Source organism: Marmota flaviventris, chromosome 16 (genome assembly GCF_047511675.1).
Source record: "Marmota flaviventris isolate mMarFla1 chromosome 16, mMarFla1.hap1, whole genome shotgun sequence".
In the NCBI taxonomy this organism is placed as follows: Eukaryota; Metazoa; Chordata; class Mammalia; order Rodentia; family Sciuridae; genus Marmota; species Marmota flaviventris.
This window is the reverse complement of record NC_092513.1, coordinates 27,846,591-27,990,769: the sequence shown is the minus strand read 5'-3', so window position 1 is coordinate 27,990,769 and position 144,179 is coordinate 27,846,591.

The window sequence follows — 144,179 nt, the reverse complement described above, 5'->3', positions numbered from 1 at the left end:
AAATAGAAGGTAAATCAATAGAGTAACAGTGGGGGACAAAGGGGACAGGGGAGGAACAGAGGGGAAGGGGAGAAGAACTGGGGAATGAAGTTGACAAGATTATGCAATGTGCAAGGATAAATATATCACAATTCCTTCTAATTTTATATACGACTACAGTGCAAACCAATGAAAATAAATAAATAGAAGGAAGACCAATAGAATGGAGGACTGGGATTAGAAGAGGGGAAAAGGAAATACAAGGAATTGCAATGAAGAAAACTACATTATATGTATTTATGAATACATCAAAATAAGCCTCACTATTATGTGTACATACAATGCACTAATTTTAAAAGTCTTGGCAAAATTTTTAAAAAAGAAGAAATTGAATCTGGACTGTCTGGCTCGAAAGCCTGTCATTGTATCTACCTTGGTATCTCTAGATGCCCAAATACAAAGAATAGACCTTTGGAAATGAACATTAGTAAAATCTGTCCACACCTCCTCACCTTCCAGGCAGCTAAATACCGCTCCAGCCACAGAAATGATGTGTAGGCCCTCAGCACCCAAGATAGGCCCACAGTCCTGGTGGAGGTTTTAGCAGAGGAACCCTCACGAACGCCCAGGAATGAGGAATCACATTCCAGTCTTGTCACCCAGCATCCCCCCCCTTCCTTTCCTCCCACAAAAATTGTTTCTTTTTTGTAATTGTCTATAAAAGATTATTGTCTGCATTTTATTTAATTATTCTGTATGAAGTAATTATGAGAGAATAATCAGCCAGTTCGCCGATAATAGATGTTTCATAAAAGAACACAAAAGACTCTAATAAAGGCAGAGCCAGCCCTCATCGCTGTCATTATTAGTTTCTCTACATCTTTAATTTTCATACATTTTTATTGTTTGCCTGAAATTAATTGTCCATTTCTTTCCCCAATCAGGTTTATTGCAAGTAAACCCCTTCTAGGTAGTTATACCATTTGCGTGTTTATCTGGCAAATGGCCCAATAGATCTTGTCAACACTGAAATATCTATTTAGGAGCCTAGAAGGAAAAGAATCATAAAATCACTGTGTCTTGGCACTCTCAAGAACCTTACAAGAATTCAGCACCTCTCACCACCCTACTCCTGCCTGCCATCTTTGTTTCACAAATGAGGAATCTGAATAATTGAGAAGAGCTTTCACAGCTTGTGAGAGACGGAAAACCAGGACCCAGATCTCTTGCATGAGTCCAGAATGGTGAAACTACCCCAGGATTTAACCATCCTCCAGTGAAATTCAGTTCCCTATCACAAGTGTGGTATGGCCTTTCCACACCTATGCACACTCTACTTTCAACTCCTAGTTTCTACATAAATCTTATTATGAGTAAGATATCAGTGTCACTCAAGAGGATGCATGAGTCAACTCAGGATGCCATCACAAAATACCACAGGTGGGGTGCCTTAAACGACAGAAATGTATCTTCTTAGTTCTAGAGGCTAGAAATCCAAGGTCAAGGTGCCAGCTGGGCCCTCTCCTTACCTTACAGATGGCTGTCACCTCAACTGTGTCCTTCCATGGCCTATCCTCTTGCACAAGGGAAGAGCAAGATCTCTGATGTGTCTTCCTCTATTAAGAACATCAGTCCTATCAGATTAGGTCCCCACTCTTAGAACCTCATTTAACTTTATTTACCTGTATGAAGGATCTGACCCACTGGAGTTGAAGCTTTGACTTAGTTTCCCTGATTAAAATGCCTCAGCAACCCTGTGTCACTCATGCTGTGAAGGACTGACTGTGCTCTACCCCTCTGTTCTCAGGGCCTTCCTTTGGCAATGACCCCTTTCACCCTTATCTCTGTCCATGATATGCTTCTTGTAGCTTCCAGAATACCCAAAGCCTTCCAATAGATGTGTCTTTGCTCACATTATTCCCTCTGTCTGAAAGGCACCTTCCTTTATCCGACTGACTGATTTGGGGCATCAGAATTGCTTCATGAGTTTGAGAGGTCCTTCATTTTCTGGACCATCGTGAATTACTGCCTTGACCTTTGCCCCAGTATTATGTGTGCCCACTCTCTTGTCTGCCCCTCCCCACCCCCCACCCCCCTCTCCCTGCTTAGGTACAGGATAACTCACTAATCTGTATATTCTCACCATCTAACACAGTGCCTGGTACACTAGAGATCAAAGAGCCTAATGCATTAGGAAATACACTTTTGTCTAATGTAAAGTAACGCCAGATTTCTAACTGATAAACCAAAAGCCAGTTCAGTACACACTTCTGAAAAAAAGTTCATGATCTTGAGAGCTCAGGGAATTTGACTGACTCCTGACCTCCCCCCAGACTTTGCCCTCTTCCCATCCTTGGGGAGGTATCTCCCTTGTGGCCTCACCCCTGTCAGAATGGGAAGCTTGAAGGTCAGTCAGTGGTTCCCAATCTGTCCCATATCCTGAGAACTTATGATGGCGTGTTTCCAAGCGACACTCCTTTAGTTCTGGTGACGCAGCAGTCTCTCCAAGAGAGACTCCAGGTGTTTCTGTGATGCTCCCCAGTGTTTTCAGTGATCAGTCAGTGGTTATCACTGGCATAGGAAGGAAACCTGAGGCTCGAGTTCCTAGCTGGTCCAGCCACCGATGAGCTGGCTCTCCTTGGGGAGGTCACTCTCCTCTTCAGACCTCCACCCAAAGAGTGTTTAACAAATTGGTGTTTGCCTGCTTTGTTTTCTTAGCAGTGGAACAGAAGTTTCCATCGATGCCCAGTACATGAAATGAACAAAAAGCAGGCTTGTGATGGTTGGCAAGGATTTACCTTCAGCTTCCTTCTCACTTACACTTTCATTGCCCTTGGGGTTGATTTTGTCAGCTATTTCACTGCTGTGACCAAAAGACCTGACAAGAATAATTTTAGAGGAGGAAAAGTTTATTGGGGGTTTCCAGTTTCAGAGGTCATGGTCCATAGACAACCAACTCCATTGCTTTGGGCCCAAGATAAGGCAAAACACCATAGCCGAAGGGCGTGGTAGAAAAAAGCAGCTCAAGATTTGTCACTCAAGAAGCAGAGACTAAACTTGGCTCACCAGAGACAAAATGTATATCCCAAAGGCACACTCTCAGTGACCCACCTTTTCTAGCCACACTCTACCTGCCTGCAGTTACCACTCAGTTAATCCATCCCGGTGGGTTAATGTGCTGGTTAACTTAAGACTCTCATAACCCAGTCATTTCGCCTCTAAATCTTTTTGCGTTGTCTCACACATGAACTTTTGAAAGATACCACACTATCTAAACCATCACAGGGGTCAAGTCCTCAAGGCACTTCCATGTGGGACTTCTAGGGCTTTCTAGCATATCATTTGAAAAACCCTAGTCTGTCCTTTCCAATTGTGTCATTTTGTGGTAACAAAGTGGTTACTTGGAGATGAGCCCTCTGGTCCCTTTTTAGACAGAGCCTCGGAAGTGGCAGATCATCTTCCAGGACAAGAGAGCACTCTGAGAATGTGGAGCAAGCCATTCTAAGACAAACGGCAGAAGACCTGGGACCAGGTCTGGAGTTATGAAATCCAAAATGTGCAGGGAGAGGGACATGGGTGAGCAGAGAAAGTCAGAAAGCCAGCGAGCCAAACCCAAGGGAGGGTCAAGTGGCAAAGCTTCGAAACAGAAAGAGAACCAGTGTGCCTGTAGGTATCCCACAAAAATCTAACGTGCTGAGTACTACACAGGAGGGAGATATCAGGAGTCCTCCCACCTAATTCTCCTTCATGGAGGCAAAGACAGTTCTAATAAATCATTGATATCCATTTGGTTCTGTCTCAGGACACCACCATATTCTTAGAACTTATATTTAATAACAAAAACTAATGGAAAAGAATTCGAGTCCACACTGGTATCTTTGAGGTTCAGTTCACAGCACAGCAATGATTCCCCCAAAACCTTTCCTTGGCTTTCCAGCTCCTCCCCACCCCTGCTGTTCAGGATCTTTACATTCTAGAAGTTCCTCATTTCCACATCACTCTCCTGATTCCACCCAACACACAGATGAAACTCACCTTGTTGGCCACTCTCCGACAGATTGCAACAATACAACAGGTGTGTGTTACTCAGCTCATCTCCCATACAGCGGGGAATTCGCATAAAATCTCTCCTAGGCTTTCCGGGGAAGGGATTATCAGAGCGAGCCTGCATAAAGACAAGGGGAAAACTAGAGACACCTGACCTTCAACTCCCCCACCCATCAGCGGCGAAAACGAAACCTGTCTAGCCAGCGCTGGGGGAGGGGCAAGCGGAAAAAATCAAAGCAATAGAGTGCCGGGGTTCCCAATAGACACCCTCCACATCCAACAAATGGCAGGCCCAGAGTACAGTTTGAACTGCCGAGAGGCATCACTCAGGGGAAATCTGGTCTAGCAGGAGAAACCAGGACTAGCAGGAGAAACCAGGGGACTAGAGGCCAGGCCCTCGCAACGGGGCGGCTGGAGACCGCACACGCCCACCGGCGACAGTCCACCCGCTGCCCACGTGACTGGGCGGCTGGAGAATGCCCGCAAGTGACAGCCAGCCCGCTGCCCGCATGACTGGGCGGCTGGAGACCGCCCGCCAGCGACCGGGAGCTGAAACCAACCAGAGACAGTCCAGTCCCACCCCCCCATTCGGACACCCCGGCAAGGAGCCTGGGGCCAGCCATAGCAGAGAGGTGACGTCACTGGAGCTCAGCCGTCGGAATTCCTTCCCAGCGGAATCCACTTTAGCAGGCATAGTCTACCAACACAAAGGAGAGACAACAGAGATATACAAAACCAAAACAAATCTATAGAAGAGAGCAGAAATACAGCAATCAAATAGAGCTGGAAAGTAACGTGAACATCATGAAAAAACAAGGGAAAAAAGGAGTACAAACAATGCAGGACAACTTAATTCTACAGGAGGACCTAGAAGCATCAGAAACAGGGATAGGGAAAGAACTCAAGGCATACCTAACTCAGATGGAAAGGAATATTAGAGAAGACATGAGGCAGCAACTCCAAGCAATAAAAGTATATTTTGAAAATGAATTAAACAAACAAATTCAAATGGCAAAGAACGAGCTTTACCAGGAGATAGAGATCTTAAAAAAAAAATCAAACAGTAATCCTAGAAATGCAGGAAACTATAAACCAAATTAAAAACTCAAACAAGAATATTACAAATAGACTAGATCAAGTAGAAGTCAGAACATCAGATAATGAAGACAAAGTTTATCAACTTGAAAAGAATATAGTCAACACAGAAAAGATGCTTAAATCCCACGAGCAATCTATTCAAGAGATATGGGATGTCATAAAAAAACCAAATATGAGAGTCATCGGGATAGAAGAAGGCATAGAGATTCAAACCAAAGGAATGGACAACATATTAAATGAAATAATTCTAGAAAACTTCCCAGAGATGAAAGATGGAATGGATTGCCAAATCCTGGAAGCCTACAGGACCCCAAACATTCAAAACCGTAATAGACCAACTCCAAGACATATAATGATGAAGATAGCCAACATACAGAACAAGGAGAGAATATTAAAAGCTATGAGAGAAAGGAGGTAGATTACATTCAGGGGTAAACCAATTAGGTTAACGACTGATTTTTCATCACAGACTTTGAAAGCGAGAAGATCCTGGAACAATGTATTTCAAACGCTGAAAAATAATGGATTCCAACCAAGAATACTGTATCCAGCAAAATTAAGCTTCAGATTTGACAATGAAATTAAAATATTTCACGATAAAAGCTAAAAGAATTCGCAGCCAGAAAATCAGCACTGCAAAGCATTTTGAGCAAAATACTACAAGAAGAGGAATTGAAAAATAGTGCCCAAAACTAACAGCGGGAGGTATCCCAGTAAAGGGTGAGGAAAATAACCAAAAAGTAAAAACTAGCCAAACTAAAATAAATAAATAAATAAACATGACTGGAATTACAAATCATATTTCAATTGTAACCTTAAATGTTAATGGCCTAAACTCACCAATCAAGAGACATAGGCTAGTAACCTGGATCAAAAAAACAAATCCAACAATATGCTGCCTTCAGGAGACTCATATGATAGGAAAAGACATACACAGGCTGAAGGTAAAAGGTTGGGAAAAATCATACCACTCACATGGCCCTCGGAAGCAAGCAGGAGTGGCCATACTCATATCAAATAAAATCAACTTCAAACCTAAGTTAATCAAAAGGGATAAAGAAGGACACTATATACTGTTAAAAGGAACCATCCACCAACAAGACATAACAATTATCAATTTGTATGCACCAAACAATGGAGCTGCAACGTTCATAAAACAAACTCTCCTCAAGTTCAAGAGTCAAATAGACTACAACACAATAATTATGGGTGACTTCAACACACCGCTCTCGCCATTAGACAGATCCTCTAGACAAAAACTGAATAAAGAAACTATAGAACTCAACAGCACAATCAATAACCTAGACTTAACCGACATATATAGAATATATCAACCATCATCAAGTGGATACACGTTCTTCTCAGCAGCACATGGATCCTACTCAAAGATAGACCATATATTATGCCATAGGGCAACTCTTAGTAAATATAAAGGAGTGGAGATAATACCATGCACCATATCTGATCATAATGGAATGAAACTGGAAATCAATGATAAAAGAAGGAAGGAAAAATCCTACATCACATGGAAAATGAACAATATGCTACTGAATGATCAATGGGTTACAGAAGACATAAAGGAGGAGATAAAAAAAATTCTTAGAGACAAATGACAATACAGACACAACATACCGAAATCTATGGGACACAATGAAAGCAGTTTTAAGAGGGAAATTCATTTCTTGGAGTTCTTTCCTCAAAAAAAGAAAAAACCAACAAATAAATGAACTCACACTACACCTCAAAAACCTAGAAAAGGAAGAGCAAAACAACAGCAAATGTAGTAGAAGACAAGAAATAATTAAAATTAGAGCAGAAACCAACGAAATTGAAACAAAAAACCCATTGAAAAAATTGATAAAACTAAAAGTTGGAAAAAATAAATAAGATTGACAGGCCCTTAGCCATGCTAATGAACAGAAGAAGAGAGAGAACTCAAATTACTAACATACGGGATGAAAAAGGCAATATCAAAACAGACACTACAGAAATACAGAAGACAATTAGAAAGTATTTTGAAACCCTATATTCTAATAAAATAGAAGATAGTGAAGATATTGATAAATTTCTTAAGTCATACGATCTGCCCAGATTGAGTCAGGAAGACACACACAATTTAAACAGACCAATAACAAAGGAAGAAATAGAAGAAGCTATCAAAAGACTACAAACCAAAAAAAGCCCTGGACCAGAAGGCTATACAGCAGAGTTCTACAAAACCTTCAAAGAAGAATTAATACCAATACTTTTCAAGCTATTTCAAGAAATAGAAAAAGAAGGAGCTCTTCCAAATTCATTCTATGAGGCCAACATCACCCTGATCCTGAAACCAGACAAAGACACTTCAAAGAAAGAAAACTACAGACCAATATTTCTAATGAACTTGGATGCAAAAATTCTCAATAAAATCCTGGTGAATCGAATACAAAAGCATATCAAAAAAATTGTGCACCATGATCAAGTAGGATTCATCCCTGGGATGCAAGGCTGGTTCAATATACGGAAATCAATAAATGCTATTCACCACATCAATAAACTTAAAGACAAGAACCATATGATCATCTCGATAGATGCAGAAAAAGCATTCAACAAAGTACAGCATCCCTTTATGTTCAAAACACTAGAAAAATTAGGGATAACAGGAACTTACCTCAACATTGTAAAAGCTATATATGCTAAATCTCAGGCTAGCATCATCCTAAATGGAGAAAAACTGAAGGCATTCCCTCTAAAATCTGGAACAAGACAGGGATGCCCTCTATCACCACTTCTATTAAATTTAGTTCTTGAAATACTAGCCAGAGCAATTAGACAGACAAAAGAAATTAAAGGCATAAAAATAGGAAAAGAAGAACTTAAATTATCGCTATTTGCGGATGACATGATAATATATTTAACAGACCCAAAAGGGTCTACAAAGAAACTGCTAGAGTTAATAAATGAATTCAGCAAAGTGGCAGGATATAAAATCAACACGCATAAATCAAAGGCATCCCTGTATATCAGCAACAAAACTTATGAAATGGAAATGAGGAAAACCACTCCATTCACAATATCCTCAAAGAAAATAAGATACTTGGGAATCAACCTAACAAAAGAGGTGAAGGATTTATATAATGAAAACTACAGAACCCTAAAGAGAGAGATAGAAGAAGATCTTAGAAGATGGAAAAATGTACCCTGTTCATGGATAGGCAGAACTAACATCATCAAAATGGTGATATTACCCAAAGTTCTCTACAGGTTTAATGCGATGCCAATCAAAATCCCAACGGCATTTCTTATAGAAATAGATAAAGCAATCATGAAATTCATATGGAAAAACAAAAGACCCAGAATAGCAAAAGCAATTCTAAGAAGGAAGTGTGAATCTGGAGGTATAGCGATACCAGAGTTCAAACTGTACTACAAAGCAATAATAACAAAAACAGCATGGTACTGGTACCAAAACAGGCAGGTGGGCCAATGGTACAGAATAGAGGACACAGAAACCAATCCACAAAATTACAACTTTCTTATATTTGATAAAGGGGCTAAAAACATGCAATGGAGGAAGGATAGCATCTTCAACAAATGGTGCTGGGAAAATTGGAAATCCATATGCAACAAAATGAAACTGAATCCCTTTCTCTCGCCATGCACAAAAGTTAACTCAAAATGGATCAAGGAGCTAGATATCAAATCAGAGACACTGCGTCTGATAGAAGAAAAAGTTGGCTACGATCTACATACTGTGGGGTCAGGCTCCAAATTCCTTAATAGGACGCCCATAGCCCAAGAGTTAATAACAAGAATAAACAAATGGGACTTACCTAAACTAAAAAAATTTTTTCTCAGCAAGAGAAACAATAAGAGAGGTAAATAGAGAGCCTATATCCTGGGAACAAATTTTTACCCCTCACACTTCAGATAGAGCCCTAATATCCAGAATATACAAAGAACTCAAAAAATTAAACAATAAGATAACAAATAACCCAATCAACAAATGGGCCAAGGACCTGAACAGACACTTCACAGAGGAGGACATACAATCAATTAACAAGTACATGAAAAAATTCTCACCATCTCTAGCAGTCAGAGAAATGCAAATCAAAACCACCCTAAGATACCATCTCACTCCAGTAAGATTGGCAGCCATTATGAAGTCAAACAACAATAAGTGTTGGCGAGGATGTGGGGAAAAGGGTACACTTGTACATTGCTGGTGGGTCTGCAAATTGGTGAGGCCAATTTGGAAAGCAGTATGGAGATTCCTGGGAAAGCTGAGAATGGATCCACCATTTGACCAGCTATCGCCCTTCTCAGACTATTCCCAGAGGATCTTAAAAGAGCGTACTATAGGGATACTGCCACATCAATGATTATAGCGGCACAATTCCCAATAGCTAGACTGTGGAACCAACCTAGATGTCCTTCAATAGATGAATGGATAAAAAAAATGTGGCATCTATACACAATGGAGTATTACGCAGCACTAAAAAATGACAAAATCATAGAATTTGCAGGGAAATGGATGGCATTAGAGCAGATTATGCTAAGCGAAGCTAGCCAATCCTTAAAAAACAAATTCCAAATGTCTTCTTGGATATAAAGAGAGCAACTAAGAACAGAACAGGGAGGAAGAGCATGAGGAAAAGATTAACATTAAACAAAGACGAGTGGGGGGAGAGAAAGGAAGAGAGAAGGGAAAGCATATGGAAATGGTAGGAGACCCTCAATGTTACACAAAATTACATATAAGAGGTTGTGAGGGGAAAGGGGGGGGGGAACAAGGGAGAGAATTGAACAACAGCAGATGAGGTAGAGAGAGAAGATGGGAGGGGAGGGGAAGGAAAAGTAGCAGAATACAACAGTCACTAATATGCCATTATGTAAAAATATGAGTGTGTAACCGATGTGATTCTGCAATTTGTATTTGGGGTAAAAATGGGAGTTCATAACCCAATTGAGTCAAATGTATGAAAGATGATATATCATGACCTTTGTAATGTTTTAAACAACCAATAAAAAAAAGAAACTCACCTTGTTTGGCAAAGACCCTGCCTGGCCAAATTTCAAACATGTGCATCCGTAGCTCACTGTTCCACATACACACCTAACTCAGTCCCCTTCCTGAATTTCTCTCCTTTCAGTTGAATTCACTCCATAATTATTTTGCAGCATAAGTCAAAAAAATTGTGATTCTTATTTTATATCAGTCACTTAATTTAACAAATTATAAATTACTTAACTTTGAGAAAAAAAACCTAATTGAAAGAAAAAAAATCCATGGAATCTCCAATAAAGAATTTTTTCAGCTTTTAAAAAATTTTTTTAATTTGTTTAAATTAGTTATACATGACAATAGAATGCACTTTGATACATCATATATAATGGAGCATAATTTCTCATTCTTCTGGTTGTACTTGATGTAGAATCACACTGGTCATATAGTTATATATGTACATAGGGTAATAATGTCTGATTGACTGATTCATTCTACTGTCCTTCCTACCTCCATAACCCCTCCCCTCCCTTCACTCCCTTCTACCTGATCTAAAGTAACTCTATTCTTCCCTAGTGCCCCCCGCCATTGTGAATTAGCATCCGCATATTAGAGAAAACACTTGGCTTTGGGTTTTGAGGGATTGGCTTATTTCACTTAGCATATATTCTCCAGCTCCAAATGACATAATTTCATTCTTCTTTAAGGCTGAGTAATATTCATGTACATTTTTAATCCATCCATCTGTTGAAGGGCACCTAGGTTGGTTTCTTAGTTTAGCTCTTGTGAACTGAGCTGCTATAAACATTGATGTGGCTGCACCACTGTAATATGCTAACTTTAAGTGCTTTGGGTATAAACAGAGAAGTAGGATAGCTGGGTCAAATGGTGCTTCCATTCCAAGTTTTCTGAGGAATCTCCACATAATTTTAAGGAATTTTCTCAATTAAAAGACATACTTTTGAATGCTGTATATAATGTAGATGTCTTTCTTCAGTCTGAGCTTTGACATTGAACTCCGCTGGTTTGAACCTGGTCCTTCCTCCCACCCCACACCACCCTTTCTCCTCGTGTCCTGAGACTAAATAGACTAACCCAGGCCCTGGGGGCGGGGAGCTTCTGGTGACTCAGGCTCACAAAGAGCCAACTTTCAGGAGCCAGGAACAATGATTCTTCCCCTCTCACTCTAAAAACTTTTTACATAAAGGCTGAGTCTCCCTGATACTTCAACTTCTGGTACAAAGCAAGGAATTGACCTCACTTAGGGCAATAACAGTAGATCCTTGTGTGATCTCAACCTTTAAAGTCCTGAGTTCTCTCAGCTGGGGCAGGATACAGTCCCAGGCCTCATGGACTCTCTCTGTCTCTCCCTGGATGCGTCAACTAACATGAATGTGTCTGGTGGCCATGCAAAGCGGTGACTGCCAGCTGTAGTCTATGGGCCTGCTTAGGAAACTCTCTCATAGAAGCAAACCTTGCCACTTCAGCCCACCTAATAAGCAGTGCAATTATTACCCTCCCCACGTTGCTTCTTAATTACCTAAATCAGGTGGAAATAGATGTGGTGGCATCGAGCTGGGTTTGTTGAAGCACAAATGCTCCAGTCTTCATTGCTGGGGAAATCAAACTGGCATCTGTTTGCGGTAACCACCACTGAGATCATTTCTCCCTCTCTCTCTCTCTGGGGTAATCCTAAGAAAGAAAAGTGTTCATAATATTATACTTGCCATCCTCTAGTACATTCATGTCATGTGGCACCTCCAATTAATGAGTAGTACTTGTAAGGATATGAGTCATTACAGCAGAGCATTTATTTCATTCTTCTCCAGCGAACTGGTTTAATCCACCCTGAGTTAAGCAGAGCTCTAACACACCTTTGCTGAATAGAGTACCAGGAGATAACATGGCGTGTCCGAATGGCAGCAATTTTGCCCACGTACTTAGCAGCTTCAAGCCTGGGATCTCCAAGAGTTGCCTCTCACATGGTAATTGATGGCACCTCTAAGCGTTACATTAAACATTTAATTGAACAGTTAAATGTGGATTAATGAGGCCATTAATTAATACAGCAGGGAAGTCTGCAATTCTTATCAGTGGACCACAGAGAGGATTTCCTCACACCATGTATTTGAAACTCCATCATGAAAATTCAAAATTGTGAAGCTGTTGGAAGTGAGGAGGAGGGAAGAGTGTGATAAGAATAGAAATAGCCATCCATGACTGGCAGAAAGAAGATCCAGAATTTAAAGATATGAGTTCAAGACCAACTCTACTATTAACTGCTGTGTGAGTTTGTGTAAATCTCTCTACCTCTCTGACCTTGGTTTCCTTATCTGAAGAATGAGGGGTGAACAGCATTGCCTCTAAGGGCTCTTTTATTTAAGCAATGCTCTGAGTCTGTGAGTTTAACCAAATGGATTCTGCAAGTGGTGCTGTTATTTAGGTTATGTATGTATCCGTTGACTACAACTCATCAAACATTAGGCACAGAGTCCCAGCCTCACTAGTTAAGCCCACCGAGGAGAAATAGAAGAGGCCTGGATTTGGATACAAAACTCCCACCTTCTGCTCTTCTGCTAGAACTGAGATTCTAGAAGTCATGTATCTGTTTCTGCCATTCTTCAGTCTTAAACTGTAGGCATGATAATCTATGGAGAGGAGTTGGTATGAGGGTTAAATGAAGTATTTTATATGAGAACCAGAGGTGTGATGTGTGTGAGGAGCCATTCGTTTTATGATTTTCACCCAGGGATGGGGACACCTGGTTCTGGGACTTATGTCAGTGTCTATGGCCACTCCCTCCTCTCTCTACTTCCCTTCCCTTCTCCTCCATTTACCTTAAACCTCACTCTGGAGTTTCCGTTTCCCTAATAAATTGAAAACTATTTATTACCATGCCTATTGGCACCCATAATTTTTCACTCACTAGACTCTTATTAAATCCTTTTATGACGATGGCAGTGAACATTGAACAGGAAGAAAACTCTGACGTCCCAAGTGGGCATTGCCTCTCTCAAGTCACCCTGACCCACTTAGCTTCAAGGGGAGCTTCCTGCCATTCACCTCATTTCCAGAGGAGGGTTTTCTGGATTCTTCTTAGCTGGAAATGAAAAAAACAAAATAATTAAGTAAAGACTTGTTTATGTTTTGCCCCAAACCAGCAATGAGTAGTATATTCTGGAGACCTTATTTAACTTTATGTGAACTTCATAAACTTTCATGGGTAGGTCATTTGGGTTGGTCTGTAATGAATCTATGAGGCATATAGCCAAAGATTAAATTATGTTCAGTAGCATTTTACTACTAAATATGCATTACTCCACAACCGCATATGATATATGGGAATTCTCTCCTAACCCTTGTTTTTTTTTTTACTAAATAACATATATTATTAATTCAAAAGGTATTTATTGGACACTTAGTATTACCAGGTAGTGCACTGAGGAATATACTTAATGTATAGAGATCTATTTCCACCTATTTATTATGTGCACATTCAATTCTCATTGTTCATGGATTCTGTATTTAAGAATTAGCCTACTCACTAAAATTTATGTGTGACCCCCAAATCAGTATTCCAGAATAATGTTCACAGTCATTCACAGACAGACACATGGAAAGTGGTAAGGTTTTGATTCATCTGATAAGCACATTTCTGGTTGCGATCCAATCAAGCCAAACCCTTCCTTCTTATTTCAGCTCCTAAACAGCAAACAAGGCCTTTCCTGTGCCACCTATGATGTACTTTTTATTGGTGATTTTGCTGTTGAAAATGACACCCGGTGCCATGGGGAAGTGCTGTCTGGTGTACCAAAGCTCAAAGAGGCTGTGATGAGCACGAGAGAGGAGAAAATAAACATATTGGACAAGACTCGTTCAGTCCTGAGTTATGAGCTATGGGCAGTTGATTGCATGTTAATAATCAACTATGTATTACATAAGGCACCTTTAAACAGAAAAGCACATAAAACAAGGTTTTGCACCATACCAACTGGTGGGCAAAAAATGTGACCAGAGGCTTGCAGGAACCTAACCCCATATTTCCTCAGGAGCAATGGTTCAGTATTCACTAACTCAGTGTTTGCAGCAACATTACAAAACGTAACTACTACAAATAATGAGGACTGAGCATGGTGTGTGTATGTAATTAAGTACTAGACACTGACTACAGAGGAGCATAATTAGCAAATTTATCCAGTGCTTTTCTATTTAGCCTGTTAATCTCACCAGAAGTTGCTAATTTAAATGAGTGCCTCAGCTTTTATTAAGACAAATGAAAACTAGTTAGCTCAGTCTTAGGATACAAAGTAGCCAGCCTTAGAAACCAAACTTCACTGTGTTAAAAATCTTAATTAAGGAAATCGTGCAACAGAAGCACAATGAGGTGGATGTCATTGTGCCACTTGTGACCATAAACCAAGGTCAAGTCTTCTCCATAGCACACAGCTTCAGTTCCCCAAGCCACCCACACTGTGAACTGTGTCACTTCTATTCTCTCCTGCATCCCCACCCAATCAGCAATAAACCTTCACTCAGATGTATTAGGTCCCAAATTCTGGCACATAGACAACAGAGATGACAAATCCTCATCTTCACAATTACCGTAATGCATAATGGGCTCATAGGAAAATAAGAGCACTAAAGACAGCTCAGGCTGGAGAGAGTGTCTCCAAAGGCCCCCCAGAAGAGGAGGTGCTTGAGCTAAGAGATGAGGAACACAGCAGAGTGACCTGGATGGGAACCTGCACTCAAGCATCCGCAGCATTCACTCTGGAAAGTTCTGGAACAGACAGCATGGGTCATTCGAAGATGATTGAGTCAACATCCTCAAAGTCCAGTTTCTCATGAAAGCTTTCCTCTCCTCTAAGAACACACACGACCCCATTCAAAACTAGATCTGGAACCTCTCATCCTCACACTTCCTTGATTCGTATCTGTCTCCCAAAGAGAGTGAGTGCAGGGGCCAGACCCTGGTTTCCTATTCTCATGTTTTATCTCCCACTGCTTGATGTCTTGCCTGACAAAAGCTATAAACAACTAAATGAAGATTGCTCAATAAGGTCACAGTCTCTTCTCAGAGGGGAACGAACTTGCCCAGAGATTTTGCAAGGTCACAGTAATTGTAGAACTTTCTTTCGGAGGGAGTAATATTTTATCCTGAGAAATCACTGTACATTCCCTAGGTGTTTTCTTCGTTCACCATACTCCACGTTTTCACTACGTGATCCTTTCACCTAGTAATGAGTTCTAGAAGTAACTAGAACTGAAAAGAGAGAAAACAGAAGTTTCGGGTCTTCCAACTTACACTCCAAAATGCAACCTCTAGTCCCAGCAGTTGGCCCAAGTTCTCTGCTCAAAGAGGGCCCAGGGGCCTGCTTGGATCATCTCTCTTACTTCCAGATCTGTGCTTGAGAATCTCACCCCTTGGGGAAATATTTAATCCCCCTCAGTCCCCTTATATTTCCTTGCCATGAAGACACTTTCTCTTCAGGTTTGCAAAGTAAGATAAAGTAAGTCCAGGTGGGACAGAAGCCATTCGCATCAGCATTAGTGTGTATCACCAGGAACCAGCAGGAGGTCAGCCCTGAGATAGTAGAAAAACAACGCTGTCAGGACTCAGAACCAGAAAGCCTGGCCCTTATCCTGATTCTCACTCTTTATTTTGGCATTCTCACAACCAAAATGCTCTTGTGGCACGCAGGTGACATAAGTAAGAGTTGGCGAGGTGGAACAGAGGGAAACCCCATATGAAGGGGCTAGCCACTACTCAGATCCCTCAAGAATTTATGACCAGTGTCACCAGATAGCATGTTTTTTCAAGTGAAAGCAGAAATCTGGCTTGATATTCAAGGCAATAAAGATAAATAGAACCTTGTGTCCATCCTAAAAGAGAGGTCTAGGAGGGAAGCAATGTTGTTGTATAAACGGATTTATGCAGTAGCTTGTCATCGATCATTATCTACAGAGAAAGAGCCCTGAAAAGTTTTATTAAGCAATTTCATTAGAAGAATATCCTCTATGTATTAACAAAACAAAACACTCAACTGTTTCTGTCCACCTCCCCAAAAAAGGAAACCAACAGGACATCACTGCTCAGCTTGTAGAGCCACGGAGTTGCTTGGAGAGTGGATCAAAAGGCTAAAGAAGGAGGTTCTGTCAAAGATGCGTCCACATTAAAATTACCATGTTCCAACAATGATGCCATATGGCTTTCTGTGGCTCCCTTTCTCTTTTCCTTTGTCCTCAGCTGGATTCAAACTCAAGTCCCTGAATTCCAGTAGGACACCCTTTCCTCTTTTTGCTTAAGAAGAAGCAATCCAAATTAATACATCAGGCCAAGTAGACAACTTGGTCCCTAAGTCACAGTTTTCTTGTCTGTAGGTAAAGTAATGATAATGCCTACATATTGGGTGATTTTGACGATGAAATGGGATTATACAGGTAGACACCCTGTAGGTGTTCTACAGGGTGGGGTAAGCAAGAAGACGTTGTATTAGGAAAAACAGAGATATGTACCTGGCACAAAGAAGAGGTCAGGTAAAGAGAATCAACATCCTTATTACCAAGTAGGGGAATGTTTTAGTCAGCTTTTTTCTCACTGTGACCAGAAGACCTGAAAAGAAAAGCATGAAGAAGGAGGAAAAGTCTGTTCTGGCTCCTGGTTTCAGAGGTCTCAGTCCATAGATGGCTGACTCCATTGCTCTGGGCCCAGGGTGAGGCCAAGCATCACGGGGGAAGGATATGGTAGAGGAAAGCAGTTCTGGACCTGAAAGCCAGAAAGAAGAGAGAGAGAGAGCCAGAAAGGAGAGAGAGAGAGAGAGAGAGAGAGAGAGAGAGAGAGAACACTCTGCTCACTACAATAAAATATAAACCCCAAAGACCTGCCCCTAGTGACCTACTTCCACTAGCCACACCCTACCTGCCTATAGTTGCCAACTAGTTGATCCATATCAGGGGATTAATCCACTCATTAGGTGTATCCCTCTTATCATTTCATCATTTCAACTCTGAAAATTCTTGCATTTTCTTTTGGGGGACACGATATATCTAAACTATAACAGGGCACGATTACTTCCTTGCAATGAAGTACTAGACAAATTTCTAATTTACTGCAAATGGAACAAGTTGGTCATAGTAAACTCAGATTTATTATTAAATGGGTGATGGATAAACTTTGACCTGGTCAAAGGAGGAAAATGTCACTCCTGATGTTCAGAATGAACCATTATAGGACCAAATGAAGGTGCAGAGCATGGAGTCCAGTGCTGTACTGCACTTTGGGGTTGGGGTGCAGTTGGAAAATGTCCCTAGTTAAAAAAGAAGCAATGATATACTCAGAATGTTCCAGCGTCTTTAGAATTCTAGTATAAAGAATGGTTTGGAGACAGAGGAGACTTCTGAGAGTATCCAACAACTTCAGAGGAAGGAAACTCCTTCTTCTCTCTCTCATCATCCTCTTCTTTCTTCTATGTATACAATAGGGTTTGAATCAGAACACTTGTGTACCCATGCAATTTATTTTTTCGAAGGAAAATTAGTTCTCTGCAGAGTTATGTAATGCACCAATTCATCAAGGATACAGTGGGCCTTTCCACGTGCCCAGCACTGTGCAAAGCAATAAGGATATTAAAATTGGGAGATACAGTCCGTACCCTCAAGGATCTCATAGTGTCAAGCCTCAGCCTTCCCTTTACTCCTTTCCCAATGCCTCCATCCTGAGGACTCAGCATGTTAGTTCTCTCGCAGCAAAATGTCTGATCAACTTCTCTGTGTTAAAGTCTCCATGTTTAACCTCTCTGAATCACAGGGCAATCTTTTTTAAAAAAGGAAATGATATATCTTAAACAGAAAAGGTCACCCCCCCCAAAAAAAATTTTTATTTCAACACTCTTGAAAAGGTGAGTGGAACAAACTTTTATAAATTGGGTATACATTGCTGACCTGAAATGAGTTAGGTATGTGACTTCCAGACACATCTTGATCAGGGTATGCCTTGGCCTACTTTCACTTTTAGTGAAAGTCCTACATCTTGTAGCTACCCTTTATCACAGACTAGTGAAGAAGCTTATGCTTTGACAGAGTTGAGGTCCAGGATAAGAGCGTGTGTTTCTTTCATTATTCTACCCAATAATAGACAAAAGGGTATTTCTGGCAATTCCCAAACAAATATGTTGTTCCTTGCACTTTTTGGGATACCCCGATCCCTGGATATAGTCTAGAATGTGATCACATACTGAATATACCCATCAAAGCTCTCAGATTGAGCCATCTCTACTGTGATATGGCATGTGGCAAATATTAGTCTTAATTCAAGCTTAATTCACATTAGATTTTTCTGCCATTCTAGATAACTGCAGAGCCAGTGGCTCTCACATTTCTAAGTGTAAAAGAATTGCCACTTCAAAGAGTTCAACTCTTCCCCAATTTTTATTTAGAAAACTGATAATGGTTGAAATAAGCCACAGGGGGTCAAAGAGCCAGGTGGCCAGAGAGCTTATACCCAAGATGAGAAAAGCCTAGCTACCTGCTGGTTTAATAGGCTGCCCTTATTTCTAATGGGGCTTGAGTGGAGCTGAAATCGAGGCGGAGAAGCCATATCAGAGCGATCTTAACATTGAACCACCTGACATTGGGTCTGTGGGGGATATTTCATCATTGTCTGCTTGACCTTTGGCCCCTTAGACTTACAGCCCATCATTTCTGGGAAGCAGCAACTAAAAAAGCCATTTGTTCCCACCGAAGGTACCTGTCCCGATGTGCTGTCAACAGCTGTTTGCATTGCTAACTGTGCCAGGGGAAAACAATTGATGCCGGCAAACTCGGATTTCTAACCACCTCTTTTATTTTTGTCACTCCTGGTGCTAATGATGACCTATATTCTCTACCATAATGATTATCTTAAAAGTCTTTTTGGCTTTGAAGAGAGCATTTGAGTCCTAAGTGCCTGTATTGTGAAGGAATATAATGTGGAGAGGTCTATTATCTTAGAATTCATTCGCCTATTTTTTTTCTTTTTCTCTTTTTTTTTTTTTTTTTTTTTTTGAGGCAGTGCTGTAAATTAAACCGCTTGAGTTGGCTTTGTAGGTTTCTTTTTTCTTTCCTTTTTTTTTTTTTTTTGCATACACAGCAAGGATAACTACACCTCAGATTTATGAGCATTGTGAACAGGTTGCCATAGCAACCACTCTGGCTGCTCTACACCAAATAACCTTGTCATGTGAGCGTTTATCACAGGAACATCAAGGACTGGATTGCACTGTACGCTCTTTGGCTAAACAGCAGGATTTTTCTGAATAATAATTGGTCATGGCCTTTTATTCCACCAGTCAGAGTTAATCATCCTCGGAATCTGAAATTAACCATAATGCATTCAAGGCACAGAGTGCAGCCATTCAAAAATTCCTCTTTAGGGGGAGAAAACTTTGCAATGATCTTTGCTCTTTGTTGTATATGATCATTGTTGTTATTGTTATTGTCATTATCATCTGGAAGGCTCAGGAAGAGAAGGATGAGGATTGAGAATGGCATACACAACTCATTAACATGGTATAAGTAAAATGAGCTTTTTAACTAGCCTAATATTTATTAGAAATAAAAGATATTTTAAACTGCCACCAAAACCAGCTGGGTTTTTTTTACCCCTTTCCAATTACCTTTCCAGGACATTTGATCATTTGAATGGATCTTACTAGGCTGATTTCTTTTCCATGGATACGCGTTTTCATACACATCCAGAAAGCTCAATGTGCCTCTGATGTATCATCTCAGAAGTGAAAATGAGTGGGGTGTAAAGGACCAGTGAGGTCCCAGGACCTACACAGCACGTGAGTGTGTACACATGCATGTGTTACTTGCATGCCTGCACATACACACACACACACACACACACACACACACACACACCCCACACACAAGGCAGACTCAAGGAAGAAAATAATTTTATCACAAGGATACAGCTGGCTATCCATCATGGGCAATTATGTTATAGCTAGGGGTGGATGAGTTTTAAAAAATGTCAGGATTTTGGACATCAGCAGAGAGGTTTTCTGGTCCTTGAAGGGACATCTCACAAAATTCTACAAGAGACGGACCAAACTTCAGCAAATTCACCAAATTGTAGCTTGTTAGACATCTTAATGCGTCCCCTCTTTGGTGACTTGCTCCCTTACCTCCTCTCTTGGCACATCCCTGGTCCCTGAATCTTATTTCTTACCTGCCTTCCATCATAGATATTGTTGATAATCATCATCATGCCTTACATGTGACCTCATCTAAGAATAGTTACATAAAATGTTCAAAAATAAACATTGAATCTCCAGTGGATGGATTTCAGAAATTGGTAAAGAATATTTTTCAAAGAAGTGATTGAAAATAGGAAAGCACGTTTTTTTTTAAAGCTCCCATCAAGTCATACCTTCTAGGGTGCCACCAACTTTACCAACTTCTAAGACTCTTTTTATGAGAAAGACCTGCCGTCAGTTCAATATAATGAAGCTAAATAATTGGATTTGGAGATGAAAAATAGCTTTGTGGGAAGATTTGGGATGCAGCTTTTCAGGGAAATGGCACCATCCATCTCAAGTCACATTCCTGCTCTTGTCTTTTTTGCTGTTCTCCTTTTGAAATAAATGTATATACAGTATATAAGGGCCGGCAGTGAGCTAAGTTTTAGAAAAGCAAGAAAACCGTGCAGTAGAGGGAACACAGTAATTCATGTATTCATCAACTATATATTATATTTCTTGTAAATGCTAAAAACACAGTTAGGTGCTGTGGGGGGAACAGCAATGAAGGAAACCTAATTCTCATCCTTGGGCCCTTATCATCTGGGAGGAGAGATAAAAATGTGTACTCCACCATGTGATGAAGAATCTTTACACAATTGAGTCTGGAGGCCAGGGCTCATAAGGCAACCCTGCCCTGGATGATCCCCAGAGCTCTTCTCAGCTTATTCTTCCTTTAGGGAGTACAGATGACATGTGGAGGTGAAGTTTAACTCGTGAATAAAATGGCAAATGATTCTCTCTCTGGTGCCTCTTTACTCTTTGTTTTGTTTTGTTTTGTTTTAGTTCTAGAAATTTGCTCAAAAGGATATTAACCATCTTTTCTCCTTTTTACATTTTATGAGACCCATGAGGACAAGAAGCAACAGGTCCTTTTTACTCTGAGTAGAATGAGCATTCTTCTTGCTATGAATTCTTAATATGAATCACCTTAGGTTCTCCCTGCTTAGAAAAAGTAAGTCTGTCAGAAAAATTTTGTCATCTAAAGATGCCCAACAGATCGTTTCAAAACATTATGGCTTAAAGTAACAATGATAATTATATTTTCATGGTTTCTGTGGGTCCTAATTCAAGAACAGACTAACTAAGCAGTTCTGACTTGGGGTCTCTCATGAGGTTCAGTCAGGTGTCAACTAGGGCTACACTGATCTAAAACTTGACTGGAACCCGAGGATCCATTTCTAAGATGGTTTGCTCACTGCTCACATGACTGGCAAAGTAGTACTGACTTTGGCCAGAGTTTTCTGCTCCTCAACACCTGATTCTCTCCAGAGGACTACTTGAATGTTCTTATAACATGGTGGCTTGGCCTCCTCCAGAGAAAATTATTCAAGACACCTAAGTGGAAGCCTTTTGGGTCAGATTTGAAAGTCATTCACCATCACTTCTATCAAATTTTGTTGAAAATACAAGATGCCCTGTTCAATGAGTGAGGGAATTGTACAAGGTGTGAACTTCAGGATCCACAGGACAGGAGGTTCTTGGAGAATAGATACCATGGAAGTGCCGTATCTTTGTACCTCACATATGGGTGTGTGAGGTTCTGATTCAAAAGAGCTAACACTCTCTTTTACCCACTTTTCTACCATGTTATGGTTGAGTGGTACTCAGCAGAGAATTCCTTTGATCTGACACAATCTAAAACAATGGTTGATAATGGGAAATGGTAATCAAACAATTTTAAACATGTATAAAAACACTAACATTTTTATTTTAGCTCAAATTTATATGTGCATACTTATACGCCAGTCTTTTCATAAGACTGATATTTTTAAAGAGGGTCTTCTGTGTCATCTTTTCCCCCATTCATTTCCAGAGTACATCATTTACATTATCTAGTTCTAGTTTCTTCAAGGTGAATCAAGAACCTAAAATGTATTTTCTGGGCCATGTAAATGCAGAATTCATTGAGACCCTCATGTTACTCACTTAGGGGTGTCACATACAATCAATTCAACTTTGATTCTTTTTAAATCGCCTTCCATTCACTGACTCTTTCCAGAACAATCAACATAGTTTTTACAAAACAACAACCCTATGTATCCATATTTTATAGTTTTGCATAATACTTAAGTATATTATATCAATTATAACTACAACCTGCATAAAAAGGTTTGGGAACTAATACAATTGATTCTGTAAGATTTCTCTAAGTACAGGGCACCAACCTCCTAGGGAGGAGTATACTAGTCCCAAAGGTTCATCAGAATGTTTTAAAGATGGACTGGGCATCATTAATTAAGCAGTCATGTGTTAAGCCAATGTTATAATCAATGATTTTATTTTACATTCATTTCCTTTTAAATGTGGATCTGATCTTTGTATTCCTTTCCCAAACCTCAAATCGGTGCAAGCAACTGCCCTGGGCAGCCTTAATCATGCAGTTGATCAGATAATCAAAGATTATCCAGGAATCCAATTTTCTCACCAAAAATGTAGGAGATGCCCAAGGGAGACCTCGAAGAACAAGGAGATGAATGAGTAAGAGTTAATTAGTTAGGTTTGATCCCAAATTTTAGTATGTTAATACAGATCAATGTCAAATTCTATGCTGAATGTAGAAGGCCCAGGAATTAAGCATATCAGAACCCTTCTCAGTGGGCAGGGTAGGCTTTTTGGAGGAAGATATAATGACCTTGGCTTTGAGTAAGATATGAAACATGCAATGTGACAGGAGGTTATACCATCAAAGTGAGAGTAAGTGGGGAAGATAGTTTGTGGAATAGCAAGGAGAACATAGAGAAGAGAAGCTGGAAATATGACCTCTCAGGGAAGGCAGGCCAAGGAGGTCTAGCCTTTTTGATTCACTGTTGGAAACAGGAAGCCACAGAAGTTTCCAGAATATGAAACAAGCATATGGGGTATTTGAGGACCATCAACCTGGGGAGATGCAAGTGGGAAGAAGCTGGAGCCCAGGCCAGTTTGCAGGGTGTGTTAGAGTGATTTGGAAGTGAGATGTGAAAAGGTCCTGACAAAGGTAGAGTCTGGGAATATAGAGATCTCACTAGGGAGAAGAAAAAAAAAAGATTTGGGAGCCATAGGCAGGGGAGGATAGTTACCATGCAAGTGTCATATCTTTGTACCTCACATGGGGGTGTGTGAGGTTCTGATTCAAAAGAGAGACCACTCTCTTCTACCCAAGGTTATAAACTGGACTTGAAAGTTTGAGTCTAGGGAGATGAGGGAAATAATAGTTGGTGCCATCTATGGAGTATAAAAACTTGGGAAGAGAGGCGTCAGTGTGAGTGAAGGAGTGAAGCACACAGTTAGGCTGAGTGCGAGGTGAATGTTAGCATCCTTCCTCCCCTTCTGGAGGCCCCCATCCTCTGCCTGCTGGATCTCCCTTGAGTCAAGAGTCAGTTAGGCCTTAGATAAGCACATGCCTTATTTCAACTGATGCTTCTTTTTATATCCCATGCAGATTCAGCCCGGCTCCCCGAGCCTCCCATCTCTACCTTTTCTTTGCTATCCCTCCTAACTTCCTCCTCATCCCATTACCCTACATTTCTCCCTCATTAAGGAGGAGAGGCCCTCCATTAGGACTCACACTCTACCGTGTCACATGTCACTTAAATATCTTTATCACTTTCCCATTGGGAAAAACAGTAATTGATAGTATTTCCATTTATCTTCCCTCTCTATGCTCCGTTTGGGGAAAAGATGACGGTTTCAAATAGCTCATTATTTATTTTCCATTCAGGCTCAAGTTGGTTTCCAGCACCATCCTTATGGGGACCCAGACTTCCCACAATCCCATAATGTTTTATGAGCAGTTTTACAATCCAGACGCTGTATTATCATGTCCTTCTGAAAGGTGGTTATGTGGATCATCGGGAAACGGGAGCTGAAAGACAAGGCAATCTACGGCAGCTTGACAGTTAGTTCACACACCCGCCCTGGTGAGAGCCTTTTGCTGGAGTGCCTGTGTTGAGGGGCTTCCGAGGCATCGCAGGGTGAATGCTAATGTTTTAAAATGCTCTCATATTCCGTTACAGCATACACAACCTGAGGAAGTACACACAACCTGAGGAGGTATACTAGAACATTCTATGGATATGGAATGTGATCAACCAGACGCATACATACAAAGATAAGCCAAGCTTTCTGACAGTCAAAATCTTTAAAACTTTATTTGGCTAAATACATCACACCTCTGACATTCCACATATCTATTCAACTGTCCTAAGTGAAAACAAAAATCTACAGATGGTGACATACAGTCATTCTAACTTGATGCTTTATGTTGAGAAAACAAAGTGAGCAGAAGTCCTGGTAACTGGTGCACCTTCAACAGCGTTGGGGCTCAGATGCTTCACTTTTTATTTATCTTTTCAGGCTGCATCATTTCGACTAAGATTGATTGAATCGATGTGTAGCTTTTTCCATCCTTTATTCATCTCTCTTTCAGTTTTCCACAAGAGAGAAATAACTGGAGCTGAGAAGAGGCGCTTTTGCCCACTGTGTGTGAGATATGCTGACCAATGCTACTCTTGGGGCTCGCTCCTGGAGAGATGGCTGAGATGTGTAGAGAGAGGGAGGGCAAAGACTTAGCATATCAGCATCAATTATGAATCCTAGCTGAACCCGAGCAGATGGGATTTCCTGTAATAAAATGGGGTCAGGAAGAACAATGTTTAAAAGGCCTGAGGTGAAGCACACTAAAAAGAACACTGAACTTGAACTTGGAAACTGATTCTGACTTTGTTACCAAATAACTACATGACCTTTATGTGTCTCCGCGTTCTGGTGTATAAGGGATGGTTCTGTCGACTCAGAGCCCATCTAGCTCTAACACTCTGGGATTCTGTGGAGTCTGTGCATCTGGGAGATGGGGCGCAAGGATTACAGTGAACATGGGCGGGCGGAAGGGAAAAGCCAAGGAGAGGCTAATGGGAAACACATGGTGTGGACAGCTAGAGGCAGGAAGAAAGGGAGAGGGTCAGCGGGCCTGGGGGCTCCCCCATGAACACTCCATTTCTCCAGGGGTGAACTGTTTCCAAAATCACAAGTGAACATAGGCACAAAAATCTGGACGCCCATAACTTAGGTTTTCATAGCTCATCAGAGAGGAGCAATTTATAATCATCTCGGTTGACTCTCAAAAACACCCCTGTGGAGTGAACAGATTCTGTTATCATGGGCTTGCAAATGAGGTAACAGACTTCTCAAATATTTATTGTTTATGGGCTGAAATGTTCAAGACCCAAAGTTTCCTGGGTCCTGGTCAGAGGCCTTTTCCAACGCAGCTTGTTAGAGCAACTACTTATATTTCTACCAAATTTTTAATTTTTTAAGTTATTAAAAATTATTGCTTCATATTTATTCTGTAGAAGCCCTGTCAGTCGGGAATGTTAGGGGCTATTTCTCTTGTTTTAGCGGTGAGGACACTGAGGACTGGGCAAATTGATTTTCCCTGAGCATCCTATTCATTCAACAGCCCTCCCCGGGTACTCATGATCTACCAAGCATATCTGGGACTTGACCATCCAATGGCAAAGACAATTTTGGTCTCTGAATGTTGTGACTCCAGTTTCTTTTAGGAGCTCTGAATTTTAAGGTGCAAATAAAAGTTCTCCAAAAAAGCTTCCAAATATGGCATAGGCAAAATAACCCTGGTAATGGTAATGACCCATTCAAATGTTGTTCCTCCATTGTCCACCCTTATTTTAATAGGGAATCAAAGTCCCAGAATTAAAGACTCAGGAGATCCATAAAAATTCTAAGAGATATGAAAAATAATGGTATCAGTGGATGAGGGCATCTGACAGGTGGAGGCTTCAACATTGATTGGAAATAGGCTGAGCATGCGTGAATGCTGTCCAGACTCCCAGTGTGGTCTCCTTCCTACCTTCTGGATGTCATGATTCCATAGGCTCCTCCACCCTAGAGCTGTGACCTTGGTTCATTTCCCCCACAGGTCACCTGTGTTAGGTCAACAGTCCATCAGGGGCATAGGCTGTCACAAGAACCGCAACTGGGGGCCAACTCCTAGAGATGGCTCTGATGATGTCTGTCCTGGGAGTAGATATAGGCTTGATTGCACTCTGCCTCTCAGGAGTGCCTCTCAGGACATTCCTTCAAAGTACTACAAGTGCCTTCTAATAATATGGCATCTCAGAATTTGGCCCCTTTTTCAGGCCCCCAAGTATGGTGATAGGTTATCCAGAGCTTTCTAGTTTGTGCAAATTACGGTGACCTTCTGCAGATCCTCAAAGCAATACATTTCCACGTTTCCCTTCAAGCCTTTTCCTGTAGATAGTTAACACAGCCCTGGTACATTAAAAAAAAAAAAAAAAAGAGGGAATAGACTTCATTTATCTGAAAAACTATGTGCTATTTCACTTCAGAAATGGTGCTTCTCTCAGAGGGAGATGGGTAGAGTAAATGAAAGGGACCAGGGAGCTGGAGGAGCAGGAGCCAGAGGTGGAGGATGAGGGGGGTACTGTGGAGCCGCACTGGCCAAATGGTACTGTCCTATTGTGTGCGTGTACAAACATGTAACAACAAGTCCCACGGTTATGTACAACCATAATGCACCCATAAAAAATGGGGAGGGAAAAAATGGTACTGCTCATCCATTTCCACTCAGGATGCTTTTTAAGCCTCTGGAAGTAGAAGCAAGTTTGGTCTGAGCTTCCCACACTCCCTTGCATAGTTCCTTTGTGAGTAAGAGACAGACAGTCCCTGGGCACAAAGGAGAAGTCTGTGCCCAAGAAAGTGAGCCAAGCCAAATCTCCTCTTGCCCCTTTCCCCACCCGTCCCCTTGCCTTTCTTCTGCCTCCCCAGCGCTCCTCTTACCCTCCAGTAAGCCATAAGCCAAGCACCAACTGCAATCCTCCCTCCCTGGTTCTTCCAGACCTTCCCACCATCTCAAACCTTTCCTTTTTCTGGGCTGCAACAGTCAGTCTTTCTCTTCCTCCCTGAGGGCCACTTGTCATATTAGCCTCCAATTGAGAGCTAGTTTGCCAAATGGGTAATTGTAACTGGAGAGTAGACTCCCTGAGGACAGAAGACACTTCCCTCATCTATGTACCTCACAAAGCCTTACATTAGCTGGTCACATAGCCCAAGGTTGTTGGTTGAAAAACTGACTTCCAAGAGGAACACGCCCTTATTTTAGAGCTGATAACAGAGTAGAGTTGAATTGGCTAAAGCGCATGTATACTCAATGGAATAACAGTCCTTCAGCAAAATTGGACTTTTTCTAAAGGAAGCAGAGTGCTGCCGGGGTCTGGGTCCTGCCCCAGGGAACTTGCTTTGGTCACACGTGCCTATGTGAGGAAGTACTTCTTTGCAGCTTCTGGACCACCCATCACAGCAGCAGGAAATGGAGTCATCTGCTGTCTTCCCTCAGGGAATGACTGCATCGCAACCTTCTCCTTTCACCTCCTAAGATGCCAAATGTATTCATTCTTTCTTCAGCACAGAGCTGGGGAAATATTTGTATTGGCTGAGTTGAGACAGTGGGTCATTTTACTCAGTTAATAGTGGTCGAGTCATTCCAAAATACCTTCTGAGGGACATAAGTAGCAGGAAAGTGGACACCCCACCTCCTTGCACTGCAAGAATGCGGGAGTGATTCTTTGTATTTGTCATGGAGGAAACCAAACCCCTGTTCTAACGTTCACTTAATTTTTCTTCATGGGGAAAGCTGTTGACTTCTCCTATTAGTGGGGTTAGAAAAAAGGCACGGGGCCTGAAAACCAGGAGGCCTGGTCTCACGCTGGCTCTGTGCCCACCCGCTTCCCCCCACCATTCTTTCCATAAGACCACACCACTTGCACACCTGCCTGTCACTTAGTGCCAAGCAATGGGTTCATCTGGGTGGTAGCATTTCCCTGGAAGACCACCCTGAAGTTGCTTCTGACACTCAGGCTTTCTGCTTGAAATTACGAGCAGCAGGAGACCAACATTTAAGGTACATGCTATGTGTGCAGAAAGGTGTCAAAGTGCTACCCGGAGGGTCCAGGGACCAAGTTCTGTCTCATCCCATGCACTGATCCATGTGTAACCAGGAAAGTCCCTTAAGTCCCTGTGTTTGTTTCCCTGTGCATTAGAAATAATGACTCAGATAACCCCCACCCAGGGATTTCTCACAGGGCTCTTGTGAAAATTATATGAGATCAGGAATATGGCCACACTCTAAAAGTAAGATGATGTGAAGAAGCAGGTGGTTATCAGAACCTCATGGTGTCTGTTCAAAAGGACAGTAACTAGACCAGAGACAGCATCTGGTTCTAGCTTGGCAGCCTACTATGTGATCTCATTGGAGCCATAAGCCTGCTCTGGGCTTCACTTTCCTCATCTGTGAAAGGGGTTTAAAATAACTGGCCCCCCTTTCCCTCAGGGTGCAGTGAGATCTGACATAGTGTGTAAGAAGGATACCACAGCGGGTTCCAGAAAAAAAGAGTTCAACATTTTTAGCAAGTCTATTCAGACGGAAGGCCTTTTGTTCTGCGTAAGAAACTCAGAAACTCACCCTCCTCAGAGGGAGTCCCAGGGGGAGAGATTATATGTAAATTACCCAGCCACTGCACCTGCATTACTTCTGAAAGTTGTGTGGCTCACAACAGGAGCAGCACTGGTCTGGGAATTGAGGATGGAAGCTAGCCATTTACAGGGAGAACTCACAACACAGCCAGTCTCTGGGGAGAGCATAGACTTTAGCAGTATTATATCCAATTCCAATAAAACGACACCTTTCAAGGGCATGGTGTCACTTCTTCGGATTGTTGGATAGAAATGATCCATGTTTAAGAAGCTATAAAATGGCGACCACAGACCATAACTTTAAAATTAAAAAAACCCGCTTTTCTGAATTGTAACAGAGCAAAATAATAATGATAAAAATAATGTACACAATATTGGAAATGTGGAGGGGATGTGGGGCAAGCAAGAACAGAAAGCAGAGAGCCCTGCCAGCAGCACATTCGCTCTAGAAAAGGAGCTTCTTCACTCAGGGTGGGAGGTCTTGGGAGCCTCTTGGGCACACCCCCACCAAGTTTGTCCCAAAACATGGGTTGTACTTGGAAAGGCAGAAAGGAGGGGACTGTGCCGTGGGCATGGTAGGTCTAGGTAGTGAGGTGAGCAGAGGGAAGAGCAGTTTTAATGACAGAATGCACCAAGTCCTGCGACTGCACTTATACAAATCCCCATCCTAAGAAACAGCCCAAGTCAAAGAAAAAAAACTAAATGAAGATTCCACTTGGGTTCTAGTTAATAAGCACAAGGCACACAGGAATTCAGTTCCTCTTCAGGATGGCCGAATGGCTGTTCTCGATGAGGTTCTGTATTTGGTTCCAGATTTCAGGGAGCAGATGGGTGCCTGTTGCTCTCATGGGAAGAATCTATGCACATCACCTGTAAGCACCAAAGCCATCCCTCACCAGCACCCGTAAGGATGAGGGGTCTCAGTATGGGGTGGTATACTACTGAACAGGGTGGTAGAGGGCAAACCACTAAAGGCAGAATTTACTTTTTTATATATTTGGAGGAACATTCGCCCTGACCCGGAATGAGGAGAAGCCATATAAGAAAAAGAAAACAAGGACAATGATGTCAAAGTTTTGTATCCATTGACATGAAAAAAAAAATGTTCATGATACAGCATTACATTCAAAAATTTACCTTGTAAAATAATAATACTGTATGCCTTATTTTTTATAGAAAAAAACACACATTGAATGAACAAACATTGTTACTTTTTTGAAGGCTAAATCCATAAAACCAGGAGACTGTCCTAGCAATGACCTGCCTGTGACTACTTTTGGCTGTGGCTAAGCAGAGTCTGTCACTCTGTGCAGTGTGATTGGAGAGATGGGGACTCTGAACAGAAGCATGCCGGCAGGCTTGGGGTGGACCATCTCTTGCCCACACCCAAGGTGTTCTAAAGAAAGAAAACTAGCCCAGTCCTTGATTCCCTGTGTCAAGGCTGTCTGATGAAGAGTAGATAGCTCCTAGGACCCTATTTAGAGTCAGAGAGACCTTTCCAGACTAACTCATCCCAGAATAAAATTAGCAGGTAGTTTTGTATACAATCATCCCCATAAAAACTACAGTCTTTGACAACAGTGAAGAGAGAAAGGAAACAGAAATGTTTGAGTCTGATCCTCCAAGTTACCTGAAGGGCACCTACAAACCTCCCTCTGTGGGTTCCCTGGGTGGCTGAGTTTGAATCTCAGCAATAAGAGGACCTACCCCTGTACCTGGGTCCAGTGAAGGACTGGGATGGAGAATCAGAACAAACCTTGTCCCTTGATTAAAGTTCTTCTAGTCACTGTCTAAAGAATCATAGGTACTCACTTGAAGATGAGCAAGACTTTGGACCAATTATTTTTTCAGGCTGTAGGGAAACTCTGTAATCAAGCTTTATTAAGTGACTGAGCTACCTCTTGCTTCTCCATTCATGTGTCTCACACACTGACTCAGTTCTCAAAACATGGGCATGTTAGGCAATTCATGTTTTGGATGGGTCTTTCTCTGCAACTTCCTTTCTTTGCAAATGTTTGATCAGTTCATTAGAGCATCATGAAACCTTGGAAAAGGTCTCACAGTCTTTTGCTCAAGCATTGCTTAAACTTCATTATTTTGGCAGATGGAGAAAATGGACTTTGAGTGTTAAGTAACTCGCCCCCAAATCACAGGGCTGCAGATCTGGGACAAAACAAGTTTCCAATTCCCTAACCCAGTGTTCTTTATTTTTACAGCTTTATTTTAGCAGTTATATTTGTTGGATATTTGCTCTGAGAGGTTAGAGAAAAGTGTTAAAACATGGCCCCTACCATGCTGGCGATAAATCAAGTTGATTAAACAAAACGTACACAAGAGAATGAGAAGGCTCTTGTAAATAACTCATGGAGCACTGACTACGGATATCAGCCCAGGGAGAGGTGGGTGTGGATTAGAATAACTGGACTGGCTCCCTCTATGGAAGGAGACTATAATATTAGTAAGACAATGAAGAGAGAAGTTTGAGAAGCCAAGCTGGAAGCAGAGTGGAATCCAGATGCAGAGGGCTTGCAGAGGTGGTCACTTCCCAGGTTGGGAAAAAAAGAATCTGCTCACTGCCCACAAGGACAGCAAGATTTGTGGAGCAGAGGAGCTGACAGGTGGAATGGGCTCCCAGGCCTTTTAGCCCTTGTCCAACGTGACTCCATGTTTAATGAGACTCCTTGGCTGGGGTGGGTGATATTTTAGAGGAAGGAGAAAATAACCAAGGAGGGAAGTTAGGACCCAGACATGAGAAATATTTAGAAAAAGATGAGCAAGGAGATAGAAGATCTTACATAATCTATGTTACTTTTTCCTTGGAAGTAATCATATCACGTTTCATTTGCATTGGTAATTAGATAAGGCTTCATGCTTGTTAGGCAGGAGAAATAGCGTTCTGCATGGTATTCCTTGTGCTGAAGTTTGACAGTGACCATTAGACTCTCACAAGATTTCTAGAGAAGGTGTATTTTGAAATAATTAAGATGTTATATGAACAAAAATATATTACATGTCTAACAAGGGAATGAGTGGTATGTATATGTGCATATGTGTGTATGTGAGTATGTTTTCTGACTAATGAGTGAATCCTCACCTCTCACAAATTCATTCTATAATTTGGGTAATTTGCTGAGCCTCTCTGTGCCTTTGTTGCTTTATGGTGAAATGAAGATATTAGCCCTTACTTTATAGTATTCAAAATAAATCATTAAAATACACAGAGTCTAACATATAGTATGCACCCAAATAATGTTAGTTCTCTTTCCTGTTTTCTATTGATACTCACCTAGCAAAGAGTAGAACTTTGGAGAAAAAGAATATGGGGGCACAGAAGGGGGTAGTTACTCAAGCCATAGGGACAGTGCAGTTAGAAACCACAATCGTAGGTGCAGTGATATGTGCCCTGTGTGCTGTGGGACGAAGGAATGCATGGTGATTCCAGATTAATAGAACTGGTCAAGAGCTGGTGGTCTGCCATGATCACTCACCCCTCAGTGCCAAGGACTGGGCTTTGTAAGGGCTTTATAAGATGATCCATCCATAAGATGATAGCAGCAAAAGCCTGCTGTTGAAGAGAGGAAGGAACACAGGGCTCTGGGTGGCACCTTTGGCCCTTGGAGGGTTCCTGTCCCTCCATCAGAGTCTCTCTTGTTAGGCCTCTTGACAATGGAAGCCCTACAATGCAGGCGCTGAGTGCACACAGCCCTGGTTTATGTCGTCAAAGAGGGAGGGGAAAACCCTGCACAGAGCTCTGCTGTTGAATATCACTCCCTCAGCCAGACAATGCCTCGTTTGAATATTTGTTCTTAGTCACTATTTGTTTTTATTCTGAGCAGCCATTAACCTCCTACTATTCTCCATCTTTTATAATAAAAATAGCAGTGTTAGAAAGGATAACAACACTCCCAGCACGGCACCCTCCCAGGCAGTGTTCCGCATGGCAATGAAGGAATGAAAATGACAAGACACTCCTGCACAGAATGATAAGGCCACAGGGCCAGGCAGGAGACAGGTGACTGCTGGAATGAAGCTTCTTTTGGGAAATCGGCATTATGAAACCACCCTCCAAAGCAAGGCGCTAGAAGACTAAAGGGGTCGTTAATTAGCAGGTAGCATGGAATACTCGGTCTACAATCTGACCCTTGCCCACAGGACAAAGATCACTGTAACCCAGGGTGTCCTCTGGGGTGCATCCAAACCCAGGAGGCTAGGCACCTAACCCTGGTTCTGATAAGCAGCCAGAACCATGCAGGGGTGGCAGGGCCCCTGAGAAGTCACTTACTCCAGTTTCTATGCCACGCCCTAACTCCCAGGCCTTGACCTTCATCCTGAACGTGGCCTTGTAAATTGACCATGAGATGTTCATGATTCCTAGACTGTCTGTACCCTCACTGGCCAGTATTTTAGTTTTCCCATACAGCATCTTCTGGGTGCTGAGGACAGCATGGTGGGAAACATCTGAGTCAAGATGGAACAAGACATAGCCTCAGTCAACAGTCTACAGGGTTGCTCCCAGGACCATCAAATCCAATTGTAGGAGCAGGTCTTTTTCTGAGACTTTGATCCCACATATTAACAAATAAATCTCTTTTGCACATTTTTTTTCACAGTAAATAAATAGATAAATGAGAGCCCAAAGGCTCTGTTGCCATTGCAGCAGATGTGCTAACCAGTATCTCTCCTTCCTCTCCTTCCCCAGCCCCTCTTCATCCTCCCCTCATTCCTGAGGGTGGGATCCTTTAACATTTTTATCTCCTCAAAATGAGTCTTTACTTCCCCTGCACATCCTTCTCAATGTAGATTAGATAGACAAAGTCTTAGCCCCATCCTTTACTAGCTGAGAAACTGTGGACAAGATCCTTCACGTACCTGAGCCTCAGTTTCCCCATGAGTACAGTAGGGGTGATAGGATCCCTCTTACATACTGACATGAGAGTTCAATGAAATAGTGCCTGTGAAGAGGGTAATGCCCTGCCTGCAAGACAGAGCATGTAATAGATGTTATTTTATAACTGATGGAATTCTGTTATCAATACTCTTAGCCACACAGGGCTATTGGCTTTTCTCGAATGGCATGTCAGCTTGCATCTGCCCATGTCTTCATCTCCACTTGCCCTTATCTTCCTAGACTTTTTTTGTATGATGCATATAAAAGCTTTAATCATTTTTAAGAGTTGTCTCAAATGCTTTCAATTGCCTCTAATCCTTCAGACTAATTTGCTCTCTCTTTAGCTGTGAAACTCAGAGGGCTCCATATTATTCTGGTGCCACTCACCTTATTCTACCACTTCTCTTCTCTGTACCTGCTACTGGGTTAAAAAAAAGTACCTAGAAGCTTGGGAATATTCAGCGCCCAGTTGAAATCAATATTTGTATGTTATCTTGCATAACCTGTTTTTTTTTTTTGTACTGAGAGATGAACTGAGGGCCACTTTATCACTGAGCTATATCCCCAACCCCATTTCTTTTTTATTTTGAGAAAGCTCTCACTAAGTTGTTGAGGGTCTCACTAGATTGCTTAGGCTGACCTCAAACTTGTGATCCTTCTGCCTCAGCCTCCCAAGTCACTGGGATTACAAACATGCACCACTGTATCCAGTAGGTCACATTATGATGATGATGATGATGATGATGATGATGACGACGATGACAGGTTCTACTAAATTGCTGAGGCTGGTGGTCTTAAACTTGCAATCCTCCCTATCTCAGCTAGGATTACAGCATGCACCACAGTGAGCTGGCACAGGTCACGTTACATTCAAGTTTGTTTCCTGATATCTGTATTTGGAGCTGGGAAGCAATTTAATTTAATTGGATTCAAAGCTAGAGAAGGTGAATGTTTTTTAAGGTTACAGGCCATTCAGACCCAGCTACTGATGAGACCAAAGGTAAGGAACGGATATGGGGATGCTGAGTAGGCTGTGAGTATGACTATGTTTACAAAGAAAAGAAAGTATGGTTTTACTCCTGTGAGAGAGGGAAGATGGATGCTAGGGAAGGGGCAGGTGCCAGTCTGGCTAACTTCTCCCTGCCTTCCTTCAGCTCATCATAATCCTTACTCCTGATTCATGCATCTTCCCTAAACACCACATGGGCCTTTCTACCCAGCAGACCCTCTTCCCCATCTCTGTGGGATCTTCCTGGGTTTGGAGGACCTCGCTTTCAATTTCTTAATTTTTCTACCTCTGAATCATAGAACCCCATAGTTGGAACACCCCCCACACACATCTTGATTTCATAGATTGTCTTATCTGGGTCCATATGTAAAGCATGAGCCTCCAGGCCGACACTATATCTTCCCTTTCTTTTCTTGATTTGTGGCCAGCCACAGAGAGGGTCCTTAAGGATTTTCCCCAAGACTAATGAGTTGGGAGTCCCTCTCAGAAATGCAGGTGGTCTTCCATGCTACAGAGAGGTTTTCGCTCTGACAACTCACAGATGTCAACTAAAAACAGTTAACAAGTCAAGGAAAGGGTTATATGACCTATTTCATATTTCAAGGACTAAAAAGGCTGGCAGCTTAACTCAATTGAATCGGGCAATTTTGCAGAGCTTTGTTGTTTTTGTTGACAGTTTTTCCCATTTTAAATAATTTCAATCCATTAAACTGTTTTGCACATGTAGATGGAACCCGTGGCAATCTGGTATTTCTTGGACAGAACCAAATGCAGGGAAAAACCCAAGTGCCAGGGCGGTCCCTGGAATTGCTGTATTGTTAGAGGGTTTACTAACTGTCAGCCTGGAGGCAATCTATTTTATTAAGAGATTGAAAAATAGTTTAAAAAACCAGCATGTGAAGATTTCAATCAGAAATAGATGGGCACTTTTTAAACTGCAATTGGTTTCTAAAGAATGGGCAAGATAAGAATTGATAGAGGTGAATAGCTATCAAAACGTGGGATGGGAAAAAAAGAAGCAAATTGCCACCTACTTGAAGTGAATAGCTCTTGTAATGTAATGGGTTTTAAACTTTAAAATTGTTTTGTACTATGACATACATAACAGTGGAAGTCAGGATTGAGAGTGTTTATTGGTTTTTTCCAATGGAAGATTGCCTGTTTGGTATTTGAATAATAATCTCCATATAAAAATATGGTAATGTAATTATGCTAACTAGTATTTTCTATAATTCAAGACTCTGTTTATAATACTATATCATATTTTGCAGTCAGGTAAGAATCCATTTGTCCCCTCCACCTGGGCCCGTAGATAGGGAAAGGAACTTTAATATACAGTTCTTCACAATCTGGTCTTCTCTGGAGTTAGAATTTTCTGGAAGGTGAGGCAGTGAATCTTACCAAAAATACCTTCATTTACCACATGCTGCCAGGTGGAGATGAAGCCAATTCTTCTTCACAATTTTGCAGATAACTTGCTTTGACTAAATTCACAGATGAAAATATGCTAGCATAAAAATATTAGCCCAATTCAATAACAAAGGGAAGAAGTGTTTAAAATTGCTTTAGAAAAAAAACCAAATAGAATAAGTCAATTACATCTGCTATTACCCAGTGTGTTATTGAGAAATTTATGAGTTAAAAATGAATACTTTTCCACCTAGTATTATATCACATACTCCAAAAAAATTACAAATTGTTAAGTTGTGAATGAACTTTTGGTCAATTGAGTGCTCTTTTAAATCTGCATTGTACTAAAACAATTCTGACAAGATTAATTGGCTCTTATTTTTATACTAAGAACGTCAGTAGTGGTAGAGCTTCTGGCACCTTCCAAATAAAAAGTTTGTCTTTAACTGGCATACCAACCCCCTCAAAACACTGATTAATAGAATAATAGCATCCCAGTGAGCAGTGGCTGGTGGCTTGTCCCCAGGCTCTGTATGGACCCTGTTCTATAATATAAGGTTCATTAGTCTTAATGACTAGAATGAGGATACAAAAAGCTGTCATTTAAGTAAAGTGATAAACATACTGGGAGTTATGTTGTCATTCGAACTGGTTTCCATGGATTGTACAATAAACGAGATTTAACCTTCAATTTTATGAGATTCAAATAAATGTCTATGTTTAGAGTTCTATAAAATTCACAACACAAATATATTTAGTTGTATTAAATATAAATAAGGTTAAATACAAATTTCTTTATTGGGTTTCCAAAACATTCACAAAGCAGCACATGACAGGAAGATGTGGATAAACAGTAGCATACCAGAGGAGCTCTAGGAGAACTCGGGCTCTATTAACAGTAATACATGGCAGAGAGAGGGAGGTGACCATCCTTCACTGAAGGCGACACATTGGATATTTTTTATTAAAATCAGGGGTACCACCTTTTAATAAAGAAGTGGATAAATTGAATTAAATTGCCCAGAATGGTAAATGAGAAATAAGTAAAATGCAAAAGGCTGTTTATGTTGAAAAAGAAAAAAGAAAAAAGCAGTCTGTTTTCAAATAAGTCTGGGGCAATCAGGTAAATTAGAAAATGGACTTACTCTAGCTGACCCCAGAAAGTGGTGCAACTCCAGTAAAAGCCTTAGCCATGGACCACCTTCCCCATCCTCTAATGACCCCCCAAGGCCCTGGGACCATGCAGCATTGTTAATCCTCCCACTATAGAGGGGAGAGCTGAAAAGGAGGGAAAGTTGGGGAAAATCAAAGTAGCATTATAGATCCCTCCTTCCAGAAGTAGAGATAAGACCCTTCCAAGATGCCTTCATTCCCTTATCTCCCATCACTTTTTCCCTATCTCCCCTCTTCCAAGAGCTTCCCCTACAATTCTTCTCTTCTCATAGGAGTCTTGGAAAATAGTGATCTGACCAGGAAAAGTGTGTTGATTTAAACCTCTTGCAACTCCTGGTTATCTTTCTATTTTTGTTCCATCGCAGTGACAGGGGATTGGAGGCGATGATAAATCCATGCATTTAGAGCCTTGATTGCCTGAATAAATAGGTTGGATAGCTTTGGGAGTTGGATAATTAAAGCAAAATGGAGGTGCCAGTGGGATCAGAGACTGAGGAAGGGTGGCTGGTGTTTTTCCATGTTTGAAAAGCTAACGCCCAATCAATAGTAGTACCAAAAGGTTCAAATTCACAGCAAGAGATGGATGCAGGGGAGAGGACACTTGATTTTACAGAACTGAGATGCAAATGAAGAGGAAAGACCCACCTCACTTCTTTGTGTCTCAAAGTATGTCCGTCTCCAGGTTGGGATTCTGGGTTGGGTCCAGGAGAAGACCCCGGAGGCACCCTGTTCTCCTCCCTGTCACACATACACACAGCTCTCTGCCGTGTTCTTTCTTTACATCTTCCTCCTGTTTCCCTCTCATGCTTACTTGACCTTTAACTATGGTCCTTAAGGGCTGTCATGAGACTCCAAAATCTGTAAAAGCCACTAGAGAGGGACTAAGACACTGCTGTTATCTCCAGACACCAGGGGAACAGAAAATAGGGTAGGGCCATAGTGTTTGCAGATCCTTGTTTGCACATGGTGCAAACACCTCACAGTGATAGTCACTCACCCAAGACCCCACTGCCAGACAAGAAGGTTAAGCTATTTTCTCCTCCTGCTACTGGTCAGATTAGCTTCTGTCCAAAAGCCAGACACACCCACCATCATAGGAACACTGGGAGGGTCCAACAAGAGTCCTGCCCCATTCAAGCCTCCCACATAGAAGTTGGCACACTTATTGGCTCCAGCTCCTAGCAGCCCCATCTCCTGGGGCTCCCATCTTTTTCCCATACACACCAGTCGGTGTTAAAGGTTGTTCAGTGTTTGCCATGCAGCAAGGACCTGGCCACCACCCTCCAACCCCACCCACGGCAGCAGGGAAGTTACCATGATCACACTGAGGGCCACTTTGCTGGACACTGTGCTAAATACATCATCCATGTCTTAACCCTCAGAATTACCTACAGTTTTTCATTTTACTGATGAGGAAATTGAGACTTGAAGAGGATAGCTAACTTCTCGACAGAGAATAACTCCCAGAAAGAGGTTTCACATTCTCACTGGAAGCAAAACATGCTCATAGTGGACCTGATGCCCTGCTGCCTTCTGAGAGCCTGGGAAAACTAGGCTGATAAATACCTCTACCCCTCTGACTTCTTATTGGCCTTCAAGCTACAGCCCTATAGCCAACAAAACAGCTATAGGGCACCTGCTGTATATGGAGGGACTGTACTAGGCAAAAAGCCACAGAAGTGAACAAGCATCATAATGCTTTCGAGGACTGAAAAAAATAGACTTCCAGTAAATACAAATTATAGGAAGTTCTTTTCATACGGTGGTGCCCAAAGCATATTTGTTGAATTTGAGCAATAAATAAATAAATAAAGCAATAAGTAAAGTCACTTGAGTTGAACCTCCAAGATCATTTCCCTGAGAGTAGGCAGCAAATCAGCACCTCTTTGTAGGACTGGCTTAGGCAGCTGGTGAGGGGCAGGGGCAGTGCAGAGTGGGAAGGTCTCCTCCATTCCTACTGCAGCCGCAGATTTTTCCTGAAAAACACAGTGGTGTACACCTGTAATCCCAGCAGCTCAGGAGGCTGAGACAGGAGGATCCTGAGTTCAAAGCCAGCCTCAGCAAAAGTGAGGTACTAAGCAATTCAGTGAGACCCTGTCTCTAAATAAAATACAAAATAGGGCTGAGGATGTGGCTTAGTGTTTGAGTGCCCCTAAGTTCAATCCCTGGTAATCCCCTCGATGGCCCCCCATCAAAAAAAAAAGAAATATTTTTGACTCCACAACTAAGAAAAGTCACCTCCCATTTCTGTGTCTACATGTACAAACTTGTTTGAAGGGGTTCAGGAGAAACTTTAAGGGAAGACTGTGTGTGTGTGTGTGTGTGTGTGTGTGTGTGTAGTGGTGTTGATGATGATGCCCATGTGCACAAGAAAAAGAGAAAGCAAGATCGGGTGATCAATAGATTGTTGTGGAAGTCTCTGGTTGTTTAAGATGATTTTTAATAGCCAAAGCAACTATTTAAAGCCAACCTCTTCTGCGGGAGTCCATTACCATTTTCACACAAACAAGCTGTGAATGAATTCTGTCCTTCAAATTGGAAACTAGGAATAATAGTAACCTTGTGATAAAGCAAGAAAGTTGAAATTAAAAGTAAAAGTTCATGCCTGTCCTATGGTAGGAAAGTGAACCAATGAGCCAATGAAATTTCCTAGCTAAGAATTTGGCAGGGAGCTTGGGGGATTCCACACAGAGTTCTTTATCTCCTATCAGGCACTAGGCACATTCTGTACAATATTGCCTTTAAATTCCCCCTGTGACCCTATGGAACCCTGGGACCTACCTGCTCAAAGGAAGATAGTGACAGATCTGACATTGGATACCCAAAAAAGATACTTGGTTTGCTTGTCCATTCCCAGCATGTCATTAACCTGAGTTCGAATGAGTGATTTGGTACTCCTCAAAGTATTCAGTGAAACAATCTTTACTAGCAATGCTTTCTGTATTTTCTAGAATATTTGCTTTTATTTTCCTCTTTGAAAACCAAATTCAATGAACAATTATTCAGTGAGCATCTACAGTATGCTTAGCACTATGATAGGTGCAGAGGATTTAGGGATGAACACATCCAATATGGTTCTTGCTCCTATGATGCTTAGAGTCTAGTAGGAAAAAATGCCAATGGAATAATTACATCAATTAGCTTAATAATTATAGACTGGTCTCTGCACTAAGAAAAACAATATATTCCAGGTTTTCTAAGGAATCTCCATACTGCTTTCCAGATTGGTGGAATCCCACAAGCAATGTATAAGTATGCCTTTTTCCATTCCACACATCCTTGCCAACATTTGTTGTTGTCTGTATTCTTGATAACTCCCATTCTGACTGATGTGAGATGAAGTCTTAAAGTAGTTTTGATTTGCATTTCTCTAATTACTATAGATGTTGAATATTTTTTCATGTATTTGTTGATCAAATGTATATCTTCCTCTGAGAAGTGTCTGTTCAGCTCCTTAGCCCATTTATTGATTGGGTTGTTTGGTTTTTGGATATTGATTTTTTTGAGCTCTTTATATATCCTGGAGGTTAGCGCTCTATCTGATGTGTGTGTGGCAAAAATTTGCTTCCAAAATGTATCCTGCTCCTTGTTCTATACCCAAAGGACGTAAAATCAGCATACTACAGTAATGCAGCCACATCAATGTTTATAGCAGCTCAAATCACAATAGCTAAACTATGGAAGCAACCTAGACACCCTTCAATAGTTGAATGGATAAAGAATCTGTGATATATACACAATGGAATATTACTCTGCGTTAAAAGAGAATAAAATTATGCCATTTGCAGGTAAATGGATGGAGTTGGAGAATATCATGCTAAACGAAGTAAGCCAATCCAAAAAACCAAAGCCCAAATGTTCTCTCTGTTTAATGGTTGCTGATCTATAAAAGGAAAGGGGGAGGCATGGGAAAAATGGAGGAACTTTGGGCAAAGGGGAGGGAGGGCAGAGAGGGTGCATGGGAGCAGGAAAGATGGTGGAATGAGACGGACATCATTACCTTAGGTACATTTATGACTGCACATATGGTGTGATGCTACATCATATACAACTGGAGAAATAAAAAGTTGTGCTGCAATTGTGTACAATGAATCAAAATGCATTCTTCTGTCATATATACCTAATTAAAATAAATTAATTAATTTAAAAAAAAAGAAAAACAATACAGAGAATAAATTTGCATACACTTGATGCAGAGTTTGAAAGGGATAATGGCACCATATCCAAAAGAACACGGTGTTGGGTTGGAGGCACAGGCATGGCAATGTAAGGAAACCCAGGAAAGAAGCATCTTCTCTGAGGAAGGAAGTGGTTCCAACTGGCCTTTGCACTTGGAGAGTCTCCCCGAGACTCTTTCCTGCCCAGAGTAGGACTTGGAAACTCTGAACTCTGTTCTTAGGAGCAAGACCATTCCTTTACAAAAGATTAATCCCACTCTGAAAAGCTGGGTTCTGTGTCCAGTAATTGGTTTAACTGAATGCTCACCTTTCCCATGAGTTTCTTTGGCATTATTTAAGCCCAGTTGTAATATTGTGGTTCACAGGAAGCTAAAGGGTGACCTTTGCAAGTTGATCAAATCATAAAGCTAATGAAAATGGATGGCTGGGTTTTCCAAAGGGACACGAATATAGGCCCCGTTCTGGCAGCAGAATGTCCTTTACATACACACACTGTTTTAAAGAAATTATATTTTCAAATTCTTTCTTCTCTTCACAGTAGCATGAATCAAATCCAGAAGGCTTGTTTTATGACTTTTGCCAACACATGCAGGGCTCCACTGGCTGCTCACCTCCACCCTCAGCCAAGTCTGTTAAGGGGCACTCATGCCAAGGCCTCACAGCTAAGCAAGACTGATGCAGGCATTGAAAATCAGAGGGTATCCTCTGGGCACTAGGCCCCCTGTTCATATGAGTAACAAACTTGCAGATGAACCCAGTAAGTCCACTTCATGAGTGGTGGATGCACCAGAGGTCAGGGTCTGACCACCACAGCCTTCTATGACAGAATTCTAAGAGCGAGACACACTAACCAGAGCTCTATGTCTTACTAGGTGTGTGACATTTGGAAAATTAGTCTTTCAAAGCCTCCACTTTGCGATCTGTAGATGAGCCCTCAGAGCCACTCAGGACCCAGAGACATGGTACAATAAAGGAAAATCATCACTGCTGTTGTCACTTGGGCTCATAGATGAGAATCGTCCAGGAATTGAAGACAATAGGTAATTTGAGTTGTTGAGTCTCAGGCTGGCATTTAGTCACCAGGATGTTGGTCCCTGCTCTATCTGGAGAATAAAGAAGCAAAATAAAGAGCTTCCTATCTGAGGGCAATCAAGGGTACCTCATGGGGGTTGTGTTGTGTTTTGCTCTGGCATTGACCTTGTTCCCCATTTCTGGTCTTTCTTTTTGGCTGATCTCTGTAGCTACACTGTTGCATCCCTTCTCATGGACAACCGTGTCTGGCCTCTTCTACTTAGCTTTCTCACTGCAGCCCACTCACACCAATGTTTTAGCCTGACTGGTTTGAAAAAAAAAAAAAAAGATCCCTTTTTACAAATACAGTTTTACATAGTTCCTCAGCTTGGGAAACCCTAAGGACCTTTCATGCAGAGATTTCAAGGATAAGTCTGGAAGTGCCCTCCTGCAGAGGGACCCAAAATTCAAATGAGTTGGGAATGGGGTCAAATCCAAACTGGCAGCCATCTCCTGCCCTGGGGGCTCCCCTGTTCTCCCCCCAGTCAAAACCCTGAAACAAAAAAAGCCACAAGCCTTTGAGACAAGACCACCATGGATCTTGGCTTCAGAATAGACAGTGGGAAAAATGCTCCTGAGGATGAGATGGTTACTGTTTCATGCTGGATGGATGGTAAGATGAGGAGGCCCTGGAGGAATCTGGTGTGTTTGGCATCAGTAAAAAAGCCAAGTTCAGCTTTCCGTGTGTGTGTGTGTGTGTGTGTGTGTAAAGTCTGCATGGATGGATTCCAGGGAGCAAGGGGTCTTCTGACCATAGAAGCCAGGCATAAGGGAGCATTTTAGTTCTAGACTTGGTTTTCCTTTCCACTCCTGATATATTCAGAAACAATGAAAGCAGCACACTGCATCTCTGAGCCGCAAATGCCTTCCCTGGGCTAAACAAAGTAAAACGAGAAGATGGAAGCAGGAAACTTTATTTTTTTAATGTCAGCCCTTGGCATCTGATTGCGTTCTGCTAACTGCTGAAAGAGGAGAAACACGGGGAACAGAGAGGACTGGCTGGCCTCCGGGTGCTGAGTTACAGATAGGGTGTGGCCTGGGAAGACTGGCTGCCCTGTCCCAGGCCAAGAGAGAGCATGTATCGTATCTGGTTTATAATAGAGGAAAAAAATGCCCTTTTCCACCTTTTACCAGTACATATACCAGGTAAAAGCAGCAGATCAGGCAGAAGTGAGGCTGAATAATGGTTTTGCCTCTTGGAAGCTGTTTGACCTTGGGTTAGTTATTTAATCTCTCTGAACCTCAATCTTCTGGTGGCAAAATGAGAATAGTAGGGTCTAAAGGCTTTATAGTAGCATGGTAGTGCTTCTGTAGCAATTCCAGTAGCTTAAACACCAGAAGTCCATTGTCTCAAAGTCCTAGAGTTTGAGATCAAGATGTTGTGGGGGGAGGGGTTCCATCTGAAGTTGGGAGGAAGAATCTGTCCCAGGCCTCTCCCCTAGCTTCGGGTGGTTTTCCGGCAATCTTAGGCATTCCCTGGTATGTAGAAGTATCAACCAGGTCTCTGCTCTTGTCTTCACATGTTGTTCTCCATTCACATTGTCTTCATGTCCAAACTCCCCCCTTTACACAACACCAGCCATACTGGATTAGGGGCCCACTTCACTCCACTATGAGCTTATCTTTAATTACATCTGCAGTGACCCTGTTTGCAAATGAGATCACCTTCTGATATACTAGAGGTGAGGATTTCAATGTATGAATTTGGAAAAAACACAATCAACCAGCCCATAATAGGCTCATTATAAAAATTTAAAGTGAGGCATAATATACATTCAGTTCTTAACACAGTTCCTACTACAAACTAAGTGTTCAATAAAGTTTTTGTTATTGTTATTTTTCCTAAACCTTCATTTGCTAAAACCTCATCTTTAGTCCAGATGACTTGAAAAAAATCACCTCCCATACACATCACCCATGTCATCTAGGTTACTAAGCGTGTGTGTGTGTGTGTGTGTGTGTGTGTGTGTGTGTGGTCTAAGCAGGATCTACATGGGCCAGCTGAACTGGCAAGTGTGTGTTTATAAATGGGCAAGTTTTGAAAACAATTTGGGAAAGTCTTCTCGCTCCAAAGTCAAAACCCCCTGAACTTAACCACGAAACTCATCTTTGATTTCAATTAACAGTTTCCCTTGCATATCAGTTGCCAGTCACTCAGATCTCATTTTCAATGATGACATGATGCATTCTGCTTCTTTGTTTAAAATATAATGATCGGGCATCTGGATATGAGTAAGGTTTGGAAAGGGAAGGAAGAAGAAGACCTGGACAAAGGGTCCTGTCAGCAGCCTGAGATTCCTGGAAACATACCTGAGGAGGAGGCCACCAGGCAAAGTGAAGAAGCCCAGGGAGAAGAAGTGAGAACACAGTACAGTAACTGTCACCAACTTTGCCAATGTGACTGTATTGTACACTGTTAACACTGTAGGGAAGGCAGGACTTTGTGCATATGCAAGAGATCTAAAGCCCTTTCCAGAGTTTCTGAAGTGCTAGCAGGTAAGATGAGATGACAGCTTGAACTTGGGAGTCCTGAGGCTGAGGTTCTGCCCCACCTCTGTTGCAACTTTGCTGGGTGAGCATGGGCAAGAGTCCTCCTCAGTGGCCTCATCTGTAAAATGAGTAACCTGAAGGTCCTGCTGGCCTGTTATTCTGATCTTGGCTCAAGTCTAGCCCCAAAGTCAATTAGAAAGAAATGCCACTGGATTATGAGCATCATGAAGGATAATACTATCCCTCAGTTTCTTCCTAGCTGGGATGCTGCTGTGCTTGGGCTGTGTGTCTGGAGCTAACTTCTGGAAGGCAACAGGGTAGGAATGCGAGGAGTTCAGCTATTTATATTAAAAAGGAAATAGTCAGATGCCATGGCACATGACTGTAATTCCAGCAGCTCAGGAGGCTGAGGCAGAAGGATTGCAAGTTCAAAGCCAGCCTCAGCAACTTAGCAAGCTCCTGTCTCAAAATGAAAAATAATGTTTAAAACAAAAAAAAAGGATTGGAGATGTAGCTCAGTGGTAGAGCACCCCTGAGTTTAATCCCCATTACCTCAGGCAAATAAGTAAATAAATAAATAAATTTAAAATAATAAAAAATAATGAGCAAGGTGCCTTGTGACAGGAAACCTGGATCAGGCGGGCTCATGCCTGTCTCTGAAGTGTAGAAATCTCTGAACAGTGTCAGTGAATCTGATGAATTCAGCTATTCGATTAAGCAGAATGAAACTGGAGAGGCAGCTTCCTCTGTTTTATTTTGCCTAATGGCTGTAATCAAAAATCAGGCCATCATCTCTTCAAAAGTGGGAGCCAGGGGTGAGGTTCATGGGTGGCTGTGAGTCTGCAGCTCTTTTCAAGACGACCTCTCTTCTGGAATCCTCGAGAGGCTGAGAAAGTGGGGAGCTGGCTGACGATGTCTCCATCAGCCACAAAGTAATTGGATCACTTTGTCAATTCAGTTAACAGCCCGTTGGTTCAATTTCCTTTTGTAAATTTAGATTAGATAGCCAATGGCTGGCACCAAATAATGTGCTTCAAAAATATTTGTTAAATGAATTAATCAATGAATGAATGGAACATTGAGGGGAATGCATGAATAAATGGGTGAAACCCTTGCAAAAAGAAGAAAGGTGCAAATAAATTTTTTAGCTCTTCATGGCAGACTGACATTGTTTTTGAGAGGACATGAAAGACATTTGTAGTAAAGGACCCAACTGTTTATTCCTTGGAGATAAAAACCAAGGTGTCTGTGTTTGGAATCCAGCTCTTTATCTCACTTATTACTTTAATTTTAAGAGATTACTTAACCTCTTTGTGCTTCCTTTTTTTTTCATCTTTAAAATGAAGCAATAATAATACCAACCTAACTCAAAGGAATCAGGGAAGATTGAATGAGATGATTCATGAGCCCTCGTCACAGATATTTGCCCACAAGATTAGGTTGGGAAAGCCAGAGTCGGCCTTACGTGTGCATCACAGGTGGAATATGCAGCTGCCTTTATGATATGAGTTCAGGGAGTAGATTAGGCCCTTCTCTTTCAAATATTATCCCATTGATCTGTGGTGTCCCCAAAATTCTTACTCTTAGAATTCTCTTTGAGAAAAAAGAAAAAAAAAAATATATATATATATATATATATATCACGAGAAGTCACATTGGTGACATGTCAGGAGGATCCACTAGTTATTTCCCAAACTTCAAACTACCCTCAAAAGACACAGCAGTATGCAATAGTCATTAAAGCCTTGACTTCAGAATCTCTGGGTTCAAAGTTAGGTTATGCAATTTACTTGCTATGTGGCATTAGACAAATTACTTAACTTTCCTGAGTCTTAGTGTTCTCAATTGTGAAGGGCTGATGATATTTACCTCTTAGTGTGACCATAGGGATAATAGGAGGTAATGTATGTGTAACTCCTTGCATACTTCAGTTCTATGGAATTATTGGTATGATTACCTTCCCCTTGAAGAGGTTCATGAGAACATTGTGATGGATGGAATAGTTTTTTCCCCAAAAATTTCATAAGTTGAAGCTGTAACCTCCACTCTGATGGCTTTAGGAAATGAGGTTATTAGGAGGTGAATAGTTCTGATAAGGTCATTAGGGAGGAGCCCCAAGGTATTGATATACCTATAGGAAAAGGAAACTGGAACTCTCTCTCTCTCTCTCTCTCTACCAATTGAGGACATAGAGAGAAGATGGCTGCCTACAGGCCAGGAAGAGAACTCTCACTAGAACTCAGCCATGCTGACAACATAGTCCCAGACATCCAGCCTCCAGAGCTGTGAGAACATAACTACATTTTGTTGAAGTCACTCAGTCTACAATATTTTGTTATAGCATCCTGAAGTGACTAATACCAACATGAAAGGCAATTCTCAAAGTTCTAAACAATATCTGGAGCAACGGCAGCTGAAACAAATTCCAGCTCCCAATGTTCCAGCTCATCTTCATGTAGCCCTGCATCACACAAATCAAGTGCAGTGTTGACTGCTCCACGCTGCAGGTGAATGCCAGAAGGAACAAAGGACGAGGGAAGGTCACTTGAACGAGGTGATATCAAATAGGGAGATGAGTAAGATGATATGGGAAATGGGGAGCGTGGTCATTCCTGCTTCCTATGACTGTCCACATTTTTCCTCCTTTTTCTCCCTGCCACCCCACTCCTCATTCCCCACCTTTCGCAAAAAAGGAACAGAGAAAGAGATTTCTCTTCTTCCAGAGATCTCTTTTTTCCGTTTATTAATTTGCTCTCATTATTTCACAGTTCTGGATGCTGGAAAGCTGTTCCCTGTGTCTAGTTTCCCAATCATAGCTCCTGGGGCCAGTCATGTCCCTTGGGAGATGTCCAGACCCCAGGAGAAAGTGCCAAGCTAGAGAATGTAAGGACTTGTGAATTTGGGTCTTGCTTGTTTTAGGAACCATCTTGCTCTTGTGACTGGAACCTTGCCTGGTCTCTCTGCCCCATGAAAGAATCAAGGACACCACAGCATCTGGAGACAGTGACCTCAAGATATCCAGATTTTTCACCTGCACGTTTCTAGGAGATTGGGGCCTAGAAAGGAGTGACAAAAGACACAAGCAACACAAATACATGCAGCACCATATTCGAGTAGCAGCAGATAAAAGGGTTAAATAGAGATTTTCTTCTCATATCTTATTGAGATCATTTTCATGGCTCCGTTCTCAAGGGAAACGAGCGGTTTGCACATTTACCGTTTCCTATCAGCCGACCATCTGTAGACACCACCTTTCACAGAGAGCGTATACATTAACTGGTCACTTTATCATAGTAATATATTTGGAAAATCAAAAAACAGCTGTTATAAAGCTATAAACTGGAGACTTTATTACATATTGTTTATCATTGCCTTAGTATTTGGAGATTCATAATGCACGAACTTTGAGATCTATCTGTATTGCCAAGGAGGCCAAAGTTTATTTCCCTAATAATATGCAAATGGAGCCTTTATACCAGATAATGAATAATCACTTTAGATTAAAGGCTGAATTTTCTTTTAGTGGTACTGGCAGTTCAGCCTTTCGCATGCAGTTAATAATTAATTTAAAGAATTACCACTTCAGTGAGCCCTGCTTACATTATTTATTAAGTGTAATTAAAGTATTTATTAGTCAAGTAATAAATGAGGGACAACCCCTAGCACCTTAACGGTGTTGTAAAATAATCACAGACCATGTTTATCTGCAAAGCAAGACTGAGTGTGGCTCAAGTGTGTTAATAGATTATTCGTGACCATTCAGTGTGTTATCCATGGACGTCAGCAATGGGTGCATGTCTGTCATGCCCACATGCTTCCATTGCTTGGTTCATTCTAGGGAGAATGGATGTTTAGGTATTTTTTTTTCCACTGATAATTTGTGTTTGTTGATTTAGAAGAAAAAGAGAGAGAATTTCTTGGTTCGAGCTAACACCCCCTCCCCTATTAGATCATTTGCTTGCAGCTCAAAACAGTTGATTCAACACTGCCAGCTTAGAATTTCAGAAAGGCAGTCTTCATAATTAAGATGACTGTATAATTTATTGTTCAGGGAAAGTTTTAAGAATGAAAGAGGTTTTTGTTAGTTATCACATGCAAATTGCAAGGGTTCTAGGTCTACTATCCAAAAATTAATGTGATCTGCATCCATCTCTTTGAATTGCTTTTAGCAATAAAAGATATTAAATGAAATGAGAAAGAAAGATGATGAGAATTAGCTTCTAGTACTGGCTGCTAAACAAGATATAGGTTTTAGATAAAGCTAGACCTCTGCCTTTCCTCAATTTCAAGCAACTTCGAGCTGTATGGAGTCTTCCCAGGAACCCTCCCACCCCTGCTCCTCCTTCAGAAGTGACATCTCCCTCCTGTCACTCTAAGGCATTGCTCTCTTGGTTCATATTTCCATGGCTTGCAGCGCCACTAATGTATTTGTTTTTAACTCCACTCCATAAAGAGATTGCAAACTTTCTGAGGATAGAGACAAACTGTGTTTGCAGATTTCTAATTCTTCCAACATTCTTGCCCTGCTTCCTTCCATAAATATTTACTAAATAGATTTCTGGCTGGGAAGTACAAAGCCTTGTCTTTCTGATCAAAAATGAAGGTAAAATCTCAGTCTAGGATCACTGACCAGAATCTGCTACTGAGCAGATGGCCCCGTGGAGTGGACATAAGCACAGGAGGCTGTAACCAGCAGGCAGCCCTCCCAGGGGCCATTATGGTCAACCATAGGAACCACATGGTTGAACTCTCAACCATGGAGAAGCGGGATTTAACTGGTGAATCAATGCACAAATCTTCAAGGTTCATCACAGTCAGGCCAGGACTTCGTTGACCCTACAGGATCATGATCTTTTTTTTTTTCCAAGTCCTTTGTCTAGAAAGTTCTCCATCCTATGCTCTTCTGACCAACAAGGATAATGTCTATGAAAATGTATACAGGTTCAGGTTTTCCTAAATTTACTCAGATGGTCCCGATACCTCTGCCCATCCCGCCTCTTCCTTTATGTGAACCCCACCTACCCCATGTTCCACTCCTCTCTGACACCTCCCCTGCCACCTCCCTCACCATTTCAAAAGCTCACATTTTCCATGTTTTCATCTTGACCCTTTGCATCCTTGGAATGCTCTCCCTTCTACACTCCTGCTCTCCAAGGAAGAAGGATGAACTCCCTGTTTCTACATGTCTCCTGGGGCTGGGCACACAGTCAGCCCTTGGCAAGTGAAAGGAGACCTCACCCAGCCTCCTGTCTGTCTGTCTGTCTGTCTGCCTATCTGTCCACTTCACTCATTTCCCAGGATGTCTCCTGAAGGGTATGGTTACTTATCAAAAGAGATCATCATATTAAAAAGGCATTGGGCGTTTAGGAAAACAAACCCAAAGAATCAAACTTCATATTTTAGTAACAGTCAGCACTATCCACCCCAAACTTGTGGACTTCTAAATTGATTTGTCTTCGGGCCCCCTTTGCAGAGCTGTTTCTAGGCGACCGACAGGTTGGCCGTATATCATGTGCGCTGAGGCCTCGTGCTGCGGCAGCCTCCTCCTGACCTCTTAATCAAGCCAAGAGCTGGGGCACGGAGAGGAGATACGCCATTACTTACAGAAACACCCAGCTGGCGTCAGTCCCACAAGCCATCTGCCTGTCTCGCTATGGTCAGACTATCTGCTAATGCCACCTTCTCCTACAAGCCATTTATGTATTTCCCCACCCTTTTTTTTTTTTAAGTGGAAAACAAATAGCATTATTGGCTGTGCTCTGCTTGGCTGCAGCTGTGAATCACAAAGTTGGAAATCAGTCCAAGACGGAGTCAGACAGCACCTTCTCTACTTGATGGGGGAGGTCCAAACTGCTGATCCAGCCCCATTTGATCTTTTCTATTTTATTTATTTATAAATCGGATGCGACCTTGTTAGGAAATATCTTGCTCTTGTGTGTTTCCATTCTTTTTGTGTTTCCAAAGGGAAAGGGCCTTTGCTTTCGTTGTAACCCAGGGTCAACATTTCTTCTTGACCTTGTCAGAAGGTAATCAGCCTAAAGACACTGCTGCCTGAGAATTATATACAGCTGTTAACCACAGGGATGGGAGAGGGGTAACAGGGGTTTGACAAGTTTCTCCTAAGCTTGTCGCTACAAACCAAAGTCAATAATAGATCACAAATACAGAGAGGTGAACAGAACCAGATGAACTTGTGGTGGGACCCTTGCCCATCCCTACTGCTCAATTCAGTGGAATGTGGGAGATAGCATCAGGCTGTCTGAAGGGTGATCACACAAGCCCCCTATCTGCAAGATAGCACTCTGACAGTCTATTAATCATCCAATCTATGCGTCACTGTTAACTATTCCTCTATGCCTGTCTTATTTGACCTCCCCCAGCAGCAGACCCTATGGTCAAGGTTGGAGTGCAAACCATTTAGTTGAGGAATTGCTGCTAACAAGGAGAGAATTAGAGAAAGTAACAGAAGGAGAAAAGGCAGTAAATAAAGAGTGCATCAGCTAGCCAGCTACACGAGAACCCAGCTCTCAGGGAAATTCTGGGAAATCATTCCAAACGCATGGCTTGAAGCCATTTCAAGGGGTGAGGGAGCTCGGTGTTTATACACCAACTTCTAAAAGTCATCCATTTGAGGGCTGCTTCCTGAAGATGATAATTCTTTGAAACTCTGGCCTGCCTTGTATGTAAATAGCAAGCTTTTCCCAGCCAAGGCTGAAGAGGGTAGCCTACAGGCACAAAGAGGCAGATACCAGCAGATGTGACTTAGCTAGGGCCCCTTGAAGGCTCTAAGGAATAAGGGAATCTTGAAAGTGCCTACTATGACTCTGTCCCTAACAGAGGAGGCTCTGTGGAAGCAAGAAGTTTAAGACACACTTTCTGTATTCTTTACACAATCAATTTGGAATAAGAAACTACCAGAAAGCAATCGAATGCTAAGTGGCATAATGAAGGAATTTAGAAATTCAGGGGAAGAAAATAATTACTATATAACTATTGAAAAAAACTTAGAAAAATTAGAGCTTGAAGAAAGGGTAGGATTTGGACTATGGAAAGGAAGAGGATACAATACATTTTATACCCCAAATTGTGTATAAAAGTCAAACAAATAAATAATCAAATTGAGGCCAATGAAGTCTTTTTTAAAATCTTTATTAGTTATTGATGGACCTTTATTTCTTTATTTGTTCATATGTGGTGCTGAGAATCGAACCCAGTGCCTCACACGTGCTAGGCCAGTGAGGTCTTTTTCTTCTTCTTGGTGTTCATATTATCTTCTTAGAAATAGTTTATTTATAGCCACAGTTAGCCATTTTTAAAAAATTTCTTGGCATCTTCATTCAATAGTCAGGGATTTGGATCAGATGATATCCTTTCCTATCTGAAATTTTTAAGAATTTATGGATCATTGACAAACTATTCAAAGGACCACATAGGGTATTTTGAAAGAGTGTTTTGCTATTACATGACTAAGGGCCTACTGATTGTTCTGGTCTCCCATTCTGCAAGCTATACCTCAATTCACCATAACATTTTAGGATTTGGGAAGTGCTCATAAAAGGGTGAGGACAGTTGGGGAGTTGTCTGTCTGTGTCACTGTGACAGAGGACCGGGTTCCGGTGTAAGTTATGCCCTGGTATTCTGATTTGACCCTGTGTGGGTGAAGGGATTTTGCCTAGGGCTTAGACCCAGCAAAATCTGGCTTTGAACCTCCTCAGGTCTTCCATTTACAAACTTCATGACTTTACGAAACTTGATCCTATCAACCTCAGTTTGCTCATCTCTAAAACTGAGGTAAATATATCAACTATCAGAGTATTTTTCAAGAACAAAGTTTAAAAAATACAGTACATATAGAATAAGTAGATCAGGGCTTGACACAATGATGAAATACAAATAAATTTTTAGCAAGTGCATTGTTATGGTTTAGGTGTGGTATCCCCCAAAAACTCACATGTGAGACAATGCAAGAAGGTTTGGAAGAGAAAGGATTGGGTTATAGCTTCAGCCTAATCAGTGAATTAATCCCTAATGGGATTACTGAAGTGTTAGGGTGTGGCTGGAGGAGGTGAGAATTGGGGTATGCTATGGGGTATATATTTGTATCCGGCAAGTGGAGTTCCCTCTCTCTTTGTCTTCTGGTCCCCATGATGTGAGCTGCTTTCCTCCACTACCCTCTCCCGCCATGATGTTCAGCTTCACCTTAAGCACTGAGGAACAGAGCCAGCCTTCTATGGACTAAGACCTCTGAAATCATAAGCCCTTAAATAAATTTTTCCTCCCCTACAATTGTGCTGGATGGGTCTTGAAGTCACAGCACTGAGAAAGTTGACTAAAATATGCATTAGAGCCAATCACTTAAATGTACACACCTCCTGGTCTCAGCTCTTCTTATCACTTGATTTTACATAGTACCTACTAAATCCCTTGCTTGTATGAGATGTGGGAATTGGGAATTTCTGACTGGATAACTTGTATTTTAGTCAGTATTTGCATTTGAGGTTTAGGATAAATAATACAAAAGAAAATAAACTGAATTTTAGGTTAGGAGCCCAGAAATTGGTTTTTAAAAAATGTAACATTTTATGTGTTGATGACATTTCTTGTCGTTTGTATTTTTCTATCACCACAGACTAGAACAACACTGTGCTTCTTTGTGAGTGTTGCTCCCAGGATAGCTATTCTGTGATGCTGGCAGTAGATCATAAGTCAAGGCCCTGAGGGTCCGAGGTTCTGGCAAGGCCTGGGCAAGAACAGACATGTGAAAAGTGGCCACAGGGCAATGCATAAGACCTACAGAGCTTGGCTAAGGTCTGAGGTGGTGCCTGAGGAATTCTTCCAGCAGAACCAAAGATCCTCAGAGATGAGGACTCAAGTGGAGGACAAGTGTCTTTCTTCTAGTGCAAAATTGCTTGGACGACCAGGCACTTCTGTCCCAACCGTGGATAAGCAAAAGAGAGCAAGAGGAGGCTCTATTCATAACCACAATGAGGCAACTGTGCAACCAGGGCCTTCCAGGGCAGGGTTCACACTAGTCCTGACTGTGTCTTCTTCCTTTTCACTTGCAAATGCAGACCCACCTACTCAGCCTCTTCTGCATGGGAATCCCAGCTTTAAATTCTTAGGTCCCACTAGCTGTCCCCCTAATCCCCTCTCATCCTGTTTCTCTTCCAGAGGGAATGGGTGGCAAGAAGCCTCTCCCCACAAAATGTGTCCTTGCTCTCTCAGGAGTCAGGACTAGGATGAGGCATTCATCCCCAGCACCAAATTGGTTTGACAGAGATTACACGAAGTTCGGTATTCAAGAAAAATGAGATTTAAATGCAATGTTCCTTAAGAAGCAAAGTTAATGTTCCAAAAAATCCATAGCTCAGTGATAGACTGTGCATATGAGACCCTGGGTTTGATCCCTTAAAAATCATTAAGGAATTTTTGTATTTTATTAATGTATTTTATTTTTATTAATGTATTTTCACATTAAAAACAAATGGAGAGCAAAATACCAAAATTTTATAAAATGACAAGGTCCTTAGCAGTGCTGTGCCACTCAAGACTGCAGCCTGGAGAAAAAGGAAAACCAGTAATACTGACCTTGTCTTTAGGTAAAATCCTGATGTTTCATTCATTATGAATTTCCAAATCCTATCTTGTTTTGTAAAGTACTGCATCAAAATATTATTTATCTTCATTGCTGAGTATTTTGGCACCCATTTAAAATTTGTGCCTGAGGCTAGTGCCATTCTGCATGATAACGAGGCTACACTCACTGCATCCGCCTGAGGTAGGGACTGGAGGTCCACACCTTGCGTTCACAGATGCACAGAGCTCTCTTACTGAAGTCTGGCCTCTCCTTCATCCAAAATTCCCAAGGTGAATTCAACTTTCTTTTAGAATCCAAAAAGCTTAGAGCTGAAAAGACCCATTGGGACATTCTAATCCTCAACTTTCTTTTTTATTATGTGAGAATCCAAATACATACTAGAGTGGATAAGGGGGCTAGTCAGGTTCACACACGTTCACACATCTATTTGGGACTTATATCCATACACTCATTAACAAATGCTTTTTGCTTTGTTTTGTTGTTTGTGTTTTGAGCTGGGGATTGAACCCAGAACCTGGTGCATGCTAAGTGCTTGCTCTGCTACTGAGCTCCACCCCCAGTCATTAACTGAACAAATATTTATTGAGCATGGCTTTTTCCCCATCCTAGATATTGGGCATAGAACAACCAACAAAGGAGACAGTGTCCCTGTTCTTGTGCAATGTATATTCTAATGTTGGAAGGCAGGTAACAAACAGATATTTTGTGGACATACATTAAACAAGGGGGAGCTATGAAAAAATTGAAGCAATGGTGGAAGGGAAAGGGTGATGAGGTGAGGTATAGGGGATTCGTTTTGTTTAGTTTTGTGGGTTTTGTCGTTGCGTTTCGATGGAAGATGGTCATGAAGGGTTTTCTGAGAAATCAGCTTTGAGTAAATACCTAAATAAAGTACAAACTAGAGGAAGTCATGCAGATGGGGTGGCTGAGCTCCTCCTAGGCCAGGGTTTCTCCCCTTTGGCACAGTTGCTGGTGATTCTTTGCTGTAAGAGCCCGGCCTGTGTGTTATAGAGGTTTAGCAGCTCCTTGGCCTCTGTCTCCTCCGGGCCAGCAGCACCCTCCTATCAGTTGTGACCATCAAAAGCATTCCAGGACTTTGCCAAGAACCCTCATGGGGGTTTAAATCATCTTCAGTTCAAACACCCAGGACTAGGCAGAGGAAGAGGAAATACAGAGGCCCCCAGTAAGTCAGGCTTCTGGCAACCAGAGCAGCGCCATCTGCAGACATCAGACCCAGGTTGTACTGAGCATCAGGCTCCCCAGTCAGTGCCACTGGGCACACTGCTTGCATTTGGATTCATTTCATGCAGGCTGTGGGTCCTCTTCCATCCACAAGAGTGAGAACTCCCTGAAGACAGGTGTCCAGCCTCACAACTTGGGATCCACCGAGGCCTGGGTTCCTGCATACTGTGCTGCACGTCTGCACCTCCTCCTGTCTACTTCTTGATGGTGGAGACACTCCAAGGGCTCAGGGCGTGGGACTAGCTCTAGAGAACAAAGTGTTCCCAAACCGCAGCCCAGCCCATGTCCCCTGTGAATTACCCTCTGCTTATATTGAAGGGTGTGCAGCTTTCTCAAAGGGACAACATGTGACAAAAGTTCACCTTCCACTCAATTAACCTTGAGAGAGAGGGTTTCCTTTTTTTTTTTTTTTTCCTTTTCTCTCCCAAGAGACTTTTTTTTTTTTTTTTTTTGATGACCTTTTTGAAGCATCTTATTTTCTGGGCAAAAAGCCAAATGATACACTCTCTTCCCAGCTGCAGGGCTGTTGCAGATTTTCAAAGCTGAGGTAAAGACAGCCTTTGGAATAAATGCAAGGTGGGCAGTGAGGTTGTGGGAACGTGAGAAATGCTTTATTATTGCAGTCCAGATGTGCCTGGAGGAACAAGGCCTTCATGGAGGACGTGCCTGCAGGACCCAAGAGATTCAGGGACCTGGAGACCTCAGGGCTGCCAGGCGCTCCCCCCCAATTAGGGAGCAGGCATGAATACAAATTTTAAAAAATCAATTCCACTTTGGGTGAAAGTTGAATATTAATAAGTCATAACAAAGCACATCTTGCATAGTACTTTGCAATATAAGAAGGTTTTTTTTAATGTTTAATCTCATTGAATCTCAGACTCAGCTATCAAATGAGATTGAATCTTATTTGAGACTGGATCAATAGAGTAAAATAAATAGCAATATCCATTTTTCCAACCAATCTGTCAGGCTATGGTACTCAAAATCCCTCTACTCATCCCAGATGTGCAGCATCGCTAGTTTGAGGCATGTCCCTGGTGGTGGAACTGGGAAGAAAGAGCATGTAGGGGTCTCCAAAGTCAACTGCATATATGTAAAGAGGGGGAAAACCAAAGGAAGAACTCCAACCACCTCCATTTCCTCATGGAGTCTCACCTTTAGCAGCTCAGATGGCAAGGGGGTTTTGTGCAAATGTCCAGGTTTGCTTGGTGTCACAGATTTTGCTCTGTTTTCCTGAAACTCAAAGAATATTGGGAGTTTTAGAAGTATTATTTGAAAGCAACAGGTTAGAGAGAATCACTGGGTGGTGGCCCGCGCAGGGACCAGGAAGCCATGACTGGGCATCAGGAAAGTCATGTGGTTTGGAGAAGGCAGAAGAGCCATGTGATCATGAGTGCAGGCTCAGGAGCTAGGCTACCTGGGTTCCTATTCTGGCTTTGCCACATACCATCTGTGAGAACGTGGACCAGTCACTTTACCTGACTGTGTACTTGTTCTGCCATCTCTAAAATGGAAATCATGAGAGCAGTGACCCCTAGAGAGTAGGAGGGGAAGAGGCATCCTGGGTTCAGATACTGTTCAATGGGGAGCTGTGTATGAAGATTCAAAGTTGCCGGGAGACATGGCGAGGAAGCCAAGGGCACCTGTGGGCTCTCTCAAGAGAAGGATGTGGATACAAGTGCTGAGGGGACATTGGGATCGTGCTCCAGATGTGCGGAAGCAGGAAAGAACCTGGACTGAGGATTTCGGCTTCAGCCCTGAAGGGCGATAGACACAGAAGATCTATCATCTAGCATCTGCTGTCTGCAGCCCCTAGAGTGAGGTCAATGAAAGCTGAGCAGTGCAAAGGAGCTTTCTGGAAAGGTTTGCCGCAATGGGCATTAGTATAAAGGCATCTCTTATCCTGATTCCTATCATTAGTCTCCATTTGCTGTCACAGGGTCAAGTACTGGCAATTTGTCTTCCATGAACATATTCTTCTCGGAATATAAGGAGAGGGAAATTGGCATCACAGCAAAACCCAGGGTGCCCTGGCAGCTTCTGGACAAGAGCCTCATACTCAGGGGGTAAGACCCTTCCCTGCAGGCCATGGAGATCCTATGCCCCCAAATCTCTCCACTCTCCTGATTAAGAGTCTTCTTTTCTTCCTACCATTGGGCTTGAAATGATCAATTAATGATATATGTGATTTCATAAACCCCTCCCCAGGCCCCTCAGGTGTTTCTACCTCCATGACCTGTAAGAACAGAAAGAAAGATTAAACTGTCTGAAGTCCAGCCCCCTTTTTTGAAGCATAAGAAGCTAGGACCTAGAGAGATGCGTGACTTAGCTAAGGGTGCATTAACCATGCATGTGACTCTTTCTGAGTTCCAGTGTCCTTATATGTTTGTGAAGCTGTAATGGAGAGAAGGAGCGAAGTCATTTGTCAGCAGAAGTCTAGACGACCCTTCCTTATGACCTCTCCCAGTGCCAGCAAAGTATAAAAATCTAGATGTTTGGCATCGTGAACATTACTGATGTATACATAAAGTTATCCTTTGGGGCATAAATGAAGGTGAAATACAATAATAAGCATGAGGTACTCTCTAGATAGTGGAGGAAGTTCCCAGATGGAAGGACCATGTGTGACTATCAGTTCCGGGTGAGGGTTGATATTTGGAGATCCCTTAGTTTACCAGTGTGACATGTCTGCCAAGTGATTCCATATGCGTGACCATTGAATCCAAACGTTCTCCAGCAAAGGGAAGGGCATCATCTCAGAAGAAGCTAGCTTGCCGTTCCATTTCCCCAGGCCTCCTCTCTCTCAAGTTGTGAGCAAATGAGTACCTTCAGGTGGAAATAAAGAAGGTTCAAAGCAAGGCTCCTGCTGGGGACTGGGACGTTTTCTAAGATTTTGGTTTTGAACTTGTTTCCAGATGCTCTAGAAGAGCACAAACTCACCCTCTTCACATTGCTCTCAGTCCCCTGTTTGCCCTTCCAAGAGCATCCCATGTGGTCCCACTGGGGGCTGCTGGTGTGATGTCACATAAATGCATCTTCTCTGCCTCCAACAAGCTGTGTGACCTCGAGCACATACCTCCTGAACTGGGCACCAAGACCCTCACCCATGTGAAAAGGGATGTGGCTGAGGGAATAGCTATCTGAAAACATATGGGGGGAGGGTTGCATCTGCAAATCTCCATTCCTAGAGCCTCCACTCATGCAGGGAACACGGGCTCTTCAAAAAACACTCACGGAGTCAGAACAAGGACAGTCTCCGTCCTGCTCTGATATTCAGGAGCTAGATTTGGAAACTAGAATCTCTCATTCTATGATCTCTCTCCCTTAAATGTACGACTTTGATCTTGACTTTGAGAGAGGCACTCCATTTAGGTGAATCTATAAATGTGTGCAGAAGGCCTGCCTTAACCAGCCCTCGAAAACTATACATCAGGAGACCTCAGCTGAGACCTAAAGAGAGCAGCATTCAGAAGCGCATCTTCGCCCTCCCTTGTAGCATGTCTCCTTCCTCCAACCCTCAGCCATTTCCCACCAGGTACCCAAGTCCTCTTGTTGTCCCCACCCAAGTCCGCTCTTATTGGTCAGCACCCCACATTCTAGACTCTTGCATCTTCCTTTAATGCTGAAAACTACTGTCTAACACAGAGCTGTTGGGGTCTGAGGGATTGAGAGAGCACTGTCAGGAAGATGTGAGTGATCTATTTCTTTCTCACTCCTATTCTCATCTAAGAGGAAATAAGAGTGGCTTAGCCCAGGGGTGGTCCTGACATGCTGGTACTCCGGGCAGCCACCACAGCCAAATAAAGAAGAAAGGGAAAGACAGAGAGTTCTTAATGGTGGTGTTCCACCAATCACAGTGGCCACTGTGTTCTACCCACCACCACCTCCATGATGTGCCTTCCCAAATCTTCCCATTAAAGTATTGTCCCTGTGTGTATGCCCACTCTGCCTTGGGGTAGGGACAGCCCATAATCTATGATTCAGGGAAATTTTTTACTATTCCTGAAACCCCTCCATGATAGAATTTTCCTTTGTAAAAATTTTAGCTTGTGAAAAACTAGTGTTGGGAGGTCCTGGTTATAAGTAAAACTGTGAGAGTCCTAGTGAAGTTCATTTGACCCAACAATAAAGACTATACACTAAAGAAAGAAAATATCAATAACATTCCATATCATTTAAATTATTAATAATGGGTACTAATGAGTTCTGCACTATTAATTCCATTTACCATCCCTCCCTCCCTGGAAAGTTTTCATGTTCGTCCTCCCTTGCAGTTTTAATGAGATACTTGTAAATCCATTTTGCTTTGCTGCAGAAAATACTCACCACTCATTTGGAGTGAGCAGGCTTGGACCTCGGGTGTCTGAGATTTTATTGGCTTCTGCCTCCTGAGTCTTGCTGTAAAACTTGGAAGCTAGCTAGAAAGAGAAAAGCTTTTGACTTGCCTTTATTTAACTTATTTGGTCCAGCTGAGTGGGCACTTTTTTTTTTTTTTTTTTTTTTGGTACTAGGGATGGAACTCAGGGGCACTCAACCACTGAGCCACATCTCCAGCCCTATTTTGTATTTTATTTAGAGACAGGGTCTCACTGAGTTGCTTAGTGCCTCGCTTTTTCTGAGGCTGGCTTTGAACTTGCGATCCTCTTGCCTCGGCCTCCTGAGACGCTGGGATTATAGGTGTGTGCCACTATGCCCAGCCTGAGTAAGCACTTTTCAAACCCTTTTTGCAATATCTGGTATCCCAGGCCCTGGCACCTAACCCAGTTCCTCCTACCAGCTTTCTGCTCCTTCCATGCTCACAAAGGCCATTTAAAGCCAAGACTGCTCATCTTTGGGAGGCTCCAAAAGCTTCACCCCTATTCTTTTACTCCACCATGTCCAGATCATTCTGTTTCTTTGTATTCCCAAGACTGACAACCTGCAATCACAGTGGCTCTTATTTGCTGAGCAGATAGGCAAAAAAGCACCATCTACTAGAAGTTTGCAGTGTTGGGGAACTTGCCCTGGAGAAAGTGTTTTGTAGCTACTTAACTCCTTTGCACTGAGGGCCACTGGACTTAGATAACAAGTCATCTCCAGAAACCATCTAGGTTATGCATAACTATGCAATTTATTAATGAGAATTTCATTTTCTTTCTTCCTCCCTGGCTAGGAGCAGGATTCTTAGTCATCCCTGGGTGGCAACAGACTAATTAATCTCCTTTTAATAGGGCTTCATTTAATTTATGGGATGAAGCCCTGGGATCTATCTCTCAAGTCTACTAGAAAGCCTCAAATTTTGAGATCAAATTGTCTAGAATAATTTGGTTCTGCAAAGACATACTTCTAAAACAAAATCCATGTGGGTCATCGGAGCCTAAGATGGAGCCCATCAATGCCTATGTGATATGACATGAAGGGGCAACCAAACACTTTCAGATTCCAACCAGACTTATTTGTTTCACAAGTGCCTAAAATTACATCATTTGTGAGTAATCATGTACTTGGGAGTATTGCTCATCTCCAGTATTTTTTTTTAAAGACAAAAATCAAAAAGAGATTGCAACCCATCAGCTGTTTATAATTACTGTGAACTAACACTAGATTGTTTTCCTTCCTGGGAAAGTCAGAGGTGATACAGGGCCTGGGATCACACAGGTGGGAATTAAAAAGGGAAGATGGGGTGGGAGAAACGCAGAGGGTGGAGTAGAAAGTGTAAAACAAGAACTTCATATTTTCCCAGCTGCCAGTCTTTCTGCAAGAAACCTGGCCTTCTCCAAGCCCCAGAAAACATCAAGTTATCATTAAAAGAGTGACAAACCCCAAGCAAAACAAATCAGTGTTTCTGTTTTCATAAATACAAAGACAACAACATTTCTTTTTCCCTCTTCAGCAGTTTCAAACACAGGGCAAATATTTTCATACTACGCCATAAATCTAGAGTCTGTTGAGATATAGGGCATCTCTTCGTCAACTGTCCCCCATAACAGTATTGAAAAGGGAAATAAAACCTCAGTACCAAAGGCATAGACTTTTAGAGCTGGCTGACTTGCTGGAGCCAAGCCCTGGTTTCCATAGAGAGTCTGTGGGTCTGTGTCTTGCATTTCGAGCAGGCAAGGGACCTGCGCACCATCTAGCAGAGCTCATAAATTTCCCAGCTTTAGGATCCCATAGTGGGGCTGCCAGGCAGGAGGTATATACTGTCCACTGGAGTCTGGGTTCTGAAATGTACAATTGGAATTGGAGCAAAGGAAGAGTGTAGTCAAAGATGATGTTCTGCCTCAGACTATTCCAGGTGATTGAAATATAGCCTTTTAAGTACTAGGGAAACTCTGGAGCTTTAATTATTTAGTAGGGAAGCTTTCTAAATGATAGTATATATTCCTTGAGATGCCTGAGGTGGAAAAGCTTTGAAAGCAGGTGGATTGACATTTGAGTCCCAGTTCTACACTTAAATCTGCAAAGGTTCCGTGGGGGTTTTATTTTTGTTTTTTTGTTTTGTTTTGACATCTTTGCATTCTCATTTCCTCTCTGGCAAAAATGGGATCATGCCTAATTTGCAGAGTTTTGTGCAGCATAAATGAGGCACTCGGCAAAAGGCTTGTCACCTACAAGCCATTCAATATTTGGTTTCTGTTATTGTCACTGACACCATTATGAAGATTCCTTCCATTTTAAAACAAAACATGCTGAACATACACTAATTTTTGTTTCCCTTCTGGTAATTGTCTGACAAATGTCCATTTTTATAATGTGTTCTGATACAGAATGCCTTTTGGAGCCCAAGAAGTGCACAGGCCAGTTCAGCCCCAAATAAAGAGTCCCATCTGCCACCACTCACGGGTTGGCCTGCTTCTCTTTATGGCATGAGCTGTGCACCACCAAGTCACCATATGAAGCCTCTGCCCCTTTGCTACCTCTAACCTGGGTTCCCTGTAAGTCAGGTGAACAAGAAATACTTGGGTGGAGTAGTGAGGAACGCCCAGCTCCCTCAACCAAGCAGCTGTGTGACTTTGGTCTCCCAAAAGCCTCAGGAAAAGAGCTGGCAGTGATGTCACTGTTTCGTGGGGCAGAGTGAGGATTAATAGAGACAATGTGGGGGCAGCTTCTAGTTTAGAGGCCTCTAGTGTCAGCTGCATTGTAGATGCTCAGTAAATGACAGCTATTATTATAGTTTGAAGGCCACCAGAGAATGACCAAGGCTGTTCATCTATGGCTTTACACTTGACCCAAGAGTGAGCCTCATCTGGTCATAGACAAGTGTATAGGATAGTCTTTAACCTTTCAGCCTTTATTTATTTATTTTTGCATACTTCCATTTTCAGTGAGGGTTTTCCCAGTGTTGGGTGAGTTGGAACCATAGCATGTAGGGGTAAAGCCTTAGTGCGCTGGTGGGGAAATGGCTGCAGAATCCCATGTCCAAGAAGGTCTCTGTGTGACAGTGTGTGGGATACAGCATTGCATGCAGAGGACATGGGTAAAGCTTCATGTAATGAACCCAGGACACATGACAGGCCCTTGGCAAAGACCTACTGAACATGATCAAGCACTTTCATGCAGGGCTTTGCCTCAGCGCTGCTGCTCAGAACTGCTGAAGAGTTTCGAGTCAGCCCAGAATGATCTCCCTGCCCACCCTTCCCCTCCTCTCTCCATTACTAGGGTGCTTTTCCAGGTTAGTTGACTGGTTGCAAGAACATCTTTTCAAGTCAATGAGATATCCAAATCCTAACACCTAATAACTCAATGAACTGGACAGAATCATTTCTCTTCCTGGGAGCCCCCATTTTCTCCCTAGTTACAGAATAAGAATTCCACCCTATCTCCCAACAGAGGGGTGAGGCACAGAGTGACAACATTACAGGAGCCTAAACCCCCAGCTCTTTTCTTCCCTGCCTATCAACTAGCTGACTCACTGAGGGTAGCTTAGCTTCTCCTCATCTTCAGCTGAAGGATTTGGAATAAATAACCTCACAAGTCCCCATCAGCTCTAAAACTCCATCAACTTCTGAGACAGAGACAAACAGAGATAGAGACAGTCAGACAAGAGCTGTGACTCTGTTTACAGAACTGGACAGCAGCCTATAAATGTAAGGTCCACTCTCAGTCTGGGACCAAGCATTCTGTCAACTTTCAAGGAAGTCTTATGGATGAATTCATTTTAAAAATTTCAAGTAAGGTAGATTCCAAAGCCTCCTTTATAAAAAATGAAATAAAAAATTGGGATGTGTGGCAAATGTCAAAGAGTGTGTAAGAGGTGTGGTACAGTGTGAGATTTCTTTTCCTTTTTTCTTTTTCTTTTTTGCTGTTCTGTCCTCACCTCTGGGAAATGCTGAAAAGTCTGATAGAGGGTCGTGTGCAAATCTGCCCAATATCAATTCCACTTGCAGAACAGTCCATCTTCTCTAGAGTATGTGTGACCTTTGCAGGTTGTCACATCCTGGGCACAGCACCAAGTGATCCTCCAAGGGGGCTGGCATGGAGGAGCGGGCCCTGGGCCGCGGGGCGGTGCAAGCGGCAGTTTCCGGGCCCTGTGCCAACCTCCAGATAATTGCCAGCAGCGGGAGAGAGGTGGTCGAGGTTGGCGGAGCCTGTCTCTGACAGATAGATTGTCCCCTTCTCAGCGAGGCAGCACCGTGGCAGCAAGATGGAGCAGGAGGGAAAGCCAGAATGCACACGGGGAGGAGAGTAACCAAGAAGAGCTGAGCATCAGAATGAGACAGAAACAGACAATGGAAGGGTAGAGAAATGGCAGAAAGAGGAGAGATGGTGATCACACAGGTAGCAGCTCACAGGAGAAAACAGACACAAAGTTTGAGACAAGCAGAGGAGGCCTCAAGACAGATAAATGCAGAAATGAAAGAAGAGATGAAGAGAAAGCAATCTCCAGAGCAGAGCGGCAGTCCACAGTAACCCTTGGCTGTATTTGCGGTTTTCAGTAAGAAAGATGTAGCTGCCAAAGCAACTGTGTCCATGCATCAAATGCATGCAGAGGAAAAACGAAAAGAGAGCCCCAAATCAGCCACAGAGCTGCATTTTTGCAGTTCTGGTGGCAAAGTGGGGTTCATGAAAGCAGCCAGGCAGGCTTTGGCTCCCAGTTTTGTCTCAACTCTCTAAGATCCAGGGCAGGGAGGTGAATGGGCATAGGCAGAGAGTCCATGGCAGACCATGGCCTTCCCTGGCATCCCACGGCAGAACATACAGGGGCCTGGGTCTGGGCCAGAGGCCTCATTCCAACTTACCCATCCTCCATTTTCCCTCTTCCCATCCTTTCTTGTATCCTCCTTTCCTCCCCACCTCCTTTCCTCAGTGCCCTACCTCAGGAGAACCATAAAAACCTACCTGGGACAGGCAGCCCACAGGCTTGGTCAGTCAGATACCCACTGGCCCAGGAAATACTCTCCTCAAGGTGGGGCCTCTGTGGCCAGGGGTCAAGTCCAAGTGCAGAGTAACTGGCAGGTTGGCTCATAGAGAGGCAACTGATCAAGAGGAACAAGATGTGGGAGACACATTACTAAGTATGACATGGAGAAAACTCGTGTTGCAAATAGGACAGACCTCCACTGGGTGAGAGATGAATAGGACAGTGTTTTCTGACCTTCTAGATGCCCCCAGAGCAGTAACTAACATTTACCTCTTGAGCACTTTCCGTGCCTGGCATTGGGCTAAGAGTGTGTTTTGTTTGTCAGCTCTAGGCCCATAAGGTCTGTATGATTATTCCAGTTGGCAGATAAGCCACCCAGCTCGATTCCATGTGCTTGTCCCAGACAGGTCAGAGCTTGCTGTTTTACACTGAATTGCACAGATTTGCCTGTGTATTAATGTTTCTGCTTTGTGTGAGTCTGCGTTGGATTCAGTTGGCAGGGAAGTGCAGTGGTGGGTGATGGAGAAAAGGAGGACATAGGAAAAAGTGATGAACAAAGAGAGATGGGAGACCTCACCCAGGGAACCTGCAGGCCACTCAGGGAGGGATGGCACTTGCCCCAGGAACTCACCTTGGTACAAGTTAAAAGAGACTCCCAGCTGGAGACTGCTCTGACGGCTCAGCGGAGCATGAAATTCTTTCTGAACATGAGGAGTAATGTATGAGGTCCATCTGAACTGGGCCCACAGGCATGCATTCAAAAGGTGGGATTGTGGAATACAGAGAGAAAAAGCAGCCCAGATGGATGGAATTGTCACACGAGGGCACAGAGGCTGCAGAAACAGACCACAGTGGGGTTACCTAATCTCCTACTGCACACAACGAGGCTCTTTGAACAAGTAAGGGAGTTGACAGAGGCAAAGCTAGACAGGTAGACTGAGCTTAGAGAATAGAGAGGGTTAAATTTGGGATGCAATGGTCAGTGGCTGGAGATGTCTAAGCAGAAAAAGAGAAGTGGCTGAGTCCGCTGTGCAGTTCTATAAATGAACCAATGGCCTAACTCACTGATTCTCTCATTTAGCAAATATTCATCATGTGCCCACTCTGCCCCCGGCCCCAGCTAGACAGATGGGCACATCATGAACAAAGCAGGCAGAGACCCCTGCCCTTGGATCCCCGATTCTGGCAGGGACCCAGGCATTTTATATCTCAACTTCTGACCCTGGGAGAATGTCCATGTGGGGGTGGGATTTTCAGGGTTCAGAGCAGGCAAGAATCCATCTCCGAGAAACCCACAGTGCTGCTCTGTAAGGACACCTGGCCTTGGGTAGTTGGGGGACAGTACAAGGGCAGCTGGGACTCGTGATGGAAATCACTGACAGAAGGGATTATATTAGCCAGGACTCTCTTGGTTGCAATTAACAAATCAAACTGGCTTAAGCAGTAAAAGGTGATTTATAGGCTCGTGGAGCCAAGCTCCTGAACACCGAGGTGTCAGAGCTGGCCTCATGAATAACTAGAATTGGGGATATTGATACCACCCATCCCTCAGCCCCCACTCATGCTTTCCTGTGGCTGTTATGTCATTTCTTCAAATGGGCTGTTGTTGAGAATCTGGCATCAGCCCCGTCAGACTGATATTCTGACAGTTCAATAGCCAGAAATGAAAGTTGGCTTTCACTGTGCAACACTAATATAGGAACTGACTAGCTTAGGTCACATGCTAACCTCTCAGGCCATCATGATAGCCAGGGAGGTGAAGTTCTAGGCTGCACCCAGTCTGGACTACCTGCTCCCCTCATAGTTGTTAGGAAAGGAGGGGGTAAAAATAATAGGTGTCTACTACCATGACTGAGACAACTAAAAACTCGCTTTATCTAAGGGACAATTTTGCTGAAGGGTGACTTCAGCCACCTTCCAAAGCACATAATATTAAGGTTGTTTCTACTCAGACTGGGTTAGAAATATTATTCTCCCTCACCCCACCTTCCGTGCATGCAAATTATAAAATGATAGCATAGAACCATTTAGAAGGGGAAAAAACATTCTATAAATGAGCTCTCTTAGAGGAAGGGAAATAGAATCAATTTGAAGACAGTGTTGGGGGGTCAGGGAGAGGAGAGTTACTCAAAACAAAACCAAGTGCCAGCCAATTCCAGGGCTCACCAGAGCTGTATCAGCAGAGTCTCTGCCCACCTTTGCAGAGCATCAAGGAGGTACTTCCTTCCCCTCCACCACCAACCTCCACCCGCACTTCCCAGCAGGATGGGGACACTTGGTCAGAGCAGTGCCTGCAGTTGGAGGCTCTTCATTAGCTGAGAAGGCCAGCCCTGCAGGAGGCCCTGATTTGAGAAGCAAGAACAATTTGAAAGGATGCAGGAAGCATTAAGCCAGAACAGTTCTCCAGGGGGTAGCAGAGCTAAGTGGAAACTCCAGCAAAGAGGACCAAAGGAGGAAGGAGTGAGGCCGTCATTCAGAAAAGAAAAGAATGCTTGCCATCAGGGAAGAAGGCAACATCTTCACCGGGAAGGAGAAATCAAAGCAAAATGAAGAGAAATGTGAGCAAAAATCGATGCTTTAAAAATATACATTCATACTTCCAGAGAGAAGTTCTAGAAACTCGAGCAAGTATAGCAGTTTGCTCCACTGTGAAGAATACCGAACTAGAAGCAGGAGCTGGGAGGTTTGGCCCACTTTCGCCAGCGGCATGCTGGGTGGTCTTGCACTCTTGACTTTATTTCCTCATTTGTAAAAGGAGTTGACACTCCACATTGTATAGAGCACAGCGTGATGTGAGGGTCCATTGAGACGGTGGAAAGGAAGCAGTTTTTATAATATTAAGCAATTCTATTGTATTTAATTAGGGCAGGTGAATACTTATGAGATGACAATTAGAAATTGGGGTCATTCTAATGAAGGAAAAGAGGAGGAGACAGTCTAAGGCTTAGGATTCAGGTGAGCTAGCATCCTGCTAAATGACAGAAACAGAAGCAATGGATTCTATATTCCAAAAAAGCATTTATGATTGCTAAGTACCTACTATATTCTCAGTCCCTTGTAAGATGTCAAGAATAATGTAGAAGAAGTATAAAATATGATCCCCGAAGCTTATTGTCTATCTGATGAAATGAAACATGTGCAAATAAAGTACAAGTCACAGCATGAATTAAGGTAAAAGTCAAACTGAGTTGTTGATAATAAACATCAGAAGAGTTCAAAGTAGAGATCTGTGGACTGAGGGGCCTGGAGAGTTGCCCCTGATCTTGAAGCAGGATTTGGAGAGATATGGAGAGAGAGGGAGGAGGACATAAGGAAGGTAACTAAGAAGCAGGTCAGAAAGAACATAGAGTTGATGTATATGCATGGCATGGGTGGAGGGGTGTCAAGTGTGCCTGAAATGTGGGAGTAACAGGCAATCACTTTGGAAAGGCCATTTTTGTTCAGGTTGTAGGAATTCTTGATATTAGACAAAGAAATTGATTGTAAAGGAAAGTGACCCATTGGAGACCTTGGAGCAAAGCAGCTGCTCAATCAGCTAGTAGATGGATGCAGGGACACAATTCTGCATCCACAGGGGAGGTCGAGACTGGTAGCAAAATACTCAGAGAAGCCCGGAGATGCAGTGGGTCAAGTGGTGCAGAGGAAATGAAGACTAACGGAAGAATTGGCAGGCCTTTGTACCCAACCTACATGCGTAGGAAATGAAGAAAGAAGGTGGAGTAAAGGTGTCTCTGGGTTAGTTACGGGGTTAGTTACACCTGGGTTAGTTACACCTGGGTTAGTTACACATGGGATAGTTATGGGCTTTGAGCATCTACTAATCATGTCATATGCACACTGGGGTTGGAAGCAAAGAAGGTTTCCCAGAAAATGTGAAATGTTCATGAAAGTCTTTTGTTCACCTGCTACCAGAGGGAATAACAAGTGTCCAGGGAGAGGAAATGCCACAGGACAAGGCAAACATGAGGAGGTATGGAGAAAAGAGTCCCTAATTTGGGGGATGTCTGTATACATGAGGAGAGGGAGATGGCTAGAGCACTAGGCAGGCTCAGAGTGTGGAAGAACCAGGATTCATGCAGCAGGTCTGGAGAGCTACAGAAGCATTGACAGGAAGGGAGACACAGTCAAAATTTTCTTAAAGCTGTTGGTGCAAATGCAAGGCGTTGAAAAGTAAAGATAATCTGCAAATGAAACATAATGTGACTCCAAAACCATTCAGAATTCTCTAAAGAAATTGCATTATTCTGTTTCTATTTATATATTTCTTCCTTTTCTTTTTAGTTTAATAAATGTTACTGCTATCTTTTTTGGTGCATAAATATTCATAGTGCTTAGAGCATTGTTGTAAGTTGCAAGAAAATCCCCGTCTTTGTGTCATTTACTGTTTGATATGTTGAAATCAATCTTGTCTGATATATTTCTGACATTAAAATTAGGATCTCTGAGTTTTTGTTTTCATTTTTTTTCTGTTTTGTTTTTTGTTTATTTGACTATTTCTGGTCTTTTCTGGCCTTTGCCCATTTTTTATTAATTTTCAATCTTCTAGTCATTTTGTTTTAATAGTCTCTTGCTCGCAGTATCTAATTGATTTTTACTTTATAATTGAAGCTGAGGAATTATTTTGACTGATAAACATTTTACATTTATATTTTTGATAACATGGATATGCAGAGAGAGGGAGGAGGACACAAGGAAGGGAACTAAGAAGCAGGTCAGAAAGAACGTAGAGATGATGTATATGCATGGCATGGGTGGAGGGGTGTCAAGTGTGCCTGAAATGTGGGAGTAACAGGCAATCACTTTGAAAAGGGCATTTTTGTTCAGGTTGCAGGAATTCTTGATATCAGACACATTACCACTATGTCTTGCCCACATTCATAATGTGATTTGTCTTAACATTCTATACTTTCTGTTTCTGTTGCTTCTTTTTAAAATTTTACTTATGGTCTGTGGCTTGTTTTATTTCAATGTAGTTTGCATATGGTTTCATATATATTTATCAAAAGGTTTTAATATATTTTATTCTTTCATTGGTTATCTTTATGATACTATAAAATGTGTTTATTCCCTTCACTATTGACTGTCAGCTCTGCAAGCTGGTGAAATTTATAATGTTCTTCTTTTTCAGCCTCTTACTTTCCTTCCATATTCAATCATAATTGATGGTGATGATGATGATGATAACCTCGGTCAGCTTTTTCACTGCTGTGACTAAAAGACTCAACCAGAACAATTATAAAGGAGGAAAAGTTTATTTGGGGGCTTACTGTTTCAGAGGTCTCAGTCCATAGATAGTTGGTTCCATTCCTTGGGGCTAGAGGTAAGGCAGAAGATCATGGTGGAAGAGTGTGGCAGAGGAAAACAGCTCACATGATGATTAGGAAGCAGAGAGAGAATCCACTTGCCAGATATAAAATATATACTCCAAAGGCATGCCGTCAATGACCCATCTCCTCCAGCCATAGCCTACCCACCTCCAGTCACCACTCAGTTAATCCCATCAGGGGGATTAATTCACTGATTGGACTAAAGGTCTCATAACTCAATCTTTTCTCCTCTGCACCTTCTCGCATTGTCTCACACATGAGCTTTTGACGGACACCTCACATACAAACCATAACAATAATGATGTTTCTGCTAATTGTTACTAATATCCTTTCATACAGATTTCTATTATTTGATTCATTACCCTTAAGTAGCAACTTTAGATCATTCACTATTTGTCACCTTCTCTCTCCCCTCACTTTTAAAATTTTGTTAGTTTCAGTGTTTTTATCATTTTGGTAACTCACAAATATTTATATTGTTTTTTCCATCATAATTGCCCCAGTTTGTTATTTGTTTGACATAATCATACATTACATTTATTAAAAACTCACCACCAGTCTTTCCATCATAGTTTCTCCATTCTCTACTGGTTGGTTGAAGTTCAGCTTCTGGTGTATTTCCAGACAAAATCCAGGTCACATGTGTGCTGGGTAATAGGTGTTTCATGTAGCATGTGTACCTGAGCAAGAGTTGCAGTATAAAAAAAGGTATTTAATTCTTAATGAGGTTTTGTAAGCATCATGTTGCTGTGGTAAGCTCTGCAAGTTAAGTGAAACCTACTTAACTTTCCCCCTTCAGAAAGAGATTTTGTATTTGGTTTTGCTTTATTTTGTTAGTGGTGGTTTTTGTTTGTTCAAATGGCAAGAGGATTTCTTCAACACTGGGGTTGATATCTCTGTATCAATTTTTCTTGAGACAGTTTATATTTTATTTCTTATTGTTCTTTGCTTTCTTTGTAGATTTAAATACTTTATTTCTGGGAATATTTTCATCTTATTCTTTCCAATAGATTTTCTGTTCTATTTTTTTTTCCAATACTCTTCCTCAAGTTCTGCATTTATTCGTATGCACAGACCATTTGGATCCATTTACTTCCATGTCTATCACATTTGTTCTTGAGCCTTTTTAACCATGCATTACCCCTGTGTCTTGCCCACTTCATCAATCCTGTTCTTATGCGTGTTTTGTATTTTGAACAGGATCTGTGCACCTTCTTGTCTCCTCTGATGGGTTCCTAACTCTTGGGATGCCTTTTGTCTCTCATCTGCTTTTCTTCTGAGCTCTCTCTAACAGCTCACTTTTGTCTGTCAGTTGTCTTGACATTTCTTCCTGGAGCTTTTAATTTATATGATTTTCTTCATTACAAAAAGTTTTTGTTGTTCTGTTTGGTTTTAGTTTCCATATTTTTAACTGGTACATCATAGTTGCACATATTGATGGGATTTGTTGTTACGTATTTGTACATGCACACAATGTAACAATACAATTTGGCCAATATCCCTCTCCAGCACTTCCTCCTTCCTCCCTCCTCCCATCTTCTGGTCCCTTTCCTCTATTCTACTGATATCCCTTTGCTTTCCATGAGATCAACGCCCCCTCACACCTTTCTTTTCCTTTTTTCTCTCTAGCTTCCACATATGAGAGAAAACACATCACCCAGACCTTTGACTTATTTCACTTAACAAAATAATCTCAAGTCCATTCGTTTTCCTGCAAATGACAATTTTACTTTTCTTTATAGCTGAATAAAACTATTGTGTATATATACCACATTTTCTTTATCTATTCATCCACTGATAGACACCTAGGTCAGTTCCATAGTTTGGCTATTGTGAATTATACTACTATAAACATGGGTATGAATATATCACTATAGTATGATGACCTTAATTCTTCAGGATGAATATGGAGGAGTGGTATAGCTGGGTCATATGGTGGCTCCAAGCCTAGTCTTTTGAGGAAACTTGTACTGATTTCCGCAGTGATTATACTAAAATATAATCCCACTAACAGTGTAAAAGTTTTTCTTTTTCTCCACATCCTCTCCAGCATGTATTATTGTTTTTATTCTTGATAATTGCTGTTCTGACTAGAGTGAGATGAAATCTCAGGGTAATTTTGAATTTTATTTCCCTAATAGCTAATGATGTTGAACATTTTTTTTTATATATTTGTTGACCATTTGTATTTCTTCTTTTGAGAAGTATCTGTTTAGTTCATTTGCTCATTTGTTAATTGTGTTATTTTTTGAGTTCTTTATATAGTCTGGGTACTAATCTTCTGACAGAAAAGTAGCTAGCAAAGATTTTCTCCCATTCTGTAGGTTCTATCTTAACATTCTTAATTATTTCCTTAGCTTTATTGTTTTGTTATTGTTGTTGTTGTTTTTCTATTTGTTCTATGGTAATTTTCTTGGTATACTTTCCTTTTGTTTCATGGCACAATTGAGTATATGATCTGTGTCTATTTGTTTTCTCTGATTATTACCTTCTCCTAGAGTATGTTTAAAGAACTCCTCTAATGGTTTCTTTTGTATTCTGGCTCCTATTTGATTGAGATAAACTCTTTCTTTAGGAATTTTGGAAAAGTTTATAGAGGCTGTCAGCCTATGATAGCATCAAGTAAAGTCTCTCTTATTCACAGGGATGCACCTCCAACACAGGGTTGTTTGTATGTGCCCATGTACATGTTGACTTAGCCTTCCCTTTTTTCCAGAAAAAAAAAGAAGATATTGGAATCAAAAGACTAATTTGTATAGAAACTGTCTCCTAAGGTCTTCTTTACCAACAGACATGCTTTAGATGGCATGTCTAAATATTTTCCTGCCTGTTCCACCTTCCCTGTTCTTAATGGAGCCAAGCAATACCCAGGATGCTTTTATAGCAGCCCATTCACCTTGGACCAGTTGTTTCCAAAAAACAATGGCACTTGTGCCATTGTTCACAAACCCACTTTGCTTGAGGTCTTTGTTCATACACAGCTTTCAGCATTTATCTGCTCTAGGTTAAACTTTCCAGCTTTGGGCAGCCTTTTGCCAACGAAGGTGAGGCTTGTATTTCTGTTTCACATTTTCCTTCTTGTTTTGGAATGAATTAAGCACAAGTGGGCAGGGCTGTCTTAACACAGCCATCATAAAATCATCATAAAAGGACTGTGCACCCCTGATGGTCCCTGTGAATAGCCAGTACCCAATACTGTATTAGAAAAGAGAAGGTCCTTTATAAATATTTATTAAATGAAGTAAATAAATCTAAAAATGAGTAAGCAATTTTTAAATAAAATAGTAGAGACATAACTGCATTCAGAGCCTCTAAACTCATCTTTTTCATTGTACATCTTCACAGAATTAAAGTCAGAATGATTTATTTCTTCCCATTTTGGTAAGAAACATGGATAATCTATAAGCTACAGCAGCAAGCCCTTGAGTCCTACAACAGACTGGACTCAAGGGCTTGCTTCTGTAGCTTATAGATTATCCAGATGCAGCCAGGGAGGAAAGATTCTGTGAGAACTAGAACACTGTAAGATGTGGACACTTGTGGGGCCCCTTGTGAGTTTCATGGGCATCTGCAGCATGGTGGATGGCCTCCTAAGCAAAGTTCAGCCTGACTCAGTCAGTAGAGCTACTAGGGTAGGTTTCTCTCTCGTTTCCTACTCACAAGTGGAGGGAGGCTTTGACTCAAGGAATCTATACCTTAAATCTCCTGAGAACAAGAAGTATGTTTCAGACTACACCTGTGACTTTTTATGGGGATGTAATAGGCATTTGAAATATGCACATGTTCATTTCTAATTTTCCTTGACTCTGTAGGTAACACAAAAAAAAAAAATGTCATATCTGCCCAAAACACTTCAATGTCTAAGCACAGGCAAGACTCCTCATTCTTTTTAGAGATCATCATGGAAATTTTCCTTTCTATTCTTCTGTTATCTTGAGTCATCCAGAATTCTCCAGATTGCTCATGCTATGTACACTTCTCACTCCTGAGCTGACCACAGTTGGCCATCCATACCAGCCCAGACCTGTTTCCATGGAGTGTCCATACCTGCCTAGACATCAGTATTAAATGAGTAAGACAGCAGGAAAGAGATGCATTTCCACAGTCTGTATTAGTGTTCTCTTTAGAAGTGCAATGACTGGCCATTTCTCCCCAAGTTGGACACATCAGTGATGTTTCTTTCAGACACACTGATATTACCCCCATAGTTCACCTCACCAAAGCTCCCTCTTATATATATACCTGAAAACCTGTGTTCACTCCCATCTAACCCCTGCTCTGGTGTCTATATGGGTTTTCATTAGGGTACCAAGCATTCTAGTTTTCCAAAGCTGTCCCAGTTAATGTCTGGTGTCCTGTCCAGCTAAGCAGTTGTCCTCATCAAAAGTGAGTTTAATTGATGAATTACAAATTCTTCTATTAGTACAATGCTCAACTTTCAAAATGCAACATGAGTCAGTTATATACAAAGTTCTTCTCTTCCTCACTCCTTTGTAGAAGACATTATTAAGACTTACCAAGAGATGAGGCAGACAGACAGGCACCCAAACCACCTGAGGATGGTTGGGGAAAGTTGATAATATTGCTAGATAGGCTCAGAGAAGTTTATGTGAGCCTTGAAGGAAGAACCCATCCCAAAGGTTAAGAAAGAGGAGTATGACTCCCTGTCCAGGGAAAACATTTTGGAATCATGTAATCCTTCCGCCAGGAAGGGGACCACTTATGGAGGACAGGTACTTTGTGTGGCTCTCATTCCTCCTTTTGTGCCTATACCTCCTGGCCAATAATGCACCAGTGATCTCTGTTATTTCATTTATTTCAATGACTTTAGGTCTTGGTTTTGGTCATAATGGTGATCTATATGAGCCATCTACAGTGGGCATGGTTAATGAATCCTATTTTATTGCTTAATTAAGAATTTGAAAGTCCCGCAAATTACTGCAATGAACATGGATTTTTTTCCTCATTTATTTACTTATTTAGATGCCTGAAATTGCACCCTTAGCTTAAGCCAACAGCAGGGCTTAGAGCCTGTTAAAATACATGCCATTTATTAAAATACTTATTCTTCCCCAACAGTGGGGGCAGCAATTTGGAAATGGTGGTGGTATCTATGTGTACAAAATGTTTTGAAAAGAATATCCTTTGAATTCAGCTGGTTGAGCCTGGTAATATAAAAGTTGAATTTATTGGAAAACCTGTTGTGTGACTTAAATAAACTTAGGATTTTCAAAAGAGCCTGTTGTATGTTGACTTCACCTTACCTGTTTTTATTCTTTGGTTTTGTTTTTGTTTCTAATTGGTTTGCATGGAAACACAGCTCAAATAGCAGTGGTTAGAATTAACCAAACATACACTCCCAACTATAGCTATCAGGAGTACAAATAGGTATGATTCTACAGAAAATGTTTGAGAAATAACCTATTAAAATCTTAAATGAAGCCTAACCTTTAAAATCCAGTTATTCCACTTTGAGAAATTTATTCTTAAAATGAAGAATGTGCACCAAGATTTAGCTACAATAATATTCATTGTAGCCTCATTTATAATAGGAAAACAAATAAAATAACCAAAATGTGCAGCAATAAAAGATTGAGTAAATTTTGATACAGTCTTACATTAGAATTCTGAACAGCTACTAAAAATTTGTGGATTATTCTAGTTATCTATGACTGTGATGCCCTAAAAAATAATGACTTGAAACAACCAACATATGTCACAGTTCCTGCAGGTCAGAGACTTGGGCACAGCTTAACAGGGTCTGACTCGGTTTTCTCACAAGACAGCAGAGAAGGAGTCTTCTGGGACCACAGGCATTTAGGCTTGTTGTGGAGAGGAGCCACTTTCAAGCTCATTCCCATGGTTGGGCAGGTTTTAGCTCTTCCCAGGGTGTAGGTCAGAAGTGTCCTGCAATTCCTGGACACATGGGCACTTCTGCAGAGCAGTTCATGACATGGCTTCACCACAGCAAGCAAGTCAGAAGGCAAGAGAGTATGAATCAAGGATAGAGTCTTTTTGTCACCTAATCTCAGAAATGACATCTCAACACTTTTGCCCTGTTCTGTTGGTGAGAAGTCAGTCAGAGGTTCAACCAACACTGGATGGCAGTGAATTACACAATCATGAGACCAGGAGGAGGCAGGGGTCACTGGGACCCATCTTGGGTGCTATCGACCAAAGCTGAAGTCTGTTTATTAGCGAAAGGTATTCATAATATCTTATTCAACAAGACAAGAAAATCACAAACAGTATGTGAAGTATGGTCCTTGTCTTGTAAACTAAAACCAATTTTGTATTTTTTTTTCTTTTTCTTTTTTCATGAAACAATCTAAGTGTCTCATGGGTTATTAGTAGTTATACCTAGACGGTGGAAAAATAAAGGAATTGGATGTCCTGTTTCTTAATCTGTGTTTTTTGGTTTAGTTTAGAATTTTTAAAAAGAATAAATGTTATTAATTTTTTTAAAAAAAAGCAATGTGAATGCTCCTGTGTTTCTGACCTGCACTCTCTTTACAGGACTATATCCTGCTTACTACTTGAAGACAAACAGAAGTTCACAAGACCACTGTGACTGAGGAAATTGTAAGTGTGTTCTAGAACTTGCTGCTATGATTGTGTCTTCTAAAATAGCTGTTATCACCAATAATAATACCATGAAAAACTAGAATTATGTTCCTCTCTGAGGTCACTGTTACCACTGAGGGACAGTGATTGGCCTGAGCAGGTAGGAAACCTGAAGACCTGTCTCCTGTGCCGGTGTCTTCCCAGCTCAATTCTCCGTTGCCTTCAGTCATGACTAGCATAATCACATGGCTATTTCCTCTGCAAAATTCCAAAGGGAGAGGTTCTATTTATATGTCAAAAATAGATGAACAGATCTGACACTGCTGAACATAATTGCAAGTTTGAAAAAGGAGAGGGGATGGGAGAGAAAAGATAAAGTCATTAATAATCTCCACACTTCATTAGTTTTCCTGTTTCATGTCACCAGGAGGGCCTGAGTTGGGATGCTACTAGTTCAGGTTTGGAATGACTTCTTCAGCAATGTAAATGTTATCTTAAGGTCACTTTCTGATGAAAACTACTCTATTTCCAAGCACAGATTTATTGGTTGCTTGACAGGCAGATCAGCTGCTCTATACCTACACAGAGCACTAAAAAAAGAAGCTGTTCAGGATGGGCAAGCTGGTACGAATGAGGAAAGAAGGTAGTAGTCTCCAAGATGGCAGGGGATTCAGACCTTTCATACTAGTGGGTCTCTTTTCACTGGGATCTCTAATACAATATCTGTTATAACAGGTAATAGCCAAACCTTGGTGATTTAAATATGAATCATCTTTTTTCCCCTTTAATAAGTTCCAATTTGGAATTTATCTAATTGGTGACTCGGAAACCCACCTGGCTCCTATCTGGCTTCATTGTCTTCTAAAGCCAACAAATTTTAGGTTGGATCATCTGCATCTAAGTGGTTGGTTGGGAAGGAGAAAATGGAGATGGCATGCCATTTCCTACCAACTGTGGCCTACGATTGACATTCATCACTTCCACTCATATCCCATTGGCAGAAACCAGACATAAGGGCCTTCTCTTGACGGAAGCAGCCTTGAGGTAGTTCTTAGATGGCACTCACTTCCCAAAAGCTCCAATATGTGATCTGAGAACACACACCATGAGTTCAATCAAGAAAAATTATAGTGTTCAAAAGTTCCTGCCAGAAAAATTCTGGGTGGGAATTCATACATCCATCATGGAGCAAGAATTAGTTGATTTATCAACTGCCCTAGGTGAGGGAATTCTAATACCAATCATATCTCTTTATCATGATAACAAGACTATAAATAAGGCTGTCCTTCACCAGAGGTTCTAGATGTGCCTGCCGATGCTGGAAGTCATAAGAACCCATTGAGGTTTCAAGACATCAGTGTTCTAGCCACTTTAGTGGGGAAGTAATAATGCTATCAATGACCCTTTACGAAGGCTATAACATAGCAGGTTGCTGGAAATGTCTCCAAAAAACATGAGTGCGGCTCCAGAAAGAGGAAAAGTGAGTAACCACGGGTCTGTTTATTGAGAAAACACTGGCCAGAATCACAAACCCTGGTAGGCAGGTACAAGCTGGGATTCACTTCTAAGTCTCTTATAGTTTTGTTTATCCTCCATTCAGCTCATGGGCCTTCTTCAAGCTAACTTTAGGATTAATTCTTCAGTGACTTTGTTTTCTGTTGAATGTAATAAGAAGGGCCAAGTGTTTTCTGTAACCCTAGGTTTGCAATGTAAGTCTTTGGAGATAGGCTGGACTCTGTGTGGGGTGACCTGAATGGCCGGAAGCAATGAGCTGTAGTAGACAGAGACCTCAAGGTGGAGACCAGTCCCATACCCAGAACTGCTATGGACTGCTGTGAAGGCAATAAGAGTAATTTGGACTCAGATGAGGCCACGTTTTCCCCAAATGTCGAATGGAGTAAATGGTGCGCACCTCTCTACTCCCTTTATTTTCTTAGGAAAATACGGAGAACTTGGGGCTCAGACAAGAAATTTTACAGTGCCTTGAGAATCACAGCATGCTAAGCAAGTACAGCAGAAACTCGCCATTATCTCTGTCCTGCTGCCATTACTATTTTGCAGCCAGCTCAGCTTTTCTTATCACAAAGCAGTTAATAAAGTGGCAACTGTGTTGTTAGCCTCTGGGAGGGCAAAGGAGCCAAGTGAGGCTCTATTTTTATCACATTTTAGTGTCCTGGTTTTCTTTCACAAGTGGATTTGGAAGTCTTTTAATTACAGTAGTATTTTACTATATTTGCTTATGACAAAATTCAGGATAGAAACATTTTTTTTTAAATACTAAAAAATGGAGGCTTCTCCTAAAGGCTGAGTGAATCTTTCCCAGCAGCCAGAGCACTGACACCTCTGATCCCACCTCCAAGTTTGTTACCTACAATTTTTAACAAATTATTCTCTGCATACCCCCGTCACCCAGAGAAAGAAATATATCTGCAAATCCATTAGTAAAGAGAAAAGTGAGAAAATCCATCAGTCTCAGGGTTTAGTTCATAAACTGGTCACAAGCTAAGAAGGATTTTTTTTTCATGGTCACAAGGAGTTGTGAGAATAGGAAATTTAGAAATCAACATAAAGACAGATCAGAAGAATTCAGTCAAAATGAAAAGGATTTTCATCCCTGACCCTGGGGCTTGGCTATTCCACTATTTCCTAAAGCATCTCAGTTAAGCTTTCCTCAGCAGAGTCATCAGAAAGTCAGGTTGGCAGTGCCTCATTAAAAGGAAAAGAAAAGACAGGCATGGTGGTGCACACCTGTAATCCCAGGGGCTCCAGAGGCCAAGGCAGGAGGATTGCAAGTTCAAAGCCAGCCTCAGCAAAAGCAAGGCACTAAGCAACTCAGTGAGTCCCTGTCTCTGAATAAAATACAAAATAGGGCTGGAGATGTGGCTCAGTGGTTGAGTGCCCCTGAGTTTAATCCCTGGTACAAAAAAAAAGAAAAAGAAAAATGTTGCAAAATAGGGAATTCAGCCAATTAGAACCATAAAATGTTGAATTGGAAGGAGTTTTGCAACATATGAACCAAAATGTCCATTTTACAGATGAGAGAATTCAGACAGGTGAGCATATATTCAAAGTTGTACAAAAGAACAAGTATTAGGACAATTCTCAACGGAGTGTATTAGTGGCTACTGTAACAAATTACCACAAATTTTGGCGGCTTAAAATGGCAATGAAGTTTTATTGTCTTATAGTTCTGTAGGTCAAAGATCTGCTCAGGTCTCACTGGGATGAAATCCCATGTAGTAATGTGTTGATGGGGTTGTGTTTTCTTCTGGAGAGTCTGGAGAGAATCCATTTACTTGTGCTTTTCAGTTTCCAGAGGCTTCCTACATTCCTTGGCTTGTGATTCTTTTATAGTCGAACCTCTGACCACAGCTGAGAAAGTTCTTCCACTTTTAAGACCTCATGTGATTAGACTGAATTTATGGATTTAATCACATCTGCAAAATCACTTTTGCCATAAAAGGTAACACATGCACAGGTTCCTGGGGATGAGGATGTGCACACTTTTCAGTGGGGGTGGGCACTATTTTGTTTACCACCAAGAAGAAAGGAAGAAGATAGTAATTCAAAAGAGAGTTAGTTGGTTGAACAAGAAATAGCTGTGGACAACTGTTGCAGATTGGGACCCTGGAAACCAGTATCTGAGATGGAGGCTTACATAGTCAAAGTAAGAATGTTCTTAGGGTCAACCCCTACAGGGGCAGGAAGGGAGGGTGGCAATAATGTGCAGTGGGAAAGGGTAGGCTTCAGGCTTGTCACAAGGCCTAGGTTGACTTCATGGGGATCCCTAGAATAGGATGGCCCTTTGGAATTGTCATGAGGAGCTGAGCATTTAAACCCCTTTCCCTCTGACCTCTGTGACCACATCAAGCAGTCTCTAGGATGTGACCGAGTCATCTCTCTTCTGACAGCTTCCAACAGTTGTGTAGTAATATGTTCTTCATTTATTAAGCAGAATCCAAGCAGGCGATCACACCTCAGACTAGAGCACCCACTCCTAAGCTTCATGTATCTATGTGATAAAAAAGAAGGTCAACTGTGGTGGGTTCAGAATGATACTTGATTGGTTGATCTCTCAAAGTGGTCCTGGACTCACAACTTAGAAATCAGAAGGGAGAGTGTTATGTGCTTCATCTTTGGTGTAAGGCTAGATGAGATGGTGTCTGAAAACAGAGTAAGATGCATGAAAATGGGAGTAAAAGCAGGTGGGAATAACACGGGGATAGGAGATTGAGATTGTATCAGAAATGCTGTGGATTTCAGAGTTAGCAACAGGCTGTGCTGGCTTTACATCACTGAGACAAATATCTGAGAAAAACAACCTAGAGGAAGAAACCTTTATGGATTTATCTGTGGTGTCTACTACCCTTCTGCAGATGTTGGGCTCACAGCTTCAGAGGTTTTAGTCCATGCTCCATCAGCTTTATTGTTCTGGATCTAAGGCGAGACAAAACATCATGGCGGAAGGCTATAGCAGAGGGAAGCTGCTCAGCTCATCTGGGAAGCAAAGGGAGAAAAGGAGGAAGGGGTGGAAAGAAGACAAACCCTTCCATGGCATGTCTTCAGTGACCTACTTCCTCCAACTAGGTCCCACCGCCCAGTAGTCTAGTCAGCTATCAATAGGTCAGTCTATCACTGGTAAGGTCAGAGCCCCCAGGATCCACTTGTTGACTAAAAGCTCCACCTCTGAAACTTGCTGCATTGGGAACCATGCTTTCAACACAAGACTTTGGGTGAGATTTCAGATCTAAACCATAACACAGATCATGCACTCTGGAGACTAACATCCAAACCCAAGTCAGAAATCTAGGGCTCTGTCCAAACCACAGCAGAGAACTAAGTGGCCGCTGGCAGAGGCTGAGGGCAGGGTAAGTATCATGATAATGGTTTATATACTAACAACTTGCAGCAGGTGGTCAAAAAAAGTACAGTCCAGGATTGGCCATGGAAGTAGCTGGAAAATAGATTAAAACATCCTCTTTAGTAGAACTAAAGAAAGGATAAGAATTTAATTACCAAGGAAAAGGACATTCTGTGTTAGATGAAGCAAGTGGGCGATAGCCTTGAATCATCTGGCCCATGAATGTCACTTGGCCCAAGCCCAAGTCTGATCCTGGCACAGGAATGAGAGATGCTGCAGTCGTGTGAGTAGCAAGGGTTAGAAAGATGCAGGGCAGAGCCATATGCTCACTCCAGGGGAGGTGCTTTCACATTACATCAGGGCTGACCTCACTGTTCATTTTAACTGAATAGTGTCTGCACTCAGCAAGGAGGATATAGAGACAGATTTGTTCACTTCCCTGAACCCCCAAGGATCTCACTCCCTGAGGTCAATACTAAGCATAGCCTCTGCATCTGGGTAACTGCCAGTTGTCCAGACACCGTGGATTACTTGACCACTTCTACCTCTCCACACACCCAGTCTACAAAGCCTAAAAGAAATGATATTTAAGAAAAAGACCAACTGATTCTTTTAGAAGAAGGCAGAGACATTGTGTTGGGTCAAACATATTTGGAAATAAAATAGGTTTGATTCTCCTACAGGCCTTGATTCAAGTGGTGAGGGTAAAGCACTTTGACATGTCAAACATCCTGCCTTCCTGCAAGTCATTTCCACATGTCAATGTCACCAAGAACACCCATGCCTGGGATTCCTATAGGGCCTCACCTTTTACCACTCACTTTTACCCATATTATTTCTTTTGAATTTCACAACACTACTTGGAGAAGAAAATTATTATTGTGGTTCTTATAAAGAAGAAGACATTGAGATTCAAAGCGTTTAAGTACCTAACCTGAAGTCACAAAGTGATAGTGTAAAATGGGACTCAGGCTTATGAATTTAAGCTGCCTCTAACCCCTTATCCTGATAAGTGCCCCCCAACCCCTGAAGATCTTTGCATCTCAACACTGGAAGTTTGGGGAAAATGGAGGGTCAGGAGGAAAACTCTGAGGGAAAAGTAGTCTGAATTTCACATTTTGTCTCAGGCCATCCTGAGATCATTGCTTTGAAACCTTCGAAGCATTCTCACATTCTTATCTCAATTAATCATTTCCTCAGCCCTGTAAGGTAGGCAGAGTAGATCTGAGAGCTGAAGAAACTAAAACTCAGAGAGGCTAGGTGACTTACCCAAGGATTCCAGGCATTGGGTGGCATAATTAGGGCTGGAACCTAGATCTTTGGAATGACTGGGATGGGAGAGAAAACTTTGCTGAAGGAGGTAGAAAGGAAGCTATGTATTAAACGACTAGCCATATAATTCATACTGAAGTAAAAAAGGGCTAAAAATGGTCAAAAGAAGGATGCAGAGAAGAACTTACACTACTGTCAAGACCAATGGAATAAACCAGAAAGTTCAGAAAAAGATCCATGCCATTTTAGAAATTGGTAAACAAAGGGAAATTACATATAAGTAGGCCCAGAATGGGACATGTGACATACAATGTCACCAAAATAGGCTCTTCGTACTGAGAATTAACATCAGCACTGTATTTCATATAAAATATTGAGAATAAATTCCAGATTGATTAAAAGCTAAAGGATTTTTTAAAGTTTTAAAAAACATTTTTTAAAAATTTTAGAAGAAAATTTAGAGAAATAATTTTTATAAAATCCAATCAGGAAAAAATTTCTTGGGGCTGGAGATATAGCTCGGTTGGTAGAGTGTCTGCCTTGCATGCACAAAGCATGGGTTCAATGGGTTCAATCCTAGCACCAAAAAAAAAAAAAAAGGACAGAATTTCTTAAGATCCCCCCAAAATATGAAGAGATGAAAGAATTTGATGATATTAGCATTTAATATTTCTATATGACCAAAGACACCATGAACAAAACTGAAAGACAAATGAGAGATTTGAAGGAGGAGTTTGCAATGCATCTAACCAACAAAAGATTAATATTGAAAACACGTGGAGGGAAAGTAGACTAACTGCAATATAAAGAACCCCATAAAAATGTGCCAAATATGAAAACAAGCAGTTCACAGGAATGAAACAGAGATGGCCTACAAAGATATGAAGAGATACCCTGCATCCCTAGTAATCAGAAAAAAAAAATGCCAGTCAAAGCAAAAATATACCCTCCCACACCTCTCCCATTGTCAAAAATTAGAAGGTTTGACATCGCCAAGTTTCTGTGGGAAAATGGATAGTGTCATCCAAATGGAATGCAAATTGTTTTAATCCCCTTAAAGAATCATTTGGAAATATCTTCTAAAAGTGAAGATAAGCATGCCCTGTAACAACTAGTTTTATGTCTAGAATACATACCCTAGGAAAACTCTTATTCCTGTGGCATGCAAAATTATTTTCATTATTGAATTATTTGCAATATTGAAAACTGGGAAACAACCTATATACTCATCAGTAGGGCATCGTATAAGCAGGGGACAGCCACAGAAGTGAGCTTCGGTGAGCTGGACCCACATATCAAAAAGGATGATATTTGAAAACTTTAACTGAGTGTAAAAAAATCAACCACAGTATCCATGAAGGCACATGTTTTAAAACATACAAAACAATGCCATTAATTATTTATAGACTCAAAAGTATGTTCGGTAAAAGCACAAAAATGCAGAAGAATGAGAACAAGTTCAGGAAAATGATTTTTCAGGAGAAAAATAGCACCAAGAGAATATAAAGAGGATTCGATCGTATGTATTAATGTTTCATTAAAACAAAACTAAAACAAATCCAAAAAAAAAAAGATCAGCATTATAACATTCTGTGCAGTGTACATTGTGCAATCGAGTAAACAATTCAGAAAAGGAAAGAAAAACTGAGTCGCCAACTGCCTCTCTTCCCTCCAGTGGAAATGAGAAAGGCATGGGGACAGGGGCTGCAGGAGAGCAGAGCTGACAGCTTTGAAAATCATTTTGGCTTTGGATTTCTGCTCAGGCACACACACGGACACAGCCCCACACACGGGGGCAGTGGGGTCTTGGAAGGAGCTCCACCAAGCGAGGTAGCCAAGCAGCACCAGGTTCCTGTCCAGGCCCAGCTTCTCTAGAGCTTTCCATGGCTAAAAGAAAGCCAGGGCTATCAAATGGCTGAAATTTGAAGAAAGTGTGTTTCTCTCACAAGAAGCCCAGAGGTCACTTTACAAGGACAATATGGTGGCTGTGTGATGTCCCCAGGACTCAAGCTTTTTCTGTTTTTCTACTCTACCATCCCTAGTCACATGGGTTCCATCTCCAAGGTGACATCATGATAGGAGATTACCACCTATTTGGATCTGAGCCATCCAAATAGGAAGCAGGAAGAAGTGGGGTTGGGAGCACCAAATGGTACCCCATCAACGGGGTACATGCTTCTAAAAATTCCTTCCTGGAAGCCCTTAACCAAAGGAGGCTAGGAAATGTTTTCTTTAATTCGATCAATAATGTGACCAGTGAAAAAATTGGGATTTTTACTGCCAGGGAAGAAGGTCAAAAGCTAGTTGATCAACAGCTGATTAGTAGCTGCCATAGCCAGTAACTCTGCCCATGGATGAGAGCCTGCTTCCTTTGGACTTTGTTCTCCCATCCATGCAAGAGAGCGTATGGAGTAGTGCTGACCTCCTCAGTGATCTGTGCCTCTGGTTGCTTCATACTTGGGTCAGACTTCCACTTGGGACAATTCTACTTAAGCCCTTGTCTTCCCATCCACTTTCCTTCAGTCCGGGAATATGTCTGACTTAGGCTTGGAAACTTCTCCCTCTCCAGAGTTTTGGTTCCCCACATAATTAGTATTCCACAATTCCAACACTTTAGGGATTGCAACTGCTCTTTCAGGTTTATCAACTGCTAGAAACTCATAAATTTTAACTTTCCACCTCACCTCCTCCAAGGAGGCCTCCCCGGCTTATGGCAGCCTCTGAGACCACTTTATCCCACTATCTATTGTCTACTGGATATTTTTCACTCCAGAGAATCAAATGCTTTTATTAAGGATGGGTCTTAGACCTTAGGGCCTAGTGACTTGCAACTTTTTTTTTCAGAGCCTCTTCTTCAAGTAAAAACTTGTGTGAAACTCCAAGATAATAAAAAATGTGGAGTCAGATGAGGAGGAAGAATCTTCTCAGCATAGTCCGAAGAGAAAATGTCCTGTCCTCGTTGTATGAATGAGGACATTGCTGCATAAAGATAGAATTGACATATCTGTCCTCATATAGCTCATAATGTTGCTGATAACATCACTAGAGATAAGACAGTTGGTGTCAGACACAGGTTTGAGTGTTTTATGTGTATTAATTAAACCTTGTGATAACCCAAGTCACACAGCAAGTCCAGGGCAAAGCCAAGATTTTATCTAGGCCTTCTGAATCCAGAGATCAGGCTCAGAACCACTATTCCATAAGCAGTTAAGCCACAGAGCTTTACAGAATTCTAGTCTCCTGACTCAGAGACTAAAATTCTCTTCATTGATTTTCGTTATACTAGTCTATTGGTTTTATAGATTCTGGGTGTGTTTCTTAACTTTAAGTTCCTCTGTGCCTCGAATCTATTTTTCCTGCACACATTAGGCATTTGATGAGGACTTTGATAAAATATTTGTACTCTGTGAACAGGGACCAACTGCCCCTCACATAAGGCTTTGTTGGGATTTGAGTTGACCCAATAAGGATATTGTCTAAGGATTAAATAGAAATATCAAATCACATCCTCAATCATCTGAATGGAAAGCCATGTCCCTGCCACATCATGTCTGTCAGAAGAAAAGCAAGCATCTCACATGTGCTGTGCATGTCAGCTTCGAAGTCAAGTCTGGTAGGCTGGAAAGTGGGTATCCTTTGTTAACATCCTCATTTATTTCTCCAGAAAGGAAAGAATAGGGTGGCCACTTGTAAATCCAAGCCTGGCTGTGTCTTCTTATCTTTAGGGATAATTGAACTTCACATTTTGAAGATCATCAAGTTAGTATCATAACCAGAACATAAGCCCACACCAGATAGCAAAGCCCCCATTCTCTCCTATACTTCCCTTCCTCCTCCAAATCCAAAGAATATCAGCATTGCAAGGAGCTTCAGGGGGTGGCTCACTTTACCGGAAGGTGGTAGCAGTGAGGTTCATGGTGGCTAGCAGCCAGCTGATGGAAGTGAGGGGAGGTGAATCTGGATATCTTTATTCCCAATTCTGCTGTCTCCTCACTGCTGCTTGGACTCAAGCAGGCCTTGACTTGATAGCCAGATTCCCTCAAGGGTTAGTTTAACAAAAAGGTGTGGAGTCCCAACCAGGTGCCAGGTACTATGCTAAGCCAGTAGAGGCACAGCAGGTTCAAAACAGAGTGCCTCTATTCCCATGGAGGTCACGTTCAATTGAGACAGACAAAACCATCTTTCAAGTGGAGGTGACACATCATATGCCCAACATGGAATAATAAACCAGAGTGACAAAGAGTAGTAGGGCAAGAAACTAGGTGAAAGGTGGTCAAAGAAGACCTACCTGTTGGCACCTGGCTCTGAGCTTGCCCAACAAAATATATTTCAACCTTGATATACACACATTGCTGCCAGGGTATAGCATGAGGCTGACAGTGAGCATATTAGACACGCAGAACAGCAGACAGGGGGTCCCCAAAGGGGAAAGGCAGATTCCAAAACAAGTCCCAGCACCATCACAGTCCTGCCATGGACAGTCTCACTAGCAGGGAAAGCAGCCACCAGCAAGTATGAAGAGCAAAAAGAATTTTTAGAGGATGAGTCTGTCCCTGGAAAAAAACGGTCCAATGACTCTGGAGCTTGAGGAAGCTGTTCTTGCAATCTGGTTCAGCCTTCAAAAGCCTTCTGAACACCTTCTATTAGAAAGGGAACTTGAAGACGAAGATAATAATAGGAGAAGTTTATGTCAGGGAAAAAGCCCCATATGTGCTTCAAGGTCTCATTGAAAATATTTCCTACATAGGCTTGAGAGGTTTTGTCACTGGAAAAGGAGCTAAAAGAGAAATAGGAAAACTGTGTGCCTTAGAAACAATATGGAAACCTATTCCTGTCCAAGGCCCAGAAAAAAACCTTTATAAACAGAAATTGCCAAATATAATCTATTGTATAGCTATAGCCTGATATCTCTGTACACTGCGTAGTGTAAGTTTTCTAAACGATTTAGCAATCAAATAAATCAACAACAAAGAAAATAACTGCCCAAATACATTTCTATACTTACTACTGAAATCATCCCCAGGAGAGTTCTGTGAGGCTAGAGGTTCAGGAGAGGCCACAGGGAACGACTGGGGTTGCACCTGGCAGGGTCAGTGCCTGATGCCACAAAATAGACAGAACCAACTGGAAAGGGCAGTGAGGCGCTGTCAGAGGTCCAGAGTCAGGAGGTCTGTGCCTGGAGGGGACAGGAAGCAGCCCGACTGGACGGTGTAGCTTGCTTCCTGCTGCAACCACCCTAAGTGCCGTAAGGATGGAACTGGTAGGAAGTGTGCAAGAAACTCACACTTCCTCTGTATCTTCACCTCTCCCTCCCATCTCTACTCCCGCTCCAGAAGAGTCTCCAGTCTACTCCATCTCAGCTCAGGGTCCAGCCCCTCCTATCTCCTAATCAGGCTCCTTCCCTCTCACCTAGCCACTCCTTTTCAATCAGATTCTACTTCATCTCTCATTTTTAAGGAGAAGAGAGAGAGAACTTTCCTTAGTCCTGCCCCCACCCCCAAGCCAGCATTCCATCTCTCCACTCTCCATATTGCCATATTGGGGACAAGTATTTCCACCACCTCCCCTTTCTCATATCTACCTTTACACCCCATAGTCCGCTTTTCTGTTCCCACAATCCCACAAAACTTCTCTAGCTGCAGAACACACCAACTTGTCCAAGACTTTGACCTCAACAGTAATGTCACTGTTTAACCATTATCTGGACCTAGCGTTTTAACAATCATAACTTGAGGAGAATATTACAGAAATGATCGCCATTAAAATTATTAATCAATGATCTAGCCTTGGAGTTGCAGTATGTTGGGGAAGATGGACCAACAGGATGTCCATGTGAGTTCTAATTTTGTCTTGGGCACCATGTCACAATTTGACCTGGATCCACTTCCCAGTTTGTAGGCATGGGATGATAATAGCTATGATAGCTACTTCATATGGCTAGTGTTACGTATCAAATGAAATGATGAATGTGGAGGGACTTTGCAACTCAGCAAGACTGGGACGCCTGCCCTTTCTCATCCTCTGCTTTGTCCCTCTCCAAGTCCATAATTGAGCTCACAAAAGAACAAGGCTTTTCTCACCCCATGCCCAATGATGGAGATTCCTACAAAATAATTCCAGACCAAATTAGACTCCAGTGAGTTAATCATAGATAATGTAATTATAAGAAGTAGTAAATAAATTGATAATAATTGCCCATTTACTAATTTTAAAAGGAGGCATGGAGAGAAAGAATACAACATATGGGAAAGATTAGCCTTTGAAAAAATAATCACTCCTCCTGTCCTCTTGGTCACTATTTGAATCCACCCACAGGAGCTCTGGTGTCTCTTTGGTGTGCTATAAAATACTTTCTGTCCTGATGTCCTGGCTTTACCCTGGTGCATGAATGTCTGTAGTCTCTAGAAGGATGTCTAGGTCTCCAGCTCCCCAAGAAAGAGCAAGACAGTGGTAACCATTGCTCATTCCTTGTTCCCAGCCCCTCCTGTGCCAGCTGAAATGCAGAGTGGTGGGGATCAGGGACAGACCCAAACAGAAGAGCAAGATTAAGGTGAATCCACATCTGCCTTTACACCAGGTTCTCTCTGGCTTCCATGAAGAAATGAGGGCAGATGAGAGGAGGGTCTCAGGGTCCCTGGGCAGGGGAAGGAGAATAAGGAAATAATAAGTCATCCATCCAAGGACATCACCTACACTTATTCAATCCATTCAACAATACCTTCAGGTGTAAGTTTTTTTATCCCATTTACCAACAAAGGACTTAAGGCCCAGAAAGGCTAAATATTGCTCAAGATCACAAGAGAGTAAGGAACCGAGGGAACTCCACATCCCGGGCCATTTCCACTCTGGTTAGCTAGCTCACCAAAGGTGTCAGAGGTCCTTCCAAGAAAGGACACACCCAGGAAAAGACAAGTGACCCTCCACTGTGTCCTGTCCATGAGCATTTCCTTGCTAAGGGATTTTATTATTATGGTAGTATAGTTGAATAAGAAGACTCCAAGCATGGGTTTGCCTTTGACCAGCTTTGTAAATTTAACTAAATCCCTAAAACATATCTACATAATAAACATGCCATCTATCTGGAAAATGTGCACATTGCTATGTATTTCCAATGCTTTTTGGTAGGCGGGCTGTAATTGGGGATTGAACTCACATCTCCAGCCCTGTTTTGTATTTTATTTAGAGACAGGGTCTCACTGAATTGCTTAGCGCTTCACCATTGCTGAGGCTGGCTTTGAACTCGCGATCCTCCTGTCTCAGCCTCTCGAGCAGCTGGGATTATAGGAGTGCACCACTGCACCCGACTACTCCAATGCTCTTTATGAGAATGTGTACACTGTGCCACATCACCAGGTAGAGAAGGTAGCACTGCCTCCATTCACAGGGCTGCTGGCATTGGCATATCCCTGAAAAGAGACACAAACAAGCTAGGGCTGCAGAGGTCCTGGGACACGGGGCAAAGACAGAGGAGGGTCCAGAGCACAGCCAAGGTCTGATAATGAAGTACACAGTCACAGTAGCCCTGACAGAGACAAGGGACACTGCAAGAGATTCTTACCACCTTCCCAAGGCCAGAGTGACCCCGGCGTCCTGAACAAAGCTAAGTCTCCCTGGCCAGAGTGGTGGGGATCAGGGACAGACGCAAACAAGTGATTTCTACCCTGTGGAAAAGAGAGTCACAGGAGAAAGAAGCTCTCGCATCTTGGCTAGGGCAAGACTAACATGACAGAGGAGGTTCAGCTCTGCTTTTTCTCCCCCTCACCCCTGGATATGATGTCCTAATTTCATGACTCCTAGGGATAAGTGTGGGCTGTAATATCCTAGAAGGAACAGGTCCTATACTAGATGCTCCCAGATGTTTTATAGAGCCTAGATAAACACAGAGCTCAAATAAGTGGTCCATAAATGCAGGATGCCATCCTTCTATAGGTCCCCTTAGCTGACTTTTCCCATGGTGAACTTTAATGATAGGCAGAAGATGCCCAAAGGACTTGTTACACAGATTCCCAAGTTCCAACCCCAGAGATTCAAATTCAGGGACTGTGGGTGGGGCAGAAATATGCTTTCTTAACAAACATCCTAATTGTTTCCAATAAAGATAATTCTTGGGGAAAATCTTTTGAGAAACCTTTGGATAGTCTTTTGTTTCATCTCAAACCAAATTTACCTGTTTATGGCTCTAATTCACCACCAGAAGCAAAGTTCCTCCAAGACAGGGCCTTTGTTTTTCCTTATAATCTGGAGGGCACCTGGCACACTGCAGGTATTTGCTTGGGCTAGATGAAACAAGGGAACTATAAAAAGATATCACATTCTCATAGAAACAGTTTGATATCTAGAGTTTGTGCTGTTGACTAGGGTCACTGTGTACCCCATATCATAAACATAGGCAACAATACTGAATCGTGGGTGCGAGAGTGATCAAACTAAAAAGTACCCAAATCCACTCCCACACTCTTAAAGTGAAAGCACAGCTCTGACCCACACTGTCATTTGGATTAGTAAAATTATGCCGCAAGAAGCATTTTAATGAAGCTCATCTTACCAACATAGTGAAATTTACTTTACAGTCACTCAAAGGATGGGAGAACCGAACCGAGGCATAAGAAAGTTAATTGACATCTTCAAGGTTGCAGCATTAATTAGTGTCTGACCCAGAACCCAGACCCAGTTCTCTGGATTTTCTAGGCAGGGAATCTTCCAAACCACAGGATTCTGAGAAGGACCTATGTTTCTGTTTTGTTTTTAAAGAGTGATCAATAAAATCTTTTTCTTTTTCAATGCCTCTACTGCTTGCTACAGTGAAATTTATCACAAGAAGAAGAAAGCATCATTTTAAAGTTCCCCGTACAGCTCTTACCAGAGACCTGGGCCATGAAAAGTCTTCCCCAGAGCCTCTAAGAAATCTACAAAAGAAACAAAATTAGCGTTAATTAAATGTGTGATTAGTGTTGAGTGTGGCGAGCGCACTTCTTTTAGGTCAGATTGATGATGCAGGAGGTTGAGTTCTTACTGGTTCTCCTTTCCTTTCCTGTTCCTTCTATTTTGGGTTGTTTGCTATTGCAACCCTCCTGTCTTCGAGGGTCTCTGCCTTCTCAGGTGTGGCTGTGGCTTTGGCAGGCTTCAGTCTCTGAGAAAAATGTTCCTATTGGTCTGTTCCCAGACCCAACTTTTTTTTTAATTAATTTATTTCTTTTTACCTAATGCAAAGTCTCTACACCCTTTCTTGGCAACTCTAGTCAAAAGTACTAAATGACGGAGACCACAGAGCCCTTTGGTAGTGGATCCCAATGAGACCTTGCCCATCTTCTAATGGGTTAAAAATAAATTTCTCTGTTAGTTCATGTGCTGGTCTGCTTTGGCTTAATCAGTCTCAGGGTAGTTTTCCCACCAAAGACCCTTCTCTCATGATGCTCTTCACCCCACTCAGTAAGTAAATAAGACAGAAAGGAATCTATCCATTTTGCAAGTTCTGAGGTGGAGGTTCACGATCAGGCTCCTTTCCAGAACCTCAGCTTCCTATCTTTCGGTCTAATGGTCTTTAATCCTTAGTTGTCCCTGATCATGCTATAGCCAAGTGTACTCCCAAGTTGGCTGATGCATCCACAGTAGGACAAAGGAAGAAATCCTTGTTTTCATCTCCTGGAATGTTCCAGTAATTCCAGCTGTGGCTACAGTTCATGACTGGGGATTTTTTGCTTGTTTGTTTTCTTCTGAAAGATTCTATCTAGATTCCAGCAAATAGTACTTTGAGGCAGCTGGGGAGAGGAGGGCTGTTCCTTCCCTGTCATATGTCCTTAAAATAACACAATGGGGGAGGCAAGCCCTCAGGGTCCCCTTGAGCTACCAAGGATAGCATAATGAATTGGCTAATCATAAACTATTCACTCCTGAGTTCCAAGCGATATGGTAATGAATTGCCAACGAGCCATTTGCCAGACTGCAGCCATATGGTAAGGGATGGGACCCTGGCACATTGTAGCCATACTGTGGGTTTGTCTGCATAATTGTTCCCATCCAGAACCTTCCCATCTCTATGGCTGCTAATTAACGTCCTGTTGTCAAAACTAATCATGTGTTTGTTTTATGCAGATAGGTCTTTCTCCTATCTGGTTAGTAATAGTGACCATTAAGAAATGAAAATGTGTTTGAGTTCACATAAAAATATTTGAGTTTCACATCTCGCTTTACCCAGTGGACACCCAGACCTAGCAGCCCAAACCCGTGGTAGCAACTCAATCCAGGAGCTTATTAAAACCAACAAAAATCATCTTTCCCTACAGAAACACAAATGAGGATTCAGTTCATTAATTTCGCCATTGTTTTTCCTTTTTGTGGACATTACTCAGGTTGGATCTATAGCTGTAATATGTGGATTTTATTATAAGAGCAATAATAATAAAAATAATTAGAAGGAGATTCATTTATCAGAATGAGGCAACCTTACACACACATGTTCCCTGCTAGTTGGATGAGACAGTGAGATTTTGGAAAGAATGATGTTGTTTTCCTCCTTTTCTGCTGATCTGCCATTTCCTTTATTGGTTTCCTTATGTAGTTACCAAACCAAGGCTGGAGAGAAAGAGTTTGGAAAATTGTTTAAATTTTAAAAATAACAAATCTGCCCTGGGAATGAGGAACTACTATTAGTAAAAAAAAAAAAAAAAAAAAAAAGCAAAGAAAGTATGAAAGAACAATTTTGTGCAGAATAAGGGAGTGCAGGGGCTAGGGGAGGCTATGACTTAAGATGTGCCGGTTATAGCATCTAGAGGGCACCCCTTGTCTAAGCTACACACACACACACACACACACACATACACACAAACGTTTCTGAGCTTTGACAGCTTTTCCCCACTAAGACCGCCTATAATTCAGGTGAACTGATTTTTCTTTCATAACAACGTTGAGGGACATGGGGAAATACAGGCAAAAAAGAGAGAGAGGTGAGGAAGCCCCCCTCCCCAGTAACATTGCCTGAGACCACTCTGGGGTCCCTCACTTCCTATGGGACTCGGTGGGAACAACCACTCTATTTCACAACTTTCTGATTTTTCCCCGCATCTGCGTACAGCACCCCAGAAACAGCCAATGTGTTAATTGCAAGGTCAGGCCAGTGTCTTACGTGGCATCTGGGACGTGATATAATGCAAACAGATTTCCATATGTGGTCCCTTCCAGTAGTCCTCGGCCCCCCAAGCACCCATACCACGTGAAAACTCGGCTTCTCGAGAGAGGCTGACATTTTAATTGGAAGCATCTGTCGCCTTTTCTGTTATTTTTGGCCAGGTTTGGTTTATTTGTATGAGCCGATGTTTGTGTACAGGCCCGCCTACGTGTTTCACAAAGCCTAGCATCGCGTCCCCTCTCATTTTCTTCTCAAGTAGCCGACTGGGATGTGTGACAGGGCCCTTTGCCTTCGCCCCTGTCTGTTTGAATGTGGATTCTCTCAGAAGAATTAGGGCAGGGAGGGCCCAGCTGAGCACAGAAAAGCACCTTCCTAGAAAAATGGATGTTTCTGGTGGGAGGCCTACCCCCTTCCACCTCCTGCAAAGGGTTCTCTAGTCTCCCAGCAGGAGCTGCAGGCAACAGGGTGACCTCTCCAGGAGCTCTCCCAGCATGAGCCCCTCCTCTGCAGGGGAGTGATGGTCTCACGGTCCTTTTGCTCCAGCCCTGGCTTCTTTCCTCATAGTCACCCACTCATCCAACCTCTGCAAGTCTGATCCTTCTGTCACTTGACCCCAATGCCCACACAGTCACTGAGGCCCCACCCTCAAGTCTCCCAATGAGCCTTGCCTCCAGCAGCTCCTAAGGCCCTATCATCCACTTTCTCCTCCTTCAGAACATTCAAAAAAATTTCTCTCCATCAAACCCCTGTCACCTCCCCCAGAGCAATCCTCTAGGTGTCCTGTAGTCCTGAGCATACACCAACAGTGCTACCATCAATTGACCAACTAACTGTACTTGATGGAATACTTAGTTCCTCACCCCCAAAGATATATCTACTGGGAACCTCAGAATGTGAGCTTATTCGGAATAAGGACTTTGCAGATAAGTTAAGGATGTCAAGATGAAATCACCCTAGATAGCCTAGTCCCTAAAGCCAATGGTGGGAGAGACTAAAAAGAGAGAGAGAGAAATAAAGGGCCAGTAAAGACACAGGCCCAGGTGGAGAGGCAAGAATGGTTCTTCCCAGAGCCTCCAGAGGAAGCATAATTTTGAACTGCTGGCCTCCAGAACTGTGAGAGAATACATTTCTGTTGTTTTAAGTCACCAGGTTTGTGGTCGTTTGTCACAGCAGTCCTAGGTAACTAACATACCACCTCTGGGCTAGGGTGACATATTGACAAAATTCTAAGGATGAAGGTGTATTAGAATCTGCCCTGAACTTGAGGTGAAGGGACCTGAAATTCCTCCCAGGTCTGTCACACAGCTGTATCCCCCTGAGGAAACCACTTGAGCTCCTGGCTTCAAATTCTAGCCTGTGCATTGAAGAGGGTGGACAGGGTGGTGTCTGTTACCCCCTGTGGCTCTTCCTTGTCTGTTTTGTGTAAGAAAAGGAAGGTATGACAATAGGAGAAAGTGTCTCCTCCTGAGTCCCCTCTATGAGATGTAAATGGAAAAGAACTTCTCAGATCAGAGAAGGGGAGGGATCCAGGGCTGGAGTGCAGGGAACGCCCTCTAGAGAAGGTGAGCTCCAAGCCCAATGGCAGATTGCTGAGGCAGAGGAGTAAGGGGGACATCAGGGTCAAGAGGCAGGAGGATCAGACTTGCAGAGGTTGGATGGGTGGGTGACAATGAGGAAACAAGCCGGGGCTGGAGCAGGAGGACCACCGCCTTCCCTGTAGAAGTTGGCAACTGGACCCACCATCAAGAGAAGAGATTGACTCTGTGGAAGAAATCAGACTGCCTCTCAGCTCACACATATCTATGCATTGAAAAATAATAATAATAAAACAAACATTTACTGAACACTAAACTGTCACCCAGCAATGTCCTGGACACTGAAGAGTGCATGTGAGCATAGTCTGTCCTCACAGAGCACCTGGGGTAAGGGCAGAGCTCTGGTACCTGTGTTCAGGGTGGTAGGGACTTTAGTCAAGAAAGCACACAGCAAAGCCCATGCCTTAGCTTGGGGGCTGGGACATCGTCCTAGGAGTGACTTTCAATCTACCTACAGATGATTAAAAGTTGGCCTGTTGACAGGCACACGGAGAGCTTCCCCATAGCTCTCCCTCACGTGAATATGTGTAAAATAAGGAAGCAGTATACAACGGGAACACAAGGGATCAGTGAGAAAAGGTAAGAAGAACAATCAATTAGGAAAACATGACAACCTGGGGCCATCTGGCACAGGGGCAAATATCCCTGCACAAGCAAGCGCCTCCCAGGAGCCATGCCAAGCCTATAATACCAGCTTAAAATAGATTAAGTGTACCCTGCTCACCCTCAAAGGTAATAAAGACAAATATTCAGGAATGCTATCATCAACATGGCCAACGGAGGCAACTCAGCTCCCTGGAAAACCATTTGGGTAGACCTCTTGCTCCTGGCTGGGGCTGACCTCCTGATTCTTCCTATTTTGACTTATTTATAGGGCCCGTCTTAATTGAGATTTCTCTCCCCAAGGCTTTAAAAGAGGATCTTGAGTTACTCAAGGGCCGGGCCTTCATCTCTTTGCTTGTCAGACTCCTCAGGGTGCCCAATCATCTACAATGTTTTCCTCTAGAAGTAACCACTGTTTATATGGTGGATTCCTCCACCCCTGGCACTTCTCCATCCATTGCCCAAGAGAAGCTGTCTGAAGATACTGGCCAGCAATTCAGCAGGAAGTCATTTAGGGGCCACGAGGCTCAAGGCCTCATGCTCACCCCAAAATGCCTGCTCTCAAGTACCTGTGGAAACAAGACACAAACGTGTAAAAATGTACACAGAACCACACAATGTCAAGATGTGTTGAGCTCCTAGGACTTTTGAGTTGATTTTATGAATGGCAATGTCAGCATCATCCAAATCCTTGCCTTTAGATTCATCCAAGGCCCAATGGTGGGGACAAGAATCCATAGCCCTGGCTTTGGAGACCAAATGTAGATGGTCCTGACTCTTTCTTGAGCCACCTGTATAATCAATGGTCTCAGAAAAGTCCACGAAGAAGAAGAAAAATGAAAGTTCCACAAGTCCCTTCATGGGATAGCTTTTCTTGTCTTACCCAACTCATCAACAGAATAGTTTCATTGCCTACCTCTTAGAAGACAGGAACATAAAGAGGAGGTGGGCCATCGTCCTGTCTCTGTCCAAGTTTATCTCTGTCGCCTCCCCTGCTTTCTCTGTTGCCTCCCCTGCTTTCTCTGTCTCTCCTCTCTCAAATTCTCCACAAGCCACTCCACCCCCACCTCTTTCTCTGTCTCTGTAGCTTTATGTTACAGATAACGCAATTACATTTTTCCAGAAAAACCCACTACTCTTGTCACAGTAATCTCTAGTTCTAGTTTATTTTCATGGAGAAGATTAAGGTTAAAAGAAGAGAAAATGATGGCTAAATTATATTGTTATATTGTGTGCTTGTACAAATATGAAACCACAATCCCATCATTATGTACAACTATAAAGCCCCAATAAAAAATATGGGATAAAAGAAGACAAAAAACACATTTACAGGAAAACCAAGGTAAGACTGTAACAACATTTCAGAACACGGGTGGGAAAGGAAAATAAATTAGAATGGAAAAGTTGTCAACCATCTGCCACTTCAGTAGCTGTTATTCCCATACCCCATGGGCCCTCACCCCACCTCGCTTGTCCTCATAGGAGGTGCTGAGGCCAAAGCCTTTGAGAAGTCCCACTGTGGTGTCTCTCTCGGCCCACAGCCTGCTCAGTTGCTTCTCTATGGAATGCAGAGGTTATGGGGGAGCTTTGGTGAGAGGATCTGTTCCATCCTCTGCTTAACACATAGGGAAACTGGGTCCTTAGGTGTTGGGGGGTTGTCCAAAATCCCACAGCTGATTAGAGGCACAGCTGAGTCCAGAGAAGTTCTCCCCACCCCCTCCTCTCCCTCCCAGATTCCCATCTCTGCTCTTTCATTAATGGGTGACTTTGAGTGAGACACTAAATATCTCTGAGCCTCAGGGCTATAAAATTAGGGCTATGGAAGCAGCAATTTTTTTAGGCTTCTTACAGTATGCCAAGTGTTGTTTATAATTATTCTCACTTTGAAACCTGATGATAGTTCTGGCTTTTACAGTAGTCACTTAAATTCCCATGTTATAGGGGAGAAAAATCAGTGTGTGAGATTAAGTAAATGCACTCTTTGGTATTTATCCAAAAGAATTAAAGTCAGCATACTTTAGAGATACATGCACACCCGTGTTTATTGCAGCACAACTCACCATAGCCAGGTTTATGGAATCGGCCTGTGTCTGTCAACAGAGTAATGGAGAAAGAAAATGTAGCATATATACACAAGGGAGTTTTACTCAGCCATAAAGAAGAATGCAATTATGTCATTTTCAGGAAAATGGATGGAACTGGAGAGCATCATGTTAAGTGAAGTGAGCCGGTCTCAAAAGGACAAATATCATGTTTTCTCTCATGATAATGAGAGCTAATGGGGAAGAAAAAAAGGACATCAAAACAGAAGGGACACCACTAGAATAGAAGGGGAGCAGGAGGATGGAGAACTAGAGAGAAAAAACAGGTATTGGGGAGGGAAACTTATCAAATTATAATATATGTATGCACCAATATGTATATCACAATGAAACCCACCATTCTGGATAATTAATATGCACCAATGTGGGGAGACCAGTAGCCTGGAGTGTTTGAATTTGAATCCTGATCCCAGGGTTTATCCTATGCCCCAGCTGTCCTTGGAGGAAAATGGAAAGCAACGTGGAGTTGATGTGCAAGCTTTGCCCCTCAACAAACAACCCCACTTCCCAGTCCCTTCAGGCAGCTGCTACCTGTCAAGGCAGGGAGCTCCCCATAACCAAGACCTGCCACCAATGATGTAAAGAGCAGGCTGTGCTTGCAGGGGACAGCTTATTCACTCTTATGCAATGTCCCAATGTCACTCCAGAAAGTAACCCACGCCAATGCTCCATCCAACTACAGGGTGAAGAGGCCTCCAGCCACACCTGTAACATGTGGGTGTCTGCCCCACCAGGACAGAAGCATTGAGAAGGACCAAAACCCTTCTCAGAATAGGGAGCTGGACGTTCAAAGTCAGAGAAGGGACTTATTTGAAGATGTGACAGCTCACTAGCTTGTTCGTGTCCCTCTGGCACAGCACAGCAGCATCTCCAGCTGACATTTGCAAAGGCCATTCCCTTCACTTCACATTTAGGACACTTCTTCACCAGCCAGGGCTCAGAACTGGCTGCACGGTTAGAGGTGTCTTTGGACACACACTCACACACACATGTCACTGAGTTCTGTTATTTTTTAAATAAATCTTCTTTTTTCTCACTCCTGCCCTAGAAATCCAATAGAGCCCTCCACAGGGCAGAGGCCAGCCACCTCCACCAAATGATTTTTCAGACAGAAGAGAGGTGCCCACTCCTAGCTCCTGTATGAACTCCCCTTTAATCATTCCCTGGGTCACTCCACGCCAATAAACTTACTCTTCTTGCCAGCTTTCCACAGGGTGTTACCTGGGCCTGACATTTGGCATTTGACATATTCTTGTCACTTGTTTCTACCCGAAGTAGCACTTCATTATATCTAGTTTGCATTATTATTTCACTGTTGACTGCGTGAAGAAAATTTTTCCCCAGGGCAGATACTGTTATCTTGGGGCAGTGGATCTCTGAAGCTCTAGAATTTATACAGTAGTTTAAACATTCCTTTTAGACTCTGATACACTCAGTGGTGAACGCTTTCAGGGCAGCCTTTCCCTAAAGATTCATCCAGAAAGCGTACTCCTCCCCCTCCTTGAAGGTCTACTTCAAATGTGACGTTCCGGACATTCTGCGCCCCATCCCCTATTCAAACCAAACTAGTCACCCCTTCCCTGTGCTCATGACCTTGGCGCTTGGTGCTCACCTTTGTCATTTCACAGCAGTTCACATTTACCTGTTCAACCTCCAGGTGTTTTCCCTCCTGGGAGAGGAGCACCAGGTGGGGACATTCTCTAACCGGAAGAGCTTATAGGTGGGGGGGGGGGGGGCGGAGTTAGGTGCATGTGCCTGAGGGAAAAGGAAGTCATAAGTAGATGGGAAAGGAAGAGGAACTACCCACAAAAATTCTCTGTGTTAAGCATAGCCCCACCCCTGTTGGGCAGAGGGGGGACAGTGCCTTTGGAAGTAGAATACAAACCACAAGGAGCAAGATGTTCAGGCCTCTCTGGATATCAAAGGGCTCACTTTGGAAGGTGGGGCATTATTGCAGGAAAATGCCCAGGAATAGTAATTGAAGACAGGTGGGTTGTTGCATCAAGACTTTCAGTCTCAGTCTACTGATGGCAGGACTCTCATAGCAAAAAAGCTAGAAAAATGGACTCTCAGAGAAGGGCTAGCAAGAACCCAAGGGAGGCAGACCAGAGGTTGAGACACTGTTTCAAACCCAAAAGCAAATGAGGAAGCTGGACAGGTAAACTGCAGCAGGATCCCAGATGCATGTCCCTAAGCATATTGCAGGGGAAAGATAATGCTCAGGGACTCTATGCCAGGACCCAGGCAGCATTCCTGGACAATAGATTAATTCCACTTTCCATTAGATAGTGGAAGTTAAGCTCTTTAGAGAGTTCACATCCTTATTACATGTGACCATGAATTGGAGGTGAACTGGACCATCATGGAAGGAATGGGAGGCAAAGAAGCAACACATGATGTGGAGATACCCAGACCAAGGAGAAGGGACCTTTCTCAATTTTACATCTCCCAGACCCAGCAAGCTGCCTGACCCATACTAAACAGTCAAGAGAAATTTGTTGGCTGTAGCGTAGAACAGAGAGGTTTCCAGATACCTTTCCATCATTTTGGCAGGTAACTCCAAGCCTTCCTGGCCAAGCCCTGTTTACTGGAACCCTCTGTCCAGTGCCACTGAGAAAATGCAATTCCCCTCCTGCACTGTTGGTCATTACCAAGAAAAATGATGGCTTGATGGTCTTCCAGCAAGAGAGAACAATCCATTTCATTTGGAAGTTTGGTAATTGATTAAGGCAATAGATTTTCTTCAGGGCAGCGTCTCAGGGAGAGTCTGGCTAGGGCACAAGATTTACATACATCAGGCTCACTCTGCCTTTCAAGTTGGTCTTAGAGAATGAGATCACGAGGCCATTACTGGAGTGGGGGAGGTGAGTTAGGAGGGTGGGAAGGCAGAGTGGAATTCCCAGACATCATTTCTCAATGTGGAAAGTCACGGCTAGTTCAGAATGCTTTCAAGTACTTTTCTGTCAGTAACTTTTAGATAAATCCATTGCCAAGGGTCTGTCTGCTCTGGGGTATTATCAGAGCAAGTGATATTTTGAGGTCTCTCTGAGCCAAGCTCCAATATAGATGGGCCCCTGGAATTTCCCATTAGCCTGTGTGGTCCCCAGTCAGAGAGACTTCAATAAGGGCTATGTTATCCTGTAATTGAACCCCAACTTCAGCAAAGTAGCATTCTAAGAGTTTATATGATGGGGTGACTATAGAGGTCAACAGGGCCATCTTTTAGCAAACCCTATCTCTATTCAGACATCATCTGGGGAACATCCTGATCTTCTATTCCACCCTCTTCCCCCGGTTTTACTTCTGTTTCTGTGTCTCTGAACGAAAATTTATTCTAGGAAAACCTTGTCACGCACCCCAAATGTAAATATCAATCATGATGTGCCCTTTCTTAGAGGAAACTTTACTTTAAGCCCCATCACTAATTCTCTGACAAAGAAATTTCTAGCATCATTGAATTAATAAGACATGGAGGGAGATATGTACCAGCACAAAGGTGTTTCCATTATAATGATGTTCATATAATGACACTGCACATTCCATTATAGAATGATTCTGCCTTTCTTTGGTCATGATGCTATCCTCTAAATCAGTCAAGGTAAAGAGGAGTCAACTAGAAAGTTGATTGTGATATTGTTTGAATTTAGTTTAAAATGCAAAGGTCAGAGTGCAAAGTGTTTAGATTTTCACCTACGCAAAAGTCAGAATTGATAGAATTGTGTCTGGCTCCAGATGTCTGAACATCTCCAGTAAGAGTCAGGACTATGATCTCATAAACAATAAGGCTGCCAAGATATATCTCTGGAGTGGCTTGAGGAAATGGGAACCTCATCTGGTCTGTACCATTCTTATTGTCCCTACTCAAACTCAGAAGTTTCTTCTTTGGCCTGCTGAAAATGGACCCAGTTTCCATTCGGACCACAGACTAAGAGAACAGCATCTCTACCTGTTTCTTTCTATTCAATGCTCTACCTGGAGTGTTGGAAAACTGCAACCTTCCATGTCCCTCCTAGGGCTGTGATCCTATTCTGTCTGCCCTATAGTTCTGAATTTCATCTCTGAATTGATACCAATGGTATCAATCAGCAGATGGAAGAAAAATACTCTCTCCAAAGATGATGCCATAGAGGTAGATATCCACTCTGATCAAATGTAGAATGGGCCGGTGGATGATCTTGAATTACTATGAAAGTGCTGTGTCTGCCTCTGGTGAGCACTGTAAGATAGACCTGACCTATTTTACCTGTTGTGCACGGGGTGATACTGGGAAACATATCTGTCAGTCAGTGAACTTACTGAGCACCTATGACATGCTAGGTTCAATTCTATGAGAGGTACCAATATGAATAAAGCCCAGTTTGTGTCCTCAAGATGCAATGGGAAAACAGCCATGAAATAACAACCACAAACTCCCTGTGGCTTACATGGTACTGAGATAGCTATTAATATATCACAATATCCATTAAAATGTTAATTGCTACATTAACAACTGATTTTATTCCTATTCATCATGACTACCTTCTATCCCCTGCTTTGCAATTTATCAAAAATAGAAATGCCAACACCAGATTCAGGATTCTCTTGAAACACAACAGGAAAATACTAAAAATGCTGTTAAACATCATGACAACACTGATTTCCCCTAGGATGAGTTGAGGGGGACCTGTTAACCAATCAGAATTAGCACACCATCCACAGACATATTAAAGTGTCCTGCAGCTTGTATCTGACATCACAGCAACATCTGACACTAAGTAGTTTATCGATAAATATTGTGTTCAATGAATGTTTGAAAATGGAGGAGATTTTAAGGGTTCTTAATATAGCTATGAATTCTGAATATTGTGATTTTTAAAATAATTATTTTTCATACTAATTAGAGCATCAACGAGCTGAAGTGAGAAATAATTCTAGAAGGTGGAGACAGAGGGATCGAAGACTTGGGTTGCAAGCTTGGTTCATACTAACTAGCCAGGTTGGTCTTGGGCAGGTCTTTTAATCATTTCAAATTTCTGTTTCTTCACGAAGTACAATGGGAAAGGAAGTACAAAGGGATCAAGAGAGAGTGTTAAGGAAGAAACCAAACAGGAGCATCCTGGCCAGCATTCAGGCACTTTCATTGGGAGGGTAAGGCTGGTCGAGGGCACGTGTTGCTGGTTTTTAGTTCATAAAAGCACACAGCATGGGAAACAAGACCCAGGGAAAGAAGATTTTAAAACAGGCCATATGAAGCAGGACGTGTTCTGCATCCTTCTTTTCAGGTTTCCACAGACTAGTATCCTCAAAGACCCAAACAACCATGTTAACTGGAGGAATTATTAATTGTATAACTTCAAAGTTAATGGGCAGTGTGAAATTTTAATATTAATAAGTGGTTGAATTAATCATTGATATTTATTCCCTAAATTCCCTTTCTAAAGTTTCTTCTCTCAAAAACCTAACATTTGGGTTTCTTTGAAGGGAGGGGTTTGCACCATGCTTGTTGATGCTAGGGTCCGAGAGGAGGAAATTCAACTCATCTGAAATGGATTAATATCTATTATTACCTGTTATTCAGCATTAAAAGAGAATAAAATCATGGAATTTGCAGGTAAATGGATAAAGTTGGAGAACATTATGCTAAGTGAAGTAAGCCAATCCCAAAAAATCAAATGCCAAGTGTTTTCTCTGATATGAGGATGCCGATCCATAATGAGGACAAGGTGGGGCAGAGCATAGAAGGAAACTTTAGATAAGACAGAGGAGAGGAGGGGAAGGGAGGGGGCTGGGGAGTGGGAAAGATGGTGGAATGAGATGGACATCATTACCCTAAGTACTCGTATGAAGACCCGAATGGTGTGACTCTACTTTGTGTACAACCAGACATGAAAAATTGTGCTCTATATGTGTACTATGAATTGAAATGCATTCTGCTGTCCTATAAAACAAATTAGAATAAATTTAAAAAAAAAAAAAAATATATATATATATATATATATATATATATATATATATATATAATATAAATATTATATATATATTATTCCCTTTGTTTCCTTTTCTTCCCTCTCACACCTTCCATCCCTCCCTCCATCTTCCCCTTTCTTTCAGCTGAAAGTCAATATCATGAAGTGGAAAGGTCACTTGGGCAATACTTTGGAGACTTTGGTTCTCCTCCCAAATTAGCCACTAAAATAAGTATGTGAACCTCCCAAGTCACTTTATTTCTCTGGCCCTCAGCTTCCTCATTTGTAAAGTGAAGAGGCTCCTCAGAGCCATAATTTTTCAAGCGCTGCTCCAGGGACCAACATGAGGGTGGAAGAAAGATAAGAGATGGGATTTCCAAACCTTTGTACTCTCCTCAATTAGAAGAACCTAATTTCTTATCTGCTTTCGTTGGGAGAAGAGACTCCAGAATAGTTTATTTTAAAAGAACGAAAGGTACATATTTGCTACTTAAGAGCAAAAAAATTACAAATCCACTAGACTAGTTGACCTCAAAGGTCCATTCTCATTCCAGGGTTGTAGGTTTCTACCTTTTATTGAGTTTGTCATGTGAAAGACCTTGTGCTCCATGCCATAAAGATGGGAGAAATATAAGACAAGAGTCTATAGCTCCAAGAAGCTCACCCAGCTTTGAGATTTGCAATGAGGGCAAATCAGTGTTGGGGGCACAAAAGACCTAGCACCATGTAATAGAAGAGATCAGAGAGGGCTTCCAGGAAAAGAATAAACTCACAGAGGAGTGGAACACCAGCCTTGGAAGATGAAAGGAATCAAAAACAGGAGAGAGGGCCCTGTAGGCAAGGAGGGCCATTCCTTCCCTCTGCAGGTTCAGTCCCTATGCCATCTGTGAGCTGGGCACAGTAGGCTCCCTTGCCACCCTGGAACAACATACAGTTTGGTGCACCAGGCACAACACACCAAAGGACACAGTGGGCTCAGGGCCCAGATCCATTTGGTAGGCTTAATAGTGAGACCGAGCTTTTCCCACGAATTCATTTGAGTCTAGTTAGCTGGGGAAAGGCTGCCTGAGTCAGCAACAGGGCAGACAAAATGACCTCCCCAAGCAACTTCTCATGAGACCCAGTCCTGGCTGATTCGGTTTGGCTGGAATTCCGAGACATTCCAATATCTGCACAAAGGGCAGGCCCTCGCCCCAACCAGGCTGACCTCAGCCTTCCTCCTCCCCCAAAATAATTACCCCTTTAGGTCTCCAAAGCAAGCCCTGTTGTGGGTAACCCTTGGAAGTGACATGCTGCCTTCTGATGGGAATTAAAGGGTCTGGAGTAGCCAAAAGGCTTCTCAGCGGGAGGGCTTGTTATTCTTTTAATTGTGGCATTAAACCTCAGGCTAGTGTTACATAAACATTGGTGCTGCTTTCCAACCTGCAGAATTAGCTGCTTTTGACAGGCTTTATCATGGCCAGGACCAGCCTCACCCAGAGGTGAAAGCAGCCACCAATTCTTGGCTAGGAGTTGTAAATCCTGAAACTCCGTTCCTGACCTTCTCTCCCAGGGCTTTCTTGCCTTTTGAGTGATGTCTGAAAGTCTACCTTTGGGATTTGGGGCTCTGTACTGAAGGCTTGAATCTCTCTTTCCCTAGGAGGGAATATTAGTTAAATTCATAAAGGTGCAAAAAAAATTGTTCACCAATTTCATACAATAATTAGAAAACAAACAGCTTGCCCAAGAGGGCAAGTGTTGTAAGACTAATGGGTTTTATAGCAACTGTTGTAGAAAATTGTTGATGTGCAGTGTCCAAATTAATATCATATCTAAACTTGGATATCTTAAAGCACACATCTTACCTCCAAACTAATAATACTAATGAATGCAAATCTAGATTCAGTCTGTTTTCTACTTCAACTTATAGGACACATAGTCTTCCAATTGCAATCCCATTCTTCAAAGGAGCTGTTGCTCATTACACCACACAGTTCTGGGTTACTGATGAAACATCTTTGAGATTATCCATCTCAATTCACAGCTATTGCAAACAGGGTAGCTGTTCATGTGCTTCACACCTTGGCTTTCAGATTTTATTTTAAAACATAGATAATCATTCTTTTTTAAAAATGAGACATCATTGAAGTTAAACTCCAGCATAACTCCCCCAAGATGGCATTTATATTCATTCATTCATTCATATGTTTAACCAACTGTTAAGATATGCTGGACACTGTTGGAAATAAAATGCCTCAGCCCAAATTCAGAGTTTGGAGATGATATATACAGATTAGTAGGTAAAACTGCCCTGTGACTGGTGGGATTGAATAGTGACTGAGAAAGCCCAGAGGAAAGGACTCTTTCAACTTGCCTAAGGCCCCAAAAATGCTTCACAGAGGACTGGTTCAAGATGCTGGATCTGGGCTTAGACACTGATGGCCAGGGATTGAGACATTATAACCAAAGTTTCCACTGCTTTTATATTTTCACAAAAGAATGGATAGTCTAGGGCATGACAGTTGAATTTTTTTTTCTCGTTCTTTTCTTACAAAAACAGAAAAGTATTTCGTGTTTGGGGACATCTCTTCAACAGAGTGGCTCCTTAGCTCCTTCTCCCAGGAGAGCAAAGCCAGGGGCAAGCAAGCTGGTTTGCACAGGTGTCAGGGAAACGAGAATGCGTCCACTGTGCTTCTGGCAAAGCCGAGAGCCCCTGCTGGCAAGGGGCCAGCCTGGTGGCATGCAAGTAATATAATACACAATCTAAATGCAAGCATTTGGGGCCTGTTTGGGGAATCAATTAACAATAAGCATATACATCCACTTACAAAATAGCAGTGTGCGAGGGTATACCCACATTGTAATTGGAAACTAAAATAATACCAGGAGGAATAATCATTTTAAAAAATCTTCTCCAAAAAGCCAAGAATAATATTAAGAAAATAAAATAAAAAATGTCGTCCATCTGCAGAGTTACATCCTTAGGGAAGTACTGCAGAGCGCACTAACAAGCAACTGAATCCATGTATAAATGAACTGTAATCCATGAAGGCAACAAAGGCCAGGTGGGGCGTAGATGGAAAAAGATCTCCCTTGTAGATTAGCTACCCCTGAATCAAGGGCAGTTACATTTGATCGCTTCTTGTAGAAGATGGGATGCTCCGAGGCTGGGTATGACCCTCAGGGGAAATTATTCTTTATCTGCCCATTCACAGGGTCCCTGGCATTAGTTCTGAACCTGGATCGTCCTCTCCCATTTATACACCCCCATGCCCATGCGTGAGCCCAAGCACGTGCACATACACCTCACTCACTCCCCCTAGGGGGAATCCCAGGAATGTAATTTACTGTTAGCTGCTAGCTGGGGAAGAGTCTTGGCAGAAAATTAATTGGAATAAGGGGACAGAGTTAACATAAAGAAGAGAGCTTATAACAATATATACTTGGTCGTCCAAAAAGTGCTAAACCAAGTATCTTCTGGCTAACAGAAATCTAGAAGTTAAGCTAACAACTCAGAGAAATCTTTTATACACTGTAGTGGTAAGATCTGTTGTCCTCAGGGAACTGTAGTCTGAAAAGTCCTGGGGCCAGGTCACGTTGGGGTCTATGATAAGTTGAGGTCTCTCAGTGACATGAGAGACAGGTGGGATTCCTAAACTGGGAACTAATGGGCTGGTGCTACAAGACACTGGGAGTGACATTAGCTCCTCTGGGCAATGCACAGGCCTTCACATTCATGGACAGAAACTGGCAGCTACTGCCACTTTCACACCCTGGAAATCACACCCTGGAAATCACACCTGTGGCATGTTTAGAGCTTTTGGGACCAGTGGACATGACCTGTACATACGGTTTAAGTTCCTGGAGGGTGGGTGGCATATTTAGTCCTTAGAGACTAAAAAGATGTTTTAGCTGGGCACGGTGGTGCAAGCCTATAATCCCTACAGCTTGAGAGACTGAGGCAGGAGGAGTGCAAGTTCCCAGCTAGCCGCAGCAACTTAGCGAGAACCTATCTCAAAATAAAAATTTTTTAAAAAAGGGCTGGGGATGTGGCTCAGTGGTTTAGCACCCCTGGGTTCAATCCCTAGTACAAAAAAAAAGCTTTAATTATAATTTCTGAATGAGTCACTTCAGCCTAATTGTCTCAGCAACACTCTCTCCATGAATGTGGGTCACCAAGATGTTGCCGTAACAAAGCTCATCAAATAGACGTTGAACCCCTGCCAGGCATAAATCAAATCCCCCCAAAAAATCCTTCAAAGTATGCATATGCTAATTGTGATCATCTGATGCAGACCTGAGGTAATGAGTGGTACCACTCTTGGGTCCAGGTCACAGGTAACCTGTCAGTTGGTCAGACATCCTCTAACCTGGGCCAGCTGTTCAGATCCTATATATCTCAGAGAAGAGGGTGGAAGGCCGTGGGTACACCCATCACCACTGCTGGAGAAACTCAGACCCCTAGGCCCTGCGTTCATTCATGTGGGCCTCTTGCAATAATAATAATTACGATAACAGCACTTCCTTTATCTTCTCACAATTACCTACAAATTAGGTAAATTGTTCCCTCCAGGTCTACAGAGGAGGAAATGGATGTTCCCAGAGGTTAAGTGAATGGCCCCCAAGGTCACACAGCTGGATGCCTGGGAACATGCAATTTCATGCTCTCCCCGGGACACCCCACTGCTTCTTGTCCTCTGGGCCACACCTCTTCAGAATGGAAACTCCCAGAGAAACACTTATCTGCAAAGATCTAACTCATTGCACAGGCAGAAAATTTATTCCATACATTTTAATTAAAAAGAACAGAAAGAAATGCAATTTTAAATACATTTAGTCAATCATTCAAAAGGTATTATTTAATGCAGAATACTATGTAAAAGCTTCCTATCAGGCACTGTGGGAGACAGGCATGCCCAGGAACCCATGACTTGCACCTCCCATCGCCCTGATCTCATCAGGTGATCTGTCAACAGTCCTGTGTAGCATACATGTATTTTTGAATGGAGCTGTTGAAAGTTGATACTTTGGTTCAAGTGACCTTTAAAATCCATTGTGTTCCCTAAACCAGCAATTTGCAAAATTTAATGTGCAGCAGAATCACTTGGAGGGTGCATTAAAAATGCAGATTTCTACAGAATCAGAACCTCTGGGGTTGGCTCATCAAATCTGCACTTGTACCAAGTAGCCAGATGATTTGGGGATTCAGTCTCCTCGAGGGTAGGAGGGTGTGTGGCTGGTGATGAGTATGAGCGGGTCACCTGAAGACAAGAGGCCTTGGGCCTTAAGCATCATTTCTCCTTTGGCAGATGTTTCTTTTGGGGGCACCTTACAGAGAAAGGAGTGCTGGGCTGGAAGTCAGGAAGTAGGAATTCTAGTCCTGCCTTTTCTAGTCCTGCCTTGACTCTTTGGCCCCAAGTAATGCAAAGAAATCTTCTACCTTCTGAACCTCAGTTTGCCACATCAGATCAGTGGAGATAGCAATATCCCTTACACAGAGTCATTATGGATTTCAAATGGAGGTATAGATGCTAAAGCAGCTTTAAGAAATATAAAGTACTGTAGGAATGCTGGCATCATCAGGTTTGGGGTCTGGTGTGTTGTGGAAATGAAACATGTCTTACCTTGACTCTTGCTTCCCAACACAGCTAAGCCCTAGAAGCATAAACACCACGAGCCCCTGAGAAAATGTCCAGTTTATAGTGACAAACTCCAGAAGCCGGCCCCAAAAGGCTTGCCCTTAACACTGAAGTTCAGGGTGAGTTTTAACCCTGTCACCTTAGGTGCGGCAGCTTCCCGGCACCATCCCTCAGTCCCTGCCTCTCATTCCGCTAGAGATGGCCCCGAGCTCAGAGGGAGAAGAGCCCTCCATAACTCACTACCCGGAATGGAAATGCCACAAAGCACATTTAATTCTGCACTGACAGTTCCTGGGAAACAGGCCTAGTTCTCCATCGACCTCTAAAATAAGCTGATGGTTTTGGTAATAAGACTTTCTTCAGGAAATTCCATTCATGTATTCATTCATTCATTCTAGACCACAAATATTTATTGATTTTTTACAGTGTGCTTCTTGCTGGTGTTGTTGTTTGCTGAGTGGGGATTTCTGTTTGTCTGCTTGCTTGCTTTCCTGGATCTCACCTGATTTCCCAATTCTCATTAGAAAATCTTATTACCCAGCAACTACACCCCCAACGCCTTGGGCGATGGGAGGCTGAGGGCAGCGTATTGAGGGTGCCTGGTTTAGACAGTCTGAAATACTTGGGGTTCCCATCGCTGCTTTCTGATGGGGAGAACACCAGGGTTTCGGCATACAAATAGCAAAACAAGCTAGTTGATTCAGAGTTCAAGTCCACAGCCATCCTGCTTTCCTAACAGGATTCTATGGGTGGTCTACAGCAGGTGGTGATCTGCACTGATCACCTGGGAAACTCGGGGGTCCCCACTTTCCCAGCTGACAGGACTATGGTTTACACTCAATTGCAGGGAAAGATTAAATAAGTAAAGGACAGAAAAGACAAAGTCCCACCCACCTCTGGTACTGTGCCGAGTCTGGATCACCCAGCCCGGATACCCTGCAGGTACACCTGGATAAGCAGCCCAAGGTCAGCTTTTTCAAGGCAATAGTAACCAGAGCCCTGGCTGGTCACCAAACTCCGAAATCACCCAACCCCATGTTGGAGACCTGACTCAAATGACATGTCCTTGCATGAGGTCCCACATCTCCCTGTGTCAGCCTCCACCCCGCCACAGCAGATGGCCTGGGCCTCCCCTGAGGCCTTCCTTGAGTGTTATTACATCTCCTTCTCTACCTACCCATGTCTCTGGCCATATTTGCCAGGTACTTACCTGTGACTGGGCCCCAGAAGTGTATTTTATCATTAAGCCTTACATCCTTCCTATGAAGAAGGTTTTGTTACCCTCCTTTTATGGATGAGAAATGCAGAAAGGGTGAGTAGTTTGCCCAAAGGTATCTAATATATAAGGAGTAGAGTTGGAGTTAAACCTCAGGAGCTGATTACAGAACTGGAGCTCATTGGAATACACTGGGCTGCATCTAATACCTGTCTTTCTCAGCTGTTTTAAGGATTAGCAGTAACAAATATAAAGTGCCCAGGATGGAGTCTGATACTTTAGTAGATGCTCAATAAATGCACCTTTTTACTGCTACTCTCAGACTTGGGCTGAGTCTTGATTGTGAGATCTGTGTTACCCTGGAACTTTGAGCAGAGAGTGTGCTTTTTTGACTTAGTGCTCTCCATACCCTGGCGAGTGTCTGTTTTGTATTCATGAGGGCCTCCATAAATATTTGCTGAATCTCATTGTACTACATTGAATTCAGGAGGCCTTGAAGGCCTGGCAAGGTTTGAATAAGTGGGGAAAAGAGAGGGTACAAACAGGAAGAGGGATGTGCCCCAACCCTGTGTGGGACCAGCCTCGCTGGGACTGAGGTGAGTTGAAGGTTGAACACACGCCCCAGGAAAGCTCAGAGCCGCCCAATCACCTGCACTAAGCAGGTCACTCATCCAACTATTACATCCACATGGGAGGGTAGCAAATGACGCTTGCACATGAAACTTTGGCATTTTACTCTTCTTCTTAGTTCAGGCTCATTTAGAAATGTAGAAGAGAGAGATCTCGATGGAAAGAAGACAGCCTCCAGAATGAACATACAGGCAAAGACCCAACCCTGCCAATCCCTTCCCTCTCTTCTGGCCTTAGTCTCTCCAACTATAAAATAGAATGTAGGACCCCTGGCGCTGCCAGCCTCTGCCATCCATGATTCTATGGCTCTAACCAAAGCTGACAACCAGAATTGCTTTTCTTACAACTTGAGCCCCATTTTATTGTCATCTACCAGGAATGAACGCCTGCTCTGTGCCTAGATCAGTGTTCATCCCTGGGAAAATGTAAAAGAAGGAGGCAATTCAAACTCAGGGGCATTTTCTGCTAAGCAAAATAATCCAGACTCTAGAAGTCATGGGTTGTATGTTTTCCCTTGTATGTGGAAGCTGGAGAGAAAGAAGGAAAAGGGGTGGAAAGATCTCATGAAAATAGAAAGACCAGTAGAGTAGAGGAAGGTGATTAGGGGAAGTAGAAGGAAGAGAAAGGGGAGGTCCTAGGGAATGAAATTTATCAAATTATGTTATGTACATATATGGATAGGTAACAACAGATCCCACTGTTGGATAGAATTATAATGAAGACTATCCTCAAGGAGACTAAGTCTACTATAGAAACCAGAAGAAACACTCTTGAAACCATGACCCATAGCAAGGCCAACGGGGCATTAAATGTGTATTTGCACATCCACATATTCAGCAGTCCCTGACTACACCTGGGCTGCCCCCAACAGCACCTGCTTCTGGAGCCCTGAATAGGTATGAGGTTGGAGAGAGGACTTCAAGACTGCCAGGTCTTGAGCCAGGTTATGGTGAGTACAAGCAGTGGGACTTCCAGGTCAGTGGAAGCCAATGATTCCTGAAGGTTCCGTCTGAAGGCATTTGTTCAATTCCTTGTAGATCCTAAACTGGAAGATGCCCTTCCAACCAGGTTGATTTTTCAAAATGACAATGGCACTCCCTGCCCAGATTCATCACCAAGGCTAGTTTTCTTAACCTCTCTGGGGAGAGATAGGCTGGGTAACCCTGGGCTTCCACATGCAAGTATTCTGTTGTTCCCACTGTTTTATCTATTGAAAAATTCCTGGCAATACCCGGGTAGTTCCTGAAAACTTTCATTGGAAAATGCCTGGTTCTTGTGGTTCTCTGCTCCTCCCCCATCTTGCACTCTGTGTTTCTTCTGGACCCAAATCCTTCCAGTTCCTCTGTTATTCTTTGAGAGTCCTTGTCACATTTCCTGTGATTGCCAGCTCATTCTACCAGTTCCCCCTCTGCATGCCTACGTTTTAGCATAGTACCTGGCTATTGGTGGGACCTAGTAAATATTTGCTTAATAATCAAATAAGTGAATGAATCTAGAACTTTCCAAGTAGAGACAGCAGAAGATTTAGGAGCTCAGGGGCTTGTGTCAATTCTAACTAGAGAGCTCTGAGTTCTTTCCCATTTCACCCTGCTCCCCTCCCCGCCTGCTCCTGACTCCAGACACATAGGATACCAACCAGCTCCCCTGACATTAGGATAACTTTTCATACCCTCCAAAGAGCTACCACATAGTTATCTCATCTGAAGCTGCAGAGCACAGTGAAAATAACACAAGATTTGGGTTGGAATCCTAGCTTCTGCCATTTAGCAAACCTCATAGCTTGAACAAGCTGCTTAACCTCTTTGAGTTGCAGTCACTCGTACATAAGACAAAGATTATACTTAAAAGTGCTTTGTTGTGATCAAAGAGGAGAAAGCATGCAAGGGCCTGTCCCAGTAATGGGTTCTCAGGATTGTTGAGCTTTTTCCCACTGATCCCTACATCTTCCCCGGAAGCCACAGGGTGAGCATAATTGTCACTCCATCACCACTACCAATTAACAGATGGAGAATCCCAAGTTGAGACAGCCAGTGAACACCTTGCCCAAATATATGGCAGTTAATCACAAAACTAAGCAAATGAAACAAGGACTTTATGGGATTGGCCCTGGCAGTCGATCTCCATGTCTCCCTCTCCTAGGAAGGTCCAGTGGATTGAGCTTAAAATGAATGATCACAGTGCTTCCCTACAGTCCCCACTCTGAATTTCTTGAGCGATGTCCCTTCTCCTGCCACTTCCAAGATCCCTAGGGATGTGCTGCTTAGCTAGTCCGTGGCTCTGTTTCCCTTTATTACTGGTTATTAACTCCTTTGACTTGTATTGAATGCATGCCAAAGCCTTTGGCCCAGACACAGAAATGGCTTTTATTAAACACCGGTGATAAAAATATGCTTATATCGCCCATGGTGATTCCAAAGTGCTCACAAGTGGAACTGGCCTATTTGCCGTGCATTCCAATTCACATTTTAGAGATCTGCTCAAGAATTATTTTCACATTTTAGATGCTGCTGCTCCTAAAACCAGGATTATATTTCTGTTGGTGTCATAGATGAACTGTGACCCATGAACACATCCAAGGCAATAGCCAACTCCAAGCTTGTAGTGGTACAAAGTTTATGCAAAATGTGCCATGTTTTACAGCTGTCAGCAGCCATTTTGTTCCTAGGTGTTTGCCAAGTCATGATGGAAATCAAGGTGCTTCGATCTTAGGGCTCTTTGATACTGCACCAAATCTCGTCAAAATCAATCCACAAGGTCAAAGGATATTTCTGTGCAAGTAAATAATTAAGTAAAAAGGAAAATAAAAATGCTAAATAATTAACACAGCATAATTCGCTTACTTAACAAAAGAAAGAAAGCAGCAGGGCTTGGGAAGTGCTTTTCCACTGTGTGGGACAGCTTCAGCAGAAGGACCTTGGTGCAGCTGCAAGGATTCGGGTTGTGCTGGGAGGGTCTTTAGTGTAGTACATCTCAGCCTGCAAACCATTCTCTTCCCAACAGTGACCCCTCATGGTTTATAGTCACTGGGATTCCCTGTCCAGCTAAAAGGAAGCAAAAAATCCTCTTCACTGGTGTAATCTGAGAGAACTGCAAGTGACATGGCCAGAAGTCGCTGTCAGGATGCCTTGACTCTACAGTAAAATGTTAATTGCTAATTCTGATGCCTAATTGGGAGGCAGGCTCTTTGGAAAGTTCACCAATAGGCTGGTACCGTCAGGCTTCCTCGCCAATCAATAAAGCCAGATGCTTAGCACTTTGGAGACACAGAAGGAGGAATCACAGGCTATCTGAGTCAAGTAGCTTATAATTTACTTGGAAAGATAAAGAAACTAACCAGAAAATCCAGTAAATGGAAAGCAGTAGGGCCAAGCCAGTGCTTCAGATAAGAAACGATATCGGCGTGAACCTGAGAGGTCAGCAAGGGGTCACCGAGTGTACAATATTAGAGAACTGAGCCAAAAGGGAGGAGGGATTATCTGAGCTAGAACAGGAAGTTCATGCAGGGATAGAAGAGGAAATACACTGTGGATAGGGAAGGCAGAAGAAGGCTCCAAAGACCTTAGAGGCCAGGCTAAGGTCGGGGTGGGTAGATTTTAACTCTGAATATTTTGTATTAATCTGGAGCAAGAACTTTACAGGCAATGAAGAAATTCACCATGATGCCCCCACAGAATATGAATAGATGGCATTAATTAAAGGAAGAGTAAATGAGCAGGAAGAAGTTTTTGAAAATCAGAATAATAGCCAGGTATGGCAGCACATACCTGTAATCCCAATTGCTCAGGAGGCTGAGGCAGAAGGATAGCAAGTTCAAAGCCAGCCTTGGCAACTTAGCAAGACCCTATCTCAAAATAAAAATAAATAAGTAAATAGGTCTGGGGATCTGGCTCAGTGGTTCTGCAGCCCTGGGTTCAATCCCTGGTACCAAAAAAAAAAAAAAAGAAAAAAGAAAAAGAAAACAATCAGAATAATAGAAACAACTGAGTCGATAACAGTGAAGAGTTACAGGAAAGTTATAACCATATGTGAGATATCAGAGCTACAAAGTTCTTAGGGATAATCATACACGTACACTTCCTCACCCTCTCTATCTATAGGCAAAGATCTCCAAAGCCTCTCAGTAATTGTTCCCAAAAGGCATTCTGTTTGTCTGGAAGGCACAGGATTGTCCTAGATTTAAATAGCAAGGCAGACATTGAAAACTGCCACTAAACTTTCATTATTATCCCTGTTGTTTCAAATTTGGCTTCAAAATCCACAATGCTGAAAAAAAAGCTCACTGACACCCCAACATCTTAGGATCCTACCAGTCACCTCCCATGGACCAGAGGCCTCGGAGCAACTACAGTGTCCAGGACCACCTACCACACAGGGTCATAAATCACAGACAGTTGTAGTCTATTTCAGGTTACCTCATAAATTAATCAAACAGCCAATTGGAACCCCATTCTTTCACACCCAATTAAGACACACACACACACACACATACTTGGTTCAATCTGAAACAAGACTGTAGAAGACGTCGGAAATACACAGAAGAGAGGTCTTCAAACCCATTCAGTTAACTGAAAAATAAATAAGCAGTGAAATCCCTGCTAGATAGCATCCAAAGCTTGCTGACATCAATCTTCCCTTCCTTGTATGCTCCTTCCATCAAAAAGTAGAGACTAATTCACCTACTCTGGGACTGGCCTTGAATTTATTGACCAATAAACTGAGGTGAACGTGACACTGTGCCTATTCCAGGCCTAGACTAGAAGCTTCCATTTTTCTGCTTTCTGGAAAAGCCAGCCACTATGCTGTAAAGAAGCCCAGGCTAGACTTTGGAACATCAGATAACACATGGGGAGAGCGGCCACACCGAGGAGAATCCCCTACATGTAAGTGAAGCCTCTTGCCTCTTGCAGCCCAGCCATCTGCTGCAGGCAGCTAAGTGACATCAGGGAGCAAAAGAGCCACCCAGCCAGAAGGCTTGCTCAGATTCCTGGCCTACAGAATCATGAGTAATAATAAATCTTTGTTTTGGATCATTTGTTAGGCAGCAATAGATAACTGAAACAAAATCTGTGGTAGGAAGATGAACATAATCAGAACAGCTATTTAGCCTTATACAGTAAAATATTAATTTTTAAAAAACAGACATTTAGCTATGGTCCCCTTTATAATTATTTGACCATATACTGAAATAGGTATTTGATTACACAATCCTATATGAAGAGCCATGGAGATTAGGGGGAATCCCAGAGGTAGAATTTGTGTATCCTGTCACCCAGTCTGATACTTTCTTAACCCTAAGGTAGTTTCCCCTGATAAAAATGACAGATCTTCTATTTCTTTGAACTTCTCCTAGTAAAGGCATCTACATATTGTTCCAGGTACATAATAAGTCATCAATAAATATGAATGGTCAAGCCCCAGCTTGTTCCACCCTCTCCTTTCTCCTTTCTAGTGTTATCATGGAGACCAAAGACTTGTGATTAAACTGGAGTCAATCATCCAGCAAAAGAAAGACCATTTTTATGTTATAGAAGAGCTCAAGGTGCAGGAGGGTGGGGTGATGTTCTTTGATGGGGGTAGGGATCTGTCTTTTGTCTGATGGTTTAAAGTAAAGGGATAGCCAGAATGGACTTCTGCATTTCCTGTACCTGCTCCACAGAGGCATGAACCCTGGCCAGCCACAGGATGGTTCTCACCCATCATTTACTACAAGGAGCTGACATTGATCCGGCACCATTCTTTCCAAAGGCCCCCACCTGCTAAGAGCCACAGCCAAGTAATATGATGCATGGCATTTTTGGTTGAAAGGTGACGCCAGCAAGCCATTGAGATGATATGATTATGTTAAGATCTGCATTCATATGGATATTGGACTCCTGCTGTCCACCTCGGCCTGCTACGGGACTCCTGGAGAGTTCCCATTGGTTGGGGAAGTGCGGTAGGAGGGAATTCCAGAGGAGGGACTTCCTGTTGGGGTCCAGGAGAACGCTGCGTGTGTCGGTCGTCATATTTCCCGGGAGCGTACGGGGCATTGGCAGCAGTTTCAAAAATAAAGTTTGTTCCTGCTTGAGTGGCTCGTGATTTTCACCCACCTGTTTAGTAAATGAGGGGGTCCATAAAGATTTTGTGCAGTCAATTGTACGAAAATGTGATATTGTACATAAGAAAATTTTTCAACAATTCAAAAACAATCTTTCAAGCAGTCCTGTTTCACTCATTCATCAAGTATTTATTGAACATCTTCTATGTACTAGGCACAGTGGACACAGAGATACAGACCAAGTTTCTTGCATTCAAATGAATCTCATCAATAATAACCTTTTTCTGGAACAAATTTTGCAAAAATAATCTTTCTGAAAATATTATTTCCTCCCTACTTTCTTCTAGGACAACTGATTCAATTGATATGGCCTTTTCTCCATAATCATTATTAAACAGTGCAAAAATCTCATAAGTGACTGAGTTCCTAAGGCTACTTGCTTTAACTTCTGTGTCTATAAGGATTTTGAAATGTCCCTATATTGATGTGTTTTCATGTTGGATCTAAACACTTTTTACTTTTCATCTCACACTCTCAGCTTTATTCTTCCTAATGCCAATACCCCTCATAACCCACTTTCTTTTCTTATGTAATTTAGTTTAATTTGGCATTATACATGCAGATAGGAAGTCTGGGAAGAAAAACACGCAGTATATAATAAAATGGATGCTGGCTATTTTGTCCTTACCTTTTCTTGACTGGGTGGGAGACAAAGGACAGGTGACAGGTAATGCCTATCATGTAACCTTTGTCTTGGAGCAAAGTTCCTCTAGAGGTGTTTGAGCCTGGCTAACACCCAGGCTTCCAACCAGACTTAGTCATTGTTAACATCTTGTCTCCTGTTTTTGGTCTTTTTCATCATAGCCCACTTTCCACTCCAGTTCTCCACCTCAAGTCTTCTCTAAGCCTTAGCAACAACTATGTCTAAATGTGTTGGAATTGTGTATCAAACAAGAAGAGTCAATAAAGTGCTTCATAAGAGCTTAGGGACAGAGGAAGGTATATAGGCTTTGCTGTTCGTAAAAATTCTGTGGGAAGCTATTTTTCTCTTCCGAAGGTTTTTAAACTTGCATGTGGGGTCAAGGTCTGAGTCACTATTAGTCTGTCCTCAGAATAAATGGGGCACTAAAATAGCATTTTGGCATTAGTAAGATAAAACACTCAGGTCAACCACAGCCTAAGGAGTCCCAAGTATTCTGCTACAAAACCGATTTTACAAAACTGGAACATTTCAGGTTCAAATATGTCCTTTGAAAACCGGTGGCTCCATTCACCATAAGAAATCACTTTTTTTTTTTTTTTTTTTTTTTTTTTTGCTCAGAACCAGAGGACAAGGTCAGAAAGAGGCTTCAGGAAAGGTCAAATGATCCAATTGACAAGTCTGGAGCTGTGAGCTCACCTCCCACCCAAGGTTGCATAGGGCACCACCTTGTCTGATGAGTACACCTGGATAAATAGTTTTATAACACACCTGGTCCAAGAACCCAAGCCAGGAAGAAGGTGGCAAAGGAGGAAACCCCCTTGTGTAGTGTCTTAAGCTCTCCCATGCTTTTAGGCTCTATACCAAGGGAAGAGAGAAGTGTGGCAGAACTATGATTTTTCTCAGCGAGGTGTTTTGAGTCTGAGCTACAGTTCTGCAGCTGGAAGAGAACCTGAGGGCTCATTTCATGTGCACTCCCTCCACCATGTGTACTCTCCCCTCTATCACTGCAGAGCATTTCCTTTGAGACTTCAATGAATTTAAAGGGATAATTTTTCAGTGGGCTTGTGAATCTTAAAATTAGGAACTAGAAGGATCCAAAGACAAGCTAGTTCAAGCACCTTAATTTAGGAGAAAAAAAAATAGGTCCAGGGAAGTAGATGGGACATTCATTGCCCAGGACATCAAAGCTGGTTTGCAGCTGGGACAGAACTAAAACTCAAGCCCAGCCCCGTGGTTTTCCTATCATACTGTGTAGTCTGGCTTTATGAGCTACTTAATTTTGTTTTGCCACAAACACTTGCAATGAAGACCTTGTAAATTTAATCTTCTAATGATGATGATGATATGATGATGATGATGATAAGACATGCATCCTTGAAACAGTAGCATGGCAGGTCTCAAATGGACTTTGGAGTTTATACTGTACAATCCTCACATTGTAGAGACACCTATTGGGTACAGTGACCTATTCAAGGTCAAGTTAGGAGCAAGTTGGGACCTCATGGTAGATGTGGGACTTGAGTGAAGTGTTGAAAGTAAAACGGAAATATATGAAATTACAGGCTTAGGAAATTCAGACATCATCAGTCCAATCCTGCATTAGATGAAAAGCAATCCTGAGGTCAGAGAGAACAGGCCAGTTCACCTGTCAGTGAATGGTAGGTTGTTCTCAGCCCATGTGCTGTGACTGCATCACTAGGTATCTTTGTAGTCACTGATAAGAAGAAAAACACAACCTGCAATCACAATACAAAATATCAATTCACCAGGCATGGTGGTGCACACCTGTAATCAACAACTTGTTAACATCTTGTTTCCTGGTTCAGGAGGCCGAGGTAGGAGGATAGTGAATTCAAAGCCAGCCTCAGCAAAAGTGAGGTGCTCAGCAACTCAGTAAAACCCTGTCTCTAAATAAAATACAAAACAGGCTGGGGATGTGGCTCAGTGGTTGAGTGCCCTTGAGTTCAATCCCTGATACAAAAAAAAAAAAAAATCAATTCACTGGAACTCTCAGGAAATGCAGCATTCTGATTAAATGGATTAACTGATTAATGAGACCCCAGGTCTGGCCCAGGTCTATAACTCTTGCACACTTTCCTATCTGCTATGATACCTGATCTTTCAGGAGAGGTAACCAGAAAGCATTCTGTTTCTGATTTAATTTTGGAAGTTTCTCCAAAATGTCAGATTCCCATTTCCCTTTCCTAGTCAGTCAAGCCTAGTGAACATCATGGGGTCTCTGTGTGCTGATGAAGGATCGTGTTAGCACTGTGTAACACTTGCTATTAATAACAAGGCTGGAACAGATTATTTTCCATACTTTCACTATTTTTGACCACTTTTCCAACTTGAGCTAACTGTGACAAACAAACACTGCTGAATATGCAATTTGATTCTACTATCTTCTGGTCTGGGGCATGTGCAATTAGAATACAAGTTGAGGGATTAGGACTTGTCACATGTCCATGGGACAGAGGCTAAGTTCCTTGGTGCCATTCTCGAATCCTACCAACCATATGTGAGGAGCATATTGCCATCCTCATGTTTCACACGAGGAGTCTGCAACTCAGAGAGGTTAAATAACTTATCCAAGATTGTGTAAATGATGGGGCTGGGATGTGAACCTAGCTCGGAGCTCCTCATTAGTGGTGAATAGGCAGGGCTCTGGGTGTAGTTCTGTTTGACTTTGAGCAAAAGCCCCAGTGTCTACAATTCTGTGCAGAGGCAAAATGAAAGTATTTGGTGGCTCTTCATCTGTTGAGGTTACTTTTTCTGCCTGGGTCTCAGTCTCCACATTTGTAAAATAGTAAATGGAGAAAAGTGGACCAGACCCCTACTTACTAAGCTGTCTTTATCTTCCAATAAAAATCTCTTTTCTCTATCAAAATTGGACTTGGGACTATAGACAGTGAAGGAGACAGATCTGTTTCTTGTCCTCTAATGACGTTTAATCGGAGAGACAGCCTAGCAATGAATGAGTCCAGAACAGTGGATAAGATATGCTGTCTGCATCTTCTCAAGCCAATAGAATACATGTGAATTATTAAATAATCCAGATGTTCTGGAGTTTTAACCTTTAAATACAGGGATGCTAAAAGCATCTAGTCCCTTCTTATTAATCTGTACAAGAGGGCTTCTTGGAGGAGATGGGATTCTTGTGTTATGCATGAGAGTGAAAACACTCTGGAGAGCACCAGGGTTGGTGTCCTCCAGTGGTTCTGTTAATGCCCTGAGGCAAGAGCAAGAGGTCTTGAAGAAATCATAAGGGTATGTATGCTGGTGACCTAGGGCTGCCATAACAAAGAATCCCAAGCGGAGTGGCTTAAAACAAGAAATTGATTCTTTCAAAGTTCAGGAGTTAAAATTCAAAATGAAGGAATTGGCAGCCATGATTCCCCCTGAAGGCTGTTGAGGGAGAACCCATCCCATGCCTCACTTCCAGTGATGGCCAGCAATCCTTCATGTTCCTTGGCTGATCCCTGTCTCTGTCTTCATACGGCCTTTTCCTTGTGTGTCTTCCTCTTAACAAGACATCAGCCATATTGGTTTAGGGGCCCACCCTTCTCCAGGATGCCCTCACCATAACTTAATTACATTGGCAATAATCCTACTTCCAAAAAGGCCAGATTCTAAGGGATTGGTGGTTGGGACTTTAATTCAACCCGTGACAAAGTGAGAGAAGCAGAGAGGCTACAGGTGGATTAAAAAAAAAAGAAAAAAGAAAAAAAAAAGAATCCAGCAAAGTGAAAACATCTAGAGGCAGCAAAAACCCAGAGAAGTGATGATGTCCAGGTTTTCTGGGTAGTAACAGGAGGGGGACTGAGAGGCTTCTGGGATGCCATGGGGCAGATTGGTGGATGTCAGTTTCCAGGCTGGCCTCAGCAGGGCCTGTCACTGGATGCTGTGGGTAGGGCATCCACATGGGCCTTCTGGGCCTCATAGTTTAGCTGGGAGGGAACTGCATCTGCTAAGCCACAATTCAGACCAAGCGCCAGACCTCTCAGAGCATGGTCCTTCCTCCTCTCTTCCCTCTTACCACCCTTCCTTTAATTCTCAAACAAATACTACTGACAACTATCATGCAAAGAAGCAGTATCTTCCAAATACTGGGACAGAGTGATGAGCAAAACAAACAGCAGCAATGAGAATCCCTGCTTTCATGGACCTGCTTATACACCAGCAGAAATGGGGGAAAGACATAATCAATAAGCCGAATAGGACTTTCCAAAATTTTAAAAGAAGAAAAAAAATGAGAAATGAATTCTGTGAGTTTAGGAGATGGGGCTGCAAATTTAATAAGGTTGTCAAGGTAGATCTCATAGAGAGGACACCTGAGCAGACTTGAAGGTAAGAGAGTGAGCTGTACAGATAATTGGGGCGGAGCGTCCCTGGCATGGAGAAGAGCCAGCATGAATCCCTGATGTGGTCAGCTAAAAGGTCAGTGTAGCTCCCAGCAAGAAAACCCATGGGGAGAGAGTTAGAAGATGAGGCAGGAAAGGAACAAGACCAAGTGCAAGTGCAAGACCTCTCAGAGTGTAGTCCAAGACCAACTGAGATGGGAAAAAAACTGCGGGGAAGCAGGATGGGAGAATAATTAGTGGTTTTAATTTTGGAGTCTAGGGAGGACAAGTGAAGGAGATAGCAGGATGTACAATTCTCCAGTTCAGCAGAGAAGACTGGGTTGGAAATTAAAATGTAGTGTCATAAACATATAGATGGTGTTTGCGTTAGTTTCTCATTGCTATGTAATACATTACTTCAAAACTTAGAAACCTAAAAAGCACACTCATTTGCTCACATGGCCTCTGAGGCTCAGGAATCTTGGAGCAGATGAATGGTGTGACTGGCTCAGGGTCCTTCACAAGGTTGCAGTCAACCTGCTGTCCAAGCTGTGGTCATTCCTCCTCCTTCCTGACACACAGTTGCAAGTCACTTACCATGAGGGGGGCTTTATTATATAAAGCCATCAGGGTCAGAGAAGATTTATGCAGTCCTTTTTCATGAGGAGCTCATGGAGATGGCCAGGCAAACAAATAAACAAGTAACCATCCCCCAGAACCATCATATCCCAATAACTAGACAGACAGGTGCTCTGGGAGATCCAGAGAAGGAGCTGGGTGGATGCTGGAATTCAGAGAAATGTTAGGGCAGAATATGGATTTGCTGAAGAGCCACTGAGAAGCCTTGAACAGCCAGAACCAGCATCAGGAAGAAAGTTGGGCGAGAATAAGAGGATCATTGTACTTGCAAGGAAGGTGAACACCAAGACCTGCCCCCCCTCCCCCACTCCTACTCCCCGAGCAGGGGCTGTGCGCTAAAGTTGTATTTCCAGGCTTCTAGCAACCTCCCACCAGAACCCAGGGGGCTTCCCATCATTAGAGCTGTGGCTGCGGGAGCTGCCCAGGCTGCAGGCGTGCGTGAGTTCAAAAGCCCAGTGCACCTCCACACAGGTGGGAATTGCATCTCAGAACTGAGCATCAGAGCAAGTCCAGACCCTGCCTCTACCCCCAGGTCAACCAGCCCTGCTGGAGTCCAGCCAGGCAGCCCATCGATCCCAGCCGGTGCAGGAGAGACTTTGAAATACTGCCGCTTCTTCCTGGGCCTGTTCCCCTCGCCCCCATGGTGTCATTTCCAAATCCATTACATTCCAATGGCTTTGGGATCTTTTAATTACATGTGACGAAACCTCGCTGTTGCTGGAATTAGACGGCCTGTGTTGACGATTTATAGGCCTCGGCTTTCACGCAAGCAGGGTCATAAATAACATGAAATGGGCCCTTCAGTATTAAAAACTTCAGAGCTACCCACTAAGCCATGACAGAAAGGGAAAAAAAAAATGAAAAGGGTAAAAAAATAAAAAAACAGTAATGTCTGTGCCTCATCTGTTTAAAATACTGTATGAGAAACAAGGAATGTCAAAAATACGGGGTGCTGGGCAATAGGCAACTCGTAAAATTTTATCTCTGGTATGAGGATTTCTAGCCATATAATGAGGCCTTTCCTTTTTTCTTTCTTTCCTTCTTTTTTTTTTTTTTTTATTCTCCTCTTTTTAATCCTGGGCACTTTGTGCCTGATGAGGTGACCAATGGGGGCAGGTTAGCTGGCACACCCATTTTGTGGCTTCCCCAGATTTATTGACAGGGTAAAGACTGCGGGGTGAAGCAGCCCCAAGCCCCTTTCAGATGCTCCTCGCAGCGCCTTGACCTGCCCCTTCTCCTCCTCCTTCTCTTAATGGAAACACAGCCCACTCCTTTCCATTCAGCCACATTCCCCACTTCCAGGTGCCCAAGGCCTCCTCAAGATCATAAATCATCTACCCCAAAAGTGTTCCACTGGGAGGCAGTGAATGCAACCTCAGGGAGTCACCAGGCCCCCACATGCTCATGGGCCTTGCCTGTTCTATGCCAGGGAGGGGACAGGACACCTTCCTTCTTCTCTGTTCCCTCCTGGCCCTTGGCATGGGCTTGGGCATACAGCAAAAACTCCACAAAGCTTTGCCCTTGCCCTTAAGAAACTAAGAATCACGAATTCAGTTGGATTCCAATCCAGAGAAGCAGTAAATAATCTTGGAAAGAGGGTGGTCAGAGAGAGGGACAGGGCTGCAGGAAAAGGGCCTATGCCTTACCTCAGCCCTTGGGTTGGAAGGAGCATAGCTGAGGAGGCCTTAAGGCAGAGGGGCCTCTTCCCAGCCCAGCACCACAGATGGGCATCCAAGTGGCTTGGTATCCAAGGCCACTCCAAAGTTAGGGATATTTTGTGCATCAGGAATCCTTGGTCTTCTCGCCAGTGTTCTGCCGCCACCGTGACGGAGCTATGTTCATGTATCTACACACGTGTCCATGTCTGCTGGCCCAAAGAACCCGATTATGGAATCAAATTGGTCCACATTTGTCCTTTGCTCCTTTAGGCAAATCTTCCAAACCACAGCTATCAGGCCAGCCTAGAGACAGCCTGTCACAGGATCAGGTGCCAAACCTCGTCCAGTCACCCAACTTCAAAGGGAAGACTTGTAGACATCAACTGAGCTGCTGGGGTATAAAAGGGATGAATGATACATTTTCCCAAGGGGGAACTAAGGAATGACAGACTTTCTTGGGGTTTTTCATATAGAATGATCCACATAGGAGATTTAACTTGGTTCAATGCTTCAAAGTTGAATCAAATATAATGTGGTGGCTGCAATTCTAGGCCTGACAGAGTAACAGACTGAAGTGCCAGACCTGATGGCCATGAGACACCCAAGCCTTATAGATAAGTTCTAGATTTTCAAATCTGAAAAGGAGAGAATTGGAAAGAGGCACAGAGGTAGAGGAGAGTATGTGAGTTCCAGTAGCTGGAACTTCATAAAATATAGTCTCCATATGAGCAGAAATCATGGATATCCTTTTATTGTCATGATCCTGGTGCATAAAATAGGGTCTTGTACAAAATAGGTACTTGTGTGTTGAATGGATTAATAAAGTTGAAAGGCAGAGGCCTCTTCCTGACAGTAGGCTTACTTTTTGACAGACATTATAAGATGCATCTCTCCTAGGGCTTGTTAGATGAAAGAGGAAAAGGATTTCTTGCTTTTGAATACCCTAGGCATCAACAATCAGAAAACACAGCTTAGGTTTTCGGCTCTCTCACCTGAAATATCCTCCAGGACTATTACAAAGGTATATTTCCCTGATTAATAATACCTTTCTGATCTCTTTGGGCTCAGAATTCTCAGAAGTCTGAGAACCGTAGTTAGGGACTGTGGATGTATCAATAGAAACCAAATGGATGATGTGGGCCAAAAGATTACCACTAAGGACCACATCTCCCAGAGGATGGACAAGGGGGAAGCAGAGAGTCAAGGTGTGTCTTAAGCATCAAAGGTATTCAAGTGGATTTTGACAAAAGAACAGAGAAACAGGGAAGTTAGCCTGAAGACACTAAAGGTGGTAAGCAACACAAAGCTTCTGGGTCCTTGTATATTTTCTTTTGTCCGTGAACTTCCTGCAGTAGATAACCAATGATGATGATATCTATGAAGATGTATTCTGTTTTATACAAGAAAAAGAGAAAAGAGTCCCTGAAAAATACTAAGTAAAGAGTGAATCCTATTTTCCCACCGACTTTATATTACTAGTCTCAAAGTATCAGTGAAATATTGCCTAATGAATCTAGAAGTTACCCTAGAGGTTTAGATCAAATCTCTTAATTTACAGAGGAAATATAGGAAACTGGGAGAGTCCATGACAAAAGTAACAACATGAGCAGGAGCTCTCTCCGGGGGGTGGGATGGGGGGATTGTCAGAATATGCAAGTCAGCAACCACCATTTACTCAGTCTGCGGCTCTTTGGCGATTAGACATGGCACTTGACCCCTGACCCCTGACCCCTGGGTTGTTACTTATATCATATTAATATTGCTGAATATGTCCTATTTAATTATTTTCTCCTAATTTACTATGGAATCTTATTTAATATTTTTATTTATCTATTTATTTGGTGCTGAATTAAACACAGGGCTTTGCATACTAAGCATGAGCTCTACCATTATGCTGTATCTCCAGTTTCTAATATTTATCTGTCTCACATTTAAAAAAAACCTGCTTTTTTCTAGTAATATCAATGATTAGGGGAAAATACATATATTTGCATACCATTATAAAGTAAGGTTATGTTATTATTTTATATTATATGTATAACTACATATCAAAATACACACATAAACATTAAACTACAAACTCTGCATTTAGAGGTGACCTAAATCAGATGATTGTCTTGTCTACCACAGTGGGATATTCTTGCCCTTTGGGATATTCTTGCCCTAGTCATTTCTAGGCTAAATGACTTCTATACCCGCTCCAATATTGAGATTCTACTTCTCTTCCAAAAAATGATAATGCCACATTCCCTTTGGGCCACATGGGTGGGGTTGAGTGGAATTTGCTAGTGTTCTGTTTGCTAAAATCCCCATCATTCCCTGTGGCCTCCCTAAAACTGAGCTGAATACCAATTACTCTTTAGCATGCTCTTCATCTGATTTTCTTTTGCTATAGTTAAGAAAAGAGTGAAATATTCCCTTGTCTTCATATGATTATGAAAAACTAGACCAAAAGTGACAAATAGGGAAGGTGATTGTTTCCAAAAAATGGAAGAGAACTTATCTCTGTAGTCTCCTTTTTGTGGGCTGAGGAACCCCAGGGTACCACAAGGAACCCACAAGAGCACTGGAAGGTATTTATATTTATCAAGGAATAGGCCTCATCATTCCATATTATCAGACACTCTACAAACTACCAGTTTGAGAGAGGGAGTTCAGTGGTTTGATATTCATTCACACTGCCTTTGATGTCATCATATCTTTGCAAAAGTGGATTTTTATTGGTAGCTGTGTTAAAAAGCGAATACCATGAAAAAATAGAACAGGAAGTGAGAGTAGACGTGTCTAATCAGGTTCCAGTTTAACTAATTGCACAATGCCTAACAGTTGCACATATCCCATTGTAAATAATTATGTTTACTTAAGAATGAAAATACAAATATTATTGATTTCTTCAACTTATGTGTAATTTTTTTTCAAACAACTTCTAAGTTGTTAGGGTATAAATATATATTAGTTTATTTGACCTACAAACTTAATAAATCGAACTATGAGGCACTTGTTTTGGCTTAGGGATGCTATGAAGCTATTCCTCAGACAGTTTGGGGAACTTGGATGTATTCCTTGAGGAACTGCAGATGCTGTGCTGAATGGTTTTACTCCTAATTGGTCTCCACCTAGGTGGCCACCTTATCATTAGAGCTTTAAGTGACGCCTGTGTTAGATATATGTACAGATGGTCCCCCAGTTACAATGGCTCATGGGCCAAGGTTAACAACTCATTGTTAACAAGGAGTTACAAAGAGTTTTTGAATTCAAGATGGTGCAAAAGCTATATGCACCCAGCAGGATCTGTACTTTGAATTTGTAATTTTTGCTGGGCTAGCAATATGCATTATGATACTGTCACTACGCTGGATGGCACCAAAACATCACAGCTCCTGGTCACTCACAAGATCATGAAGGAAACAATTGACACTTTACAGTGTGCTGTATGGCTACATTGTGATGTTCAATAGGTTATATGTATCAAATACACTTAGAACTTATGATATTTTCAACTTTAGATGAGTTTGTTAGGCCATAACCACCTTGTAGGTCAAGGAGCATCGTGTGATATCCAGTCTGTACCCCATCCCTGGGACATTTATATTGCTTTGTACTGATTAATAAACAAAGAGGAGCATCTTCAGAACTCATATTCCCTACATTCACGGTAATGTTCAGTGCTAAGCTCCTAGAAGAATTGCTGAGTCAGAAATAATGTAAACTTTCAAAGCTTTCAAAACTGATTTCTGGATTGATTCAGCTTCATTTGCAAATCCTGAAGATGCAGCAAACAGCCCGATGCCCAAGTGAGGCTGAGTGCACATGGGACCAAGTTCAACTCAATTGCATAGAAACAAATCAGGCTGACTCTCGCCAAGCACTGGGCTGTGCTTTTCCTTCTTTGTCCGAGGGAGGTGGCCTTCCCCTTTAATAGACACAGTGGGCAGCACCACAGAAGAGCTACAGAAAGCAAGACCAGGGGCAATTCTTTTACAAAAGCCTTATCTGAACCCCGAAAGATCAAAGAGCTTAGCAGTCAAGGGACCGGCTTTGTAGCCAGACTAATATTGAATCCACTAGCAACGAGTTGTTAACTTTGGCCCATATCTTAAACTTCTGTGCCTCGGTTTCCTCATCTGTAAAATGGAACTAATAATACAACCTACCTCATGAAGTACTGAAGGAAAAAAACGAGATGCTTTAGCCAGACACGGCAGTGCATGCCTGTAATTCCAGCAACTTGGGAGTAAGGCAAGAGGATCATGAGTTCAAAGCCAGCCCCAGCAACTGAATGAGGCCCTAAGCAACTTAGCGAGACCCTGTCTCTAAATAAATTTAAAAAAAAAAAAAAAGGGACTGGGGATGTGGCTCAGGGGCTAAGTACCCCTGGGTCCAATTCCTGGTGCCAAAAAAAAAAAAAAAGGTAGTTTATGCTTACATTTTGTACATAAGTCTCTCGATGATAGTATTAATGTAATTTGTTATTTGTTCCTTTGTATGCTTTTAGACATCCCAAAAGTAAGATCCACCTGGGTTTTCATTCCTTACTGCCAGCTGCTTGCTCTGACTGCTATTAAAGCCAGAGAAGAGACATAGAGACCCACATCCTGTGCTCATCCACCCACCGGTCCTTGGGCCCTCCTGAGCCAACCCAAGCAGATGACACTTTCTACCTTCTTTCTGATTAGGGTACCAGCCAGGATGTCCAGAACTCCTTCTTTTCCTACACAGAGGTAGCTACCGGATCAACCAGTGCTTCCAGTTATGAAACCAGGAATGTTGTTACTTGCACTAAGCAAAAAGAAAAAGAAGAGACAATGTGTTATTGATTTGGGCTTCAGAGGCACCGCGGTGTCTAGAAACCCATTACTTAGAATACCAAAGAACACTGTCCCTACCTTTAACATGTCCTTCCAGGGAGAATTTCCTCAAGGACATTTAAAGTTTGAATTTATGTCCCTAAAATGTTCTGCACCCCGACCTCTTCCCAGTCCCCCTCATCCTGCAGCAGCTCCTCCTCTGCCTCCTGGGGTATCTTCAGCCAAGAGAGCTATGGCACGGGTGGCGAGCCACTCAGGAACAGACTAGCCAGAGGACACAGCAGCTCCCTCCAGCCCCCACAGAGGCCTGACCCTCACAGCTGTGCTGGAACGGATGAGTGCTCCTAGCTTGCTTCGAGGCTGCATACAAGTTTCTATCCCACCCCTCTGGTGACAACCTTGTGATCTTAGGCTCATTTAGGCCCCTTGACTCTCTGTCTACTCACCTTTAAAAAATGAGGATGACAATGTCCATGAGACAATAAAAAGGAGATGACCCCCATGAAAGTGGGTGGGAAGATATAACTGTGAGAGATTTTATTTAAGAAAAACAGCCAGTGTCTATCATTCTGCTCAGGAAGACCTGAGGGGACAGACCCCAGCAAAAATGATTTTTGATTAGAGAAATAGAAAGCAGGTCTCCAGCCTCCTCATTCAGAGACCCTTCAAGTCCCTGTTGGTGACCTAGATGGAGCCAGCACGTGTAGGACCCTGGATGGAAGAGACAGGCCTAAATGGCAGGCTGGGCATCTTCAGTGGGTACTGTGAAGGTTCTGAGCATCTCATAAAGATGAAAAGGGTCCCTAGAGAGTGAGCAGAGACTGGCATTAATGACCAACCCCATGATGTTGCCAAAGGTTTTTCTCTCCCCCATCCTCCTTCTTACACTGCCAATCCCCTTTTCTTCATCCCAGGATTTGGGATGTGTTGCCGCTGGAATGAAAGCAAAAATGGTGGCCAAGGGCTAGAAATGTGACCACATTAGTCTCTTTCACCATTTTCTAGAATCAAGTGAAGCATGAACTGGGCTTCTAGTTCCTCAATGCTCCACCCCCCAACCTCCAATGGAGACCTGGAGCCAGTGAACTGGACATCCCAGGAGATGGGCTCTGATGTGCTGGGATCACAATTTGTGCTGACAACTGAGATTCAGATGTGCCACAAGCCACGGCAGGGCCAGAGCCAGCTGGGCTGTGGGAACATTTGGGAAGAGGGATGGAACAGCTGCCTTCTCCGATCCCAAGCACCACCTCTGTGGGGCCTGAGCTCTGCTTTCCCCAGACAGGAGACAGCTTGTTCCAGAGACACCTGTGAACATGAAACGGGAGAGGGAGGGAAGCAGGGGAGAGGGATCCACGCTGCCTCATAGCTTCCAGCCATACCCCAGTGGAGCGTGGGTAATCTGTTATGCCTAATGAGTAGTGCTGCCTTACACGGAGGCAAAAGTGCCAGTAGAAGGGTGAGGTGAGTTGCTAAGGGAGACCCAGGGACACCCCCCCACACACACTGGAAGTTTGTTCTGACCAGGGAGTCTGAGAGGGAGAGGAGCCACTGTCTCCTTCCCACAGGGTACCAAGCCTTTGCAATATGCTGACTCTTCTGGCCACCATTGTGGTTGGGCCTCATTTCCACCCCATGCCAAGACAGAGGCCCAAAGGAGGCAAAGCAATTGTCCAAAGTTGCAAAGGCAGGGGATGGATCTATCTTCTGGTTTCCAGTGCTTTCCATATATATCCAGCTTCTTAAAAATGGTGTGTCATGTGGCTGAAGGCAGAGGGAGGACTTCAGGGAGATCCACTACACCTAACTCCATAGAAACACAGCAACGGACAATTTAAGGGGAATCAAAGGAAATCTCACTTCCATAGAAGAGGACCAACTCAGATCTCACTACCAAAACAACATCAGATCAACACACCCATTGCAGTTGGAATGATAACTGAGGAAACCTGAGATGAGATTCTCTAGTAGAGACTGCCCTGCCCTGGGCCCTGGGCCTTTCAGAACCATCTTTCAGCACTGCACACATCTCCTATGTCTCAGTTACATCAAGTCACATGGCTGCTGTCCAAGTGCACCAGATTCCTTCCACTTTGGTGCCTGGGCATCCTCTTCCTGACCCTCAAGTCCAAATACTAAAGTTTTTTAAATCCCACGTTGATTTTAAGATTCCATATGGTGTTAATCACTCTCTCTCCTGATTCACTTTGAAATATTCATATTTCCTCTAGCCTCCCTCTCCACAGGACTGTGGGCTCTTAGAAGGTAGGGATTGTGGCGTATCCATCACTAAACCTCCAGGATCTGCCAAAGTGCCTGGCACTTATCAGAACCCCAACAGATCAGTGTTGAGATGTTCAGGGAAGAATCTGAGCAGCCTTTGGGAAGAGGAAGGGAGCAGAAGGCATTTCAGGATTCTAACAGGAGCCTCCTCCTAAGCTGTGTTGTATGGTGACTACAGATCAATACAGGGCACAGTCCCGGTTGTTACCAGGCTGAGAAAGACACAAAGCCAACACAGCTGAGAAAAATAGAAGAACATGGAAGACTGAGTACTAAGAAACTGCCATTTCCATTATGGAGATTTCAGGGAAGGGAGGCTGAAGTAATCAGGAAGGCTTCATGGAGGGGGCGACATGAGCTGAGCTGTGGATTATACTGACATGGAGGAAAACAGACATGCCTAGAATAAGGACCAGCCAGAAGCCTCCAACAACAATCAGGGGACTGCGAATAAGCAACATACAACCCTAAATCCATCCTTACAAATTCACCAGAGATAGAAGAGACATGAAGAAACGACACCTTCCTTTGCACCAAGACACTGATTTTATTTTATTTTTTTTTTAATATACAGAATTAAAACAAAAAGGAAAAGAACTCCAGATGGATTTTAAACGCAGTGGGGAACTGGGCGGTATGGTGGCAGATGGCTATTTCAGCTGCACATGGGTAAAAATAATTTCAGCTCCCCGATACCCAGGACTGCTCTGAACTTGTGAAAACCTCTCAAGGAAAAGGTGCAGCACGATGCTCAAAGCGCAGAGCTGCACAGATGGGGGCCGAGGGCTCGGAGCTCACCAGCGAGAAAATATCTACTGCTGTTGGAGCAACAGAGCCCGGGCCATTTGCAGGGCTCCCTTCTGACCAGGTTCTGTTAGGCCCGGCCCTTGGTTTTAGCACAAGCCAAGGAATGTTCTCTGGCATTGTCTCTACTTTGACAGCAAGAGGAAGGGAGGTCCACTGCTTGAGGCCTATTGAGTATGGAGGCTGCAAGATGAGCACGTGGGGGAGCAGAAATATACAGGAAGGAGTGTGCTCATGGAAAGAGAGATTTGTCCAGAGGGTGGCAGGGCAGTGACTTTGGGAGCTGGCATTTCCAGAGGTTCCATGACTCCCTCCTAAACAGAGGCAGGTGCCTTCTGCCTTGACTCCTAGCTCCTGGTGATTGGGGACTGCACAGGCCCATTGATGGGCAGTGATTTCCTGGACACCATGGCTTTGCCCAGCCAGTGTGCCAGGTGCCCATGAGGGGGAGGATGGCATAAGTCACTGTACCAAAATGGAAAGCCTGGGAACACACTGTGACATTAGAGGAAACTGGGTTCTGGAAAGGAATCATTGACTGTGTTCCATTAGGGTGCTTGGTCTCTCTAAATGAGAGTGGCAGAGGGGAAGGACATAGCCACAGGTTTCTATAGTGGTGATCCTCAGTGACAAAGACACAGGAAGCTCTCAACACATGAATTCAAGGCTCCTAGGGCCAGGACGAATCAGAAGGAGAAGCAAGGAATGAGACATGTTGAACTCTGATCTGTGAACTAAAAACTCTGAGGCTCTGTGTGTAGTTCCAGCTCAGGAAACACCAGAGCAGGACTTTCTTTTCTTCCCTGGTTCAGAAAGAGACCCAGGTGGCTAATTGTGCTGTGTGTGAGGAAGGGATGCTGGGAATACGTTTCTAAATAAATTCACAGCTGGACATCATGGTGGTGTCTGCCTGTAATCCCAGCAGCTCTGGAGGCTGAGGCAGGAGGATTGCAATTCAAAGTCAGCCTCAGCAATTTAGCAAGACCCTGTCTCAAAATTTAAAAAAATAAATTAAAAAAGGGCTGGAGATGTGCCTCAGTGGTAAAATGGCCCTGGGTTCAATCCCTAGTACCAAAAGAAAGTTAAATGAATCCACAAATCCACTCCCCAATAGATTTTCCATATTTTTTTAAGGAGTACTTACATATGGTTTTCAGACTCGCTGTGGCATTGTGGCCCCGTGTCAAATTCTCTTGTTTTTTCCATTCTCTTGACCAACGTAAGCCCTGTGCCTGCAGCCTCTCTGCTCTAGTGGGGGTCCAGGAAGTTCATGTGGGCTAAAGAATCAATGGGCAGCAATGATAATTGAGCAGGGATCACAACCTGGAATTGATCCGTAGTTGAGATTCAAAAGACCCGAGATCATTCTGAAGTTGTAGGCAGAGTGGGTGGACATGTGCACAGGGGGGGTTGGCTTCACTAAATCCTCAGAATCAAAAGGGAGAGTGGGGCCAGAGCCCCAAGTTGAATCAGCTGTTCCTCCAGATGCCATATATGTTCAGTAGGGACTTCCACTGACTAGCCCCAAACAGGGTGCACCAGGTGGGGTGGGCAGATTTTGAAATCATAGGCTTCAATTCCAAGCGGGAAGGGACCCTCCATCTACAGAACATAACGTTTCTGATTCCAGCGTACAACCGTTTCTTCCTCCCCAAGTCAGCCTTGGATCCTACCTATAAAATGCTCAGCAAGAATTTGTGGAATGAAAAAGTACCATACACGGGTTCCCTTCTGAAAAGAACAGAAAGGAAAGGGTCTATGGACCACGAGATCACTCAACAGGAAACTCATGCATTTGGAGAAAAATAAATAAATAAGGCAAAGGCTGAATGCTAAGGACCCTTAGATAAATCACACTTGATTTGAAGGTCAAGAGCATTACAATGCCCCGCTTTACGAAGGTGCACAAAGGCTGAAGCTTTGAGGAAGGGAGAAGAATTTGCAGGGTATAATTATGCACCCCCTAAGCGTCCCTGCCTGCTTTCCACACGCGATGTGAAACAATGTGTCACAGTCCCATACGGTCAAAGCGGTAATTTACAAGAGTCAGCAATTCCGCAGGGCAGGTAGGCCATATTTCAAAACGGGAAAGGGAGTTGGGGGAAGCAGGGGGAGCCAACCGATCAATTTACAAAGATCCTGCTTCTCTGCCACTCTGCCGACCTTTCAGGCAAGACCCAATGCCAATTAGCTCAGTTATAAAGTCCATAATTCTTGTGGGGAAGGCCGTGTGTAGCACATGATCATTTTACAACGTTTGCCCTAATTTGCAGCCCCCAAACATGGACTCCTGGGGCTGCGAGGGGGTGCTGGGGTTGTTGGCAAGAATCAGGAGCAGCTGGAAGGGATCACAGAGCACAATTACTGTCTGCGCATGGCCACATCTGGAAAACAGCTCCGAGCTGGCTTTAAAATAGCATTAATGAAGAATGGAACTTTGTGCTGGGAAGGACGGGGTGGGGGGAGGTGATGGGGGAAATAAGAGGGTGCCCCCTGCCCAACATGGCAGGAATGAAAAGACAACAAAGAAATCAGCAGGCAGGGAATAAGACCAAATCCAGGGAGAAAAGGATGTTGACAAGAGAGGGGCGATGGAGAATCTGGTACTTTAGGGTGATATCTCTAAACTCCCCATTTCCTGCCGTCTTGAAACCCGGGCATCTGTTCACGGCTGGCCCTCTATACACTGGTTGAGTAGACATTTGTCTATGATGTGAGATTTTAGTAGTCTCTGGGCAATTTCCAACTGAAAGAATATAGATCACCAGTACCTAATTCTAAGCATTCAGTTCTTTGGTCAGAGGCTCCTTTTTCCTGAGATGGATTTGAAAGTGCGAATGTGCCTGGAGCCTTTCTGATACCCAGCACATAGTAGTTACTCAATAAATGCTCACTAACTAGGCCCAAATTGAATGAGTCATTTTGTGACTGTGAACAAATTCATTCATTCATTCATAGCTCTGATTTCTCAGCTGCAATGTTTGCACTAGGCTGGTGACAGCAATTGCAAGGTCAGACAGAAAGGGTGGCATGTCCTTCTAAGGGATGTGTCAAGATTCTATGAGGCATTCATTGAGAAAAGGGAACATTCATTATTTAGAAATTCAATAGTATAATGTAGTTGCATATTTGAAAGAGTCTACCTTTGACTTCCGTGATACGATCTATAGAAAGAAAAACTGAACAGATTCTTCTTGGTTACGTGAATATTCAGAAACTGACCCAATTCAAAATGGACACTTCCTATCTCATCAAAATTCCGGCCATCTCTGAATCTCTAGAGGCAGTAGGAAAAAACTTATTTTATTATGGGTAAAAAAGAGTCAAGAAACTGAGTAAAGGATTGGAGGGCTCAAGTGCCAATCTTCTCCATTTGGCTGCTTTGTTTCCCTTTATCATGACAGATCAGCCACTTGAGTCCCCAAAGGCTAGGGTACCTTTAAAGGGACAGCCAAGACAAATTGCAAAGAAAACAAGGATTCAGAGGTATAAACCATCCTCACCCTCTTACTCTCACCTGATTATTTGCCTGCCTAATACCACATTTTGGCTTTGCACAGGGTGGCCCACTGCCTTAATCCATGCAGACTTCCATAACAAATTACCAGAGTCCAGGTGACTTATAAATAAAATAAATTTATTTCTCACAGTTCTGGAGGCTGAAAGTCTGAGGTCAAGGGTGCCAGCATGGTTGGATTCTAGAGAGGGTCCTATTCTGGGTTTCAGATGCATCTTCTCCTTGTTAAAACCTCACTTGATGAAAGGGGCAAGATAGCTATTTAGTGTCCCTTTTATAAGAGCACTAATCCCATTCATGAGAGGACCTCCCTCCTGACCTAATCATCTCTCTAAAGCCCCTCATCATCAACTTAAGGGGGTTGAGATTTTAACATGAATTTGGGGGATACTGGCATTCAGTCCCCAGGACCCACCTTATTGTGTTTCAGTGTTTGCCTAAAAACCCCAGAGACCACATCATAGGCCTGTAGAGATAAAAGGAGTCTTTTACACTCTTGCCCCTAAAGGAGAAATTTTCTCATTAGTGTTCCTGACAGACCTCCCTCCTCCAGCAGAGCATAGAGAGCAAGGCCTTCAAGCAGACCTGAGTTCAAGTCTTACCTTGGTCACCTACCAGCTAAGTGATCATGAGCAATTTACTTAATCATTCCTTATCTTGGTTTCCTTTTCTGCAAAATGAAGATGATGCTAAGTACCGAAATCATGGAATCCATGTAAAGATTAAACAAGATAATGTGTGTTATTATATTTCCTAGCTGCTTAGAATTCCATATTGATATTTGTGCAACATAATTTATATAGATGTACCTACGACCTTGCATGCAATCCATATACAGTTAGATTCAAAAGTGAGTTGGGTGTGCGATCCAAAAGTGATGTTGGCAGTTGTTTGTAATATAGAGGGGCACACTGGTAGCACACCACCCATGGGAGCGCACTGGGAGCACACCACCCATGCTACTATTGCCAGCATTAAGTATAAAAACTTCATGCACATGAGAGATCTTAGAATACTCTTACAAAAAGAAAGCATTTCTGTGTATTTCAAATAAATGCAAAATAACATATCAAACCTGAGCCCCCAGCTTTCTGCTGCAACAGACTATGACATCGGGCCTGCACCTGCAAGTGCTCAGGAAAGTGTAGGTGACAGCAGGCAGGCCCTTTGCTTGCTGTGCAGTCTTCAAGGACTGGGAAACCAGCACTCTCTACATTCTTAGGTGTTTAATATTTTTCATGTTTAATTGACTCATAATAATTGTACCTATTTGTGGGGTCCAGTGTGACATTTCAGCATATGTATACAACGTGTAATGATCAGATCAGGATAATTAGCATATCCATCACCCTTGTGTAGGAAACACTCCAACTCTTCTCTACTAGCTATTTTGAATTATATAATTTATTGTGGCCAGCTATAGTTATCCAAAGGTCCCTAAGGAGTCTGTCTTCCCAACCCATCAACAGGTATATGCAAGTTCCCTTCTGTGCCCAGTATTGTGCTAGCTAGAAAGAGAGCACAGGGATTGCAAGCTAAATATACTCAATTCCCTGGCAGGGTTTCTATTATAAAAGAAAAAACAAGGCACTTAAACTGCCACAGTGTGGGGTAGGAAGCACTGAAATCCCAGAGGTGGGGAGAGACACAGAGCACTCAGGAGGCAAGAAATGGCAGAGTGGGAAAAACCTAAAGGAGTAGTTGAAGTGGAAGCTTTTAACTGAGTGAGAAGAACAATGTAGTAAACCCATCAGACTCCCAGAGGAACATGGGGTTAGATGCTGTTATTCTCATCCTTTCTACTTATCACCAAGATAGTCAACGTATGTCATTCACTAACAGAGAGATACAAAGATAAGGCATTGTCCCTGTCACCAGGGTGGCTAGAGTCAAAAGAAGCCCTGCAGAGAACAGTACTGGGCAGGAAGGAGGGGGCAGGGAATGAGAGCAGGTAGGAGCACAGTCACCAGGAACAGAGACTTGAGCTAGGCAGAGGGTTCTATAGTTGAATATGTGCTATAAAAGCAGAAGCTGTAGTGAGGACATTCCACCAAATCAGAAATGAGCCAGATAAATTTCAGGGACAATAAGAAAGTCAGCCAAGGTGAGTCAAAGGGCAAAGCACCTGTGTGTGGGGCCCACCATCATCCATAGGCAGCAGAAGATCCTGGAACTTTGCTCAGGGGTCTTCCTTCCTTCTCTACACTACAGTCCAGCTTTGTCTGGGGATGCTCCTTGCAAAGGGTGACAACAAAACCAACAGCTGGTTTCCCCTGCCAGGGCTGCTGACCCCAGGAAGGGTGTTCCAAGGGCCCAATTTCAAGGTGCCATCCATCACCTACTCCCACATTCTCCAACCTGACTGAGGTCACCCAGCTGCGGCCCACTGCAGAGAGGTAGGAATGGGTCCAGCCATGTGCTGTGCCAAGAGAACTCAGAGGCCGGTGGGCAGCCTACCATCTCTACCTCACTGAAACTCACGACCTCACCAAGCACCATTGCCAAATGTTAACCGCCTTTTATTTGCACCAGATTTTTATAGTGGAAAGAAAAAAAAAAACATCCAGAGGAATCAAAAGCTTTTGGGTCCTACTCCCCATTCCCCTTCTTCCCACTCTGGCAGTAGCCCCCACTATGAACTGCATGGATCTATTCCTCACCCCCATATTCATATATGCCTGTGTTCATATGGATCCATAGAACACTATGTAGTACTGGCTGGTGAAGTACTGAGTTTAGGTAATTGCATTGTAACAAACATATTGTCTCAAACATTTCTGTCTCAGAGATCTATACATATTAAGGATTCAACTCCATTTCTTTATTTTAATGCTTTGTGACAAATCACTATATTTTACATTTTCTTACTCATTCTTCATTGATGAACATTGTTCTCAGGTTTTCTTTTCTTTTCTTTTTAAATTTTTTCTGTCTGAAAATCACAGCACTGAGCTCCTTGTACTTCTACCTATTTCCTGAGGCAGACAATTCCTCCTGATATAGAGAAAATGTCAAAATTCTCCATTCCTGCTCAAATGCAATTAGAAAGCTTTGGTGGGATGCAGAACCCCAAACTAAATGCACTGAACCATGCAAAGGGTGCATACAGAGGAGGTCCTGCCTCTGTGGAACTGCCAGTCCAGCAGGAGGGACAACATGGTGTAAGGCTGTATGTGGAAAGCTCTGGAGCAATGTCCAGACAGCCCCAACATGATTAAGAAAAGGTGCAGTTGATTTGAAGGAGGAAATCTAAAAGCAGATAGTGTAAGGGGGAAACTACATGACTATGGGCTTTTCCAGGAAAGCTTTCCCGAAAGAACTCCATCTTGACAGGGGCCTCAAAGAAAATCTAGGAGTTAAGTGCTCAGGGGTAAGGGTTCAATGCCTAGGAGAGAGGAACATCCTGATGGGAGGAACAGCAGAAGCAAGTGCCCCAGGGCAGGACTCAGCATGGAATGTGAGATGTCTGGTCTGGCTGGAGTGTCTGGCTGGGATGAACTTGGAACTATTCTTCCAAAGTTGAGCTCAGCCCCACATTCGGGATGATGTCCATGTGGCCTGTTGCCCCGGGCAGCCAGCCCGGGTGGTATTTTTCCATTACCCTGAGAGAAGAAGAAGTTCAGTCACTTGTTGATAGCAATGTGGCCATTCAAGGAGAAAACAATTAGGGATGCTGAGCCCTGGCCCCCAGAGAGGAGGGAGGGAAGGAAAAATTCTCCCTGGGGGGAAGGGGCTGGGTGGGAAACATCCAAGAGGGTAATTGGTAAATATTATTGTTTCATTCCCTGTTTGCCTGCTCTGCTCTGGTCCCCCTGCGAGTGGTGCATTTAAATCACACTGTCTGACTTTGGCAGGTTTAATTGAGTCGCCACTGAAAAAGAAATTATCCCTGTGCTATTAATTTTTATAGTTCCTCAGGGCTTTTAAAAAGTGTTTGGATTTTCTAGGTCTTTGAAAATGAAAACATTAAATTTTATTAAAAGGAAATGTAGGGGGGCTGGCAGGGCCCAGCCAGGCCCTGACAAGACGGTTTGTGGGAAGGTGGTTTGGGGCCCTTTGAGTCAGCGTGACAAAAAGTTTTGCCCTTGGTAGAATAAGAGGCAGGTGGTCTCCATGGATGTGTGATGTCAGCAACAGCCACATTCCCCACTGGTTGTGGTGAGTGCTTCAACAATGCCACCCTGTTCCCATGTCCCCTGCGGTGGCAGCCACAGGCTAGCCTGCAGCTGGGAGAGAGTGTGGTGCTCTGTGCAGGCTGAGGAGACACAGGGCAGAACCAGTCTGTGAGGCCCGAAACTTTTATGAACTAGAGGGAATCTCCTAAAACACATGAATTCAAAATTACGAATCAAAAATTATGTTCGAAAGTGGAATTTAACTAAGAAAGAGAAAAGTCACTACAAACTACACATTTTAAGCAGCCGACAAATCCCACAGGCAACACCCAATCTAGAACAACTAGCACATCTGTAATATTTTCCTTCTACATTTCTTTAGCTACAAGTGCTTTGATCATCTTTAAATGACTATAATTTTTCAATATTAGTTTTATAGAGAAAATAGGAAGATAATTCAGTCTCCCCTCTAACGAGTTGATCAAATTTTGTACTTTATTATTCACAGTTTGGAAAGGTGTCTTTCAGCCTTGTAATTTGTCATCGGTAATGCCATGTGAATTTTCGGGATTGCTATTACCTTTGCAAAAACCTCTTTCGAATATCTTTCATATATGAGCTATGAGATTTTCAGGGCATTTCAATTTTTCTATTATAGCGACAAATCTAAAATGCTCTTTGAATTTATGAAACTTACTAACCAGATTGTCATCGATGTCCTCATTGTAGTGGCGTATAATGAGTTTTATGTTATCTCCATCAATGTCGGTATTTCCTGTCAAATCAGCAAGACATTTAAACATGGGGATTCTGATAAATTCTATGTCAGTAATTCCCATCAAAAAAGAAACAAGATGAATAGTGCATTTGTAATTGTATTACTTTGCATGATTGAGTATATTCTTGACAAGAGAGAACTTTCACTTTGACGAGGCAGTGATGAGAATCCTCTGCTTATGACTTCACACACCTGATGATTGGAGGAATTTCCTATGAAGCAGCTTCTGGATCCATGCATTTTAGAACCTTTGTTTCTCTCTCCCATCCACTTCCAGGGCCAGGCATGGCCGGACACAAGCATGCACCACCCCACACTGCAGGTTCCCTTCTGCTCCACACAGAAACCATCTGCACAGTGGGTGTCAGGAGTGGTCCTTGAAGCCTTTCCTACACTTGCCAGCTAGCGATTCGTGAATTACAGAGAAGTGACTACACACCCTGTGAATGCATCTGACTGAACCCATACCAAATACATGCACAATTCAACTGCCACGTACTAGTCTCCAAAGTGCCACTCCAATGGCACATAAAACGAGAGAGGTAGGATGGGAGAGATCAGTGATGAAAGAAATGGTATTATGAACAGATTATGGTTAAAATATCTCACTTTCACCAACTACATAAAAACAGAATGACCTTGTAAACATGTTGTGCTGATAAGTTGAAGTGGCATTAGCATTATGGGACATGCACGAGGAAGATGAGGGAGGGAGAACCCTAAACCAGAGCTGTCAGGGAATCAGCTATGCATTTGGAGGACAGAAATGGCCCAGAACTACAAACAGCCAAAACTGGACAAAGAAATTGAAGTGGGATTTTGTATGGTGCAGACTTAAAAAGCAGACAGGCAGGTGATCAAGTTGGGCTGGGAAGGCCCAGGAAGGTAGAAGGTAGAATTTGAGCTGGATATGATCAAGATGGCCGAGGAAGCATTCTCATGTATCCCTGTGTATGTGTTTGTGCATACACATGTTCATGCACACGTACATGAGATATACTCTCTGGGTATGCGTGTGCCTCACTATAAGCCTATGTTGTGTGTTTGTGTGGGTTGGGAGGAATTAAAAATGAGCATGAAGTCTGCAGGGGAAGTGACCTTGAATCATGGTGGACATCAGTCTGACAGATGACACTGAGACCCTCAAAAGTGAGGCAACTCACCCAGGGTTCCATATTTAACCAGTCGTGGAACTCAAGCTATCCCCAGGCCTCCAGGATACTCTCCCCCACAGATATAAGTTCCTACGCACCTGCAGCCTCTAGCTGCTCTCCAGGGCTGCAGCAGTGTGCCCTGACCCTCGTCTCCCCAGGTAGAGCGCCCTTCCAGGGACAGGAAGAAATGCCAGTGATTGTGATGGCCCTCTACCTCCTCCTCCTAAGGGGTCACTCTGCTGTTATAAATCATCCCAGCCAGCCCTGACTCTTGCCTTTCCCTTTTGCCCTGGCTCTTCAGCTCCAGCTGTGTCCCCATGCAAAGTCACAAGGCACCAGAGTGTCAAGTGGAGGATGAGTTAAGGAAAGATGTGGGTTTTGCTTCAATGACAGAGCACTGCACCTTAAGGAAACAAAGCAGGGGTGGGTCACTTCTGTTGCAGAAGTAAGAACTTTAGATGGTTTACCCACTTTTTCAGGGAAGGAAATAATGTGGAATAACCTAATATCAGTTCAAATAACAAAACAAGGAATAGTCATGGTAACTTTGAATTTCCTACCCTGTGCTGGGGACTCAACTTCATACTATCACTTCTCTGATCACCCATTCTACAGACAGGGAAACTGACATTTGATGAATTTAGAGAGTTTTACCAAGGGACACAACTAGAAGTAGCAGGCCCAGGTTTTAAATTCAAATAGTCTGACTTCAGAGCATGTGTTCTTAACCATCATGATACACTGTGTTCATGGAAGAAAATAGAATAATCCTCCCATATGCACAGAAACTTAGCCAGATCCCCTAAAACTTGGGAACACATAAAAATCCTCTAAATAGAAAAGTAATGGCTACTCTTTCCCTACTGTTACCCCACATGTGTATACACACACACACACACACACACACACCACATCCATGACACCACTCACCCCAGCCTCCCCAGCCCAGCCAGACTTTTTTCCTTGTGACTATTCCTCCTCCCCCAATTAATGCATCATCCAGCAATTTGCTGATCTCTGATTCCTGTTCAATCTCCACCTCGACCTGGGGTACTTACAAATCTTGCCTCTCATTACTTCGGTGTATTAAAAAATGAATCCTGGAGGTGGGAAGATTCTCTCTCCACTAACTGGTAACTGCAGGGCAGCTTGGCTTGAGAATGCTTCTAGCTTTGCCCAGGTCAGGTTCATGAGACGTGTTGGTG